This window comes from Helianthus annuus, chromosome 6, assembly GCF_002127325.2.
Source record: "Helianthus annuus cultivar XRQ/B chromosome 6, HanXRQr2.0-SUNRISE, whole genome shotgun sequence".
Classification (NCBI taxonomy): Eukaryota; Viridiplantae; Streptophyta; class Magnoliopsida; order Asterales; family Asteraceae; genus Helianthus; species Helianthus annuus.
The window spans coordinates 7303416-7413595 of NC_035438.2; the positions used below are offsets into that span (position 1 = coordinate 7303416).

At 35.3% G+C, this 110180-nt stretch overlaps 8 protein-coding genes and 1 pseudogene across 43 annotated transcripts; 4 read left to right on the forward strand and 5 right to left on the reverse strand.

The window, feature by feature from the left end:
* The first annotated feature begins 27431 nt into the window (after positions 1-27431).
* Positions 27432-32466, forward strand: LOC110864533 (annotated as a pseudogene).
* A 729-nt stretch (positions 32467-33195) lies between these two features.
* LOC110944325 (transcription factor MAMYB) lies at positions 33196-34333 on the reverse strand. The gene has a single exon (XM_022185985.2). The coding sequence runs from the start codon at positions 34283-34285 to the stop codon at positions 33377-33379; it is 909 nt and encodes a 302-aa protein (XP_022041677.1). The 5' UTR covers positions 34286-34333; the 3' UTR covers positions 33196-33376.
* Positions 34334-34784: 451 nt separating this feature from the next.
* Positions 34785-39244, forward strand: LOC110864534 (pentatricopeptide repeat-containing protein At3g29230). Its single transcript, XM_022113624.2, has 4 exons — positions 34785-37097; positions 38445-38641; positions 38718-38853; positions 38931-39244. Exon 1 carries the CDS (start codon positions 34940-34942, stop codon positions 36836-36838), a length of 1899 nt encoding a protein of 632 aa, XP_021969316.1. The 5' UTR covers positions 34785-34939; the 3' UTR covers positions 36839-37097; positions 38445-38641; positions 38718-38853; positions 38931-39244.
* On the forward strand, positions 38457-39149 carry LOC110944326 (phosphoinositide phospholipase C 6). Its single transcript, XM_022185986.1, has 3 exons — positions 38457-38641; positions 38718-38853; positions 38931-39149. The coding sequence occupies exons 1-3, from the start codon at positions 38457-38459 to the stop codon at positions 39147-39149; spliced, it is 540 nt and encodes a 179-aa protein (XP_022041678.1).
* A 3516-nt stretch (positions 39245-42760) lies between the features above and the next one.
* Positions 42761-47848, reverse strand: LOC110864535 (protein ABCI7, chloroplastic). Of its 2 annotated transcripts, XM_035974351.1 has the most exons (4): positions 46852-47848; positions 45516-45775; positions 42927-43246; positions 42771-42870 (listed from the first exon to the last, which is right to left on the reverse strand). In XM_035974351.1, exons 1-3 carry the CDS (start codon positions 47737-47739, stop codon positions 42928-42930), a joined length of 1467 nt encoding a protein of 488 aa, XP_035830244.1. In that variant the 5' UTR covers positions 47740-47848; the 3' UTR covers positions 42771-42870; position 42927. The 2 variants fall into 2 exon arrangements, with proteins under 2 accessions (XP_021969317.1, XP_035830244.1); XM_022113625.2 differs by having other exon boundaries at positions 42761-43246.
* A 3487-nt stretch (positions 47849-51335) lies between these two features.
* On the reverse strand, positions 51336-54738 carry LOC110864536 (MND1-interacting protein 1). The gene is made up of 3 exons (XM_022113628.2): positions 54634-54738; positions 52923-54542; positions 51336-52079 (listed from the first exon to the last, which is right to left on the reverse strand). Exons 2-3 carry the CDS (start codon positions 54534-54536, stop codon positions 51573-51575), a joined length of 2121 nt encoding a protein of 706 aa, XP_021969320.1. The 5' UTR covers positions 54537-54542; positions 54634-54738; the 3' UTR covers positions 51336-51572.
* Positions 54739-61017: 6279 nt separating this feature from the next.
* Positions 61018-74523, reverse strand: LOC110864537. 32 transcript variants are annotated; one of them, XR_004859971.1, is made up of 14 exons: positions 74450-74523; positions 74256-74317; positions 73928-74009; positions 73682-73820; positions 73363-73428; positions 63761-63919; positions 63465-63689; positions 63342-63385; positions 63137-63237; positions 62942-63033; positions 62427-62495; positions 61617-61721; positions 61372-61523; positions 61018-61232 (listed from the first exon to the last, which is right to left on the reverse strand). XR_004859971.1 is itself a non-coding variant. In XM_035974352.1 (8 exons), exons 2-7 carry the CDS (start codon positions 63355-63357, stop codon positions 61482-61484), a joined length of 357 nt encoding a protein of 118 aa, XP_035830245.1. In that variant the 5' UTR covers positions 63358-63381; positions 63465-63514; the 3' UTR covers positions 61018-61232; positions 61372-61481. The 32 variants fall into 32 exon arrangements, 1 of the variants encoding a protein (XP_035830245.1); XR_004859982.1 differs by having other exon boundaries at positions 73928-74023; positions 74450-74521; XR_004859974.1 differs by having other exon boundaries at positions 74256-74336; positions 74450-74521.
* A 22630-nt stretch (positions 74524-97153) lies between these two features.
* On the forward strand, positions 97154-98979 carry LOC110864540 (protein LOL1). Of its 3 annotated transcripts, none has more exons than XM_022113630.2 (6): positions 97154-97280; positions 97556-97743; positions 97829-97942; positions 98285-98398; positions 98485-98594; positions 98680-98979. In XM_022113630.2, the coding sequence occupies exons 2-6, from the start codon at positions 97677-97679 to the stop codon at positions 98716-98718; spliced, it is 444 nt and encodes a 147-aa protein (XP_021969322.1). In that variant the 5' UTR covers positions 97154-97280; positions 97556-97676; the 3' UTR covers positions 98719-98979. The 3 variants fall into 3 exon arrangements, with proteins under 3 accessions (XP_021969322.1, XP_021969324.1, XP_021969323.1); XM_022113632.2 differs by having other exon boundaries at positions 97155-97200; XM_022113631.2 differs by having other exon boundaries at positions 97204-97390.
* A 1615-nt stretch (positions 98980-100594) lies between these two features.
* On the reverse strand, positions 100595-103282 carry LOC110864542 (pentatricopeptide repeat-containing protein At2g01860). 2 transcript variants are annotated; one of them, XM_022113633.2, is made up of 2 exons: positions 103072-103282; positions 100595-102339 (listed from the first exon to the last, which is right to left on the reverse strand). In XM_022113633.2, exon 2 carries the CDS (start codon positions 102239-102241, stop codon positions 100703-100705), a length of 1539 nt encoding a protein of 512 aa, XP_021969325.1. In that variant the 5' UTR covers positions 102242-102339; positions 103072-103282; the 3' UTR covers positions 100595-100702. The 2 variants fall into 2 exon arrangements, with proteins under 2 accessions (XP_021969325.1, XP_021969326.1); XM_022113634.2 differs by having other exon boundaries at positions 100595-102319; positions 103072-103279.
* Between the last annotated feature and the right edge of the window lie 6898 nt (positions 103283-110180).

Consider the following 110180-nt stretch of genomic DNA (forward strand, 5'->3'; position numbering starts at 1 on the left):
GTACTTTGGAAGGAATCGCGCTAACCTGGTGGAACACGCAAGTACAGATACTAGGGTTGGAAGCTGCTAACGCCACCCCCCTGGAACGAATTCAAAGAACGCATTAAAAAGGGAATACTGCTCGCGTGATGACATCCACAAGTTGGAAGTGGAGCTTTACCATTTGAAAATGACGGGGTCAGAAATTGAAGCTTATACGAAACGGTCGAACGAACTGGCCATCTTGTGTTCAACCATGGTGGACCCTCCAAGCAAGCGTATCGAATTGTACCTCAAGGGTCTAGCCTCAGAGATTCAGAGCCATGCTACATCGGCAAACCTCGACAATATCCAAGACATTCAGCGTCTAGCTCATCGCCTTGCGGATCAGGCAGTGGAACAGAACAGGCTACCTAGTTGTATCATCGCTATTACTACCGCTACCACTTCTGCTACTCCCGCTACTCCTAGTGACAACAAGCGGAAATGGGATGGGTATTCCAGCCAGGGTTCAGCTACCGTTCGGTCTCAAGCACAGCAGCAGCGCAAGAATAGTGATCACGAGAGCCGAGTCAGCCAACTTCTGGTGGTCAGGGGCAGGGTGGATATCGGGGAATTCACCCAATGTGTAACTAATGCAACAGACACCACGGTGGTTAGTGCAACGAGGGACGTTGCCAAAGGTGTCTCAAGATGGGCCATGAAGCTAAGGATTCAGGAGCCCACGGCCTGCAAATCAGAATCGCCAGCAGCAACGGCAAGCAGAAATCCTATGCAAAGAAAAGATTGTTCGCATTCCTCATTCTGGTCAAGAACCTCTCGAAGTTCAAGGCGACAAGAGTGGTGCCGTGGTTGGCATCACCTCTTTCTTGAAGGCTCAGAAATGTTTGTGGAAGGGTCACACCGCAATTTTGGCTCTCGTTACTGACGCATCAACGAAAGAAAAGAAGTTGGAAGACCATCCAGTTGTACGCGACTTTCCTCAGGTGCTTCCTGAAGATTTACCTGGTTTACCGCCTCATCATCAAGTCGAATTTCAGATTGAGCTCGCTCCAGGAGCAGCACCTATAGCTCGCGCACCGTATCGCTTAGCTCCAACTGAGCTCGAAGAACTTTCAAAGCAACTACAAGAGCTCTTGGATAAGGGCTTTATTCGTCCAAGCTCTTCGCCTTGGGGAGCTCCAGTACTATTCGTGAAAACTAAGGATGGCACTTTCAGGATGTGCATTGATTACCGCGAACTGAACAAGGTCACAGTGATGAACCGCTATCCTCTTCCTCGTATAGATGACTTATTCGACCAGTTGCAAGGGTCAAGTTACTACTCCAAGATAGATTTGAGGTCAGGGTATCATCAGCTGAGAGTCCGGGATGAGGACGTCTCCAAAACCGCATTCAGAACTCGCTGCGGTCACTACGAGTTCCTTGTCATGCCATTTGGGTTAACGAACGCGCCTGCAGTTTCCATGGATCTTATGAACAGAGTGTGCAAACCCTATTTTGACAAGTTCGTCATTGTATTCATCGACGACATACTGATCTACTCCAAGAGTCAGGAGGAACACGAGCAGCACTTACGTCTTATCTTGGAACTTCTTCGAAAGGAGCAACTGTACGCAAAGTTTTCAAATGCGACTTCTGGCTTCGTGAAGTCCACTTCTTAGGCCACGTAGTGAACGAGGACGGGATCCATGTTGATCCATCCAAGGTAGATTCGATCAGGAACTGGCCTGCACCGCGTACACCAACAGAAATACGCCAATTCTTGGGTTTGGCGGGTTATTACAGACGATTCATTAAAGACTTTTCGAAGATCGCGCAGCCGCTTACTATGCTGACACAGAAAGGTGTCACCTACCGTTGGGGAGATTCCCAAGAGACCGCTTTTCAGTACTTAAAGGATAGGCTTTGCAGTGCACCTATTCTCTCATTGCCGGAGGGCACAAATGACTTCGTGGTTTATTGTGACGCATCGATACAGAGTCTTGGGTGTGTGTTGATGCAACGAGATAAAGTTATTGCCTACGCTTCGCGGCAACTCAAAGTTCAGGAACGGAATTATACGACGCACGATTTAGAGCTGGGAGCTGTTGTTTTCGCGCTTAAGATATGGCGACACTACCTGTACGGTACCAGGTGCACGATTTACACCGATCACAGGAGTCTCGAGCATATTCTTAAGCAAAAGGATTTGAACATGCGTCAACGGAGATGGGTTGAACTTCTAAACGACTACGAATGCGCCATCAAGTATCATCCAGGCAAGGCCAATGTTGTGGCTGACGCCCTCAGTCGGAAAGACACTCTACCTAAGCGCGTGCGAGCGCTACAGCTTTCGATGAAGTCCAGTCTTCCTGCACAGATACGAGCTGCTCAGAATAGAAGCATTGAAACCCGAAAACGTCAAGGCTGAAGCCTTACGTGGTTCAAGGCAGCGAATGGAACAAAAGGAAGACGGCGCCTACTATGTAACGGGGCGTATTTGGGTCCCACTTTATGGCGGTTTACGCGCACTTGTGATGGATGAAGCGCACAAGTCTCGCTACTCGGTACATCCAGGGTTGGATAAAATGTACCACGATATCAGAACAACGTATTGGTGGCCAAACATGAAAGCTCTTATCGCAACTTACGTCGGCAAGTGTTTGACTTGTGCGAGGGTTAAAGTCGAATATCAGAAACCATCAGGTCTACTTCAACAACCGGAGATACCACAGTGGAAAATGGGAAGAGATTTCCATGGATTTTGTTACCGGCTTACCCAGATCCCAGCGTGGGAATGATACCATATGGGTGATCGTGGATCGACTCACCAAGTCTGCACACTTCCTGGCTATAAAGGAAACGGATAAGTTCTCCACTCTCGCAGACATCTATCTTAAAGAAGTTGTTTCGAGGCACGGGGTGCCCACCTCCATTATTTCGGATCGGGATGCACGATTCACGTCAGAACTATGGCAAGCGATACACAAATCTTTCGGCTCACGATTAGACATGAGCACAGCGTATCATCCTCAGACGGATGGGCAGTCTGAGCGCACGATCCAGACTCTTGAAGACATGCTTCGGGCATGTGTTATTGATTTCGGCAACGGCTGGGAAAAAGCATCTTCCTTTGGTGGAGTTTTCATATAATAACAGTTATCACACCAGCATTCAAGCCGCTCCATTCGAAGCATTGTACGGACGTAAATGCCGGTCACCTCTCGGTTGGGCAGAGGTGGGGGATAGTTAGATTACAGGCCCAGAAATGGTAGTTGACGCTACTGAACGAATTGCGCAGATACGACAACGGATGGCGGCAGCTCGCGATCGCCAGAAAAGCTACGCAGATAAGCGTAGGAAGCCATTGGAATTTCAGGTCGGGGACCGGGATTTACTCAAAGTTTCACCCTGGAAGGGTGTGGTTCGATTTGGTAAACGAGGCAAACTCAGTCCACGGTATGTTGGACCGTTCGAAATCACTGAAAGAATAGGTCCAGTAGCCTACAGACTGAACCTACCAGCTGAACTCGGTGCAGTTCACAATGTATTTCACGTGTCGAATCTGAAGAAGTGCCTGTCAGATGAGACCCTCATAGTCCCTTTTTAAGGAACTCACTATCGACGAGCGGTTGCAGTTCGTCGAGGAACCAGTTGAAATCACGGACCGGGATGTTAAGGTCCTCAAACACAAGAGAATCCCTCTTGTCCGAGTTCGTTGGAACTCCAAACGTGGCCCAGAGTACACATGGGAACGCGAAAACCAGATGACAGAAAAGTACCCCCAGTTATTCGAAACCAATGCAACCACTACTGAGGCTGAAGCTACTACTACTGAATTTCGGGACGAAATTCCAAATCAACGGGGGGATGATGTGACACCCCAGGAAAACCAGTGAACGATATAACTTACCTAGCTTCCTCAGTGAGTGCATACCAAATTTCGGGACGAAATTTCTTTTAAGTTGGGGATAATGTGACAACTCGAATTTCCAAGATTTCCATTTCACATTTATTGCACGTTCATTGTTCGTGTAGTTAATTATTTGCACAATTGATTGCTATGGAATGATATACGTGTTGATGCAATAAATCGTATTGTGTGATTGTGCATGGTTGTTTGTTAATTGTGATAGACTTGTCAAATATGTGAACCTGGTGGTGAAACTGTGAAATTGATTGAGATGGTGTACCTTTGTAAAATAGAATAATTGAGGGTGTGAAGAGTTATTAGTGAAAACTTAATTATACTTAACCATAATCCCCTTTTCACTAATCATTCTCTCAAAATCAAAACACGTACTTGTAACTCTCTAATCCTCTAGTAAGCATCATCACCATCATCATTGGCACAAGATAATCATCACACTTGATTCCTCTTTCTCTAGAATCATTCAAGGTAATTGTGTAATCATTGTTAATTGATTGTTGATTGTATAGATTCTTGATTTTGTGTTTCATACAAACCCTAATTCTTATGTGATAGTTCTGAGCTTTGATTGATTCCTGTTTATCATGATTTATTATGTAATGATTATGGTTGTATGTTTATTCGACTGCCTAATGCCAATCCGCTTGATATGATGAACATGTAAATCGTTGAATTGATTCTGCTATGAATGTATGAGGTAGGGTTTGATCGTATGAACATCAGAACGTAACCGTTCTAATCTTATTGATTATGTGAAATGTTGGAATGCACGCATGATGGTTGTCTGAGTTTTATCATGATAGTCCGAGTTTCATAGGAAGCATTAAGTCCGAGCTTATATACATAGCACACCTGGTCCGAGTTTAAAAAGAAGTAAATGCCCGAGTTTTTGTGCTTGTGGATCATGTCCGACCTTTGCATGTTTAAGTAATGTCCGACCTCTTTGAGAAGTTGTATCCGAGTTTTTAAACAAGCAAGAGGTCCGAGTTTCATGTGTTGAATAGGTCCGAGTTTCTTACTTTGATGATGTCCGAGTTTAATTCATATGGCTGGACCGAGTTTAGTTATCATGCATGGTCCGAGTTTAAGGCATTAGGGAGGTGGTCCGAGTTTGGCTTGCAACAAGGGGGATCCGAGCTTTAAACCCCACCCCTTGGTCCGACTTTTATGTGAAGCCTCCTGTCCGAGTTTGTTTAGGGACTTGTTTGGTCCGACTTTAATCATGTATATGTCCGAGTTTCCTTTAAAATGTTATATGTCCGAACTCATTGACTTGTTATTGCTCCGAACTGTTTACTTGTATGTATGGCCGTGACAGTGAGCAACCAAATTCATAATGTTATTGCCTGATGAGCTGTTATATTAAGGATTATGCTTATGATGTGATTTCATGTTTATATACAATCTGAGTTGAAGGTGATACGTAATCTAAGCTTCCTGTTAACACTAAGTCTAAACCTTGGAGGGTGAACATGCTGCCTGCTACCTGTTAATTGTTACTGCATGTTAAAACATTGCATGTCACTGAATAATACTGCTTAGTACTGTATGATATTATAACTACTACTGTGTGATATGATTCTGCAACTTACTGGTTGAGCATCAAGAACCTGTAAACCCTAATTGAATATCGACGCTCATCATGAATTCATGTGCAATATACCCTAGGTCGTGTGTATCGGACTTAGAGATTTATAAACCCTAGAAGCAATAACATACCGAGCAAACCAAGGTGAGTTCACACTCTTACTAAGGCATGGGATTCCCAGGGCTTGGGAATGGGATTGAAGGAATAAGGTTGAATAGATTCGTACTGACACTAAAACTAGACTACCATACCATTGTCCTCGGTTGTGCAGGACACATACTTACGCTATTCACTGTCCTCGGTTGTGCAGGACACATACTTACAATCTACGTAGACTTATACTTACTACTATCCTCGGTTGTGAAGGATACTTATACTTACTACTATCCTCGGTTGTGAAGGATACTTATACATACTACTATCCTCGGTTGTGAAGGATACTTATACTAAATTACTATCCTCGGATGTGAAGGATACTTATACTTATTACTATCCTCGGTTGTGAAGGATACTTATGGTTACGAATAGTCTAGTGGTTATACAACATGGGAAGCCCCCACAAATAGAACGTACTAACGGCCCAGTAGAGCCACCTGTTACAAACGAACTTACTATTACGCATTTACTTTCTGTGAACTCGCTCAACTAGTTGTTGATCCTCTGTTACATGCCTTGCAGGTCGTTAGGTATATGGAGCTTGCACATGGAGGAGCAGGTCGTTGTGGGCTTGGATCGTGATTATCCTGTTAAACACTTTTGATTATTTGATACTTATTTACGATGGGTTTTTATTAATACGCTTCCGCTACACAATGATATTTTACTTATGTTTTGGAAACACCTTTCATATGGAATTGGTTTGGTTTATGTTGCAATCACTTTTACTTTATACAATGTTCTATATGATTGGTGGCTTGATCCTGGTCAGTCACGCTCCCAAGCGGTGATACTCCGCAGGTGGATTTTGGGGGTGTGACAGATAGGATACACACTGAAATAGGGAGATCGATATCACTTGTGATATCACTTGTATAAGAGTATGTTTGTCTTTTTAGGTGTTGGGAAAATACAATAATAACAACGAAAGTGTCAAAGAAATAAAGTTTGCACACCAATAATGCGAAACCCATGAGTAAACCAAAAATTGATCTAAAGTCTAAACCATTTTTGTTTATGTAGGGAAAACTTCCCCGCCCTATGCTAAGCTTATATTTCTTGGTTTATAATCAAATATAAAGTCTTCTAAAAATAAGAAATTGTAAGAAGGGTATCAAACAAACTCTGATTGACCTCATTCAATGGCGTAGCTTTGTAGGGGCGGCCGACCTTCCGAACTTTTCGCTCGTTAGTGGAGAGTATGTAGTTTTCGTATAGAAAGTTTTGGGTATGTACGTTTTTGACCCGGCGGTTTTATAGAAATTTTTGGTATATACGTTTTCGACCCCCCGGTCGGAAAATCTCAAGCTTCGCCGCTGACCTCATTCAAGCGGTATTGGAACCGTCTCATCGAACTCTACGATGTGAAATTTAAGGTTTTTGTTTTTAGATGTTTAGCTTGTAGATTTTAGACTTTTTATTTGCATTATTGTGTCTTTTTATTTATCTGTATCTTTTCTATATTTGCGTCATTGTTTTTTTTTTTTTTTTGTGACTTATTGTGTCTTTTTTCTTCGACATTGTGCTATATTTTGCTAGAGCTGATTATGAATTCAAATTTTGTCACAGTTATTTTTATATTTTAATTCTTATTATACATATACTTATTGGAATGACCTTGAATTCAGAATTTGTACAAAGTCTTAAACATTAAACTAATTGGGAGATTTATATATAGTACTAGTTACACAAATTTTTATAGTAAAAAGTCTTGGATTTGGCCCAAAAAAAACCCCTCACCTTATTACTTTTGCTAAGTACCCCTAGAACCTTATTTAAAGTAGATATGAGGTGAATTGTTATATATTATAAGCTAGAATTTGAAGATGTTATATGCGTAAGGTGTTTTTTTTTTTTCAAATTTGCCTCTCTAAAAACATATGCAGAATTTATTTTAGCTTTATTTAAGATATTTCTTAGATCGTTTGCCGACCTTAACTTACGGGAGAATATTAGACAGAAATGTAGTATTAGCGCATATAGCACATAGTGCATATGTATGTACTTCTTTTGACAGGGAGATCCACGTACCCATCGGGTCAAGCTATATGATTTTGGAAGTGATAAAGTTTTGGTTTCTATATCCCTTTAAAAACTTCACGCCAACCCACCACGCTTGTGGTCCACACGCTAGAAAGAGCAAGTTGACAACAGATTTTAAGTTATGAGTTATCTATTCAGCTTAAAACGTATGATAGAAATCTAACAAAATATTCGCTATCAATATACTAAAAGTTAAATTGTCATCCTAATTATTGTAGCTATCATTTTTTGTTTTGATTATCATGTTATTAGCAAATTGCGTATTTACTCAACTAATATCAAGAAAAAGAACAAGGGACTTGTTTGGAAGGTTGGTAAGTGGAATTCATTTTCAAAGTTAGCTATGTATTGATAAATCAAAATCAAGGGCCATTGTATTATATTCCAAAACTTAAAAGTTTAACTTAATGTACAACTTTTGTTACTTAAAATACAAATCATATTAAAATATCGTTAAAAATTGAAGTTTTTAATTCTAAAAACAACTAGAGAGTTGACACCTGCATTTTTGGCTTCGAACCCTACTCTTTGTTTTCTTTTAAAGTGAGAATATGTTTGCATCACTTGACATTAACAAAACATAAAAGATAATAATTATAAAAAAACAAAAAATAAATAATAATAAAAATATCAGAAACTCAGTTTAACCCGAAAAAGAAATGTGTTATGGGGTAGGTTTAATAAATATATAAAATTTATATAATATTGTGATAGTAGGTTAGATGTTGAAATATAATATTGTGATAGTAGGTTAGATCTTTCAACAAATTTATTAATTTTACGATTATAAATAGTCCATTTTGACGGATTAATTTTGGTATAAAGGGTGTCACATCATTTACGATGGTTTCTTTATTCACATTCCTATGTTCTTTTCGGGACATAACATGTCATATAATTACATTTAATTTAAATTATATTAATATAAAATACCATACAATAGTGTTATTCTTACGAAGATAAATTATAAATATCTTATCTACTATGATGAAGATAGTTATTCTATTGTTAGTAGTATATATTGTCTTTATCGTGTCTTCATAATTACATGATATCATGGGCTCATGATGGTTTTGCATTACTTTTCATGTCATGTGTGCGATACTTTTAAGCACCACTTATTAGACTGGAGGGAATCGTCCCCAGCTCGTCCCGCTTCAACGTCGCACCGGCCCCATTTCTCCCCACCGGCGTCGTCCAAATCGTCGGACATTAGACGGGGAGGACTCCCACAAAAGACAAAACCTCCTCTCTCACACACCTATACATACAACATATACATATATATTTTAGGCTCATCCCCCATTTCCTTACCTCTATCCTTTTTGCCCCATCCTCACACCCGATCTACTTGGGGCTTACGTGATAGGTCATTCTTAGGGCTGTAAACGAACCGAACGAACACGAACAAGGCCTTGTTCGTGTTCGTTCGTTAAGGAAATAAATGTGTTCACGAACGGTTCATGAACGCTTACCGAACGAGATTTCATGTTCATGTTCGTTCATTAAGGAAATGAGCGTGTTCGCGGACGGTTCACGAACACAAATGAACACAAATAAGTTTGGCGAACGCGACGAAGGATAAAGATAGATGGCCCAGAGATTAGCACTCGAACTTGAATCCCTTATTGTGGAACGGAGGTCGATCGTATTCGCCTATGTAAATAATGAGAAATGAAAGGGAAATGATGCATAAAAAGGTGAAAGTGATATATAAAGTACAAATAAAATATAAGAAAGTACAAAGATCTTCAATTAAAACACAAACATACGAACATAAACGAACGCAATCAACGAATGTTCACGAACACGTTCACGAACACCTTACCGAACGTTCACGAACATAATCGAACGAACGAGACCTCTGTTCATGTTCGTTCATTTAACTAATCGAACGAAATTTCTTGTTCATGTTCGTTCGTTTATTAAACGAACGAACATAAACGAACTTCCCGCCAAACGGTTCACGAACTGTTCGTTGAACGTTCGGTTCGTTTACAGCTCTAGTCATTCTCCAATGATGGGCATCTACCATACCACATAGCCTTAAAAGTTCACATATTTTATTTGCTTGTAACTAATTCAATATCGACTTATTAAAAGTTTTAACTTAGTTAAGCATCAATACATGAGTATCGTACATTGAGTTTGATTAGGCTAAAACTCAAACCAGTATATATATTAGTTATGTAAATATAATTAAATATAGAACTGGGTAAGGATAGTTTAAAAATGACCAAAAGTGTGAGAAGTGTAAAAAGTATTTTAAACCATTAGATCTTTAATCTATAGAACTGAATATATAATTATGATAACTAAAACTAAATGATACTTATATATGTGTGTATGTGGTGTGTGTATTCTTTTCAAAGTCAATATAATGTTAAGAAATGTGATAATTGCATAAACACAAATCAATAACACTTTAATGAAAAGGTAAAACTGAAAGAGAAAATGTTTATAAGTCTTTCCCGGTTATGTAAAGCTGAAAAGGAACGTGTGTGTATATCGTTGCTGAATCAATAGAAGGTCTGAATGGTTAAAAAACTCTGAACCAATAAAGTGTTCTTTGATTGGATCTCTGAATGATTGTGTAGAATGTTTTTTTTACCCATCTGAACTAGTTTTTGATGAATGAAATATATCTAATTGTTCATCGCTCTATACAGAATGACAAATAATTAAAAAAAATACAAAACATAACAGAAAATCCAAGATACACAAATTCTTCAAAGTTGTTCAGCGCTCTGTACTGAATGACGAACAATTTAAAAAAAATACAAAACATAATAGAAAATCCAAGATACACAAATTCTTCAAAGTGCATGGAAACATACTATAATCGAAATAGAAATTAATACTAAGCATACAATTTTAATTTGAATTATCTTACCATAGTTGACTACCAATCTGATGGTTACGTAAGATATTCATATACTCAATACTTGTGAAACCCATTCTACGTTGTGAACGAATTGGCCATCACTTTCTCCACCTTGTATATCAGAAAACAAAGTATTCTCGTCGTAGTCCATGGATAATTGATCATGAATATTGCATTTCCTTATAAAATTATGGACAACGAAACAAGCAATCGCTATGTCTCTTTGTATTAGAAAAGAAAAGGAAGCCGTTTGCTTTAGAATTGAAAATCTTGCCTTCAAAACACCACACTAAATAACATTTCTCATGAATCTTGCCTAATTAAACCATATTTTTTTTGAAATAAATCTTAAAAACATATTAAAATCTATATGCATTCTAGTCAATTTACATAACAAATACTAGAATAGTTAGTAGTTCTTAACATACTATTGTTTATACAATAAATGCCCTTTGTGTCACACATAAAAACAATTAAATAATAAATATAGAATAAATCAGGTGAGTCTGAGTTAAACTCGAGTTTGTAAAATTACTAACAAACTGAGCTCGAGCTTTAGACATAAAGTAATAGAAGTCAAACGAATAGATGTCAATTTATCTTAATTTAAACGAATCAAACTGAAATATAGTCAAGCTTGGCCTCAAATCAATTCGTTTCAATCCCTTATGATATCTAATTTTATAGACCCGCTATCTTAAACTACTAAGCGTCATGTTTAAGATATTTGATTGTTACTAACTCACTACTTGTTTCGATATTTCTTATATGTAATTACGACTTTGTACCTTCTAGTTCTATCGAAAAAAAATTAAAATTAACATAATAGAAAGATCTTTATTGTTACTTTAAGATAACTGAAATTGGATGATTGTAGGAAAATTACACACATACAATAAAACGTTGTAAATAAAATAAATATTCTTTATTCTGTTGTAAATCAACGGTCTATTAGCAACCAGTATATAACTCTAATAAATATGCGAGAACAAGACTATAAAGATCATGTAGATAATAAGAATATGGAGAATAAGAGAACATGAATTCTTATACATTAAGGTATCATCATGCAATACAAAGAAACCTATATATATAGGGTTCTTACATTAATACATGGAAAATGAAGAGATGGGAGTTAGGATATGGATAGTCACCATAATATAGCTTATTTATAACACTCCCCCTTGACTATCCATGTGATAAAAGAAAACAATGTATTATACGCTTGGTGATTATGCCTCGTTAAAAACCTTGCTAGGAAAACCCAGTGGGACAAAACCTCTGCTAAGGGAAAAAGAGTGCAGCGCGTATTTTCTCCTCTTGATACTTTTGGATCAGGTATGTTGCCTCATTAAAAACCTTACTAAGAAAACCCAATGGGATAAAACTTAGTGAAGGGAAAAAGAGTGCAATTTGTGTAATACTCCCCCTCATTTGAACATGTATTCTTCAAGTGACTAGTGCCCATTTTTATTGAAAGTTGCTCAAAGTTTTTGTAGTCAATGATTTGCCGCTTGATCCCTTAATGTGCAATTCTTTATGTTCGCAATGTTGTATATCTTCATATGAGCTTTCTAGTGTCTCTTCTTTTACATAAATATCATAAGATCCACAACTGTGATTTGTTACATTTCCCTGCATTTACAAAACTAACCAAACTTGTTTTGACAGGTTAGTAAAATATAAATTCATATCTTACATACCTTAGATGTATTGAAATAGATGTTTTCCTATTTCAATATTTCGTCGTTTAACACATGCTATATCAAATCGATAAATTCAATAAAGATATATAAAATCATGAACAGATAGCAAGAAATACTAATGCACAATTGCACTTAAAGATGGTACCTCTAGACCAAAAATTTCAATTTCTTTCATATGAAGCTATAACAGCCATTTTATATATATCAAGTAATTGAACAACCTTTAACGTAGTTAAAGGATAAACTTTGTCCATGGTAAAACGCATCAACCTCTAATAGATATAGTTTGGTTGATTACACATATACTTGAACTACAGATCGAGCGATAATTACAATGTGTCAAGGTCATTTAAAAATTCTCCCTCTAAAAGCTCGACAGTTTCTCTCGATGGTGCCTAGACATCATCACTGTAAACTGCGATTATAGTGAACTTTTAGGAGAGGACTTTGATAAAGATGGATACTATTATCAAACTCGTATTGCTTTTTATCATAATATCTCATGAGTTGTACAACACTCAATCCAACTATTGTATCCATACTATCTTTTTAAGTTTATAAAGATACATTCATGAGGTTTTGAAATCAATGCTTCAGGCATTTACAATCATTCACTTACTTCTTTCCACTTTGAAAAACAATGTATGTGCATACACTCTTTAGGAGTTCTGTTACATAAACCTCCTTATTGATTTCTATATCATATGCTAGGATGTCTTGAACACTTGCTTCCTTTGTATAATACCTATTATACCATGCTTATACACTGTACATTGAGATACCATAATCACCAAGCACGGGTATTCTATGTATGTTTATTGGTGCACAAGAATTACATCCATAAGATGTTTCCACTTAACCTTATAAGCACTTAGATGCTTTAGGATACTCATCAAGAGTTCCAATTATATTCAATGTATTCAAATATGAATCTGTATACAACGGTCATATCGTTCTCGAGAACTTATTTTTACATGATTTTAATAAATTAAATCCTTGAGGGACTTTCATGTAAACTTTTAGTATCCAGTGATTCATAACTTTCATAAGACACATATCAATTCTCTCTTTATATTACCAGACTAATTAAATATTGGAAAGCCAATACATCCACCACCGGAGAATGCGTCTCCTCATAATCAGTCATAGGTCTTTGCGAAAATACTTCTGCCACCAATTTTGTCTTATATCACTTTATTTAATTTTCACATAATTCACATAAAAGACCCATTTGTATCCAACATATTTTACATTTTCAGTTGTATGGACTGTTGGTCCAGAAACTTTCTATGTTATTAGAGAATTCAACTCTGCCTTATTTGTGTCTTTCCATTTTGGCCAATCATTTATATGTTTTCATTCATAGGCAGATCTTAAATCTTGATCCTCGTCACTTCATCATTTCAAGCGCTATATTATATACAAAAGTATAACGACGTCGATTTTATTTTTGATTCCATACATATCTTAGACATAATACAACTTATCGAGATCTCTTTATTTTCAGGTACCTGAGGTTCTTCTTGAACCATCATGTCTATTGTCTCTTCAAGAGACCATTTTAATATAACCTCGACTTGACCATCTTAATTAGTTGCTCCAACTTTCGAGGAATTTTATTGTTGGAATCGACTGGTCTACCACGCTTCAGACGTGCAATAGACTCATTACAAACATGTGGTGATTGTCCTTCTGAGACACTCGTCTTAATTGGAGCATTAGCAGTTGGTATATGTGACATAGTCACCTTTTTAAGGTCAGTGAATGCGTCTGGTAATAGATTCGCTAATCTTTGTAAATGAGTTATTCTTTGAACTTCTGGTTCACACTTTTAGTTTTAAGGATCAATGATAATTCATACCAACTCATTTCTTTTCCAACTGCTTTTTATCTCCCCCTGATGTTGGGAATGTTAATCCATTTAGATGGATATCAATTAATTGAGCCATGAATAAATATCTCGTGAAAGACTTTATTCGTTATCATATATTCCCAACCACCTTTTAAGGTCCCATCTTTGTGCGTAGTGGTGGATCAATTTCAATATACTGCACAACCAAAATCTTAGAAGGGACATATTTGGTTCCTGACTAAAACCAACTATAATGGGGAGAAACTATTACAACATGTTGGCCTGATGTGAATTAATGTTATTGCATGTAAAATTACATGTACTCATATATAAACATGAACTTGCTCTCATGATTATTTGCTTTGCTGTCAATCGTAGACGTTCAGTGATCGTCTTAACAAAAGCACTTATACGAATGTTTTTTTTAAGAGCTTAGGAATTAAATTTACCATTATTACCAAAATAAATACGTAATCTGGAATATTGTGGTTGTTATCTCATTAGCTAAGCCACATATCACACAAACTTCAAGTTGTGAATTTGATAACTATTTAGACGATGCATCGATTTAAAACACTAAATGGTATCATGTTTGGATATGTGTATCCTTCAGTCACTTCCAGAATATTTAGGGATACACACCCTCCTTTATTTGGCAAATATAAATTTCCGTTGAGAGCAAACATTAAATACAAATTATTAGCTTGAAGAATCTTCTACTTCTTCATTATGTTTCACATCATCATTGACTCGGTGTGGTCTAACCAGTCATGCCAATTAAGTATCTAATCATGATACATAAACTTCTAGTTTACGATCGTATGTGTAGTAGTTGCATTACGCGAGAGAACAACGTGTTATCACTACAAACTATTTTGTTATATGACTTTTTTTTTCACATTTTGTTCTTGTATAATCACTACCATAATTTGCCACTTATAGTGGTCAATCTCATTATGACCATTATTACAATTCTGAACTTGGCTATCATATCACTACTGATGACCGATCTCATTATTATTATGATCATCATTACAAATTTCTCAATTATGTCCATGATCACGATATTTTCAATGATCCTTATATAATCACATTCAATTCATGGAATGAAGTAGGACCAGAACAAGTCTTATAGCTTTTCATTCTTCACCGGAGGTTTTATGGATCATACATATTATATATGTTTCATATATTATATTCTCGTATAATCATTTCCTTAGTGAGTCACTTCTTGTGGTCGATTTCAATATTAACATGGTTGATCTCACTATCAATATAGGATCATTATACTTTTCTCATTTACCATGATCACCACCTTTATAACGATCATTGTATAATCACCACACAATTAACATAGTTTATCTCATTATTAACATGAGCATAATAACAAACTTTCATGGTGGCATCATTATAATTTCCTTTGGTCATAATCGTGACCTTTACACTGATCATCATCATATTCACTTTATGCAATGAGATAGAATCCGAAAAATTCATGGATTCTCATTCTTTATTCAGTCACATGGGTATGAAATCATTTTAAACTCATACTTTGTTAATCGTATCACTACTTCATGAGCATATCTCAGGTGTGACAAATGAACATCTTTTATCCAGATTTTCATTAAAGACAATCTTCTTTTCATATATTATAAATTGAGAAATCGTTACATGACCGAGTCATGTAGTATTATCGGTCTATAAATCTTATGACCTTTTATAAATTAATAATCAGATTCAGGGAGTATGAAACTTCTGATGTCATATTTAAGCATATTTATACCTCAGAAACATAATTGAAGGACAAACAAAATTTGTTTTATCTGATTTCTCTTACAAATAAATTTCTCTTCACATAATATCAATCGAGAAGTAATCGTATGTCCGATTATATAATATTATCGGTCTGACATCTTACTGCCTTTCATAACTTGATAATGAGATACGTGAGTATGACACTTCGTGTCGTATTGAAGAATAGTTGTATTCTTTCGTGGTAGTGATAATAGATCATAACTTTGGTTTAGTTGTTCTCTCCGTATCATCTTTGTAAATAAATAATATCAAACCAAATATAAGAGCATACTATAAAATCAAACTATACAACATATCACCATATAATAGAACTTTACATATAAAATGTCTTACCCATCCACTACAAACAAATATATATTTTATGTATAATATATAAACAATCATTGGTTTATCTTAATACAAATATATCTCACTCAACATTAAACATAAATAATTTTCTTTGTCAAGTTCTCAAACACATGATTATTTATTAGTTTCAAATAAGTCATTTTTTTATAATAATTAATATGTGGATCAAGTTCCACATATAAGACACCATGAGATCATACATAAATTATAGTCATATATGTACTAATCATATTAATGCAAATGTAATCAAATGACATAAATTTTCGACTTTTCATTTAACAAAAAGGATACATACTTTGCATATTAGCTTATCACGATATAAGCGATCACAAGTATATCTTATCTTGTATAAACATATGTGTTACTTCAACTGAAATATCAGCAAATATGTTAACCACATGAAACGTTGCTACAATTTCCAATCAAGAATGTTCTCATTTTAATGCCACAACAATATAAAAATATATATATACATACATATATATATATCAATAATCAAAATAGCAAATCAAAACAATTAATTTTGTAGTTTATTACTACACTATAAGAACAGAAGATGGTTATACTATAAACAAAATGCTTTCAAATAGCACATACAAACTTTTAGCCATAAATATTTTACTACTATTATTATTTTATAGATATTTTTCTTAAAACTTTTAGAACATTATGCAAACAATATAAGCCATAGTAAAATTTTATACATAACATTTAAGAGAGGCTTTAGTTAATGCGAAGACTCCTAATTTCCTCTATTTTTTTTATATTCTATTGTTATTAATAGGTTTTGCTTCATGTACCTAAAAGTTTAATTACCCATATTTCGAAACAGTGTAACCCCCAATTTAAATCTCATTTATAAGATGAGCCAAAACCTTTTTATATAGATATTTTAGAAACATCTCATAGTTGGTGGTTCACATAATTTGTGGTCAAGCTTCGTAATAGGCTAACACCGACCCATTGAACGAAATCAAATAGGAACAAATCAATTTGTCAAAAGACTAGTATAACTCAAATCAAATTAACAAGAATGAATTATAAAAAAAAATCATATGCCATTCGTTTGAATAAATAGAGTTGATCTGTGGGACACCACACCACATGAAGTATAACTCAAATTAAAAAATGATTCTATGATTTTATTTTTAACCACTAGAGTAGACAAATCAATTGACTTTAATTTCTAGACAATACATTCTTTCTTTTATTATTCTTTTTAAATACCGTCGGATATATACATATAAAAATGCAATGCAAAATTTAAAATAGTGGCATGCACATGTTTAATATATCATAATCTAAGAGGATTTTTATAAGGTTACCTTTTTTTCTCAAATGAGGATCCTTTTGCAAGGTGTGGATTTCACATCATCCAGAAAAAGTGACCACCGTGTTTACAATCCTTACAGGTGATTCGGGTTTGTGTGATGTTGCTAGCGGCTACAAAAACAAGGCTTTCGGAAAAAACACCGTCGTGCTGATAACGTGTTGTAAATCAACGGTCTATTAGCAACCAGTATATAACTCTAATAAATATGCGAGAACAAGACTATAAAGATCATGTAGATAATAAGAATATGGAGAATAAGAGAACATGAATTCTTATACATTAAGGTATCATCATGCAATACAAAGAAACCTATATATATAGGGTTCTTACATTAAGGTAGTGTTTGGTATCAAGTAATAAGAGATGGAATGGAATGGATGATTATGATGGAATGAAGAAAATGGTGTTTGGTTGGTCAATGGAATGGAATCACCCATTCCAAAAGGCATTCCATTCCCTCAAAATCATTCCTTCTACCCCCCATGTTTTTTTTTCCATTCCATCCCCTCTTACACCATTCATCAACACCACAATGCACCACCTTCGCCAAAACCCACCACCACCACCACCACCACCACCCACCATCCACCACCGACGCCATCGCCGTCACCCGCCACCACCTAACCCCGACAGCCACAATAAAAATTCATTCCATTCAGGCATGGTAACCAAACAAGACATGGAATGGTAATGATCCATTGCATTCCCTCGTCCATTCCATTACCTCGTCCATTCCATTCCTTCGTCCATTCCATTACCCCATACCAAACAGACATGGAAGTTAGGATATGGATAGTCACCATAATATAGCTTATTTATAACATATTCTTTATTATTATTATTATTATTATTATTATTTATTAAATATTATTTATTATTTATTATTTATTATATATTATTTATTATTTATTATTTATTATATATTATTTATTATTTATTATTTATTATTATTTATTTATTAAATAGTTAAATAATGAACAGTAAATAATTCAATAATGAAAAGCTAGCTAATGATGTCGGCAACCCTCCATGTATGGAATCTAGTGATCAACACAACTAGCCCGGGTTATGTGAAGCCCATCTGCCCATGCATTTATATGTATGTGTATATATAAAACTAGTATTAAGCCCATCCGTTGCAGCGGTTGTTGTAAAATTATGTCAAGTAGTATCAATGTTATATCACTCTTAGTGACCACCAACACCGGAAAAGCTCGTAAAACAAATTAAATAAAAATGAAAAAAATAACGCCGAGCTAAAAGCAGACGTAAAATCTTTGAATCACGAACGCTCGTTGCAGAGAAATTAAAGCGAAACTTAAACACAGAAACAAATAACTAAGTCAATCCAGGACCCGCGCGTTGGTCGAACTTGTTAAACAGAGAAAAATAGATGTGCTGCGACGGGCCAGTCAAACGGGAAAAAGTATACGAAAAAATGTTGAACCCCACACACACGTTGCGATGCATTAACTCACAAAATTTAGAACGAAACGAAAAACTTGGGAAAGATGACAAGTATGGTAGACCAAAATTGAAAATAAAAAAGAGTTGAGATTAAGTTAGAAAAGATGAAAAATTTTGGGTTAAAAGTAAAAAAGAAAAACCAAAGGGTCTAAATTGCAAAATTGAAGTTATTTATTAATCTTGGATAAAGATAAGGATAAAAATAAATGATATTTATATATTAGTTATTAATATTAATATTAAGAGAAATTTATTAAATAATTATAAATAGAATTTATGAGGTTGGAGGAGAGAATGTCATGTGGCATTATTTGGAGTCTTTTATTATAAGTTAGATTAGATAAGTTTAAAACCCAATTAAAAATAGTGAAACAATATATATATATATATATATATATATATATATATATATATATATATATATATATATATAAGGTAAGGTTATTGTAAAAAAGGTTAAAAGTGTGAGAAATGTGAGAAATATTGTGGAGATGACATGTGTCCTAAATCTAAATTAATTCAAAAGGGTGACAAGTAATTTTATCATTAATTCAATTAATTAAAACTTCTCATAACCGCCACCTTAATTATAGGAACTGGATTTTTTTTAAAAGATCTCTATAAACACTATTCAGTAAGTATATAACACCATTCAGCAAATATAACACCATTCGGTAAGTATATAACATCATTCAGCAAGTATATAACACCATTCAGCAAGTATATAATAGATTAACACCATTCAGTACGTATATAACACCATTCAGCAAGTATATAACACCATTCAGTAAGTATATAACACCATTCAGCAAATATATAACACCATTCAGCAAGTATATAACAGATTAACACCATTCAGTACATATATAACACCATTCAGCAAGTATATAACAGCATTCAGTTAGTATATAACACCATTCAGTAAGTATATAACACCATTCATGGACTAAATATCTGATCGAAACATATTTTTTTCTCTATATAAGTATAGCAATATGGTACTCATATTAAAGATAAAAAAATGCTCGTTATTATGGTGTAATTTTTTTTAAAAAAGTTACGTATAAAAAGTTATTGACGTTTAAAAAAGACGGGGGGAAGTTACATGTGCATTAATGTCAGTTTCTTAATTTAAAAATGTTAAATTTACCTATATACCGTTAATCTAGAAAATTAATATGTTTAATAGTAAACATTATTTACAATTTTGCCATTATGATCTCAACCATTAGATCAAAGATCTAATGGTGTAGATTCTTTCTTACCTTTCTCACAAAAAACCCCTTTTTTTACAGGAACCTCTACATATATATATATATATAAAGTATATCGTACATTACGGCTTAACGTACTTCTCGTACAACAACGTGCGTGATTTGTTCTATAACATGCGTGATTAATGTTTTCAATATGCGTGATTATTGTGTTTCAACATGTGTGATTTTGGATTTTTGAGTTATAACGTGCGTGATTTTAAAATGAACGTGCGTAATTACCTGTCGTACGTGATATACGTTAAGCCGTAATGTACGTTAACATTCCTCTATATACATATAAGTTTATATTTAGAACATATTTTTCGACTTGTATAGGGTCCCGGCGTCACCCGAATTCTTAAGGACGACCCTATCGATAAACTAAAATTTCAGTAACTTTAGACACCAATAATTATTGTTATATATGAAACATATAATAGATAACTTATGGATTCACGTTTCTTTATTATTAGACTACCCGTAGTTGGTTTTTTTTGGCGTTGTTCCCTAAAATAACTCCCAAACACGCCCTTCAACCGCCCCCATGGGCGTTTTTCTTGATAAATTGGGTTAGGGCGTTCCAAATCAAACACCTGGTCAAAATGTTTATAAACAAGGAGTCAAAATGTTTGGTAAACTCCGACTTTACATGTGGTATAAAATTTGCTCCGAATGACCTGAAAAATCAAATAATGTGATGCTTGACACCTTGAGGAAGTGAAGTACTGAAGTTGATGGTGTGATCTACAAAGTGTACGGTGGCCTTACTGTCCTTTTGGTGGGCCCGGGTATTAAAGGTATAAAGGTTTTTGTTTATGTACGAATCTAAAATCTTTTGTGTGTATTCACTTATCATTGCTAACATGTGTGTTTGTATAGGGGTGTTCATCAAATTGAATATCGAATTTTTAAATTATTCGAATCGAATTATTCGAATAATTTTTATTTTCCCTTAAATTCGTATTCGATTCGAATTCGATTAAAACTTATCGAATTCGATTCGAATTCGTATTCGAATAAAAAACCAATTCGTATTCGATTCGTATTCGATTAAAAATTCGAATTCGAATCGAATTCGAATAAATTCGATATAATTCAGATTCTTTAAAAATATGTAAAAAACTATCAAAATGAAACATAAATTTTAAAGCAGTCATAAAGCTCGATATCACCTTAAAAAGTAACAAATAAAGTAACATAAGTCTAAAATTCAAAATGAGAAGTCGGGAATAACCACTATAGATTACAACTTAATACTTTTAGGGTTATAAATCTATTGATAGATTTGTTACTTAGGTTTTAGTTATGGGTCATGTAGTGGGTTTGGTAATGGGTAATTTTAATACATGGAAAAAAATTGAAAATAATTTATAGTATAGCTTAATAAAAGTTATATATGCATTATATATAAAAATAATAAATAAAAATGTATAATTTTTATTCGAATTTCGAATCGAATCGAATTTGAAATTATAAATTCGTATTCGATTCGTATTCGATTTACTTGACTCGAATTGAATCGAAATCGAATTCGAATTCTTTTAATCGAAACGAATTCTTGATAATCGAATCGAATTTAAACGAATTTCGAATTTTTCGAATTCGAAACGAATTCTGAACACCCTTATGTTTGTATACTTTTATGTGATACTTTTATAAAAGTAATTAAAATATCTATATGTTTTGCTCAAAGTAATCAAGTTTATGGTATATATATGTTATGTGTCACCAGCTATTTTTAAACCATGTATTCAGGAGGAGTTTGCGCCTCACTAATTTTTTTTAAATCATATTTTGATCAAAATGATTACACTCCGGTTTCTAGGGTCTACTAAAATAATAAAACGGGTCAATCTGAGTCGACTAAAATAAATAACAGGTCACTCTAGAAAAACATGTACCTTAAAATGAGTCCAAACGGGCGACACCACCCATGACCACTGTTTGTCGTCACCACCTATCGGTCATTTGACCTGACTTCAAACTCCGGTTTTACACGCTTATTTAAACTTAACATTTGAGAGGTATATTATTTGGCCCATTGAAATTAATGTAAATTACATTTAAAGGTATCTTGAAAATATTATAGACTTTTTCTCCTTGGCTTGGTTTCAACTTTCAACCATGAGAATTATGTTAGCATTGCCTGCCAATATCAACTATCTATTTTTCAATTTGATGTAAACATTTGCGGTGATAGATTTAATCTGATGAAATAATTTTTGGGTCAAAAGAAGTACGCCGCAGACTTGTTAAAAATGGTTCGAGCCGCAACACCAATTAAAAACCGCAACATATTTATATCATGTCGAAAAATCAAATCAATGTTTAGAAGTCTTTTGGTGGTTGGAATTATCAACGGTTGTTCAGAAGTCTTGATGTTAAGTTTTGTGGTACGGGTGAGCAGACTGTAATATATAACCATCTTATGTATCACAGTTAAAGCAATATGTATAAATTTTTTTTTAAATGAGTGTAAGTAGTTTTAACTTTTAAGAGGCTAGTTCAATACTAACTGAAGGATAATGACAAACACCCTTTTGAGATCAGTGTTTAACCTCCACATATAGTGCTCCTAGAACTTTCTATGAATTGTTACATTTATGGGTCCTTTGCCTATCATGATCCAAGGGGTCATTTTGTGTGTTTCTGTGTGATCGGACCGGCTTGCCGAACACCATACAGCTGTGCAATTTAGTATCTTCATAAACACCAAACTGACCCAAGATTGCTATGATAAAAATTAGAGTAAACTGCCAAAATGGTCCCTGAGGTTTGGTCACTTTTGCCACTTTAGTCCAAAACTCAAACCTTTTGAATCTGGGTCCCTATGGTTTCAATTTTGTTGCCATTTTCATCCAAAATCAAAATCTGGTCAGATTTTTCAGTTAACATCCAGCATTTTTGTCTTTTTCCTCTTTTTTAAAGAAGGGCAAAATGGTTTTTTAACGTTTTATTATAACAAATTAAAAAATCTGACAATTTTGCCTTTCATTAAAAAAGAGGAAAAGGACAAAATAAAAACTGGATGTTAACTGAAAAATCTGACAAGATTTTGATTTTGGATGAAAATGGCAACAAAATTGAAACCACAAGGACCCAGATTTAAAAGGTTTTAGTTTTGGACTAAAGTGGCAAAAGTAACCAAACCTCAGGGACCATTTTGGCAGTTTACTCTAAAAATTAATATCAAGTTAGGCTTTATTTTTTTCCCTTTTTTTTTTTTTTTTTTGCCTAACTATGGTTCTATCTGCAAGTGGGCTCCATAAATCTTTACTGTCATGCACAATTGTTATCAATATTTATACTATTTCTGTCTTTATCAAATGCATTTTAAACTATAACTGATTAGATATTTAACATGAATGTAGATATTATGTTAAACAAAACCTAATTAATTAGTTGGGTGACCAATGACTTGACTTAAGCTAATATGTATACTGTTTTTGTCTTTATCAAATGCATTTTAAACTATAACTGATTAGATATTTAACATGAACCTAGATATTATGTTAAACAAAGCCTAATTAATTAGTTGGGTGCCCATGATTTGACATAAGCTTAGATTAGTACCACGATAATTCGATAAAGATATCATTGGTGTTTTGTTAACCGCTAGACCAATATGTACCCGAAGAAAATTATTTGTTAATTGATACCAAGTTGATATTGTTAAATGTTAGTTATACAATTCAAATATAAAAAAAAGTAAAAACTATTAAGAAGTCAATATATTATGTGAAAGTTAAAGAGTGTGTGCTCCATCAATCATATAATTCAACTGTATATTAGTTGTAGTGAAAGTGATGTCTTCTTTTGTGGCTTGTGACAACTCGAAATTTAGAACCTTTCGTTGTAACTTACTTGTACGTTATGTGACTAGTTAAAATGATAACGTGAATCTTTTTATGTGATAAGTGCTTTGTTACACGTGTATTGTATATATATATATGTGTGTACGTGTTATATGTGAACCGAGAACCCGACACGAAACAACGGACCCGACTCGAGACCAAGAGGTCTCGAGTGAATAGTGACCGAATAGGCCTTTGGGCCGAGAACCTTGTGGCCGGTTGGGCCATTGGGCCGTGAACCCCCACTCGAAACCCACTAAGGGTGCACACTCTTGGAACTTGACTATATATACCATACCTTAGTTAGTTTTTGCCATTTGTTGAACATTAGAACACACACACACTTCCATCTTCTCTCCCACTAGAACTCTAGCACACAAACACACCTCCAAGACTCTCGGATCTAATCGGTTAGCACAAGAACTCTCGGGCTTGGAACTTCGGATCGGCACACACACACACATCACCAACCGGTTAGTATTTTTATGGTTAATCTTGTTGTGCTTTGTGATGTATGATAAAATGCATGAAATGATGTTTAATGTTAGTGTTTCTTGATGATTATTGTTAGTTCATGATATGTTTGTGCTTAAATGGATGCATGAATGAGATGAAGTTTTATGTATGTTAACAAGTTATAGTGTTGGAATGTGTTGCTAAAGAACTCATGACATCTTGTGTTAAATAGAGTTAAACTACTAGATCTTGATGATACATGAAATCGGATTTGCATTTCTCATGAAATCGGACATATATAAAAACCGAGTTGTGTGTTATGTTTAGTGTTTTGATGCTTGTTCATAGTTTTGTTTGAATAAAGGTTGAATACTTGATGAATATGTGTTTGAACATAGGAAGAACACTTTGAATGAATGTTGAGGATTGAAAACCCTTGTGATTTTGATCCATCTTTGACTAATGGCCTGATTAGGAAAAATGTTAGTGGATTTCTATTGGTTGTTTCCTGATTTGGGCCTGATTATATTGTACTAATGGGACTGATACACCTGCATCAACACGTGAACTTGAAAACGACAGCTTACCGACTCGCAATCACCCGTTGCGACTCGCAACCACAGCGTGATGACTCGAGACCACGCGGTTGCGACTCGCAACCATAACAGGACAAGCCGAAACCACAGGATACGAGTCCCGTTGCGACTCGAGACCTCAGCATGATGAACCGAAACCATGGTTGCGACACCGGTTGCGACTCGCAACCATCCATGATCAACACACAGCATGACTCGAGACCATGCTTGCGAGTCCGGTTGCGACTCGAGACCACACTTTGGGCCTTAGTTAGTGGGCCGGACTTATGAACTTCTGTGCTACTGTTGATGAGTTATTTGGGCCTGTTATCACGAGCCCAACTGTTTGGACTTTGAACATGTGATTAACTGTTACCTATGAACTGTTACTGATTAAACGTGCTTGCCAAACGTGTTGAACATTTGTGCACTACTTGGTTCGAATCTGATTATACGTGATATCCGTGTTAGGACGTTATTGACTACTTGCGACTTGATTGACTTTCTGTGTTTGACTGCCGAGCAAACCAAGGTGAGTTCACACCCTTTACAAAGCATGGGATTCCCTGGGTTGGGAATGGGATTCAGGAACATGGGTTCCTCGTCTACCATTGGGTAGGACGTCAGTGGTTCAGGAATGTGATTCCTCGTCCGGATGGACGGATAAACGTACTAGACTAAAACTCTATCACGAAGTCCCTCCTTTTTGTATCGACTAATCGCCGGGCCAATGGCGAGCGGGTCATTAGTTAGATAGCGCTATTTAGGTCTGACAAGCCTCACACCGTGCCGCAGAGGACGGGCGTGAACTAATGGATCTGGGGCACGTCAATGATGATAGACATTGATGTTTTCAGGGCACATAAACATGACTACAGTCAGCAATCGATACGGTAACGAGTCTAGTATACACATGGGGTAGCCCCCACGGCTGGAGAGCCAGATGATGTACATGGGGTAGCCCCCACGGCCGAAATGCCTGATAACTACATGGGGTAGCCCCCACGGCCGGAGTGCCGGAGTAACTGGGAACGAACTGGTCACGTTTTTAAAACTATGGGGTAACCCCCACGGCAGGATGCCAGATAAAGTAAACTGTTTTCGAAACAACTAAAACGAACGCCCACCCGTGAACTCACTCAACTAGTTGTTGACTCGTTACTACATGCTTTGCAGGACCATAGGTACTCAGTGGGAGCTTGCATGGAGGAAGATCGTTGTGGGACAGGGATTGCTACAAGACTATGTTAAACTTGAAACTTTTGGAACTTATGTTATACTTTAAACTTATGCTTCCGCTTGCAACTTAAACTTATTTGTTTTGGAACACCAATCGTGAATGGTTAAACTTTTATAACTATTTATATGCTTGTTCAGTATGATTGGTGGCTGGATCCTGGGCAGTCACGCCTCCAAGCGGTAGTACTCCGCAGGTGGGATTTTGGGGGTGTGACATGGCTTGCTTTCATATCTGTACTCAACAATTATTTATTTATTTATTTATTTATTTATGAGTAAACTGCCATTTTGATCCCTGTGGTTTGGTCAATTTTGCCACTTTAGTCCAAAACTCAAACTTTTTGCATCTGGGTCCCTGTGGTTTCAGTTTTATTGCCATTTTGGTCCAAAAATGAAATCAGGTCATATTTGTCTTATAAAATCCTGTTATTTTGTCATTTTCCGCAGGGGCAAAATGATCATTTCTTTTTTATAAATAAATACCATATTTTATAAGACAAATATGACCTGATTTGCCCCTGAGGAAAATAACAAAATTGCAGGATTTTATAAGATAAGTATGACCTGATTTCATTTTTGGACCAAAATGGCAATAAAACTGAAACCACAGGGACCCAGATGCAAAAGGTTTGAGTTTTGGACTAAAGTGGCAAAAGTAACCAAACCTCAGGGACCAAAATGGCAGTTTACTCTTTATTTATTTATTTATTTATTTATTTATTTATTTATTGCAGAAAAGTTAATAAAGGAGGTCAGTTTGGACTTTTATTGCTAGTTGAAGTAATGTGTGTTTTTAAAATTTGAACTTTAACAAGGACGGTGGCTAGTTTAAGAAGAAACTAATGCACCATTTTGTTTAATCTAAATTTAAAATAATAATTATCCTATAAGAATCATAGATTTATGGTGTAAATAATAATATCATATAATGTGTGGCCAAGTTGTGCATGGCTAGCCTGCTTGTAGTCACTTGATCAAAATAAATGTTGTAAGATGCATTAGAACAACTAGTGGGCCCTCCTAATATTACCCATGGATATATATACACACACATACATACATATATATAGAGGGTTGTTCATACACCTTTCTGAGTGCCTGCAAAATTTACAACAGAAAGATATTTGCTTTCTTGTTTTTATCTAAGACGATGAGGACTCGAAGAGGAAAGCGCGCTCAGGTATGTTTTGCGTAATCTTTATGTTTATGTTTATGTTTATGTTTATGTTTATGTTTATGTTTATGTTTATGTTTATGTTTATGTTTATGTTTATGTTTATGTTTATGTTTATGTTTATGTTTATGTTTATGTCTAGGCGTTTTGGCCATCAATGGTGATGAAGAAATGGTTTAACATTCAGCCGAAAAACAATGATTTTAGTGAAGACGAAGTTGATACAGAGAATGAAAGCGAAGATGATGGTACTTAAACAATATACAAGTGATATCATATAATTTCAAACTCTTGAAATAAAAATTATCTATATGACATCCTTAGCAATCGGTTCTGGTTCGTTTTGTTGGTTTTTTCGTATATTTATGTGATTGTTTTGTAAATTTAGGGATGCGTGCAAACGCGTTGGTAAAACGCGATAGGAGGAATTCAGAGACGACGCGCTTACATTATATTAAAACAAAAGAAGTGAGGTTTGGCTCTAGAATACCAGAAATACTAGTTTTCTGGCTTTTTTTGTTTTTTTTTTTTTTTTTTTGGTACTAGAAGCTTTAGAAAACTGATCATATGTATATCTTTATATCACCAGGATAACAGTTGGCACATGGAATGTAGCCGGAAGGCTCCCTGATGAAGATCTCGAGATCGACGAATGGCTTTGTATGCATCAACCAGCTGATATTTACATTCTTGGGTAAGGTTTGACTTTTGAGGTCAAACTTATACAATTTCAACTTCAGCGTTCTTACGAATTCTTTAAGCTATATATATATATATATATATATTCAACGAGTATGCTCTTAAAGATCTGTAACTTGTTCTGTAAAGGGAAGTAAGTTGTTTATATTTGTAGAACAATCTTGAAACTTACTAGTTTGACTTAATTAGTCAAACTTACTTGTGCAGTTTTCAGGAAGTTGTTCCTTTAAGTGCTGGTAATGTTTTGGGAGCTGAAACGCGGAGGCCGGTATTAAAATGGGAATCGATAATCCGAAAAGCTCTAAACCGATCACAACTGCAAGAGACCGTACACAGAAGCTATAGTGCTCCAACTTCTCCGATCAAAAATGGTGGTTTAGGACCCACCAAGATAACTGTTCCTGATATGGAAGTGGTTAACGCATTAAACTGGCCGGAAAAGGCCTTGGATATAAAACCGAAAGTTCTTTCCTCTGGTGCTAAACCTAAACTAAGAAGGGTGTTAAGTTTAAGTAGCACTGCAAGAGTAAGTTCTGATTTTGTTGGCGGTGGGTTAAAACGGGTGCATCATAGCTCGGGTGACTTGAGTCTGCGCTGGACCAAGGCGCAAGAGAGGTTAGCCACGGTTAACTCACTTGATGATATGCCAGTGCAAGTGTTGGAAGAAGATGGTGATGAGTTTTTCGAGATTCGATAGAAATGGAAGGCAAAAAATCGCCTTTTCTGGATGATCAAGAAAACTCAAATGATAGGTAAAGTTTAAACTTCATTTTATTTATTTATTTATTTATTTATTTTGGTTCTGTAAGCTAATTTCTTGAGGAATTTTTTTTTTTTTTTTTATATCAGGTATGTAAGAGTTGTTAGTAAGCAGATGGTGGGCATATACATTTCACTCTGGGTTCGGAAAAGGCTGCGAAGACATATAAACAACTTAAAAGTGTCTCCGGTCGGGGTCGGGCTTATGGGCTACATGGGTAATAAGGTAATTTGGCTTAGTCTTGCAGGTCATGTAGTCAAACAAGTCAACTCACTACGAGAGGTGGCAAGTTTGACTCGTTCACTTACTAATGGGCCGTTCATGTTATGTTTAATCTCTAACGGGTTAGAAAAGTCAAACGTGTTAAAGTTGCCTAAAATGTACCGAATAATATTTTATAATTTTAATTTCTTTAAAGAGTTAATTACTGTTTTCATCCCTATGGTTTGTCAAAAATCACTATTTCAGTCCATTAGTTTAAAAATTGCGATTTCAGTCCCTGTTGTTTCACTTTCGTAACCATTTCAGTCCATGTGGTTTCACTTTCGTAACCATTTCCATCCATTCTTCTGTTAAGTACAGGGACTGAAATGGTTACGAGGTGGACTGAAATGGTTACGAAAGTGAAACCACAGGGACTGAAATCGCAATTTTTAAACCAATGGACTGAAATAGTGATTTTTGACAAACCACAGGGACGAAAACAGTAATTAACTCTTTTTTAAATGATATAAATCACTTGCCCATTTTGTTCAGTTTTTCACGAACTCAAAAGTGACTAATGTTTTTATGTTACAGGGATCGGTTTCCATTAGCATGACTCTTTATCAGACGAGGTTATGCTTCGTTTGTTCTCATTTGACCTCGGGTCACAAGGTTGGCGATGAAGAGCGGCGAAACTCAAATGTGTCCGAGATCTTAAAACGTACACGTTTCTCGACTACTTTACATTCTGATCAACCTCAAACAATCCCGAGTCATGAGTAAGTAATTTTTGGAAAGAGTTAATTACTGTTTTCGTCCCTGTGGTTTGTCAAAAATCACTATTTCAGTCCATTAGTTTAAAAATTGCGATTTCAGTCCCTATGGTTTCACTTTCGTAACCATTTCAATCCATTATTCTGTTAAGTACAGGGACTGAAATGGTTACGAGGTGGACTGAAATGGTTACGAAAGTGAAACCATAGGGACTGAAATCGCAATTTTTAAACTAATGGACTAAAATAGTGATTTTTGACAAACCATAGGGACGAAAACAGTAATTAACTCTTTTGGAAATAACTATGATTTTGTCAACCCGACTATTCAAAGATTTTTCCTGTCGTTTTCTTTATAATTCTTGATTCGGGCTTTCCGGTTTTGTCAACAGTCAGATATTCTGGTTTGGCGACTTGAATTATCGCATCAACAAGCCAGACGAAGAGGTCAGAAAACTCGTTGCCATGAAGCAGTGGGACCAACTGCTCTATAGCGATCAGGTAACTTTTAAAACATGTCGGGTTGATCCAACCCGTCAACACTTTTTCCCATTTTTAAAAGAAGTTATAAACTTCTAATGGTGTTTCACGTGTTGTAGCTTTGTAAAGAATTGAGAAGGGGACATGTTTTTGACGGATGGAACGAGGGCGTTATCGACTTTCCACCGACATATAAGTATGAAGTGAATTCAGATCGATACGTAGGTGAAAATCCAAAAGAAGGGGAAAAGCGGCGAACACCAGCATGGTAAGTAGTCTCCTGTTTGAAACGGTTTGACCTTTAAGGTCAAAGGGGGTGCTTCTAAAATTAACATTTCATCAGGAGCTTAAGATGTTGAAAAAGTTTTATTATTACTTCTTTGAAGTATGCAACATATGTGATACAACTTAAAAAGGAAAGCTTGTTGGGATTAAAATTTATCACAATGTTCATACATATTATGTCTTAAAGTAATATGTTTGACCTCTAAAGTCAAAGTGTGTATCAATATCAAGATGCAGAAGTCTGTCACAAGTAATTATACATATTTTAAAGTCCTATATAGATTTCAAGCCGAGTATAGAGTTATGATTCGTCGAGTGCGACAAATAGCGACCGCTATATAGCGAATAGCGACAAATAGCGACCGCTATTTTATAAATAGTGATACACTAAAAAAAGAATTTTGAAAATTTTTATATGTATATTATATCAAAATACCTTGGTATATATGCTATTTTACATGTATATTTAACAAAAAACTATAAATCCAGCTATTTTATAGCTATATCTAATTGCTATTTTGCCAATGAGCTAGTGGTGGAGTGGTAAGGGAGAGATCTTGTGTTCCAAGTGACCCAAGTTCAATTCCTACCCCTAGCATTTAGTTTCTGCGGCACCTGGTGATGATGGGAGACTAGGCGAGTAGGCGGCGATCGCTAGTTCGATCCTTGAACTGAGCGGGTTTTACCTCACCGCACTGTCGTGCCTTCGGGCGAGTGTTCACGGGCTTCGGCCCTAGGTGAGGGTTTTCCCCGGTTCGGAAGGCGAGTGTATCCCGATGTGGTGAATTTCGCCAGTAGCCCATTTGGAGGATTCGTTGGCCGTTCAAAAAAAAATTGCTATTTACATCAAAAAAAAAAAAAAACTAACTGTCGTTATTCACGCTATTGGTCGCTATGACCCAGATAGCGACACTTGGTCACCTTGCTACATAGCGCGCTATAGCGGTCGCTATAGCCGCTATTGACAACTATGGCATAGCCGTTCACAAAACTTGACTAGAAAACGTTTTATGGCTTGCATACGAAGTCAAAAATACCTTGAATACAAAGTACTTTCTTTGCATTTTGATCTCAACCATATTATCTATAACATTTTAGACTTTAATGTGAAGTACTAAAAACTAGTTAAATGTTGTTTGAAAAGAAAACCTTCTTACCTCAAAAGTCAAAAGTGTTTTATGTGTTAAATCGACTCGAATGTGCAGGTGTGATCGCATATTATGGATGGGGAAAGGCATAAAACAACTTTGTTACAATCAAGCAGATATAAGGATGTCGGATCATAGGCCAGTAAGTTCAGTGTTTGCAATCGAGGCCGAAGTGTTTGACCCAAGAAAGCTACGCAAGGCTCTCAACTTAACGAGTGCTGCAGTTCACCCGGTGATGATGTTAGATGAAGCTGAGCTGGAACTATAGCACTAGCATGAAGGTTGAACTAATACATTCTAAGATCTTGACTTTTTATAGGATTAGAATAATGCTTCTTGACTTTTTGTCAGCTTTCATGTTATAGAAAAAAGATAGTCTTTTTGCATGATTCATACATAAGAAAAGAAGAGACCACCTTTGTATCGAAAAGATGTAATACAGTATATAGAATTCATCTAATGATATACTTATTCGGCAATGCAAGCATCAAAAGCGCTTATTGATGAGATCGCATCAACTGCAGCGATGAGATAACATGATGCGCATGTCATGTTGCTTGATGTAATATGACGCGTGATGGATTATGACGCGACTCGTTATGCAGTTGACCAATAATTTAACATATTAACATGGATTGCAATGGGTTTGACTTTTGAGTTTTCCAAATATGACCAACTGCTGAGCAATGAGTTTTGAGTATTTGAACAAAGTATACCATCGACTAAACAAATCCGACCGGAGATAATGAGAATATCTTATGGGGCTGTTTGTTTACCTCTTAACGAGCCTCTTAATGGTTCAGACCTCTTACTGGTTCAGACTGTTTGTTTCATGAGCAGATGTCTGAATGGTTCAGACATTTGCCTCTGAATGGTTAAGATTTATACAGAGTCTGAATGGTTAAGACCTCTAATCTGAATTGGTCAGACATTTGTCTCTGAACGGTTAAGCATTATACAGGCTCTTAATAGTTTAGACCTCTTACTGGTTCAGCACTTAATGGTTCAGACCTCTTACTGGTTCAGCACTTCACCATTCAGATGTTGCCAAACAGCCCCTATATTTTAATGTTTAAAAGTTAACGATGATGATAACAAACACCTCGCATACCTAATACGCGCACATCTCACATTGGCTTTTGGGATCAAAACAAGTTAAACGATCCGTATGAATATTGAATACATCATACTTGGTTAAACATACAAGATCAGAATCAAATAACTAATGAGAATTCTTAATCTCTCTCAATTGTAAGCTTTTGTATTATGAATTACTATTATGAATTACATGACTCAATCCCTTATCAAGAACCAAAACTGCTACATAATCAAACCTCATAATCAACTGATACAACGATTACCTCCTGATTCAAAAACCCGTGAGAACAATCAAGCCTGTGAAGCAGCTTTCGAACTCCTAAAATCCTTCTTAAGATCAGCAACCCTTTTCATACAAGCCGCTTTCGACCTCCCCGGAACAGCAGCAGTAATCTTCTCCCACCTCATAGCAACATCTTTCGGAAACGCCTTCAACGCATTCAACAAAGCGATATCTTCAGCAGAACTCCAACTCCCACCATTACTCACATTGTTACTCACATTACTCCCATCGCCTCTTTCACTCTCGATAACCTCATCGACCCGCTTATCCACCGCCTTCCGATCCTTCAAAAACTTCGAAAACGAATCCGAATCATTCACCTTCTTATCCCCCATCGATTTGGCCATCTTCACCACACTCTCCACCTTATGCCTCCCTTTAAACACCTCCGCCACCGCCTCCCACCGCCCGGGCATCCCAACCGGGTTCTTCACCATCTGTTTCTTCAACAATTCAAGATCCTCAAAGGTCCAATCTTTTTCCTCCACAACAACCACTTCACTAATCGCCTTCTGGGTATTCTCCACAACGACAGAGGGTATCTGAATATACTCCTGATCGGGCTTTCTATGCTTGATTCTGGATCTTTTTACCGGGTCGGGTTCTAGGGTTTGTGAAACAGGGGTTTGGGGTTGGAGGGTGGGGCCCAGGCCGACGCGGATGTCGCCGGCGGTGAGGGATGGTGGGGCGAAAGGGCCGATGAGGAGGGATAATGAGAACCAGATGAAGATGGATTGAAACGGGTCGGATTTGATGTAGAAGAGAGAGAGGGTTAAGAGGAGTGCAGAGAGAGAAAGAGAGATGAAGAGGGTGGGTTTGTGGAGGTTATCGAGGGATTCGGTTTGGGGGTTTGGTTTAGGGGGTGATCGGGATTGAAGGAGGAATCTGGGTCTGCTTTCTTCGTCGAAGAACTCCATGGAAGTAGATCTGAATTGGGGTTTCGGGTTTCTGCAAGAGAGTTGGATATATATATCTATATATAGCTTGCCTTTTATATTATATACATTATTTTTTTTACAGAGGGTTGGGGAGGATTTGCAATCGGATTAGGTTCAAATAACTGATAACTGTTACATATCAAATCAGTGCTACGTCAGTTGTCATATCATAAAAAAAACAAGTCAAATGGCACGTCAGCTATTACATCATCAAAAAAGGTAAACCAGACACTCATCGGCTGCCACATCATCAAAAAATCACTTCAGCTTTCAGCTGTCACGTCATCACACAAGTCCACATCAACAAAAAAGCTAACTGGATTAGAATTCGGTTAGTTTAAAAGTGTTATCGCCCAATAAGTTGAAAGTTAGGAGTGATAACGTGAATATAGCAAGTCAAAAGCTAGGAGTAATAATAATCCCACCATTTCTTTGAAAGTTGGGAATTTAACACTAATCCATCGTGTATCATTACAAACCACACCGACAAAGCATCTACTGCACATCAGCACATCTAAATTCTCTTGAGAGTGGAATGGCATGAACATACATGCGCTAGTTAATAACTACAATCATTCAAATGTATAAACACAAGACCGGTTAGGATTCGAAACCCCAACGAGAAAACACACCATGGGTGTCGGTAAGATCGTTAAACTCTCCAAACCCATCGAAAAATTCCGAGAAATCCACAAAAACCTCTCCCTCAGATCCTCCCCAAACCTATGGCCTGATCACAACCACAACAACGAACACGAACCCACTTTACGCCTAACCCACCCCATCTTAACCAAACTAGACTCACATCCCACCATTACCTTAACACAATTCAACCAAATACACACCCAACTCATCGTTTCAAATCTCTTCCAACACTCTCTTGCAGCCAGTCGAGTATTCAAGAAACTCTGCGCTTCACATTCTACAGTTCATCATGCCGTTAATCTATTTCACGCTTTAGATGAGCCTGATGCATTCATATGCAACACTATTATAAGAGGGCTTTTAAATTCGAATGAACCAGTAAAGGCTTTTGATTTTTACAAAGAAATGGTGGGATTATTAGTGCCTGCTAATAATTATACGTATCCTTTGGTGGTGAAGGTTTGTGCTGAATTGGAGAGGGTTAGAGAAGGGGAAAAGGTGCATACCCGAGTCGTAAAAGACGGGTTTGAGTTGAATTTGTATGTGCGGAATGCGTTGATTCGGTTTTACGCGGTTTGTGGGAGAATTGGGGATGCACGGAAGGTGTTTGATGTGAGTTTGGAGGCGGATATGGTGACGTGGAACTCGATGATTGACGGGTATGTGAAGAATGGGATGGTTGGTGATGCACGCGAGGTGTTTGATGAAATGCCGGAGAGAGATGTGGTTAGTTGGAACTCGATGATTGCGGGGTATGGTTTGGTTGGGGATATGGTGGCTGCACAGGAGTTGTTTGATGAAATGCCGGAGAGAGATGTTGTTTCGTGGAATTGTTTGATTGATGGGTATGCGAGAATCGGAGACGTTGTGGTCGCACGTAAATTCTTTGAGTGGATGCCGTGTCGAAACGTTGTTTCGTGGAATACTTTGCTAGGGCTTTACGTGCGGTGTAGAAAGTTTGACGAGTGTTTGGCTCTTTTCGATGAAATGTTGGAACAAGGTGTAAAGGCTAATGAAGCAACGGTTATGAGTGTTTTGACTGCGTGTGCGCACTTGGGAAGACTTGATAAGGGTAAATGGGTCCATTCTTATGTTAAAAACAACAAGAATGTTGTAATAGATGTGTTGCTTTCGACTGCTTTGTTGACGATGTATGCTAAATGTGGAGCTATGGATATGGCTAAACAAGTGTTCGATGAAATGCCTGAGAGAACTATAGTATCATGGAATTCGATGATCATGGGATACGGAATGCACGGGCATGGAGAAAAAGCGTTAGAAATGTTCTTAGAGCTAGAGAAAAGTGTTTTAGTCCCAAACGATGCTACTTTCGTGTGCATTTTGAGTTCGTGTACACATGCCGGAATGGTTTTGGAGGGCTGGTGGTACTTCGACTTGATGCAACGAGTCTACAAGATCGAACCAAAGGCCGAGCACTACGGTTGTATGGTTGATCTCCTTTCTCGAGTTGGTTTGATGAAAGATTCCGAAGCGATGATCAAGAATACACCCTTGACAACGGGACCCGCCTTATGGGGAGCCTTACTGTCGGCTTGTAGGACCCACTCGAATCTAGAACTAGGAGAGATGGTGGCGAAACGTCTTATTGAATTGGAACCAAACGATGTAGGACCGTACGTGTTGTTGTCAAACATATATGCCACTGCAGAGAGATGGGATGATGTTGAAAATGTGAGAGAGATGATGGTGAAAAACGGGTTGCAAAAACCGGTGGGGTCGAGCCTGGTTCAACCCGGAAATGATGGTGTTAAATCGGTTGAAGAGGGTTATTCCTTTCACAAGAGGAGATTAATGTACTCCATGTTGAGTGATATGGGTGTGCAAATGAAAATGTCACAAAGAAATATGATTCAACAAGAGGAATAGTTTCAGTTGAAGTCAATTCTTCTTACAGTAATTTGTTCATGTGAAAGAGAAACAATGGTTCATGGCATCATAAAATGTTGCAGACAACCAGCTGTCTAAACCAAGTAACTAACTGAACCCGAGCTCTTCTCGTTTAAGAGAGCTCGAACTTGCATAAGCTAGAGCATGACTCGTTTATTTAAGAGAACTTGAGCTCTGCTCGTTTCCAACTCTACATCGAAAGCTCGAGCTTGGCGTTTTAATAATTTTTCAAGCTCAGGTTTGGCTCTTTTATTATTTATTAAATTATTTATTATTTTATTTATATGCATAACATAATTTAAAATTGTATTTATAATTATAGATTTAAATACACAACAGAATATATATTATTAAATAACTTTACCATAATTTTATGAATATATATATAAAATATGTCATCTATATAACATAATATAATCATTATATTTATTTAAACAGTAGTCTTGTTTATGCTCGCAAGCCTACTTAATCTCATTACGTAAAGCTCGGTCTCAAGCTTATTCATCAAAAGAGGTTTAAGTTATGCACAATTTTAATTTTAATTTAAGCTTTTAGCAAATCAGTACATGTTCAAAATATGTTGTTGAGGAGGTAAAAAGCGCAAATCCTCGATTCGTCGTCCTCCCCGGAGTCACAAAAAGCCATAATCGGTATTCCTAGCTTCATGAAGGTCAACGAAAGAGAAATCAAAACGAGATATATTAAGATATCAATCAAAATAGATTGGTAGTTTCGAACCGAGATCGGATTTCCTTTTCGTGCCATATGCGCTTAGACTTTACTGTCTCCCCCTTTTTTTCCCCGGTCCAATATTAGTTCTCCTTAATATTATATTATATTTATATTATATATTATATATTATAAATTTGCAACACATGTGGGCTTTTAAGTGTTTGTAACTTCTGCACTAAGGGTTTCATGTGCAAATAGATGTTGTATTTAGTGTTTTGGTGTTTGTACCATCATATAGTAAGGACACGTATGACTATGGGCTATACGTGTCTATGATTTCCTCTCTTCTTTAACCACGTATTCAGATTTGCCAGTTTACCAGTCCTTTTCACTAACTCCTACCTCACAAAACCCACTCTATCACATGAGAGAGAAAGAGAGAGAGAGAGAGGAGGAGAGAAAGTCCAGACCCCCGCGACGAACGGCAACATGCCGTTTCCGGCATCGTCCCTCATGGTGGCTTAAACTTCTTTGCAACGTGAGGTTTTCTTTGAGCTTTTCAACATACAAATCTGCTACAATTCGCCCCAAAAGTTTTGTTACAAAGTTTGGCTATGATTGTATCGTAAGAAACTGTCTGGTTTTGAAGCCTCCTACAAGGTAAAAACACTAACAATTAGGCTCTTCTATTGAACTATGATGTGAAAGTAATGATTGATCTTGATTTTGTGTACTGATTTTGCTTCCTAAAACGCTCAATTTTATTTACCTGCTACATTGCATTTTGTTAAGTTATTGGTAATATTTCAAATTAAGCCTAATTGTTTGTTTGGTTTTGAACATTTGATTGCTCCATATCACAAGCTTTGGAAACATACATCCAAACGCCTTCGTTAACATACACGATTTTCAGGTGCACCATCATATGACTGCGCCGTTGCAACATTATTTCATATACACCGGCCACAACTCGTACCTCACGGGAAACCAGTTCAATAGTGATTGTAGTGAGGTACCAATTATAAAAGCGCTTCTTAAAGGCGTGAGGGTGATCGAGCTAGATTTATGGCCGAATAGTGCAAAAGACGGGATTCATGTTCTTCATGGGTGGTATGCCATTTTTCTTTCTCTTGTATGAACGGGTTTTAGAAGTTTGATTTGGTGATTAAAATTTGAATGAAAATAGGACTATGACGACTCCAGTAAGGCTTAGCAAATGTTTGAAGTCAATTAGAGAGCATGCTTTTGTGAATTCTCATTATCCGGTGATCATCACTTTAGAAGATCATCTTACACCAAATCTTCGAACTAAAGTTGCAACGGTTAGCCATTAAACTTCTTATTTGTTTAAAAATCTACATACAGTTAATATTTACAGACTGTTGTGGCGTTTTTATAGATGGCGACAGAAATATTTGGAGATATGCTTTACTGTCCAAAAGCAGGAGATAACGATGAATTCCCTTCACCAGAAGAATTAAAGCATCGTATCATTCTTTCAACAAAACCACCAAAAGAATGCCTTGAATCTAATAAGCTTGAAGAAGAGTTGATTGCAGAGGACGAGACGCCTTGCATCTGTGAAAATACAAACCCGAGTGATAAAACGATTAGCTAATTAACATTATAAAGTTCATTTTATTGGTTGATTAAAGGGGTGTTTTGATTTGATTTCGGTTCTTTTAGCAGATTGGCAGTAATCAGGAAGGTAACGTGTCCAACTTAAATCAAAATTTGTCTGAGTTTCTTCGCATCGACTCTGAGTGATAATATACACATGGTTCATTTTACTCTCGCCCATTTTAAGGTGATCGTCACAGAAAAACGATGGGTTTACTTGGTAGTGGGGATCAAAATTTAGCATGGGACATTCTAAATGTTGATGGAATCCACCACATAATTGGCACCATTCACCGTAAGGGTGGTTAGGGTAAAAATAATCATTAAAATCCATATATATATATATATATATATATATATATATATATATATATATATATATATATATATATATATATGACTAAACGTCTATTAGCCACAAGTTTCTTTGAACACTATTTTACATCTAAATATCATATAACCTTGCACTTGCAACGGTTAGAACCCAAATCACTTTTATAGAGAGAAACACCATACCACTAGATTTAAAACTAGAATTTGCACAGAATTTGAGATTGAAGATTTGGAGGCGTTCGGCAATTGGTAGTGCGTCGATGGGAGGTGAAGTGGTGGTGTTCGGCAAATGACAGTGGGAGGCGGAGGTGGTGTAACACCCACCCCGTAACCCGGGTGATTGTGCACAATTGATACACTTATAGCGGAAACAAACTAAACTTTCATTAAAACTTATAATAGTCTGAGTAAAACACTTTATTTATTTACAAACTTTTGGCAACTAAGAACTCTTTGATCTTCTAAAACTCCACAACTGTCAAGTAGTTCCTATAGCTTTCCTCATGACTCACCTGAGATAAGTATACTCAAAACGACGTCAGATATATACTGGTGAGCTCATACTATACAATTTTTATAAAGACAGACCACAGTTTACATTATATGCATACACAATATGGGCATGTGACCACATTATAGTCAGGTTGGGCCTCATTGAACCTTATAGGTCACATTTGACTTGTCACAAACCACCGTACAAGAGACATACTGGTCCTCCAGCTGTGTCCCCCTACGGCCGTCACATAGGTATGAGTGTGTGTCGCTGGATCTTATAAGCATGAAGTGCCTGTAGGTACAACACCTTATTACCCTTCCCAGAGTGACACACCTCATTAAGCATAATAAGATCCCATATACCCCTACTGACACATGCATACTGCAACATTCTCATTATTACCAGTTATGGACAAGTATACTATCACAGTTTAAAAGACAAAATTATAAAAACTTTATTAAGACAATGATAATCTAATTACCTATATTACCTATATATTTTATTTAGAAAGGAATGAATAGTAATATAGGTTTAGGATCCTGTACAAAGTGCTTAATTTGTAAGAAGTATAAGAAATATTCCTGGAATGACAAGTGTCCATCCTCTTAATTAATTCAAAAGGGTAGTTTTGTAATTGTACATTTTTGTCATTTAATTCAAATTCAACATAACTGATCCAAAAATAACCGTCCATGAGATTGTTTAGGGATTTGAACGAATTTTGTAATTTCCTGCAAGATACAATACGATTGTGTTATACGTATCTTTCAATCATCATTAATTATAAATACATAAAGGATTATCAAATCGATATCCCCATTCCAGTTGTTTAACGTCTGCGCCTTTTTTCGATTCTGGTGTTTTATATCAATTTCAATGGAGTCCAGCGATGCAGGTTAATGTGTATCATAGTGTTTTATTCTGGTGTTCTATTAAGTTGTATGGTGTTATATTCATAGAAGGTTGCTGGGGATTCCAGATAAAACACCATGACTTGAATCATGGCGTGGTGTTTTATCTGGTGACATTGTTCATGGCATAGTGTTGTAAACATCTGGAGACAAAACACCACGCCATGAACAATGTCTCCAGATAAAACACCACGGCATGAATAATGTCTCCAGATAAAACACCACACCATGAACAATGTCTCCAGATAAAACACCACGCTATGAACAATGTCTCCGGATAAAACACCACGCCATGAATAATGTCTCCTGATAAAACACCATGACTTGAATCATAGATGTTTAAAACACCACACTATGAACAAGGTCTCCAGATAAAACACCATGACTTGAATCCTAGTCTTGGTGTTTTAAAATCTGGGAATGTTTTGTATTTATAAAACACTACGCCATGAACAATGTCTCGAGATAAAACACCACGCCATCAACAATGTCTCCAGATAAAACACCATGACTTGAATCTGCGATTACGTTTTAAAAATCTGGGAATGTTTTAAAGTATGAAGAAATTCGCTGATTTTTTTTGGAAATTGATGGCGGTTACATATAATTCGCTGATCTTTAGGAGTTTGATGGGTGGTTTTGAAACGGTTACCATATTTGAAATGTTGGAAAAGTCACTATTGCCCTTCAATTTTTACATAAGGTCCTTCTAATTAAAACACAATTTACATTTTATACCCTATTGATCTCAACCATTAGATCAAATATCCAATGGTTTAAAACACTTCTTACCCTTCTTACATTTTAGACACTTTTTACCATATCCCTACCCTAGTAATATATATATATTAAAATTAGAAATGGAAACTAAGTGATGAGCAAATGGTATTGGGTACTCGTACTGTTACCAAATTTATGAAACCGGTATATTTTCGGTACCGGTTTTACCCTCAAATACCGGTGCCGTACCAATACCAACCGTACCGTACCCGGTATATTCGGTATCAGTACCCACTTTTGGGGATTTCGGTAACGGTATTTTCGGTACCGGTTGGTACTGAGCTCATCAAATCCTGTAGCAACGCAGCAATGCAAGTAATTGCACCGTTTAGATTACTTTTCATACACACAGTAAGTAAATTGTATTTCGTTTAAATGAGGTTTTATATACACAACAACTTATTTTGCTTTTTTTTTTGTCTTTTTCGGTAATGAATGAATTATAGCATGCAAAATTAACTTGGATATTTAGAATGCTGTTGAGCAAATCGTATCAAATCCAGTAATCAAACCGGTATCGTATCGGTACCAAATTTACTATACCAAATCATTTTCGGTACCAATTTGGTACCCACCTTTTAGCGTTTTCAGAATCGTTACTTTCGATTCGACACTGGTCTAGCACCATACCTGTATTATTGATTTTTACCATAAAATACCATACCGTATTGTACCAAGCATTTTTTGTGCCGGTACCTAATTTCGATGATTTTCCAGATCGGTACTTTCGGTGGCGTTACCGGTACCGAGCTCATTCATATTTTAACGTGTTAGCACCGTAATAGCTGAACTGAAAACAACCGAATTTCCAACGTTTGGGTCCTATTATTATATATTAGGTTATTTAAAATCGTTTTTTAAGGACAGAGTGACTATCATTATCACGTCATTTTTATTTATGTTTTGATATTCGGTATCTGCTTGCCGTTGTTGACACGCCTTTTGTAGTCATTGGGTTCCCGCCGCAACGCGCGGGCTGAAAATCAACTAGTTTGTTTGAATAAAATCATCTTGAAGATTTTATATATTATACTATTCACCAATAAATGGATCTAAAATTCCATTCTATGTTATGTTTAACATAACAAATTTGAAAGTATGATTGAATTTTACAATCATATTATTATTTTCTGGAAAACAAAACAAGTGTAAGTTATGTTTACACAATTATCCCATACAAAAATTGTATGCTGAATCTGGTTTCAGCCATTTAAACACTTCAAATTCCATAATATAATCAAATCCCACTTTTTTGGTTACATATCCATTTCTACTTCAGGATCAAGCAACTTCTTTACATAAAGTTCCACCTTCTTTCTGAGATCACTGGACGGAAACCGCTCAATAACCTCGGCCCCAAACGAGACGATTAGAGCTTTTCGAGCCGTTTTCAAATCAATACCTCTTGCCTGAAGATAAAACAACTGGTCCTCTTCCAAATCACAGATCGCAGCTCCATGAGAACACTTTACGTCATCCGCAATTATCTGCAAATTCGGTTTCACATTAACTGTTGCACGTGGCTCGAGAATTAGGCTCCGTGTTAGTTGCCCTGCATCCGTCTGTTGTGCGTATCTGCCAACGTTTAACAAATTGACCACAGCATTACCAACTTTGACCAAAGGATGTCAAGAACAAGGTCTTGTTTGCATTTATCTTTTCATAATCTGTCTACGTTTGTCCGTTCTTGCAAAGTGATTATTTATTAATTTTTGGTATTTCAAGGACAATGGTTATACGTAGAGGTGGAAATTTTGACGTAATTATTTACAAACAGGTTGATTTGTGTTATGTTTTATCTCTAATAGATCAGTCGGGTTAAGGCGTGAAGCTAAAATATTTAACTAAAAAACAGGTCAAACTGGTTGAAAGTCATCCTAGTTAATAGTGGTAATAGCGACCACTGTAGCGTTTTGCGTAGCGATGCAATCAATTGACGCCATCTGATGTTTTGCGACTTAAAAGCGTGAAAACAGTGGACTCATGGTTTTAAAAAACGGTTGAGGTGTGCGCCTCGAGGCGCGCCTCAAGGCGAAACAGCCAAAAAACGATTCTAAGGCGCGCCTCAGGGGGTTTATACTGTATGTGCGCCTCAGGGGTTTTTGATATTTGTTTTTGATGTTTTTGAGTTTTTTTTGTCAATTTCAAGCAATTTATGTCTTTTTTATGTGTGTTTTTGATTATTTTGATGAATTTGATGATGAATTTAGTTAGTATTACTATTTCTATAAGATATATAATATTTATATTTATTTTTGGGTAAATTACAGTTTTCGTCCTTTATGTTTGTATCGAATTGCAATAGATAGCCTTTAACTTTAATAATTACAGTCACAATCCTTTATTTATAAAACTCATTACACTGTACGTCCTTTGGCCATAACCTGGTTAATATTTTCAGTTAAATATAGCATGTGTTTTGCACATGAGGGTACATTGGTAATTTGACTCATTTCTTTATCTAAAATAAATAAATTTAAACAATATAACAAATCAGATTTAGAAAAATTATACAATATATAAAAATAAAAACATAAACCCATATATAGCTCTCTCTCTCTCTCTCTCAATGTTCAGTTATCCTCCGGTGACGGTTTTTTTCTCGCCGGAGTCGAATCAGATGTATTATTTCGAAGGAATATTCCTTTCCGGTCACCGGAGCTCCATTACCGTCTGTCGTTAACTCGAACTCATCGACCTTATCGTCGGTCACTGGATCAGATGTATTATTTCGAAGGAACATTCTCGCCGGCAATCTTTTAGCAATGACTCGAACTCATCGTCTGTCGTTGATGTGAAACCGTTATCGTCACCGGCGTCGCCACCGAAAAGTGTCGGAATCGATCTCAACCTTCCGCCACCGGCTGAATCGATGTAACTTTGATCTGCGATATGCTTCATCTTTTCTTCAATGGGTATGAGGTATCAGTCAATTTAATTTGGGGGAATCTAGGGTTAGGGCTTGAAATGAAAGACTCACCAAGATTAAAACTTTATTGTCGCATCTGCCCTTCTGAATCTTCAAGATTGTTGATAGATGAAATTGTTGAAGCCTCAAAATGTGAATTTGATTTTTTGAGAAATTTTCATAAAGTAAGCTCTCAATGTCTTTGAAATTTTTGTCTTTACCTTCTTTGTTTGGATGTATGTATATACGGGTGCGTGTTTGGAGGAAAATGGTGATGGTGATGATGCCTGATGATGATGGTTGTAGAGGGGGTTGTAGAGAGAGAGAGAGAGTACAGTGGAGTGGAGACGATGATGATTTAAGTTTATATTATTTAAATTTTGACAATTGTGTGTATTAAATGACTGTTTTGCCCTCACATGAGTTGCACATGATCTCACTTAATTGAAATTTTTAACCAGGTTTGGGTCAAAGGACCTAAGATGTAACATGTTTCGCAAATAAAGGACCGTGACTGTAATTATTAAAGTTAAAGGTTATCCATTGAAACATGCTATAAACATAAAGGACGAAAAGTGTAATTTATCCTTTATTTTTTAACTCCGCCTCGGGCTTACGCCTCGTGAGGCGAAGGGAAAACGCCTCGAAACTCGTTTCCGTTTTTTTAAACCTTGAGTGGACTTTTAGGTTTTTTTTTAAATATAAATAGCTACTAAAATAACAGCGTATTTAGGGTTTTTTGTTTCACAATTGAAAAAAGAAGCGTATTTATATGTGTATTTTAGCTATTTTTGATAAAATATACATGTAAAATATTTCTAAAACTTTCTTCTATTGTATCGCTAAACATGAAATAGCGCCCGCTATTTCATCGTTGTCGCTATTGTCAACAGTGAATCCTAAATGTAATCAAATGCATAATATTCAAAGAATTACCTGTTGACCTTAATGTTGCCATCAAAAACAGCTTGACCGAGTGAATGAGCCACAATGCACTTGTGAAGTTGCCTAGAAAACCCTCGTGGATGATCCAACACTATTTTACTATGTAGATCTTGCGTTTGATCACAACCAGACAAATGAAATGTCGATAATCCCGTGATTGTGTCCGACCCAACTTGTTGCACGTGAACATTGTGTCTACTTAACTTGCCACCCGTGCTTACTTCTACTAAATCATAACTACTTGACTTTTCCTACAATAATCAAGTTCATAGACGAAAATACGTGAAACGGATCAAAATCATACGGATTAGTGTTTAAATACGTTCTAGACGAAATTTTTTTATAGATAAACAAATTTGGTAGAAATTTCGGCAGCATAACGACGTCATAACAGATTCATTGATACCGAAAGAGTTTACACCTTTAAGCTCAGGGAGAGAACACACAGTTCGATCTCCATCAAATCTAAAACTTCTAAAACTTTTCTATCCTAACGCATGTCTCCTCTATATATAGTCTAAGACTCATACGTTGGGAGCTTCAACGCATGACACATGCGTTAGTCAACACTTAACGTATGACACATACGTTCTATATCTATCAACGAATGACTACAAGTCAAACGCAACACTCATGCGTTACACCAAACTAACAAATACATATACAACACACATACTATCTAGCATATTCGCACAGTAACGGACACAAATATCTATCAACAATAGAATCATTTAGAAGTTGTGCTATCATGAACAAAAAAGCTTAAATTACACGCATAATGTATACACACACAATTAAACCCTTGGTTTTAAAAAGCGCGCCCTAGGCGCGCCTAGGCGCAAGGCGCAACAAGGCGCAGGGCCTGGGGCTTTTTTGCTTCTCGCCTTGTGTAATTACCGGAAGCGACCAAAAGGCGCATTTTTTGATATTTTTTGTGGGCTTTTTGGCCTGAGGCGCGCGCCTCATGTAACTTAGGCGTTTTACTGCATAAAAATGTTGTACCTTGGGTTTTTTGACTTGTACATGTAATTAAAATGGTATAAAAGCCTTACTTATAGCTATATTTTGGTTAAAGGAAGCTAAAAACCTATGAGATATGTATGGGATATATAAAAAAAAATTATATAAACATCTTGCGCCTCGGGTACGAAAAGCCCACCGCTTTTGCGCTTTGCGCCTCAATTTTAGACCTCGTCGCTTTTGTGCGCCTCTCGCTTTTTAAAACCAAGATTAAACCAAGCCCGACGATTTAGTTTCAGTTTTTTTACATGAACCATATATTCATTTCCATAAACATAAACACCATAACAACAAGTGAAGCAATTACCTGCCGAACGGAGGTCCATTTAATATGAGCCGAGCTCAACGACTGAGTCTGAATATACGAGTGGCTAACTTTAGCTTCTTCACCAATCACCACTTCCATAACCGAATTAGTCCAATAACTCAAACCACCATCACCACCCATAAACTCTTCAACTATCCCAATCTCCCCGCCTTTCTCCACCACCACTAACACCCTCGGATTCGAAACCGGCAACTTTCTCGAATCTTTATCACTCCCTTCACTAGCAACATACCTCAAATGCAATGGACCCTCAAACCTACACCCTTCTGGCACATAAACCACCACCAAATCAGGTGACCCAACACCATTAAGTGACCAAAACAAGTCACCTTGTTCATTAACAGGCAAAAACTCAACTACCCTTTTTGTAATTTCACTTGAACTAATCTTACACAAGCTCCCAACATAAACCCCATCTGGCAACCCTGATAATTGGGATAAAGAATCAACAATGTACCCATCAACTATAGTCAAATTAACCAAAAGGGTATCTCCAAAAACACTCAAATTGGTCAAAGATTGTGGTGGAGGGGGTGAAACAGGTGTAATCTCTGATTTCTTGATGAAAGATATGTCTGTAAACCTAAAAGGTTCGTCCTTTCTTGAAGGCCATGGGGTGGAAAGAAGGGCTTCTGAAGCAAAATCTCTAAGCTTTTGAAGATGTTGTGATGATGATGATGAAGAGGGGAGAGAGTCTTCTAAAGATTCTGCAATTTGGAGAACAAATGGGTCTGAAAGGGCGGTGATTGGGGATAAAGATTTGATTTTTTTTGGTTTTGTGAAGTTTGAGAGGTGTGGAGTTGTGGGTATTGTGAAAGATTGAGATGGGGTTGAGAAGATGGTGGGTGTGAAAGCTGAAACAGCCATTGGTGGTTTGCGGTGGGGTTGTGGAGGAGTTGCGGTTGTTGTAGACGGCGGAAGAGTCACCGTCAAAACGCACTCAGTTGTTGAGTTTTGTATTATTTTTAGTTAGGTTCCTGGAATATTGATTACAACTTTACCCCCTTTCTAAGGCCGTGTGTAGTCATAAAGCCCCTTATGGGGCTTTATGCGACACGTGTGGTGTCACGTCACACGGAGGCTTTATAGGGCGTTATATCACTAGAGCCCGTAGTCATAAAGCTCATACCCATCATTACCTATTTATTAATTTTCAATATTATTAATTAGTTATAAAAACAATACCCTTTTTTTGATTGGTCCAAGTTTCAAACCCTCCCTCCACTACGCCGCTATGGATATCGCGCTCTCCCAAATTTTTTTGGGCATAGCGCCCCTCGTTTCGGTGTTCCGGCGCTATACCGACGCTATGGGGGGTATACCGCCCCACTACGTATGCTCTAAATATTGTATCCAAACTAGGAGATGCCCTGCTCGCGTTGCGAGGTGATGGCTGAATAATTCTCAACCAATTAAAAAAAGACTATTATAATTTTGTTTGGGAAAAAACAAAAGCGATGATAAAACCGTAATTTTAGGCTAAGGGCAAAACTGTAATTTTTCAGGACTAATGAGCCAGTGTTAGGCAGTTCATTGACACGGGAAAAAAATAAATCGAGTAAACAAATTAAAACAAAAAAACCTTTATAGTTTTGCTAAAAAAACTAAAATGATGTGAAAAACGTAATTTTTAACTGAGGGCGAAATCATAATTTTAATTCAGGGATAAATCGTAAATTAAATGGACCAATGAGGTAGTGCCAGGAAGTTGCCGGCATGACAGTAACTTTACACTGAGGGCAAAATTGTAATTTCACCTGGGAAACAAACAAAAACGATGGGCAAAATATAAATTTAAGTTGGGGGCAAAATCGTAACTTAGCTGTGAGAAAAAAAAAACTAATGACAAAAGTATAAATTTATACGGGGCAAAGTCGTAATTTTGAACCGATGGCAAAATTGGAATTATTAGCTGGGAGCAAAGGCGTAAATTTATTTTTAAGTGGGGGTAAAAACATAACTTTGAACTGATGGCAAAATCGTAATTTTAAGGGAAAAAAACTAATGACAAAACTGTAAATTGAAACGGGTAAAAATCGTAATTTTTAACCGGGGGGAAATTGAAATATTTAGCTGGGAACAAAAGCGTAAATTTATTTTTAAGCGGGGGCGAAAACATAATTTTGAACGTATGGCAAAATCGTAAATTTAAATCGGGATAAAATTGTAAATTTGTTGGGCCAATAGGGGAGTGCCACTATTATCCCTGCCGCCCATTAAGCGCAATGAAAGGCCACAACTGTTACCGTGTCGGCGCCGACACTTGGTTTTGTTGATGAAAATTTCGTCGTGTGTAACTTGAATTTATACCGTCTAATGAAAAGGTATCATATTTGACTCGACTTGTCTTCGAACAAGATTTACGTTTGACGTAGATCCACTGTAAACGTACGTAAAAATAAGTAGGAAAACGTATTATGTTTGACTCAACTTATTTGCGAAAAAAACAATTACGTCGAAACATAAACCAACTTGAATATATATCGACATGTGTAAGAAAATAATGTTTTTTAAGTTAAAGAATGTTGTGGCGGCGTGGAAACGTAAAGCAACTTGATTTTATACCGTCAAATGAAAGCGTATTATATTTGAGCCGACTCGTTTTCGAACAATATTTATTTCAAAACGGGTGTATCTATTTACACCCAACTTTTTGCTATTTACACCAAGTGATGTAACATTAACAAATATAAATTTGTGTTTTTCGTTTATAACTTTCGTTATATAATGTTTTATTTAAAAAACGAATATGGTTTTGTAATGTACTTGTTTTAATCTACAATTTATAAATTTTATAAAAAACGGAATATAAAATTTTATAACGACTTATAAAACATTATATTTGATACGGCTCCATTTTTTGCAAAATTTGTATTAAAATGTAGATAAAAATAAGCACATCGCAAAACCATATTTGTTTTTGAATAAAAGACTATACTTCGGAAGTTATAAAAGAAAAACACAAATTTGAATTTGTTAATATCATATCACTTGGTGTAAATAGCAAAAGGTTAGGTGTAAATAGTAGGACTCTTTCAAAACATACATAAAAACAAACACGACGAGTCATTTCTAGAAACATTTACGACAAAACGTATATCAACTTGAATTTATACCGATAAATAGATAAAAATAAGCATGTAAAACTCCATTACAAGTCTTTAGAAAGTTGTGGAGGTGTAAGTGTAAATGCTAAAAGTTTGAGGGATAAAGATATAAAAAAAAAAAAACACACACAAACAGAATGCAAGTCTAAGACTAAAAGTTGTAAGATCTGAAACCATACCTTATAGTCTAATTAAACTTTTTAAGCTCTGGAATGTAAGGGAGGCTCAACCATTTTAGGCCCCAAAACAAATAAAATAAAACTTCGGCCCTCTTTACAATTTAATTTGTTTTTGTTATAAACCACCCAACTATGATTGTAAGAACCTAAACTTCTACTATCAGTTTTGGATAGTGTAGAATTATGAAGATCTTACCCTGACCAGTTTAGGTAGATTGAAAAAACTCATACCAATACAAAATCACCATCATATAGATGTGGGGCTAGCTTTAGAATATAATTAACAAGTACATAGCTTTTTGACTTATATAACAAAACCGAGAGCCTTCTGTTATACTAATATCCAGTGTTGTAAAAATCACGACTAGGCGGCGATTAATCGCTAGTCAGCCAGTAACTAACTGAGTAATTTTTCATTAATCAGTCTATTAATCGCTAGTCGGTCCTAGTCGGCCAGCCAAAAATCGGCGATTCTGGCAAAAAAATTGTATATTTCCCGGCCAAAACCTCTTAATTCTGGCCAGTTTCCAACAAACCATGTGAATTCCAACAACTAATCTTGTATACTTCAGAAATGAGTTGAGTAAGAGTTAAAACCTAGTTACTTTCCGACCATTTAGACAACGGCTACATTAGCCATACCTTAAAACCTAAACCGAGTAACGTCGTCAACTCGTCATCCACTCCAGTCTCCCTTTGCACAGTTGCATCCATGTCGTGTCAGCGTACGTAACATCAACTGTACACAACCACCAAAACGGTTTTTGACCCGAATCTTTCGTCGGCTCATTTATTCATTAGTTACAAATAGGTTGACTTGTATTATGTTTTATCCCTAGTTAACATATATGGGTAAATCAGAAGATGCATTAAAAAAACAAGTGAAACATATTTCACAAGCCAAGAAAATCACACGCCACATGGTATAGCCCAGTTGGTCAAGGGAGTTTTCCGTAAGGTTTCTCCTCTGGGGAGGTCCCAGGTTCGACTCCTACTGTGTACATATTGGGATTTCAGTATGGAGTTGGGCCTGGGCAGGGTTTAAGAGCTACATATTGGGATTTCAGTATGGAGTTGGGCCTGGGCAGGGTTTAAGAGCTTGTCTTGCCCTGTGGGGTAGTGGGTCCTTTAGCCCCTACAATTGCCGTTCGAAAAAAAAAAAAAAAAGAAAATCACATTAAAAGACCAATTATTTTTACCTTTTACTTATGTAAAATGCACAAGCAACCCTGTCTGCCAGACAAACAGGTACATGCTCTGCAGCTTTATTTATAAATATTTAGTAATATAGCAGACTTGATCAAAACACAAATTCAGGAGACAACAAAACAACAATCCTTCATTCTTCTGTATATCCACAAGCTTACCATAATACTTCACCTTTCGATATATATTAACTTCGGTTGCTTCCGATTCAAGAGCTGGCCCCGAAAACACGAATCCTCTGTTCAATAACCACACGACAGATCGGACACGTTGCCTTCCCTTTCGTCCCGTACTCATCGTTGCAACTAGCACAAACAACTTGATGCGCACAAGGCAAGAACACAACGGAAACTTCGTCTTTCAAACATAGTATGCATTCCCGATCAATCCCGCTTTCTTTTTCATCGAAGTTATCGAGATTGTCGAGTTCGTGGAGCAGCCTTGCAATCGTTGGGTGGGACCCGTTGGGAGTCTCGTTTGCTGACTCGTTAGTTGGATGCTTGTTGTCTGAATTGGTTGACGTTTTGAGGCGTGCGAGTTCTTGTTCGAGTCGCTGGAGGTCGTCTTTGTGGCGTTGGAAGTCTAACTCGATTTTGGAACGTAAAGCTTCTTGCTTTCTTTTGTTGTTGACTTCTGTTGCCTCTTTGAGACGCCTTTCTTCTTCAACTTGTGCAAGCGCACGTTCTTTAGCTTTCTGTTCTTGCTTCCACTTTGCCTATTGCGGAATTCAAATTTATTATTTAAAAAAAAAAGAAAACACTGATTTGGAAATTTAAAAGGAAGAACATAACCCACATAACCAATATGATTGTTTCTTATTTTTTTGGAAATTTAATAAAATTTAATCAGAAAAATCAAACCCATCAAACTCTTGATTAAATTTTAAGAAACCCATGAAGATTTAGACCCGTTCTTTTATCGAAACCGAAAACCTATTATACACCAAAGCTTCAATGTATGTTTTTTAACAGTGAAACTTTCAAGAATACTAAAAAATAACAAAACCCGAAAAACAATTTTATCTTGATTTTAGTTTAGATATATATGATGTCGGTTGAGTTCATTTCAGAACTCTAAATAATTAGATAACTTTCAGAACTCCAAATAAACAATCTTTTTATTAATATATTTTTTATATTTAGTGTACTTTTATCATTTTTTATATGTAATTTTATTATTACACATATGTAAACTAGTTTTTTTACATATATTTAATTAATTATTACACACACACATATATATATTATATATAATTTGGAAATTACACATATGTAAACTACTCTTAACATGTATGTAATCATAATAATACATATAAGAAATGATAAAAGTATCCTGAATATAAAAATATATCTATAAATGATTGTTTATTACGAGTTCTGAAAGTTCTGCAATTATTTAGAGTTCCGAAATTATTCCAACCCTATATGATGTTTAAGAAGTTTGTAACGATATGAAAATCTCCCTATAAATACGTTTAATTTTTTTAAAAGACATAACAACTACAGCCAATATATGAGTTTATATATAAAAAAACTATACGCGATAAAAAAAAGCATACCTCAGCTGCCTTTTTTGCCGCCTCAACTCGCACCATCTCTTCTTGCAACTCAACGATCATCCTCTTTTCGGCTGCAATATCCTCCTGCAACTTAACTCTCTGTTTTTCCCAAGCCAAAAGCCTCTTCAGATACTTCTTCTCCCTTCTAGCAACTTCCAAACACGTATTAACAGATTCTGAAGCACTCAACTTCGAAGCCTCCATTTCCGCTCTGATTTCCGCATTCTCCGTTTCAAGCCGTCTAACCGCCGCATTCGCACGGTCAACTTGACCGCTCGCTTTCCGCAAAGCAGTCTCCATCTCCGAAAGCCGCTTCATCGTCGGATCTTCAACCGTCGGCTTCCCCTGTTTCAAACGTTGCGTCTCCTCCCGTTCCATCCGTAACATTTTCAATTCGGTGAGATCGTTACTGAGTTTTCTCGCAGCTTGCATCGCTTTCTGATGCGCCCATTCTTTCCGTTCCTTCACTTGTTTCTCGAGATCTTTGATTTGATGCATCAGACTCAAGATCATCTCGTCTTTTTGATCCTCGGGTACGTATTCCGTATCACCTTCGAGATTCATATCGCGAAACTTACTCAACATCATGTTCACCCCTTCTTGATTCTTAACCGCCTCTTCGGTTTTTTCAGCAACTGCTTCAATCGCGTTTGACGAATGCCCGTTTGACAACGAGCTTGGACCAACTTGTGCGTCTTTTTTCTTCGCGCGGTATCCCGCAGCGAACATCGCTACGTTTCTTTTTAAAAGCACTTTCATCGAAGGAGTAAGGTTAAACCTCTTCGGACACTCGATTTCCCTCTGCAAACTCAATTCCGAAGCGGCATACGATAAAAACCGGCTCATCGGAAAATCAGCCGTTCCGCCACTTCCGAAACCCCATCCACCGTGAAACCGACACAAAGCCGGAGTCACACCAACCGAATCATTACTCATCTTCTCCACATTACTCACAACCGGACCACTCGACTCACCATTACTACAACCATCCCCATTACCATTACCATTACCATTCGAACTCGAACCCGGGATTTCCATCACGCTCGCTCGACCGACATGAAGATCACTCATGAGCAAACACCACATAGCATCACCCTTACTCAACTGCGGCTTAAGCTGCTGCAACAAACACACCATACCCGCTAACGAAAACCCCTCCAACTGCCTCAAATCATCGAAAACATGCTCACTCACAACACAATCCCCCTCATTCCCATTCGAACTCCCATTCGACACACTATTCAAAAACGCCAACGAATTATGCAAAATATTAGTCAACACATCCATCCCACCATAACAATGCCCATTAGTCAAAACAGCCCTCAATGCAACATCCTCATCATAACCTAAAGCAACAAGCTTTGCAATCGCCTCATTATACAAAAAGTCCAAATTTTTCATCAAGATTTCTTCCAATTGTTCTTCCGTACAGTACCCCCAACCACTATTTTCATTAAAACTAGGGTTTGAATCAGAATTTGGGGACAATTCATTAAACCCTAATTGGAAATTCAATTTATTGGCTAAGGATTTATCGGTTGAATCGGAATCTGATTTGGGAACACGGGGTCTCCGATTTGTACGGATGTGTTTGTCTCTAACAGTGCAACCCATTTGATCCTATAAAGATTGAAACTTTGTGTGTGATGAAGAAAAGATATGATTGATAAGTTGTGTGTAGATATAGAGATTGGAAATTAGGTTAACTTACAGATCAAAATCGCCTGATTGTTGCAGAGAAGAGAGAATGAAATGGGAAGTTGGAAACATATGATGATGTGTTTTGGGTGATTTGAGTGAGATTGTGAGAAGGTGGTGTGATCATGGGCCAGGTGAGTATGGGCCAAGTCTGTACTCTAAAAGGATTAATGGGCCGTCATACTATGGGCCAGGTGAGTATGGGTCAAGTTTGTACCCCTAAAAGGATTAATGGGTCATACTATAGGAGTATAAGAGCATCTTCAACGCGGAGATCCGGATCAAGCCCGAAAGGAAACCGGACCGTTGTGGCAATGGAGGAGTTGGCGAGGGAGGTCCGGTTCGTTTTTTGTGTGGGGACCACAAACACACACATTTTGTTTTTAATTTGTTTTTTATATAAAAGTGGTGTGAGATATGGAGGTTTGGATTGGTTTAGCGTTGGTAGAAAAAATGTAAGTCTTTTAGATAGAGGTTTGGAGTGATGTGTCGTGCTGAGGTGGTGGGTCTGATTTCAGACCCACCTCAAGCGTTGGAGATGCACTAATAGTATTTTTAGCATATCCATGATTTGTTGAAATGGGATTGTGTTGGTAACAAAATGGGCTTTGAAATGGTGTAGTGTGAATAAGATGGAGAAGTGAAGGATGTTGATTGCACGATGAGATAAGGGTTAAAATAGAGAGCGGAATAACTGAGTCATAACTAAAAGTTGAACCACTTGAGAATCAATGAATATAGATAGGGAAGTGAGGACGTCGATTACGAGACGAGATTAGGGTTAAAGTAGAAATTTGAATGATTGAGTCATAAGTATAAACTTGAACCACTTGAGAATATAAAAGGGAGTGGCGGGTGCCAGTTATGAGACGACATCAAGGTTAAAGTAGAAAGCTAAATAATCAAGTCATGACTAAAAACTTGAACTAATTGAGAAATCGATGAATAAAGATAGAGAAGTGATGGACATTGATTCCGAGACAAGATTTTGGTTATAATAGGAAGTCGAGTAATCGATTTATAACTAAAAACTTGAACAACTTGAGAACTAAATAAATAAAGAATAGAAAAGTGAATGGCGTCAATTGCAATATGAGATTATGGTTAAATCGAGTTGTTGCTTTTTTATTTTTATTTTTTTGAATGACAACACATGCTCCTACTCTATTACACCAATAATCCTAAATACTCACCCTTGCTCAGGTTTAAACCTGAGACCTCTCCACTAAGAAGCATAAGCTTCTACCAAGTAGGCTAGCCCCACATTGAGTTATAACTAAGAACTTGAACCATTTGAGAAATAGATGATTTGATTATGGTTTCCTTTTGTTTTAGATATGTGTAGTTTGGCTATGGTTATTTATGTATAGGAAACCTAGAAAACAGACCGATCTAGTATACATTTTAAGAAGGAATCCAAATAAACATATTAATATTTAATAGCAATAAATTTAAAAACATCATGAGGGTGGCAAAGGTTTAGGTTACCATGCAAATACTCTCAATCTCTGATAACGAAAGTGAAAAAGATGGAGATTATCAAACCGACACTACTTAAGACAAAGGTTAACAATCTAACACTCCTCGTGACGAAGTTAAGAAAGCGATTCATTTGAATCCATAATAGAATTATCCGTCAAAAACCAACATTCGCATAGCTTTGCGTCAACTGAATTAACTAGCAACCGATAAATTGTTTCATGAAGCATTGTGTCGATTCATCCAATCAATGCGATGGTTAGCTGCATATAAACCACTAACTTTGGTCTTATTTTGTGGGTTAGATACACATGTTGGTTCTTGTAATTGTGAATTTTCCGATTGAAATTTCTAGTAACCTATCAAAAGATTTCAATCTAAAAGTGGTCACACATGTTAGAAGTATTTTCAGGAAACAAATAACCTACATTAGATATTTAGATAAATCTTATATTCGTTTCAAACATGATAGACATTACGTTATAATAAATATCTGAGCATTAATATCAAAAATTGTGTTCCAGAGTTAAGGTTTTTGGCTGTGATTGAAAGAACTTCACAATTACGCATACTTAGGTCGAAAATATGTCTATTGGGTGGCATGTACTTTAGTAAGCAAAAACAAAGTTGTAAACTCTCGTTGGATAAAGCGAACAATGTCTTTCGACACTAGTTTACGAACATGCAATTCCTATATCACGAAGACTGTTTTTTCTACACATTTAATTACATTTGTTAGATCTGTTATAACTTAGGGATGCTTTAGTTGTAAATTGTAATTCAACCAATCAGGTAGAATCCATCTTGACTTGGGACTAAGGCAAACGGTGTAGAATGGCATAAACCATACCATAATTTTTTTTAAATGACAAATGTTACTCTACGCCTACTTCTAACTACCCCAATATATTCCTAAACCATGACATAATTAATTCGTTAAAAATAGAGTTCATGTTTATGTGATTTTAATACAAATGTAACATGCATCAGTAAACATAAGTACTTTTGTTAAACTTGAAACTAGAAGCGGTTGTCTTTCATCTTTATACGTTTTATTGAAGTAAATTGTATTCTGGTGAGTTTATGCTTTTAATTCAAACAAAGTTTTTAGTATAATTAAATTGACTTTTACTACAATTGATATATAAAATCGAAAACTACTCATATCTAACACTACTCCATATAAAAGGGGGCAATCGACTTATTTCCCTTGATACAACAACAAGTGATCACACATAACCTTAACAATTTATAGCTTTAAATTTGCAAGTAATATTCTAATAGCAACTTTAGGAAAAAAAAACACCAGTTTACCATATTTAAAAGTTTGAGATTTTTGTATCTATATTTATGTTTAATAATTTAAAACATATTTGGTAGCACGCGTAACACTAATCATTTCTTATAGTACAAGATTTAACCAAACACTTCAAGTATCATGTGTATCGATTGATATATCTCAACGCAACAACGCTAGACTAATCTTGTGGCCTAAAAGTATCATAAAAGTGACAAGAGATAGATTTGGGACTAATGTCATAAAATTAGGTTTTGAAAGATAAAGGACAAGCTAATATGGGTTTAGATGACGCTACAATTCAACTTCATGTTGCCTATTCAAGAAGCAACAAATACAATGGAGGTTAATTGTTAAACCTCCAATAAATCTTCTTTCAAATAACAATAATAATTAAAATAATAGTACGAGTAATAATTAACAATAACAACAGTAATAATAATATTGTTATCATAATATTACTACTCCTATTGTTGTTTTGCTGACAGTAGTAGTATTACTACTACCATTAGTAGTAGTGCTATTATTGTTGTTGTTGTTGTTGTTGTTGTTGTTGTTGTTGTTGTTGTTGTTGTTGTTGTTGTTGTTGTTGTTGTTGTTGTTGTTGTTGTTGTTGTTGTTGTTGGTTAATTCAAAAGTGTGAGAAGTGTGAGAAATATTGTGGAGATGACATGTGTACTCAACCTAAATTAATTCAAAAGGGTAAACAAGTAATTTTCTTATTGATTTAATTAATTGATAACCTTCCATAACCGTCACCCTTAATTATAGGAATACGAATTAAGAATTAATCTACGAATTTGTGTCATCTCGTTCAGAACTGTATAGTGTTACATACTTTTTATATACTGTTATATGGTGTTATATAGTGTTTTTTGGTGTTATATAGTGTTATATGATGGATGTATACTGTTATATAGTGTTAGATGGTGTTATATGGTGCTATATAGTGTTATTTAGAGTTATATAGTGTTATAGTGTTATATTTTTCTGATAGCATGTCTATGATAGATGTATAGTGCTATATATTGTTATATAGTGTTACATAGTGTTATATGATGTTACATAGTGTTATACGGTGTTATATGATGGATGTATAGTGTTATATATTTCTTGTAGCAGTTACATATTTCTGGATTTTTTAGAATGTCCGGATTTTAGAATAAGTTTAAAATTGAATCGCTAGAATTTAAGAATGTATCGCTAGAATTTAGAAGATGTTACCTAATTTGAAACATATACAAATACCCTATTACCCCTACAATTTTCAAATCAGTTCAAATAATTAAAACACAATTTATAATTTGGTCCCTATTGATCTCAACCATTAGATCAAAGATCTAATGGTTTAAAGCACTTCTTACACTTTAGACACTTTGTACACTATCTCTCCCCTATTGTTATTATTATTGTTATTATTATTACTAGGTTATAACCCCGTGTATTACACGGGGTTGAATAAATAAATTTTATATACTAAATAATAAAACAATATATCTTTAAAAACCTCATTTATTGTACGGGTTGAATAAATAATTTTATATATTAAATAACAAAAAATTATATCTATAAGAATCATATTGTACGGGTTGAATAAATGTAATTTTATATACCAAATAAAAAAAGTTATATCTTTAAAACCACGTGTATTACACAGGTTGAATAAATGTAATATTGTCTACCAAATAATAAAATAATACATCTTTAAAAAACCAAATTTATTACACGGGTTGAATAAATGTAATTTTATATACCAAATAATAAAAAATTACATTTTTAAAAATATGTGCATTACACGTTTTGAATAAATGTAATTTTCTGTACTAAATAATAAAAAATATATATATCCTTAAAAAACCTCATGTATTGTACGAATTGAATAAGTTGAATAAATGTAATTTTATATACCAAATAATAAAAAAATTACATTTTTAAAAATATGCGCATTACACGGTTTGAATAAATGTAATTTTCTGTACTAAATAATAAAAATATATATATATATATCCTTAAAAAACCTCATGTATTGTACGAATTGAATAAATCTAATTTTATATATCAAATAATAAAAAGTTATATCTTTAAAAAGCTCATGTATTACATGGGTCGAGTAAATGTAATTTTGTATAGTGAAAATAAAAATATTTAATATATTAATACAAAGTTTGGTTTTCGTGATAAAAATAGATTATTCCTTTGTTGCAAAATTTGTTAACAAAGTCTCAATAAATTTAATCCTTTATTTAAAACTACGTAAATGTATAAATGATAAATAATAGGAAAATTGGTATTTAATAAACCAACCTTTAACCAGTTGGTAAATAATAATCCAACCTTCAAAATTGGTAAATAATAATCCCACCTATCAACATGTTGGTACTCAATGAACTTCCGTTAATTTTTTTTAACTGAAGTTAGTTTTTATGTTTTATTTATTACACAAACAGTCCCTGTAGTTGTAATTTACTAGTTTTAACTATTTTATGAAACAAAAAAAACACTCGAAAATCCTCATTTTCCTCGATTTAAGGTTTATAAAATAGTTAAAACTAGTAAATTACAACTACAGGGACTGTTTGTGTAATAAATAAAACTTAAAAACTAACTTCAGTTAAAAAAAATTAACGAAAGTTCATTGAGTACCAACATATTGATAGGTAGGATTATTATATACCAATTCTGTAGATTGGATTATTATTTACCAACTGGTTAAAGGTTGGTTTATTAAATACCAATTTTCCTAAATAATATTAGTTAATTTATTTTAAGTTTCGTAAAATCTATTTGATACCAAACTAAACAAAATGCTCAAATATAATTAATTCAAATCAATAATATTATAAATGAGAAGGAGATTAAACTAAATAATAATTATCCATAAGATATTAAACTAATAATATTTAGTAGGAGGGTTATCTATAATATAAGATATTAAATTAAATAATATTTAGTACGAGGATTATCTATAATTAATTAGAAGAGATTAAATTAAAACAATAATTATCTATAAGAGATGATCTAATATGATGATAAGTGTCCTTAAAGTGGTTTCTTTTATTATATAGTTTAGACTAGGTTATAACCCGGAAACTTTCCGGGTAGGAAAATTTAATTTACAATAAATAAAAGTATATAAATAACATTTTTAACCTCTAAAATATCCTCTTTCCCTTATCTCCATCACAAATTTTTAATTCGGTTTCTTAAAGTTTTTCTAGTTGTAAAAAGCCATAAAAATATAGAAAAGCAAGATGAGTATATGTAATGTTTTTTTTTTGTATATATAAAGGATAGTTTATAACCACAACAACATAAAATGCGTCTCTCTTACGCGTCTTGCTTCAGCAACCACATAACCTGCAATAAATATTTGAGATCTTTCTATCACTACAATTCTTAAAGTGTTGAATCATAACTGTGTTATAAGTTTTGCCCTAGAAATTGATGATTCATGTTAGTTTCATAGAGATTCATGATCTAATCACACATGAAAGTGAGATCATGAAGTTATAATATGGTGATTTAGGGATGCATAGGACAAACTACATACATATCATAACAATTTGTACTTATTTGTAGCAGAAATGGCAACCAATCACATTATTAGATAATAAACCCTTGTAACGATAATGATGGAACAATCCACTTCTTTCAATTAAATAATCAAGTTATCATCCAAAGTAATGACACCAAACACAAAAATTAAATAACTTAACTATTTAAGTATATTAGAAAAAAAGAAAAAAAAAACAAATTAGAAGATTGTTGCTATATAACTGTGAGAGTTTCAATGTTAATCTTTCCAATTCACATGCTTCATTCTCCCACGACAACACCTAACAGTAAATGATAAAATTAAAATCAAGAAAATCACATAAATCAAGTAGGTAACATAGGGAAAATACAAACTACAAAGCTTCTTCTTAAACGTGATTAACATGAAAATGTAAGTTTGAATATCAAGAATTTTACAACCTTATGCAAAACATGATCAGGAGCACCATGGAGCAAAAGCCGTTATACATCATCATCCTCAGGAATCTCCTTTCCTTCTTCACGTGCAAGTTCTTTCCAAGCACTCAATTTTAAAGCTTGAGTACCCGACTGGCCGCCATACACAAATTCATCTTAAAAATCAAATAGAATAGTACGTTTAGTTTATCAATAAGTAAATCATTTAATTGGCTTGCATTATGGCCTACAAATATTCAAGAACTTACCATCACATTGTCCCATGAGAAAATAAGTCCATAAGCTTCATCAGGTTTCATCGCGTATCGAATCCATTTTAGAAAACCCTCTTGTAATCTATCATTTAAAAAATCCTGCAAGAAAACCAACCACAATCTTACATGTTTAGCTTCTATGAATAAAATTAACACATAATTACAAAGAAAATGTCATAATTTACTCATGTTTTTCCGAAACAAAGAGATAGAAATTGAAATCTTTAAATCAAATCACCAAATAATATGCTTAAGGATCAAATTTTCAATTCACAAGAAAGAAACAGGTTTGAATCAAAACTTAAAAGTGTAGCAACTACATTGGTTTAAAAAGCTTGTGGCGCTCCGATGCGCTTTGATGTGAAGCGTGAGCATCACGTATGCTAGGCATTCATTATTAAAAAAAAAATACTAAACACTTGATATATAATATTTAAACTTGTTAACTATTAAAAACAAAAAAAAATATTCTCATCATCTCTTGTTAGATTTGCTCAATCAATGGTCTAATGTGTTCAAATACTCAAACCCATTGCTCGATGAATGGTTAGATTTATTCAATCAGAATTGAAAAAACTCAGACCCATTGTAATTTTCTAATTTGTTTAAATATTGGTAAACTGCATAAGGTGCCACGTCATGTGACAACGCCCATCAACTACAGCGATGCGTCTCATCACAACATCATTTGTTGCGCTCATTATGCACTACTGACGCATGCATTTTAAAAACCAAGGAACACCTAACTCACACACCCTCAGAATATATCCACCAAGAGAGAGTAATACAGAGTAAAATACTTACAACATCAACTTTCAAGGGCCCATCTGGCCTAAAAATCTCAAACCCTTCCCCATATTCAGCTTCAATCACCTAAAAAACACAATTCACCTCAAGTGTTATGTAATGATATTAAAACATCAAAATGGTAAAAATTTTGCCAACCTGCACCTGATACATTCCTTAAAAATGGTGATTTCCTCATTCAAAGGACACTGAAATTCTAATATGTATATAAACATGGTTCTAGGGTTCTTTCACGATGTCAATAAATCTTTCTTTGCAATTAAATTACTTTTACTTGATTAAATCAAAATCCCCAATTTGGGTTCAAGACCCCTAATTTATAACCCCCTGATATTCAAAACATGTAGTAGATTTTAATAAATTTTTGTATATAAAACATAGAGGACATATTTGTCATACCAAATAAACTCAAATCACACATAATCGTGAATTCTTTTTGTCTGAACTTAAGATATAATCGAACAAAGATCAATAATTAAAAGTAAAGAAATAGATAGTTGATCGATGGTTACCAGTTGAAAAAGAAAACGAAAGATCTTGGCAGCGACGATTGAGAGAGAATCAAAACCATAGGTATTTAGTCCAAAGGAATATATTGTCAACACTATATATTATTGCAAACAACAGGTATTTAGCATATATTTTTGTGTGTTCGACAAAGAAATAAACACATTCACATTTAATTATAAAAAAAACTATAGAAGAACCTGATTGTAGTGACCCAAAATTTGTGACAGTGATTCATCAATTCGGTACTTGATTGGTTGAAGTTTTGGTTGCTGGAATCCATTATCTTCAAATCGATAGCCTTGGTGAAGGACAGATCACAATCGATGAAAATAAATTAGCCAATTGAGATGAAGAAATCGAAAATGATGAATGAAGGATGAAGAATCACCCTAACGTCGTTACCTTGAACCACAATCATCACATTACCCTAACTGAAGAAACCCTAACTGAATGAAAGATGAACAAAATAATGCATTAGGCCTCGTTAGATGAACTATAAGTACATATACAAATCAGTAATCTCACATTTTAGTCTTTGACGTAAAGGTAAACCCAACAGCCTGCCATAAAAGAGCATGTGAAAAGTTTAACCGTCATCATTTTTACAGTTCAGTGAATTAAAACTAAAAATCCATAAATATCAAAGAGAAGGATCAAGATGATTACTGTTCCCCATTCGCAATAGGACCAAGCACCAATAGGAACCAAGTCCAAGGAATCATTTAAACCTTCTACATAATCTCGCTTCACCTGCAAATGATATTATACCAATTGAGCATTAAAAATAATTTAACATGTACCGACTCATGAAACAAACAAACCTTTAACCAAGAATCCGAACACTTTGATGGGAGATAACCAGCTTCAACATCAAGAGATTTTACCATCATTCCTTCACATGAGGAATGGAAAGCTTCTTCAAAAAACAGGTTCATTTTAGTCACTATGGCTTCATTTTCCACGTAAGCATCTGCCTCCACCTACAACACCATGGTAATTTGTGAACAGTGTAAAAGAGTATAATGGATCAACAATTGGCAACATAACGGCTAGATCGTTACTGTTATTTGCTTGGAATATTCAAAATATCCTATCTTTTCTTCTGTAACATCCCAAAACCCGAATGTTTATAATTGCCATGTGTTCTTATATGACTTAGCACGAAACGAATAACTAGGTTATTTAACATAGTTAAGTGTGTGTGGGATTAGAAGTACTAAATGACTAAAGTTATACCCATTTATGCTTTAGTGGCTAACACATGGTGTAACACCCCAAAACTCGAACTATTTAGTTGCTAGAATGTTACTACATCTAAAAGAAGGAAATGTAATAACTAGGTTATTAAACCTAGTTAAGTGTTTTGTTTAAAACAAATAAGGATATGAAGTTGGGTTAAGTATGAACAAGGGACAAACATGAGGGGTTGAAAATGGGCAAAGAGAAAGGCAAAATATAAAACAAAAATTAAAATCATAAAAGCCCATTCTGGGCGTATGTGGGTTCGAGCAGAGGAGAAGAAAAGAGGGGGGAGCCCTCTCAAACCCTAAATCACAGAATCAGAGTGGAATTCAAGATTTAATCTTGTGCATGGACCCAAATACACAATCATCTAGCCCTAACAAACACATGGTAAGTTGTAATTTTGGATTTGATGATGTTTGTATGAATTGGGTTATGATCAAACTATGAAATTGTATGAAATTGTGCATGTAGAGGTGTTAGAATCACCATTTAGATTATGTGTTATGAACAGGTTCAATTAATTTGATGATTTAAAGTGAAACTCACAATTATGAATAAAAGTGGCGACATGGGTGTTCTACCCATGTCCAATTCTTGTTTGATGTACTTGTTCCTAGCTTGAAATAGGTTATGTGATGTTAGTCTAGGATTAATTCTATGAATGGAATGTGATTTTGAGCACTTTCTTAATGATTGGAATTTAGAAGGAGATGACTATGCCTAAACTAGTTGTAAACTATGCATAGTAGGTTGTATGCACACCAAGTGTTTGATGAAATGCTTAACTAGTGGTAATAGATGATATTGTGTCCGTGAAGAGTGTAAATTCCTAGCATAATGAGTTGGTTGTGTTAGTGTTAGTAAATATGCAAAAAGGAAGGTGTCTCGAGTGAATTTCATGTTTCAATTATAATAGTCATGTAATCGGTAAAAGATGGCATCTTAGAGGTCCATGAACCTTGTTGTTGTAAATGATACATATTATGTGATTCATTAGTTTGGTAATCATGAAAGTAATGTGTTGTAAGGGATGACATGTAGAATATTAATCGAAAGCATTGATGCTAGGACCATGTTTCAACGATTAGTCTAAATGTGAAAAGGTTAGGTGGATAGGATCACAAGTACGTGTGTTGATATTGAATGCTCGGAAGTCAACATGACATGAAAGCCGATTGTTGATGTGATTAATTACCATTGGCTTGTGGATTAACATTCATGTGTATGTAAATGTTAATGAAGGATAGGCCCTCGGAAATGTGGACTTATACCTTCGGAGTTAACAAGACAAGGGAAGCGGTATATCAAGTAAGAAGCATGGGGTCTATGAGGTAAGTGACTTTCGACTCACTTCTTAGTATACATAAGGATTTCTTGTTTGTAAATGAAGGGAAGCTATGTACGGTATGAAATAATTGAAAGTATTAAAATAAGCATTTAAGCGTAAACGGGACTTTATCACGTAAGGAACCCGTGATTTGAGTTTTATATGATAGGAGATATTGAAATAATGAATTTCATGAATTTAAAGTTCAAGTAAACATGTTGGTGTGATAAAATTATGAACGGGTCAATTCTTGGTAAAAATGGTAGTAAGCCAAAGACTTAAAAGTCTGAAATTTTATTAATTTGGATGTTGGATTTTAACTCCATAAGATGGAGAATTAAATTACGGACGCGTAGGAAAAAGAATCGGGTAAAACGGACAAGAAATGAGAAAGTTATGACCAAAACTGTAAAAATTCGTCATGCTGAAAGTTGCAGGTCTGAACCAGGCGCAAGGTTGCGCCCCCCTGGCACAAGGTTGCGCCCCTGACTGATGTCTTCTGTATTGCGCCAGAACTGGCACAAGGTTGCGCCAGATTGGTGTCTTCTTGCGCCAATTGCTGGTTCTTTCATATTTTTCGCATTCTTCAACTCTAAACTTGTGTGAAGGCTATCTAAATACGTTATATGCATTATATAACTATATGTAAGTATGTAAGCATGTACGTGTAGATGAGTTTATGTTTGCATGTATGTTTTCGGGTGTATGTAAATAGATGTATGACTATACATATATGAAAGTATGTATATATGTATTAAATGGGATTGAATGTACACAAAGGAATAAAGCTTGTGTGTATGTATGTAAGTAAGTATGTATGCATGTATGTATGTAGGTATGAGATGTGTATGAACATACGTGTGTAGGTACTTATCCATGAAGTAGGATTTGTTGTGCATGAAAGAAAGGATCTTGTATATATGCTTATATATATGGCTCTAACATGTTTGAATGGTCATGTTACTAATGGCGTGCCATGGTGGATGAAGTGTAACGCAGGAATAGCAAAGAAGTCTCACCGCGGGTCGTATGATCAGATGGAAAGCCGGAATGTAAAGAGTTAACGGAACGAAAATTAAACGTGAATGAATTTTACATGTTTATGATGCGTACTGACGTTTATGAATTTTATGTGGTGAGCGCAGGTAGTACGAGATACGAAGGATCTTCAAGGGATAGAGATCAAGGACCGAGTCACTAGTGAGATTGTACGGGAACGTTGATGTATATAATGTAGTAAACATAAGCTATGTTTTTACTTAATAAATAAGTCGATTGAGGGATCTATGTGAAGGAGTTATGTTAAAGTTAAATTTTAAATAAGTTAAGGTATTTATAATGAAAGAAATTTTATGGCTTAAACTTCCGCTGCGACTTTTTGTCAATTACGAGTTAGGGTCTTACAAGTTGGTATCAGAGCCCAGGTTTGAGGGAATCAAGTAACTGGAGGTAAATACTTGAACTCAAACCGGTGTGCTCTCGTGACCAAGAACCCGTACAACCTAAGACTCGATCGAGGCCTAAATGCAAAAGCGAATGTAAGTATGTATTAGATTATGTACTTGAAGGAAACTAATAGTGTGTTATGTGTAAGGTAAGCTTAAGAGTTTGAAGAGGGTGATCCGTGAATGCAGAATAGGATGAACGCCAAGGCGGGCGAAGGTGCACTAGGCAAATTAACCCAGGTACACAATACTAATATGTATGAGTACCGATGTCAAAATAAAAAGGAAAGGGTCTCCTTGGGAGGGTAATTATTAAACGAAAGACCATGATGTGGTCTTGGGGAAGTTTTAGAAATATGCACGAAACTGAAACCCATCTCTCGGGCATAAGGCGATGATTACACGAAGGCGCGAAACTAGTGTGTGGATTGCGCACCTGGCCAGTACGCAAGAAGCATATGACGTTCGTGAGACCGTGGCAATTATTGCAGGTATGCCCGGTAGAACGGGGTAGCAGGCGGGCGCTATGTTGTAGCGAATACGAAATAGCAAACCATTGCGGATTTGGTTATGCTAACGAAGGTTATGATAAGCTATGCGAGCCGACCGTTTCTAGCAAACAAGTCGAGCAAGAGTAAGCTACCATCCGTTTTGAACGGGTGACTTTGAATGCTCTTATGAATGCTAGAAGCTTAATCCGTTATACGGATAGAAAGAAGAATTTATGTTAAAAGTGAAAAAAAAAACCCCAATTACTTGGGTAGTCGAATGTGTATGCTCAACTCTCTTTGAGAGAGTGTTTATGCCAAACCCAATTACTTGGGTAGTCGAATGTGTATGCTTAACTCTCTTTGAGAGAGTGTTTATGCCAAACCCAATTACTTGGGTAGTCGAATGTGTATGCTTAACTCTCTTTGAGAGAGTGTTTATGCCAAACCCAATTACTTGGGTAGTCGAATGTGTATGCTTAACTCTCTTTGAGAGAGTGTTTATGCCAAACCCAATTACTTGGGTAGTCGAATGTGTATGCTTAACTCTCTTTGAGAGAGTGTTTATGCCAAACCCAATTACTTGGGTAGTCGAATGTGTATGCTTAACTCTATTTGGGAGTGTTTATGCCAAACCCAATTACTTGGGTAGTTGAATGTGTAAGAAAGAAGAAAGCTCATATGTGGATGGAACTAAAATGAAGTGATTATGATTCGACAACTGAGATGACTAACTTTAAAATCTTGTGTTGCATGTAGAAAATTATGGAATTGGTCTTTTATATAAAAGTGTTATGGAATGCATACTATATGTGAATGCAAGAGTTACGTAAGTGTACGATAAAATGTATACAATGTCGTCCGTATAGTCGATTATGATGTTACGGGCATATGTTGATAAGTTGATAGTTACCTATGGTTAATAGTTGACTCTTGGAAGTCAACAAGCACAAGAAGCATGATTTGACTCGTTATTGCAAAAGCAGGATTATAGGAAGTCGTTTGATACTTGTTATGTTAATATGTGTTAATTTTGATTACCCGATGAATTACGTGTGTTGGAGAGGATATGAAGTTGATTAGATGTTTTAATGCTTGTTAGTAATGACTAAGGAAAGTTAAGTATGAATTATGCGAATGATATGATTGTTACATGTACAAATAAGTATGCTAATAAGAGCGTGGTTTCGATGAAATGAAAGTATAGGAATCACGTCGTGACGGACTCAAGCATGAAAGGATAACGGGTCAAGAAAAGGCGAGGAATCGGATACGAGCACGGACGCATAAGGTAAGTGATTTCCGTAATCACTTCTTAGTTCAAGTAAGTAATAAAGTGTTGAAATTAATTAAATATGATGTTTGAGGTTAAATATGTAGGAAAGTCTTATGTCGTAAATGATGGAATTAAAGTCGACTGGAATGCCCTTGATGGGTATTTTGGGCAAACGGATTGTAACAAGTAGTTTAGAAACAAGTGATTGATTAGTGTAATGTCTTGGACAAGTACGGAAGCGAAGAGTATGGTCTTAGTATGCCATAAACCATTTAACGTGCAAATACCCTTAACGGGTCAAAACTAAGTATATGAACGATAATGTGTTAAGAGGATGCAAATTGTCTAAGAACTTATTATTTTATGATAGATGTCACTAATATTATTAGGTTTATAAGAGTTTATGGTAAAACAAACAAGTTGCGTTGATGAATGCATGAACGGGTCGAATTGTGGGTAAGAGGGTAATAAGCCGATAGCGTGTAAGTTAAGATTTTCCTTAAGGCGGTTATGGGATTTTAAGTTCATTTGATAGAATGTGAATTTACAAGTGGATGTAGGAAGAAACGGGAGGTTAAAAGGGTAAGCGGTTCGAAAGTTACGCGCGTTTTAGTGCGTACGAACGATGGAACGGAACTGCAGAAAAGTGGCGTTTCAAGAGGGCGTCGCCGACGGGCTCCCACCCCGTCGCCGACGGGCTCCCAAAACCACCACTTTGGCCGACGGCCTATTTAACTGGATACGGGAAAGTTGGGCGACGGGCATTTTAAGAAGCCGTCGCCGACGGGTATCCACCCCGTCGCCGACGGGTTATCTAGCCCGATTCTCTGATTTTGTCTTGTGTTGCATTTCCGAGTGATCCGTAACGCACCCCGGAGTATCACTCGATGATTCGTAAAGCCTCTCATGAGCATATAGGTATGCACCTTAGTAGATAAGCAAGTATGTACGTTTGTATGCATCTGTACACGTATATAGAAGTTATGTAAGTAAGGTATGTATGACCGTGGGTACGTTTATAGTAGGAAAGCTAGTTTTATGTACGCAAGTGAGTACGCACGAAGGTATGCACGTATGTAGGATTGCGTGAAGACATGTGATATGTATGTATGAGTAGTATGAAATGAATCGAATTATCCCGGATAGTAAATGTACAGATGTAATATGGTTAAGCAGGAAGCTAGAAACGAGTTATAACCTTAGGTCTATACGAGTGATAATTGTATGCACTTGGAAAAAGGTTCATCGAATGAAATGTTAAGTGATCGTATGTACTAGAAACTGGCAATATAAAATGAAAGACACTAATAAGAGCTCTGGATCAGACCCTGATTCGCGTGTGATTATGAAAGTTAATTACTAATCTAAGAAGATCACAATGCGTACGATCATAATTATAAATGAATTATGTTGTAATGTGCCCATTAAATTAGTACGTTAGAAAGGTAAGAGAAGGAACGAGGAAGGTTTCGGGGACGAAACCTTCTTTAAGGGGGGTAGATTTGTAACATCCCAAAACCCGAATGTTTATAATTGCCAAGTGTTCTTATATGACTTAGCACGAAACGAATAACTAGGTTATTTAACATAGTTAAGTGTGTGTGGGATTAGAAGTACTAAATGACTAAAGTTATACCCATTTATGCTTTAGTGGCTAACACATGGTGTAACACCCCAAAACTCGAACTATTTAGTTGCTAGAATGTTACTACATCTAAAAGAAGGAAATGTAATAACTAGGTTATTAAACCTAGTTAAGTGTTTTGTTTAAAACAAATAAGGATATGAAGTTGGGTTAAGTATGAACAAGGGACAAACATGAGGGGTTGAAAATGGGCAAAGAGAAAGGCAAAATATAAAACAAAAATTAAAATCATAAAAGCCCATTCTGGGCGTATGTGGGTTCGAGCAGAGGAGAAGAAAAGAGGGGGGAGCCCTCTCAAACCCTAAATCACAGAATCAGAGTGGAATTCAAGATTTAATCTTGTGCATGGACCCAAATACACAATCATCTAGCCCTAACAAACACATGGTAAGTTGTAATTTTGGATTTGATGATGTTTGTATGAATTGGGTTATGATCAAACTATGAAATTGTATGAAATTGTGCATGTAGAGGTGTTAGAATCACCATTTAGATTATGTGTTATGAACAGGTTCAATTAATTTGATGATTTAAAGTGAAACTCACAATTATGAATGAAAGTGGCGACATGGGTGTTCTACCCATGTCCAATTCTTGTTTGATGTACTTGTTCCTAGCTTGAAATAGGTTATGTGATGTTAGTCTAGGATTAATTCTATGAATGGAATGTGATTTTGAGCACTTTCTTAATGATTGGAATTTAGAAGGAGATGACTATGCCTAAACTAGTTGTAAACTATGCATAGTAGGTTGTATGCACACCAAGTGTTTGATGAAATGCTTAACTAGTGGTAATAGATGATATTGTGTCCGTGAAGAGTGTAAATTCCTAGCATAATGAGTTGGTTGTGTTAGTGTTAGTAAATATGCAAAAAGGAAGGTGTCTCGAGTGAATTTCATGTTTCAATTATAATAGTCATGTAATCGGTAAAAGATGGCATCTTAGAGGTCCATGAACCTTGTTGTTGTAAATGATACATATTATGTGATTCATTAGTTTGGTAATCATGAAAGTAATGTGTTGTAAGGGATGACATGTAGAATCTTAATCGAAAGCATTGATGCTAGGACCATGTTTCAACGATTAGTCTAAATGTGAAAAGGTTAGGTGGATAGGATCACAAGTACGTGTGTTGATATTGAATGCTCGGAAGTCAACATGACATGAAAGCCGATTGTTGATGTGATTAATTACCATTGGCTTGTGGATTAACATTCATGTGTATGTAAATGTTAATGAAGGATAGGCCCTCGGAAATGTGGACTTATACCTTCGGAGTTAACAAGACAAGGGAAGCGGTATATCAAGTAAGAAGCATGGGGTCTATGAGGTAAGTGACTTTCGACTCACTTCTTAGTATACATAAGGATTTCTTGTTTGTAAATGAAGGGAAGCTATGTACGGTATGAAATAATTGAAAGTATTAAAATAAGCATTTAAGCGTAAACGGGACTTTATCACGTAAGGAACCCGTGATTTGAGTTTTATATGATAGGAGATATTGAAATAATGAATTTCATGAATTTAAAGTTCAAGTAAACATGTTGGTGTGATAAAATTATGAACGGGTCAATTCTTGGTAAAAATGGTAGTAAGCCAAAGACTTAAAAGTCTGAAATTTTATTAATTTGGATGTTGGATTTTAACTCCATAAGATGGAGAATTAAATTACGGACGCGTAGGAAAAAGAATCGGGTAAAACGGACAAGAAATGAGAAAGTTATGACCAAAACTGTAAAAATTCGTCATGCTGAAAGTTGCAGGTCTGAACCAGGCGCAAGGTTGCGCCCCCCTGGCACAAGGTTGCGCCCCTGACTGATGTCTTCTGTATTGCGCCAGAACTGGCACAAGGTTGCGCCAGATTGGTGTCTTCTTGCGCCAATTGCTGGTTCTTTCATATTTTTCGCATTCTTCAACTCTAAACTTGTGTGAAGGCTATCTAAATACGTTATATGCATTATATAACTATATGTAAGTATGTAAGCATGTACGTGTAGATGAGTTTATGTTTGCATGTATGTTTTCGGGTGTATGTAAATAGATGTATGACTATACATATATGAAAGTATGTATATATGTATTAAATGGGATTGAATGTACACAAAGGAATAAAGCTTGTGTGTATGTATGTAAGTAAGTATGTATGCATGTATGTATGTAGGTATGAGATGTGTATGAACATACGTGTGTAGGTACTTATCCATGAAGTAGGATTTGTTGTGCATGAAAGAAAGGATCTTGTATATATGCTTATATATATGGCTCTAACATGTTTGAATGGTCATGTTACTAATGGCGTGCCATGGTGGATGAAGTGTAACGCAGGAATAGCAAAGAAGTCTCACCGCGGGTCGTATGATCAGATGGAAAGCCGGAATGTAAAGAGTTAACGGAACGAAAATTAAACGTGAATGAATTTTACATGTTTATGATGCGTACTGACGTTTATGAATTTTATGTGGTGAGCGCAGGTAGTACGAGATACGAAGGATCTTCAAGGGATAGAGATCAAGGACCGAGTCACTAGTGAGATTGTACGGGAACGTTGATGTATATAATGTAGTAAACATAAGCTATGTTTTTACTTAATAAATAAGTCGATTGAGGGATCTATGTGAAGGAGTTATGTTAAAGTTAAATTTTAAATAAGTTAAGGTATTTATAATGAAAGAAATTTTATGGCTTAAACTTCCGCTGCGACTTTTTGTCAATTACGAGTTAGGGTCTTACATCTTCACCAAACAAATCTTTCAGATCCGAGATAAACAAAATAATGCATTAGGCCTCGTTAGATAAACTATAAAAACATATACAAATCAGTAATCTCACATTTTCTCCTTTGACGCAAAGCTAAACCCAACAGCCTGCCATAACGCTCTGATTTATAGATGCCACCTGCTAATTCCAAACAAATCTTTCAGATCCGAGATAAACAAAATAATGCATTAGGCCTCGTTAGATAAACTATACAAACATATACAAATCAGTAATCTCACATTTTCTCCTTTGACGCAAAGCTAAACCCAACAGCCTGCCATAACGCTCTGATTTATAGATGCCACCTGCTAATTCCATAATATCAAAACTTAAATTCAAAGAAAAACATTAAAATTATTAAAGTAAATTCATAATTACATGCAAGGGTGTTCTTTATTCAAATCAAACTCGAAAACCCAAAATCCGGTCCGATTCGAATAACAAATTAGAATTTCGAATATCAAAATCGGATCCTTACCCGAAATGAAACACCCGAAATGGTATCAATATTAATTATTTTCATAAATAGTATATCCAAAATCAACCTTCCATACTTACATCATCAAAATCCAAGCTTACATACATCCTGTCATAAGCAACCATTCGCTGGTTTAGGTGGGTTGTCCAAATAGTGGCAGCCTCCACTTGAACAACCATCATCAGTAATCATCAATAGGTGTTGATGTATCCTTTACTACTGTAATACATTAAGCATTTATCACAAAAAAAAAAAAAAACAAATGGACTAATTAAATAGGTGTACACAATATTACAAATTCAGAACCAATATATTCTATTAAGTACCTGTTGTCCACAAATCTCGAGTGACCTTCTTGAAACACGATCTGCAACACCGTCCTCAGCAAAGGTCACAAAGCCGAACCCCCTGTGACCATATCTCTTAATCACATAATTATTAAGCATCAATCAATTTCGAAACTAAAAAACCCTAAACTCAAAAATCACGATACTCACAACAAAACCTGTAGAAATCAAACACCAAAATCCATAAATAGATACGATTGTATGACCTGAAAAAAACGAAGATGAAGTTTTCAGTTAGGGTTTACAGGGAGAAAAGGAGAGAAAGTTAATCAAACACCAAAATCCATAAATAGATACGATTGCTAACCTGATCTAAAATCGGAATTAGGGTTTGAATCGGTGGGAGAAGAACATACCGATGAGCAAAATCTGTGGCGGATTCAACGATCTTGAAACATTAGAAACATCACAGAGTTACAAAGATTGAAGATATCGTACCTGATTCGTGGATTGATTGGAGAAGAATATATGATTAGAACAGAAGTGAAAGGATTTCATTACCAAGGGATTGAATCGATTAACTGCAGAGATTGATGGATTACAAAGAGCGTATGAGTATCCACAAAGCGGCGTGAGAGAAGAATGAGAGATTTAGGGTTTGAGAACAATTATATATGATCCAAATAAGGTGTGTTTGAAAACCCAATAATTTGACCCGAAAATTGCCGGATCCCGCGTCCAACTTATGATTTGGTTTGTGTATTGAGAATTGGACATTTTCCCTCCCAAAATGAAGGTTCACTAAACAAATGGTTGCCACATCATCAAATTGGCTTCACCATCCAAGGACAAATAGCCCAAATCATCTCATTTATTAATATATATAGATTTAGATTAGATTATTATTATTATTATTATTATTATTATTATTATTATTATTATTATTATTATTATTATTATTATTATTATATAACAATTTGTGTAGTCATTAACTACAGTACATCATATGATTGGTCCAGCTGTCTAACACATGAGTAGTCCACGTTTTGCATCCTCACCGCTGGTGGTAGTCTGGTACCTCGGTACTTGCAAAGTTGCAAGTGTGGAGGGTGACCATATACCGCCACCGCTGCTGGAGTGGGGAAGCTCCGATGAAAAAAATGAACAGAAAGATGGAGGTGCGTGAGGGTGATGGAAGCTCCATCTTCACAACACCACGACCACCCACTGAAAACCACCTCCACCAATCCCGTCAAACCTCCATCACCACTAACCTCCGTCAACCACCGTTCCATATCCACTGCACGTCATTCACCACCCCGCAACCTCCACCGCAAGCCTCACCATCGACCACTGTACCCTTCAGCCACAGCAACCACCATTCACCCCTTCACCACCGTTACCCACTAACAGTCGCACGCCACCGCTCACCTGAACTGCTGCCACCTGCAACACCCCCTTAACCGTCGCCATTCACCATCTTCACTCACCGTAAAGAGAAATCAAGATAGAATAACCGACAAAGTAGAAAGTTCACCATCTCCGGTCGTCCACATCCCTTTAATTGTGGTTTTTGTTTTCCCGATTACATGCGTTTCGTAAAGACACAGATAAGGAGTATACGGATGATGTTTTGATGGCTCCATCACCGTTTTAATCCGTTTAGAAAAATGACGGTGGTATTAGTGATAACATGGTTTTTGAACCTGTTGTTTTGAATCTTGTGTACAGGATATTACGTGTCACACTATTAATTAACTTAATTTAGATTTTAATCAAAGACACAAAGTGACACGGTTTCAAAAAGAGAAAATTACCTAAATAGCCAAGAAAAGGTTTGACTTACCAAAATAGCCACCTCATGAGTCTTTGGAAAGGGGCATCACGGATTCAAATGCGTGGGATGCCTCTTTCAAGACCTCTCATGCATCTTTAAATATGGAAATGACACGTGTCTCATTGATTAGGTAGACTCCTCCAATGCCTCAGGCAGACTCATCCAATGCCTCAGGCAGACTCATCCAATGCCTCAACAGACTCATCCAATGCCTTCATCCAATGCCTTAGCAGACTCATCCAATGCCTCAACAGACTCCTCCAATACTTTAAGAAAATACTTTAAAATATTTTAAAAAATACTAAAAATATTTTTTTTTAACTTTTAAAAAAATTACTTTTTAAAATTTATATACGTAAAGATATCTTGGCTAATTTTAAGAAAATATATAAAAAATTTAAAAAAAAATACTTTAATAAAATATTTAAATTAATTTTTTCAATTATTTTTTTAAAATTAAAAAAATATTTTAAATTTATATACGTAAAGATATCTTTAAAATACTTAAAAAAATATTATACGTATATAAATTTAAAAAGTATTTTTTTTTAAATTAAAAAAATATATATTTAAAAAAATATTTTTAGTATTTTTTAAAATATTTTAAAGTATTTTCTTAAAATATTTGGAAGAGTCTGCCTGAGACATTGGAAGAGTCTGTTGAGGCATTGGATGAAGGCATTGGATAAGTCTGCTGAGGCATTGGATGAGTCTGCCTGAGGCATTGGAGGAGTCTACCTAATCATTGAGACACATGTCACTTTCATATTTAAAGATGCATGAGGGGTCTTGAAAGAGGCATCCCGCGCATTTGAATCCGTGATGCCCATCTCCAAAAACTCATGAGATTTGTTAACTTTTTCTTGGCTATTTTGGTAATTTTCTCTTTCAAAAATAGTATTGCAATACTTTGAATTTATTTGTTAACTTTCGTTGGCAAATGACAATCACTCTTTGAGTTTTAAAGTTACAAATTATAAATATACGTATGAATTAGTAATACTGTTATAAATATATTATATGTAATTTTTTTTTGAACGGTAACTTTCTTTTTTAGTGACCTAATGTCACACCGTCTAAACGATGACCCTAGCCAATATCTGTCCAGACTACGTTGTCTTAATCGGGCCCCCGCTGGGTTGGTCGGAGTTGGTTACGGCGTTACCCCAGAACCGTACTGCCTCCACACGAGTTGCCTCGTTGAAGTAACAACCGGATGAAAACCGGGGTGCGGCTCAGGATCGAACCCCCCTCGGTGGGTTTGTCACCATCATTGCCCAACCACTGAGCATAAGCCCATGGTAATATCCATCCCAATATGACACAAGTGGGAATTGAACTTGAGTCTCCGTTGGAAAACCCAAGTCTCCTACCACTAGAACACAAATGGAGGATACGTATATTATATGTATGATGATACGAATTAGTAATGTTGATGAATACTATAGCATTAGTTAAATATATCAAAATGTGTGGTCCTCTTTGTTTAATATAGCGTTTACTTCCCTATCTTACATCTAGGTGTTCAAATGTTTTATTTTTGTTAATGGATCACCATCCCATTAATTCATCATAGCGATTTACATGAAATGCATTTGAGTATATCTTAAATCTCTCACTAACCAAGTTCTTATTGTATTTTAAGACTAAAACTCTCCCGTTACGTTTAATTCAGTTACATGCCTTTTAAGAAACTATGATTTATGATTTTCTATTTTAGTTATACCACCGTACAAATAAAAGTTTTATTTAAAATTTAACGGTCAAATGTAATGGAGTCTTTTTTTTGTCGTGACGAACTATATCGATACCGTGCGAAAAACTTTCGTAGCGATACATAGTACTTTTTATAGCGTAAGCTATATCGAGTGTCGGTACTGTGACGAACCGAACTGATATCGCTCCAACAGTATCGGTACCACATTGATTCCAATTAAACAAGATATTCACTTTTATGGTTTTCCATATATAGATGTAAACACGTGTCCATATCCATTTGGGCATATCATGAGTTTTTTGGGTTTTATCTTTCAGTTGCTATAACAAGTGTCGTATCGTTTCGATACCATAATAAATTGAACCAATACCTATCGAATTCCTGCGCAACGCGCAGGGGAATACCAGTTATTATTACTAGGTGTAGGTGTTTTGAAACATGTGTCCCACGATCAACATGGAAAAGATAAATTATGTAAACTACGAACAATAGATATAATTCACGATCAACGTGATTTTGTAACATTATGTGATTATATTCCAGTATGTAATTACATAATATGCATTTTATTCTTGAAACAAATGTAACATTGCGTGATTTTAACTACCAAACCCACTAAGTGATTACGTACATCATAACTAGAATAATAAAAAAAAAAAAAACACGTAATACATAACATTTCACAGAATGCCTAATATTTCAGGTCTAAAACGTATAAGTATAAATGTAACAAAAAACATTAACCAGTCAACATATAATAACCACATAATGCTTTATATTACAAATTTAATCAGGTAATAAAACATAAAAAATTAAGTTTTTATCACTAAATGTCTAAATGTATAATCACGTAATAAGCATAATTGTAATAACATCAATTATAACAAAACATATTGAACGTGTAATCATGTAATGATTTATATTGAACGTGTAATAACGTAATCACGTATCCTGTAAAAAAAATTAAATTAAGAAAACTATAGCAATAGCCTTCTCAAATTAAATAGAATGAAAATGTTTGTTAATACGGTATTTAAAAAAATATATTATCATGAAAAAAAGTTATAGTCGTAAATCATAAAGGAAGTGGTTTTATAATTCAACAATATTGGATTTTCCTAAAATACCATTGTCTTTGAATCTCTTCTACACTTTGCACGATTTAGTCCTCTTGTACAATAATCATTCCCTAGTATGTTAAGCTTATTTCTACAATAACCTTACCCATAGATTTTATTATAGATTGTGTCATATCTAATATGATATATTATACCGGATACGATGCATTAAATCAAACGAAAGTTACTGAATGCCAATGCTCTGTAATAGATAACAGTGGCGGAGTTTGAACTTTAATTGGGGGGGGGGGTGTTAAAGAGAAAAATAGGGGTGACGGACTCAGTACATATAATTTAAAAAAATTGGTAAAATTTACAATATGAAGCGAAAAATTGGTAAAATTTACAATTCGAAGTGAAAAACAGAGGTGGGCGAGGACCCCATGTACAAACAAAGCTTCGCATATGACAGTCAAGTCTAAGAGACAAATATTTAAAATAAGGGGCAAGCAAATAGTCGAATTGAAAGGGTATGGTCCCAAATCTCGCGCCGACATGCGCAACAACAAGCTTGTGTCGTGCGTGGAAGGCCATACCCAAAACAGGTGAACTTAATATTTAGTCACCTTCAAGAGATTCGCGCAAGCCTCTATGGCGCAAGCCTGTGCATGCCAGTAAGGCAAAGGACAACCAGTACAAGTGACAGAGCATGTGAGTGTGACCAATAGGCGCACGCCAGGCTGTGTCCAGTGGAGCCTCACGATGAACAATCGTGGAGGAGACCAGAAGTACAAAAAGACATTGGCGTGTCACCAATCACCGTGCGTCATTCACTGCTCCATGATCTCCATTAACCGTTGATGCCAGACCCGACAATAAAGACAACTACCAGGCCACGTGGATCTAATCATCGTGCACCATCTTCCCATTTGTCTGCAAACACTAACGGTTGTGTCTAGGGGGACAAATGAGATATTCCTTGTTGTAGACATCGAGCCTAAGGCCCATCAGCCCATCTTATTCGTTAATCTCTTCGGCTATAAATAGAGGACTTCAGCTCCAGGTTTAAGAATCGCTCTTTTACTCTCTCACTTAACACACACACTTATTATTCCCGAAACAAGTTCTTATTCTCACGTCTGAGGGTGGTTACAAGAAGAACCTCCAAATCATCCTATTTGTAACGAGTTTCACGATATTGTGTTGTTTTGCAGGATCGAGCAGTCATTAGGCGAGAAAGAAAAAGGATTAACCCTGTTTGAACGAGACTAATCCCACAAGTTAACCTTCGAATTAATTTAGTGTTTCTTCACGAATTGTATCTTGTTCACTTATGTATTTCTTAGAGGGAATATTGGATTTTAATAATCTTAACTATTTGTCGTTGGCCGCCAACATTCCCAACTTCAAAAATAACCACTGGCAGTCCCAAGTATTAACATATTGGCCTCCAATGGACCCTGACTAACAGAAACCTAACGTTGTTAGTCTCCGGTCGCTGGAAAAACGTTTTTTTTTTGCCGGAAAATTAAACATTTCCGTCCCAAACCTCTTTGTAAACTTATTACGGACCTTTAGGAACATTTTTCTAGTAAAAGTCCCAATTATTGAAGTCGCCGGAAAACTCCTTGTTCATCTGAAAACCACTTATTGGCTGGAAAACTCAACTTTTTATCGGAAAACTCAACATTTTCATTCCAAACCTCTTTGTAACCTTAGATCGGACCTTTAGAAACCTTTTTCTGGCCAAAAACAGTTTTCCGGCGACCGAAGACTAACGGCATTAGGGTTCTGTTAGTCAAGGTCCATTGATGGCCAATATGTCAATAGTTGGGACTGTCAGTGGTTATTTTTTTAAGGGCATGTTTGGCTAAGCTTTTCCAACCAACTTATTGGCTTATTGACTTATCAAAAAGCCAATAAGCAGTTTTTAGTGTTTGGCAAATGGAAAAGTGCTTTTTAAAATGACTTTTTAATATGAAGGAAAAGGAGTTTTTGAAAAGTTAAAAGATAGTGACTTCTTGATCAGCTTATAGCTTTTCAAACAACAAATTACCAATATACCCCTTATTTTTTAACATCCCTTATGAAAGAATGCCCCTTTTAGTCATTTTACATCAATAAGCTAAGCCAAACATTTTTTAAAAAACAACTTATTGACTTATTGGCTTTTCCCACCACATAAGCCAAACACTTTTTTTAAAAACTCCTTTTCAAAAAGTCTTTTTTCCCAAAAGTCCTTTTTGACTTAAATAAGCTTAGCCAAACATGCCCTAAGTTGAAACTGTTAACGGCCAATGACGACGAATAATTGGAATTATTAAAATTCAATATTCCTTCTTAGAGTTGCATAGATGAGACAAATAAATCTTTGGGGGTTTGTTTGGGCATACCCTCAACCAATGAGGGCCGAATAGTTTAGTAATTATTCCAGAATTCTTTTAAGAATATGCTCCGTTTGATATACTTGCAATTCTACAATTTGTAAAAATCAAAAAATAAAATGAGGAAATTCCAAAATAAATTACATGAACGAGAATTACAACAATTAGTCATTTTATAGCCCCTAAAGTATAAAATCCTTCACAGTTAGGTCATGCGTAGTGAGGTTTTTAGGTGTTTTCCCCTAAAAAACGGTCCAAAACGCCCATCTCCCACCCTCGGGGCCTTTTTTCACCAAATTTGCTTTTGGCATACTTTTTTCCACGCCCTGGTTCACTTGTTTTGGCCAATCACCCTTGATCTTCCTTTTGTTTGTCCAATAAGATTTTTTATGGTTTTTTATTTAATTTTTTTACACCTCTTTTAACATAATGCTCAATTGCTGACTGGGCAGCCACATGGCACAAAACGTCCAAAGATAAAAGCATTACCACTAGGGGTGTGCAAAAAACCGAATTAACCGAACCATAACCGAAAAAACCGAACCAAATAAAAAACCGGTGGGTCGGTTAATGGTTTTTTTGAAAACCGAAAGTAGCGGGTCGGTTATGGTTATCATTTTTTCCATACCAAACATAACCGAACCGAACCGACATGTAATAACTCTTTATAGGATTTAGGACTTTTCACCATACTTTTAATATTTGATGTTTTTTACTAAAGATTTTAGTACTTATGGGTTTTTCATATCATTTTGTGGTTTGGTTGAATGTTTATTTGAATTTATGGAATGTATCATATCACTTTATTTGAATATTCGCTAATAATAATTGGTATTAATATTATAGATTATATATACTTTTTTAATATTATGTAAATACTAATATATACAAATATGCAATAACAATTTATTCTATGTTAAAAAAAATTAAGCTATTTTTAGCTCAGCTAAATACACGGTTAACCACTCATAACCGACCCGCTATAACCATCAAAACGAATAACCATAACCACCATAACCGATCGGTTATGGTTATGGTTATCCAATAACCGAATCGCGGTTATGGTTATGGTTATCCAATAACCGAATCATGTTTATGGTTATGGTTTTTGGTCAAAACCGATCCATGCACACCTCTAATTACCACTACAGATAGTCTTAACACTTTTATAGACTTCTTGTCTCTTACACCTAGTGCATATACTTTTTTTTTGTTTACTATTGTATCTAAATTCTAATGATTTTAATAAATGTTATGTATCATTCTCTACTTTAATTTAATAATAATATTATTAATATTTAATACAGGCAAATTGGAAATAAATAATCTCACTTTTTTAACTTTGGTCAATAATAACCCTAACTTTAGCCAATAATAATCCTAAGTCAGTTATTAGCTGATAATAATCCGAACTCGTCAATTTTTGTTTTTGTAAAATAGTCAGCCGTTAAAATAGCTTAACGGAGTTAAGTTTTTTTTTCCGAATTACAAACCGATGTTTTAGGACTTTTGATCAGACGAGGATATGAGTCGATTGATGTAAAACTTACATCGAAATTGTGCTCGAAATGACTTGATTTTTGTTCATTGGAATTTAAACACCCGAATTGAAGCACCGTTTTCGTGGGTTGAGGGCAGTATTTTGAGGTAAATTTTACATGAATCGGCTCGTATCCTCGTTCTGATCAAACGCCCTAAAACATCGGTTTGTAATTCGGAAAAAAACTTAACTCCGTTAAGCATTTTAACGGCGAACTATTTTACAAAATAAATTGACCAGTTCGTATTATTATCGGTTAATAACTGACTTGGGATTATTATCGGCCAAATTGAGAAAATTGAGATTATTTATTTCCAATTTGCCTTTAATAGTTTAATATAATATTATTAAACATAATAACATATATAGACTAGGTAAACAATATCAATTGTAAATGTATTTTTTTTATAACAAACGATTAAAACCCCGATCAAACATTATTACATATTCTATCATGTGTAGCTTAAAAAACTATAAAATACAAATTAATTATAATCTATAACTAGGTGGTGTTCTCCGCGTGCTCTGCTGCGGGCTTTCGGCAGGTATCGGTTTGGTTTGGTTCGTCAAAGTATCGGTATGATTCCGACACTCAATAGAGTACGCGAAGATACATGCACGTCTGGAAAACCAAAAAATAATATAGCTTATGGTACTAAAAATGTTCTATTGGGATACGTCAGAAAAACCATATTAACAAATACTCTACCAATAACGATGTTCTTTAGACGACAACAGTTCAGTTCATCGTGGTAAAGAACAACTATATAGACACGTTCGAATTACACTTTTATCGAATAATAGACAAAATATAAGCATGTCGTAAAAGTATATACGAAAATAAGAAAAAAGAAATGCTTAAAAGCAATATAAATAATAGTAACAATAAGAATAAAATAGTTGAATACTAAAAATAAAGAAATAAATGTAACAATCATTGTTCATGTAGTTGAATTTTGTTATAGTATATATAGTCAAATTTATATCGACACGTATTAGAAAGTTGAGAGGGTAAAAAAAATCTAAGGAACCAAATATAACTACCATACACCGTACTAATTGGTAAACAAACGCTGACCAAATTAGAAAAAAAAAAACGTAAAATAAAAACTAATAAAAAAGAATCCAAAAGTTTATTGTAAAAAAACTAAATAAATAAAAACACCCACAAAGGAAAAAAAAAATACTATTCACCACCTTGTTTTGAATTAATATATATAAAGAATTATACTATTAGGGGAAGGTTCAAATGAAAACCACTAGTTAACGCGAAAACTCGAAAACTAATTAAAAAAAGCCAAAAAAACATGCAAAAAAATTTTTTTTTTAAAAATTTTTTTTTTCAATCAAATTTTCGCAGGTTTTTTTATTAAAAAAAAAAAAATTTCAAAAAAAAAAAAAAAAAAAATTTTTTTGTGTAGTGCACATGTGTAATACTGCACATGTGTCTGTGTACTACACATGTGTATTATTACACATGTGCACTACACAAATTTTTTTTTTTTTTTTTTTTTTTGAAAAAAAGTTTTTTTTTATATATAAAAACTAGCGATTTTTATTAAAAAAATTGAAAAAAAAAAAAAAAAAATTTTTTTGTGTGTTTTTTAGGCTTTTTTTAGTTAGTTTTCGAGTTTTCGCGTTAAAAGTGGTTTTCATTTGAACCATCCCCTATACTATTATACTATTAAATTATAAAAATTCAGTTCATTATACATTTAATTTTTTTCACCGTGAATTTGTGGGGTCAAATGACTAACTGATTAGGAACATAAAGAAGTCTCTAATATCTACACTCTCTTTCAATTTATTAATAATATTATTAATATTTAACTTGTTTAATATACGGGTTTATTTAACCCGTATAGTGTAATACACGGATTTATTTAAAGATATAAGTTTTTATTGCTTAGTATATAAAACTATATTTATTTAACCCGTATAATACACGGGGTTCAAACCTAATATATTAATATAACCTAAAAAAGAATGCCAATATATACAAAAAATTATAAATATAATAAATTTGTTTTAGTTGTCGTGTCGTTACCATCCTTGATAGAAGATGCGGTGTGGCCTATGGACCATGCCCATACTCTTTGCTTGTTTGCCATTCATATATTATATGCATATTGGCCACCACCCCTTTTCATCTTATGCAATTTCCTCCACTAGGTTCATAGCTTTTTTTCCCACACTCATGCCCTCTACATGGACCATATGCAATAGTTCGACTATAAATATGTTTTCTAGTGAAATCAAAAGCTTTGATTTAACAACTAGAATGTCGCAAAATGGTTGTTTATTTTGTTACGTGCGCAAACATTTCTCTAACAAGTAACGGGTTATGAGTGTTTTAAAATCACTATGATAACAATATCGTAATGTTATGATAGTGTTATAGTATTACGTTGTTAATGCGTTTACCACAATTGAATGTTTTGAGAATTCGGTTCTTAAAGTATAAAATAAAACATATGGTTAATGGTACCATCTAGTCATACAGAAAACAACTACAACTAAGTGATGGCTGTCTCAGGGCCGGCCCGTTAGTGTAATTGGGCTAGGCGACGGCCTAGGGCCTTCGAAGAAATAGGGCCTCCAAAATTAAAACAATAAATCTATATTTATAAAAAAAGGATATTATATTTACGATGATATTTGATAAGATTAATACAAGTGTAGTCTAGTGGTAAGAACAAGATTTGGTTTTTGTAGATGGCTGGGTTCGAATCCCACATGCTACCTATTTTCAAAATTATTAATCACATCACTCACTTTTTAATAAAGGGTTATAAATGCATCTTTTTTAATCACCTCTCTTAATTTAATAAGCTAAAATATTTTGTCCACACAATTTTTAACATGATACGTTCATGTAAAATTTTATTTAAAAAAAAATCGTTTCTAACTAATAGCAATAGTATACTTAAAATAAGTAGCATTTTTAATTCCTTTTACTCGTAATGTAAGTTGTTATTTGTTAGGTTAAACTCTTTTGACCAACTTAGATTTGATTTTGATTTATGTATTATATTCTAACATTATTTAATTGGGGAAATCATCTAGTTTATATAATGGTTAAGTGCTTTATAAGTTTTTCCTAATATATTTATTGTCAGATACAAACCGAAATTACAAGCCTAAAAAAATAAAAAAGAGCCTCGAATTTTTAATTCGTTTTGGGCCCCCAAAAATTTAGGACCGGCCCTGGGCTGTCTTCATATTTTGTCACATCCATTTCATTCTTTAAAGAAATTCGTGTTTAGTTATTACAATAATGTTGATAAATGTATCAAAAATATTAGAAAATAATAGAAAGAAAAAAAAGAAATTCGTGTTTAGTTATTACAATAATGTTGATAAATGTATCGAAAATATTAGAAAATAATAGAAAGAAAATAATAAAACGACATGGGTTATTTTTCAATATTCAATTGTTATTTATCTAAGTAGAATTCAACAATCAAGAAATCATGAAATAATGACATTTGCCATAATACTAAATTTCAACTATTGAATCATTCCTAAACAAGATTTGAATGAAATACAAAATCCAAGTTTGTCTCCTTCCAAAAACACCCTTTACACCGTGAGAATTGACATTGATATTTTAGGCCCAAATAATGGAATGACATACTTAAATCATTGTGACGTCATTATGATGTTTCGAAAGACAGATTGATAAGGGGAAGTTATATACATTAGTAGGATATAAACCATGTAATACACAAACTGTTTTCTAAAAAGAAAAAATGTTACACGATAAGGGGATGTTATATACATTAGTAGGATGACATTGATATTTTAGGCCCAAATAATGGAATGACATACTTAAATCATTGTGACGTTATTATGATGTTTCGAAAGGCAGATTGATAAGGGGATGTTATATACATTAGTAGGATATAAACCATGTAATACACAAACTGTTTTCTAAAAAGAAAAAATGTTACACGATAAGGGGATGTTATATACATTAGTAGGATATAAACAATGTAATACACAAACTGTTTTCTAAAAAGGAAAAATGTTACACAATAGTAACGAGGTTTTAAAAGTGGTATAATTAGGCCGTTTGATCGTTTTTATCTCAATTAGATAACTTAACATTCAAATCGAGCCATGTTTTTTTTTCATGTGTCATGAAAAAAATGGAGCATAAGATGCTAAGGTCAGATTATTTTAATATATGAAAATATATATATTAAAAATAAAAACACTTTAATTACATTAAAAATAAAAAAACAAGTTACAATCCACGTCATCTCTCGGCGTTAGCATCAAATAAAAGGGAAAAAAGAAACAAAAATCCACATGACCACGGTTACCTATGGAATAGATGAAAAAACCCTTAATTTTAATGAAAAATGAATGCTGAGTGACCCGATTAAAACACTTTTGAAACTTGAGTGACCTAATTGGAAACTGGTTAATATAAATAGTGTCATGTGATACTATTTGATTGGTTACTTTTTTAGCATTAATTTTATATATATGATTGTGTGTTAAACGAAAAAAAGGGTACATGAATTTTCCTCGCCGCGTATTGGAGGCGTCGGACGTACAATAATTCAAATTTATACCGTCGCATGAAAACGTGTTATATTTGACACAACTTGTTTTCGAGCAAAATTTAATTTAAAACGTAGAACAACTGAAAACATACATAAATATAAGCATGAAAATGTATTTTATTTGATCCGACTCGTTTCCAAATTTTTTTTGTCCATACATTAAATTAAGCATGAAAACATATTATATTTGACTAGACTTGTTTCCAAAAAAAAGTTTTATGTTGGAACGTAGACCAACTTGAGTTTATACTGACACGGACATAAAAATAAGCACGTAAATGGAAACGTACAATAACTCAAAACTTATACTGTCGAAGGAAAACGTATTATATTTAACCTGACTCGTTTTCAAACAAAATTAATGCCAAAACATAGATCAACTCAAAAAAATACATAATGATAAGCATAAAAACGTATTATATTTGACTTAACTAGATTAAAAAATTACGCATGTACATTAAAATAAGCATAAAAATGTATTATATTTGACCCGACTTGTTTCAAAAAAAATTATCTCGAAACGTAAACCAACTTAAATTTATACCGACACGACATAAAAATAAACATGTAAGAAAATAGTGTTTTTAAAGTCAAAAAATGAAAGTACGGGGTAAATTTGAAACTTTAGAAACTCAAAAACGTCAAAATAATATGAAAAAATTACACCGTTGGTCCTTGTGGTTTCTGCCAATAGTTTTTTGTTGCAAAATCAGGTATTAACTTTCTAATTTGTCACAATGTTGAGTACTAAGGCCAAAACTTGTTAACTTTTTTTGTTAAGTCTTACTAAAATGACTAAAATGCCCTTTAATAATTAGAGAGTTTATTTTTTAATTAATTATATTTGACTAAAATAATTTAAAGTTTTATTTATATTTTTATGTTTTATTTAATTTTTTTTAATAAAATTATATGGATTTGAAGTTTATTATTTATAAACTTTGAGTTTATTTTTTAATTTAAAGTTTTATTTATACCTGATTTTGCAACAAAAAACTATTAGTACCTGACATTAAAATTTGACAGAAACCATGAGAACCAACGGTGTAATTTTTTAAACAATATTTTACAAAGTTTTTAGAAATTGAAGGAGATATAATATTCATAGATCTACACTTCTTAATAGTGGCTTTTTTTCATTCAGTTGTTTTATTGTTTGACAAAATATATTTTTAAGCTTCTTTTTTTCAAATTCTTTAAACACAAAATTATTATTTTATGAAAACAAAACAAAGGCTGGTCCTGATTTTTTTCAATTTACTTTTGTTTTACGTAGGCTAATTATATTTCCTTTTGCTTTAGATATAACTTCTAACATCTAATTTCTAACTATTTACGTTTTTCTCTTTACATTTTTTAAATATCTTGTTTTATACCGTTTAATGTCCTTATAAATGTTTTAAAAACCGGTAAATACCGGCCGGTTATACCGGAATTACCGTTTTCGGATGTAAATCCGGTACGAAATACCCCGGTAAGTAGGAGAAACGGCATAGACTTTGTACCGCCGGTAAAATTCGGTATACCGGTTTGAACCGTTATACCGGTACCGTCTGAAGTCTGTTTTTGGGTTAGGATTTTACTTTTTATCGTCTCATCTCCATGTTTACTCTTATCTTTAACCTAACAACTTTTGATATTTTATCTCAATCCATCAAAATTCAAAACTTGCTTCATCACTCCATCATTCGTGACTTGTTCCAGACTTCCATCACCCCATCGTTCGTTCCAGATTTCCATTTTAATCCAATTTTGGATTATTTTTTGAGTTAATCTTGTAATTTATGAATTTATACAATTAAATAGTCAACCCGGTTGAACCATCCGGTACAACGCGGTTCAACCGATTAAACCATTTTTGTGCCTTATCCGGTATGATTAAAAAACCGGATTTTAAAACATTGGTCCTTATTGTTCGATATAAATTGTATTCAGAATCAAACCGGAATTATAATTACTGCCATAACATGAAGCTTATTTCCATTAGTTGCATGTTATAATGGTATCATGTCCATCAAGAGATAGCGTTATGAGTTGTTTTGGTACAAAATCATGTCGTCTCAAATCATGTTTTGGGGTCTAGTTCACATGTGTTTGGCCCTAAACCTGAAAAGTGGTAGCTCAGCTCATCTTTATATTATTATTTTTCATATGTTGGTAGTTACTTTAGACCTACATGTTTTCATCGATTAACATCATTGTTTTCTTTTCTAGCTTTTTAACCGACTAAAATCAATAATTTATCTAGTAATTACAGTAATAGCTGACCTTATCACCTTATCACACCAACTAATATTATTTGTTTTTTTATTGTAGATAACAGGCAAATCATATCGGGTGATCTTTTGAAAAGTCTTCACTTGTTTATTAATATTTATTGATTGAGTTTTAAATAAATGGGGGTGGGGGTGGGGAGGACAATTCAAAGATGAGGAACCTTAATATGAGTACAATTAAAGGATTTAGGTGTTAGTTTGTTTTTTATGAAAAGCTTTGCGCAGGCTTTTCTATCTGCGCCGCGTAAACCATGCGTAGACATTGTCATACACAGACTGTTTGTTTTTCCGAAGACGTTTCGTTAAAAAACGTCTGCATGATCTTTTCTTGGTGCAGACTTGGCCCCGCCACTTCTAAGATCTTCTAATGCCTGCAGAGTGTTAAACACCACCACTCACCAAGACGTCCAACACCGTCCATCACCATCACCATCACCACCACCGTCCATCACCACCACCACCGTCCACCACCACCCACCACCGTTCATCATCACCACCACCACCGTCCATCACGACAGTCCACCACCCACCACCATCATCGTCCGTACACCACCATCAGTTTATTTTAGAAGTCTACATATGTTAAAAAACAAACAATCTTCTTGCAGACCACAGAGGTTTGGTCTACATATTCTTCTACAAATGTCTGCAGATATGATCACCGTCCACCACCACCCACCACCGTCCATCACCACCACCACCACCACCCACCACCGTCCATCACAACAGTCCACCACCCACCACCATCACCGTCCACCACCACCACCACCGTCCGTACACCACCATCAGTTTATTTTAGAAGTCTACATATGTTAAAAAACAAACAATCTTCTTGCAGACCACAGAGGTTTGGTCTACCTATTCTTCTACAAATGTCTGCAGATATGATCCACAGACCGCGGACATTTTAGCTTTTAAAAAACAAACAACACCTTAAGACCACCCGTAGTCATGCCCATTTGGGCGTTTTGTGTGCCGGAAAACGCCCAAACACGCCGGGGATCCACCCCCTGGGCGTGTTTGGTTGCAAATCTTGTTTTGACGTTGTTTTAATCACGTTGTGCGGGGCTTGTTTTGGCCAATCAGACCGTTTGCAACTATTATAATGAAATATTATATTGAGTTAATAGCCAAAATGGTCCCTGAGGTTTGCTCACTTTTGCCACTTTAGTCCAAAATCCAAAATTTTTAAATCTGGGTCCCTGAGGTTTGCATTTTGTTGCCATTTTAGTCCAAATTTCAAAAACTCTCTTTTTTTACTGTTGCAGCCAGGCTATTTTGTCCTTTTGTGCAGGGGTATTTTGGTCATTTTTATGAGTTATTATAACAAACTCAGATCAAGAACCCAGAATACCCATGCGTAAAAGGACAAAATAGGCTGGTTGCAATAGTCAAAAAAGAGGGTTTTTGAAATTTGGACTAAAATGGCAACAAAATGCAAACCTCAGGGACCCAGATTTAAAAATTTTGGATTTTGGACTAAAATGACAAAAGTGAGCAAACCTCAGGGACCATTTTGGCTATTAACTCTATTATATTTTTTTTAATTTAAAAAAATTAATAATTGTGTAATGATTGTTTGGGCATTATTCCACTACGTCCCTTTTGTAACAACGCCAAATAATGCCTTCTTACTGACTGGACTGCCACATGATAAAAAACGCCCAAAGGTGGAGGCATTATTGATAAAACCACTACACATTGTCTAATAAAACAAACAACATATTATACTATAAGGTGACATGTGTACTTTACACAATAACTAGAAAATTACAGCAATATTGAAATTTTAGTTTGTGGATGCCTATGCTATCCAACAGTTAATGGTGGGGTTTTGGTTTTGTAGCTTATTGCATAACAAAACAAAAGGGAAATGAAGAAAAATACAAAACAAATTGTTGTATTAAATTCTAAAAATGAAGTCTATGTTAATGAATAATAAAAAACCATATCTAACCTTTTTATTAATATTAAATTACCGGTGTAAAGGTGGGTAGTTTTTATCATTAAATTTTGTACCTAACAGACATCTAGTTCCTAAAAGGGTGGGGACCGATTGCTTAGCTTTTTTCCAATAATAGGAACTTATTAATTAAACTGTAATTATTTTATGTTGGATGATGACGTGGGCAAATCTAAGTTGTTCGATGTTTCAAGAGTAGGGAACCTATGGCTCAGAACATATATAACATGTGTGGAGTCACTTGTAATACAAGGGGTTGTTTGTTTAACTTTTAATGAGTCTTTTAATGGTTTAGATTTCTTAGAGCATTTACATCCATGGAATCAAATTGTGTGTCTTGTGTTTTTAAAATATAAAAAGTATAAAAATTGGTTGTGAGTGGAGGAGAGAGAAAATGTTACTATTCATCTGTATATTTGGGGGGACACTGTTCACCCCCTATAATTTTTTAATGTATTTTGAAAGTGGTTGTGAGTGGAGGAGAGAGAAAAGGTAATGATAAAAGTATAAAAAATATTATTTAATTGAGAAAGAGAGAGAAAATGTAGTGTTTTTTAGTGTAATTTAGGGTGAAAATATAGTGGTATGGATGTGAATGCTCTTACTGGGTCAATACTTAATGCTTCAGATTGTTTATTTCGTGAGCAAATGTCTGAATGCTTCATACATTTACCTCTGAATGGTTAAGCATTATACAGAGTCTGAACGGTTAAGACTTCTAATCTGAATGGGTCAGACGTTTGCCTCTAAACGGTTAAGCATTATACTGACTCTTAATGATTCAAACCTCTTACTGGTTCAGTACTTAATCGTTCAGACCTCTTACTGCTTTAGCACTTAACCATTTAGAAGTTGCCAAACAGCCCCTAAGACTTTGTGTAATGTCTATAATCGTAAGAGAAAGATGTGCATGCCACGTCACGCTCACCCTTATGCGCACATCGCGTTGCGGTCCTATAAATGGGCCATGAGCTTGGTGACTCTTGGATGAGTCACAATCGTGAGAGGAAGATGTTACAACAGGGACCCCTTTTATCAGTTTTAATCTAACTCATTAAAATAATTCGGTTTATTCGTGTCTTGTTAATTAACTCGTAATTGAACTGTTGATTAGACTTCTTAATCCGGTTTGGTTTTCAAAAATTGGTCGTACAATTAACCAAAAGTTTCAAAAATTAGATGCAACATAGATAAAACATGTAATTACAAATTTACAATATAAAGTAACACATTCTATCATTATATCTCTAGAAAGAAAAGGGTGGGGCTAAACTTTGTATCAAGTATTGAAGGTACATGCATTGTTATCAAACAAACTAATTATCATAATCTTTTAAGGAGATCGATAATAATAGACTGATGATATTTTTGTGCGGGACCTATGAACATAAATGATAGTGGGGCAAGCATCAAAACCGCTTCTATACAATTCAGTGTGCGGATTTATTGATTTAGAACAATGCCGGTTTCTTCCGAAACAACACTAGTGTAGATCAATTTTTGTAGCCGGACCCAAGTTTTTTTTTTTTTTTTTTTTTGGTTATTTTTACTATTTTCTGCGGCACCTGGTAATAGGAGACTAGACGAGTAGACGGTGATCGCTAGTTCGATCCTTGAACTGAGCGGGTTTTACTTCACCGCACTGTCGTGCTTTCGGGCGAGTGTTCACGGGCTTCGGCCCTAGATGAGGGTTTTCCCCGGTTCGAAAGCGAGTGTATTCCGATGTGGTGAATTTTGCCAGTAGCCCATTTGGAGGATCCGTTCGCCGTTAAAAAAAGGTTATTGGATTTTGTCACTACCAACTATTAGGTATTTGTTGCTGCCACTCTCAACTATCACTTTCACTACCACCACTCCCAACTTAACACTTTGTGTGTTGTGTCACCCTGCATGTGAACATTTCTTGGTGTTTGACTTGTGTTATTTGTGATATTAGGCTAACACTTTGTGAATTACTAATGGTTGCAGGTGAATCTTCTTCAAAACAGACAAAATGGGAGCAAAATACTACTCAACCGGAGTGACACAACACACAAAGTGTTAAGTTGGGAGTGATGGGAATCAAAGTGATAGTTGGAAGTGACAACGGCCAATACCCAATAGTTCATAGTGATAAAATCCAATAAAAAAAAAAAGAACAACCAGTTGTCTTTACGGTCAATACACTAAAATTTAAATACGTGTGTAAGGGTGTAGGGAGTGGTTAGACACTTGAAAGTGGTAAACTTTAAAATCAACCAATGAGAGAATGACATGTCATTCAGTGAAAAATGTCTAAACTATGCTCAAAAGTGTTGGCAATGGTTAGACTCTTCATGAATTGATAAATTATTTAAAAAAAAGGAAAAAAGTGTGATTGGTTGAGATGGCATGGACCCCACCCCACACACCCCCCCTCTCTCTCCTACCCTCCCTCCCCGCATCTGCAACCTGTCCCCGCTTCCTTTCCTTCACCGAGCGACAAACTAGGTTGGCGGCGGTGTTTCCAAGCGGCAAACACCATTGCCGCACCTGTTTGCCACCCCACTCCGTATCCCCTCCCCTGATGTATATATGACTAATTTAAAATAAAATATGAAATTATTTTATTTTTTTTGGAGTGAACTTACAATATTAATAAAACTAGGTTAAGAACCGCCCGCGTTGCGGCGTGGGTACATCGTAAACATTGAATGGATTAGTCCAAACGTTATATGATGAATTAACCATATGAAAACACACATTTCGACGTATCTAGTTGAACTCAATGTAACATGTATAAGCATTGTGATTGGATCAAACGTAAAGTAAATCAAATTCATATCGAACAATCATAACGTATTATATGTGACCCAGCTCATATATAGAAAACGTGACGGGTATGAAGGAAAATATGCACATTTAATCGAAAGAGATTAATTAAAGCTTTCGAGAAAGGGGAGAAAAAGAAACCATAATTAGACTTCACTCGGTTCGAAACAAACTTTACGAAACATACATAAAATAAACACGAAAACATATTATAATTGACATGAATCATTTCCCAAAAAAGTTTACGTCGAAATGTAGAACAACTTGAATTTATACAAAAACGTAAATAAAAATATGCACGTAAAAATGGTTTCTTTAAACGAAAATGTATTATATTTGACCTGACTCGTCTATAAAAAAAGTTTACGTCGGGATGTAGAACAAATAATATTTATACATACCCGTACATAAAATATGCACGTAAAAATATTTTTTAAGTAAAGGAAGTATAGGGGTAAACCGAAACAAAATATTAGTAAAAAATTTAATAGGTTAAAAACGTTCGTAAAACCGTGCCAAGTAGCACCAATGCCACAACCACATCAACTCTCAACATCGTAAAATAAAATAGATAAAATGGTAAAAATTACACTAAACGAAAAGCAGACTAAAATCGTTGAACCACGCACACCCGTTACAGTGTGTTAATGCGAAGAAATTAACCAGAAACGTAAAACGTAGAAAATAATAACTTAGTCGATCTAGGACCCGCCCGTTGCGGCGAACTTTTCAAAAGGGAAAAAATGGACGCGTTGCGACGTGTCTGTCAAATATGAAAAAATAGAGCAAAAAACGTTTAAACTCACATGCACGCTACGACATGTTAACTCGCAAAATTTAGAACGAAATGTAAAACGAAAAACTTGCAAAAGACAAAAAGTATGGAGGACCAAAGTTGTAAATAATAAAGTGTTGTGTTAAATTACAAAAGATGAAAAACTTTGAGTTAAAAGTAAAAATTTCAAATGGGTTAAAATGTAAAAGATAAAACTTCTAGGTTGAAAGTGAAATATCAAAGTTTTTTTTTTCTTGAAAAACTCTCCAAGCTTGGGGTACAACTTCTAATGCAAAAAAAAAAAAAAAAAAAAAAAAAAAAAAAAAAACTTGCTAATTCATATATGGAATAATGAGTTAAATGCCATTTTAGTTCCTGTGGTTTGTGCTATTTTGCTGGTTTAGTCCAAATGTTTCATTTTTTGCCTGTGGGTCCAAAAAGGTTTCACCGTTGCCCTTTTAGTCTACTGGGTTAAATTCATCCGTCTTTTCTGTTAACAAGAAGGGCAATTCAATCATTTTATATGTAAATCTGTTAACTAAAAGGGCAATTCGGCCATATAAAATGACCGAATTGCCCTTCTCGTTAGCAGAAAAAACGAATGAAGTTAACACAGTGGACTAAAATGGCAATGCTGAAACCTTTTTGGACCCACAGACGAAAAATGAAACATTTGAACTAAACTGATAAAATGGCCCAAACCACAGGGACTAAAATGACATTTAACTCTAATAAAATTTAAAGACTTAAATAAATAGAATAAATAGCTAGAATTAGTAAATGAAAATTTTGGAAAAAAAAAAGATATTGGATTTAAATAATCTCAACTTTCACCAATTGGCCGATAGCACTTTCAACTTTCGATTTGTACAAACCACTCCCAACTTTCAACTTATTTTCCGACATCACTCGCAGACTAATCCAACACCAACCCAGTTTGCTGACGTAAGATGCCATGTCACCAAACCAGTGCCACATCAGCTACCACGTCATCAAAAAGACAAGTCGGACGCCACCCCATCAAAAAAGCCAAATCAGATGCCACGTCAGCTGCCTCGTCATCAAAAATGTCACGTCATATGCCATGTTACCATACAAGTGCCACATCAGCAAAAAAACATGTTGAAAGTTGGAAGTGGTGTTGTACAAATCGAAAGTTGGGAGTGTTATCGGCCAATTGGTGAAAGTTGGGGTTGTTTAAATCTAATCAACTAAATTTGTATCCTAGTCTCACCATCCAATTCCGTTTGCTAATTCAATGTTGCCTGGTTTAATCAGAGACGGTTTTAATAAACACAACTAGACTAGTTATGCAGGTTAGTTCCTAGTCTAAATGGTCTGAGTATTTTCTGTAAATTTCTTTTTCCAGGATTAAATTCTCATTTTCATATTAATAATATCGCTCTAAGGCAGGGTGGTATGGGGTAGCCCCCCACACCATTTCTTGGTCTTGGTGGTGGGGGGGGGGGGGTTGTGCTATTATTCTAATCGGCAGCCCAATAACGAGCTCTAACGGATGATTTGTGGGGCTCGCTTCAATTTAAACGGTTAAAAACCAAAAGAAAAACAGGGAGCATGGGGCATTAACTAATTTCTTGGTTGTTATTTTGTTAAACGGGTGGGGTTCCATTAAAACTTCTTACTTACGTATCGCTGATGTGGCATAATAAATTCCTAAAGGTTCTATTTCATGGGTAAAGTTCTTGTACAAATAATCTTAACATACTAAACATACAAATTGAAGGAAAACTCAAAAAGACAAGGTGGCATTTTTGTAGTTATCAATAACTATCAAAGTTACTCTACAAATATACCTAAAAAAAACCTAACCACTCCCCCCACCCCCAAAAAAAACCTAAACCCCCCACCCCCCCCACCCCCCAAAAACCTAAAAAAAACCTACCCCCCCCCACCCCCCAAAACCTAAAAAAACCTAACCCCCCCCCCACCTCCCAAAAACCTAAAAAAAAACCTAACCCCCCCCCCCACCCAAGCTAAAATGCTAAAAACTAAACCCTCAAAAAACCTAAAAAAATCTAAAAAAATAAAAAAACACACACACAAATTATTTTATTTTATTTTTTTAACATTTTTTATTAAAAAATCGCTACTTTTAGTAGCAGCAAAAAAAAAATTTTTTTTTTTTTTTTGCTAACGAAATGTAGCGGTTTTTTAATAAAAAATGTTAAAAAAAATTTGTGTTTTTTTAGGTATTTTTGGTTGTAACTTTGATAGTTGGTGGTAATTACAAAAATGCCACCTTGTCTTTTTGGGTTTTCCTTCAATTTGTATGTTTAGTATGTTAAGATTATTTGTATTTGATCTTTTGCCTCTATTCCATACCACGCAGCGTAACATCTCTACATAGCATTTCAAATGCAAGAATTTAAAGACCAAGGTATGCCTTTTCTTTTACCACCATCTTTGTCCAACTCATCTCTCTCTCTCTCTCTCTCTCATCTGCAAAAACCAGCAAAGGTCTGTGCTTGCCCCACTCCAACTAGTTCACAATATGAAATCGTGCCAGCAAACATCATTCAACCACTAAAAATGGCTTCATGTATTCATTTTTAGTGGCAAAATCTCATGTTGGTGTCTTATATTTCATTGTTCTAAACTTTTTTTCCTGACACTTTTTCTGAATCCCCATACTCTGATTCATCAAAAAGTGACTGTAGCTTTCTTGACTAATAATATTTCATTGTGTCTGTCTGGCTGTGTTTTCTTTTCTCTTTTTCTTGTTTCTTTTTCAGATACACGATGAGAGTGGAAGAGAGGCACTTGTATTTCAACCTTCAAAAGTTGTTGTAATCTTTCTCAAGAAATTGAAGAAAGTTGACATCTTTTTTTTTTTTTTTTTTCTAAAAATTTACAATGCCAGTTCCTCTTGCTCCATATCCATCCCCTCCTGTACCAGTTACAACACCAACCCCTTCAAATGGTATACATATTCATTTCTCATAAGTTGTTTATATATATATATATATGTATGTATGTATTTGAGGTGAAAAACTATGGTGAAACAGGTTCTCAAAGCCAGCTAGTGTGCTCATCATGTAGAAATCTTCTACTTTATCCAGTTGGAGCAACTTCAGTATGCTGTGCAGTTTGCAATGCTGTCACAGCTGCTCCTCCGCCTGGTAAACCACAATTTATCGAAACCAATTCGAAATTTTTATAGTAAATTGCATTTTACGTCCTTTAAGTTTCAGCAAAATTTCAGGCGCTGTTCTTTATGTTCTAGTTTCTTTACGGGCGGTGTCCTTTCTTCCTAAAAATATATTACAAAAATAAAGGACGTCTGTTGTAAAGAAATTAAAAAATAAAGGACACCGCCTGTAAGTAAATAAATTAGAATATAAAAGACATCTGCTGTAATTTCGTTAGTTAAAGAAAAACGCTTGAAATTTTGCTGAAACTTAAAGGACGTAAAATGTAATATAACGTAATTATTATATGGTATTTTTTTTTTTTAATTTTAGGCACCGAAATGGCACAACTGGTTTGTGGAGGGTGTCACACATTGCTCATGTACATCCGAGGTGCAACAAGTGTACAATGTTCTTGCTGTCACACCATAAATTTAGCCTTAGAAGGTAACCTAACCCAACATGTTATCCGATTATTTGATTATTCGATCAAAGTGTTATTATAATTCGGAATATTATGAACCATTTAACAGCAAATCAGGTAGCACATGTCAATTGTGGAAACTGTAGGATGCTTTTGATGTACCAATATGGAGCTCGTTCTGTGAAATGCGCGGTTTGCCAATTTATTACATCTGTTGGGGTTAGCACAAAGCCTTACTAGTTAATATATTTTCTAATATACTATGATTAATTTGTGACAGTTTTGTAATATTTGGTATGTGCAGGCTTCCACAAGTGCCATTGAACAGAAGTTCAACACCTAAAACTTTGACTTATTTTGACTTGTTCTTCAAATCCATGGTGACCCAAGAACATATATGTATTATGTATAGAATTATGATATTCCTCTAGCTTGAGAGTTGAGAGTTGAGGCTATCATTATCTTTTTTCATAAGTGATTAAAGAATAAGCCTAGTTTTTGGCAGGCGTCGAGAAATATCGGATTATGAGAGGACATTTATGGTTGTAAGTTGGTGTTTGGTTTGTTGGATAATGACAAGTTAATGTTTGGTTTTTAATGTTAATGTTAATGTTGATACCTGATACATATTTTGTTTGCAAGAAGTTAATTAGTTTTGTGGTTTAAATGGTTGAATATTGGATAGAAAATGACTTAAGAAAAAAAGATGAAATGAAAGAAGAATCATGTGAAAGAAATAAATGTTAAAGTTTCAAGTTTCAACTATGATGTGTTATGTTTATCCTTTTTTTAATGATATTAATGTAAATTTAATCCATAAAAAAGTGAGACTAAATACATACAATTGGAAAAGTCAAAAGGGTATTTATGTAATATTTGAAGTTATGTGTGACATCAAAGCATGTTTCGAAAGTTCCCAAATTCACATCTTTGAAGATTTGTGGTATTCAATGGAAGAGTCCTACAAGGAAGAAAATGACTTCTGAGACCACAATGGATAAGTATCAAGACAAAAAGATGGGGGAGAGAATCATGTGAAATTCATATTAATATAATATATAATAATATTAAAAATCAATATGAAAAAACAAGTGACTGTATGACAACATATACCTCCTCATATACATGTTATACAACATATTTTTTCTTTCCTCGAGCCGGGGTCTCACTGGAAGCAGTCTCTCTATTCCTACGGGGTAGAGGTAAGGCTGTCTACATCTTACCCTCCTCAGACCCTACCTTAGCTTTGCTATTGGTGGGATCTACTGAGTATGATGATGATGACAACATATTTTTTCTTGCAGCACCTTAGTGGTTGCTACTAGAAGTGCATTGACGATTATGGGTCATAATACTTGTTATGCGCGATTGCGCGAACATAAGAGTATAATACACATCATACATTTTCGTCTTTTCGAGTATTATGTGCATCGACTAAGATTCTGCAAACGAGTCGATAGATGCCGTTTTCATACTGATAAAGATGCTGATAACATCATGCAGATGAATATCCACCACTAGAATTTGACTTCTTTTTCTCATATATACACAAAATGGTAATCATGGTATATAAGTTTTATCAGGAGATGAAAAATCTTGTTGAAATTGAATGTTTCAATATGTTTTTTTGTTAATTAACCAAGATTTATATTTTTGCTAAGAGTTAATTACTGTTTTCGTCCCTGTGGTTTATCAAAAATCACTATTTCAGTCCATTAGTTTAAAAATTGCGATTTCAGTCCCTGTGGTTTCACTTTCGTAACCATTTCAGTCCCTGTGGTTTGTTAAGTACAGGGACTGAAATGGTTACGAGGTGGACTGAAATGGTTACGAAAGTGTAACCACAGCGACTGAAATCGCAATTTTTAAACTAATGGACTGAAATAGTGATTTTTGACAAACCACAGGGACGAAAATAGTAATTAACTCTTTTGCTAATTATTTATAGAATTCTAAAGGAGTTAATTACTGTTTTCGTCCCTGTGGTTTGTCAAAAATCACTATTTCAGTCCATTAGTTTAAAAATTGCAATTTCAGTCCCTGTGGTTTCACTTTCGTAACCATTTCAATCCATTTATTTTGTAAGTACAGGGACTGAAATGGTTACGAGGTGGGCTGAAATGGTTACAAAAGTGAAACCACAGGGACTGAAATCGCAATTTTTAAACTAATGGACTGAAATAGTGATGTTTGACAAATCACAGGGACGAAAACAGTAATTAACCCATTCTAAAGATATTTCATAGCAAACCTCTGAATAATCCTAAAGGCAATACCAACAGATTTATGGAACTTACAATACATATAAATACAAACTCAACACATGTTTATTCTTGCAGTTGCATCAACACGGACCGTGTTTGTTCTTCGATCTTGAATCCCGCAACCTCTGCCTCCTTACACACCTCTTTACACTTGGCGATTCTCCCATTAACCGCGTAAATCTTAATAACATCCATATAAATATCAAACGCCGGAGAAAATCCCGCCTCCTTAAGTTTCGAAAAATATCTTACCGCCCTCTCGAGATCATTAAGCGCAACAAAAAGTCTAATCACCACACGATATGCCGGAAGATCAAAAAGACAATTTAACCCTTCCATTTCCCAAACCAACGCCAGTGCTTCTCGATAACAGTTATTAGAATAACGACTGTGAATAAGAGTAGTGTACATCACCACGCTCGGTTTCATCCCCGAGTCTATAAACCAGTTAAATAAATTCTCGACGATCTCGAACTTCCTGAGCCTGACGCAAACTTTCATAATCGCGGTGCAATCTTGTTGCGTTAGATTTAGATCATCTCTTTCCGCAAGCTCTTCTAGTAGATTCAATACAAGCACGTGATTATCGGGGTTTTTCCCGAGTTCTAAAATAAGCTTAGCGTAAACGCCTGAATCCAGTATCATTTTCCCGTTTTTAGCGGCGGAAACAAGCTTGTACGCGAGTTTTAAGTTGCCGCTTCTTGTGAAACCTCGCACAACCGCCTCGTATACGTTTTGGCTTGATAGGCTCAAGAATTTTTCTAGCTTGAACGATAGTTTCAGTTCGTGGTTTCTCGCGAGGACTTCGACCGTTGAAGCGAGAAGCCGATCGTCTGGGGACAAATGCGGTTGTTCTTGCACCCAACAGAATATCTGTAACGCTCGTTCGGGTAGACCCATGTGGCCTAACTCCCTTACCGTTAACGATAGTGAGCCTTTTCGAAGAAACCGACTGCATTTGTCGAGAACGGTGGAAACGTCTTTTTCGGGATCGAGATTTCTGATTTCTTTGGCTAGACCGATTAAAAACGTCGGGTCTTTGTACACTCTACTAGATAAAGATTTTCTTGAAGAATTTGTAGTTCTTGACCATTTCTTTGAAGATGGAAGTCCCGGTGGTCGGTTTTTGTATGGAAGTGGGAGCGGAAGAGGTCGTTTTCTAACTAATTTTCCCGGTTTTTGAGGAATTCTACCTCTAAACAGAGCGGTAATCGTTTCAATATCCTCGGGATCCCACTCGGGATTTTCTTCTATTTGCTCTTTCTCTTCATCGTTGTCGGTTTCCGAGTCATTACTTAAAGCATCAACTGTACCGTCAAAATCAATTACGACTGAATCACCAGGGTCATGAAAAGGTCTTGTTTCCTTATGTAATGATTCGTTAACCGTAAAAACCGGTGGATCATTAATACCTTGAGGATCTTTGAGTTTCTTGATGGGTTTTCTAAGGTTAATCCTGGTTCTTGATGGATCCATCAAACTTAACCTAACTTGATCCCTACGGTTTCTTATTATCGTAGTCTTCCATGATTTTGCAGACCCGATAGGGACACTAATTTCTAATACATTACGAAAGCAACACGAGAGCACTGCAGCATCCATGCCTGTAGCAGCTGACTTATACACACACTCTGTTTATAGTCAGGGTCGTCCCTGAGAATTCGGCGGCTCTCGCGGGCCCTGTGCGAATATAAGCTTATCTATAAAAAAGTTGGGTCTATGTTAAAAATGGTAATTTAATTCAACAGCAAACATGTATGTAAACTTATCTATATAGAACCCGTTTTGACCCGAACCCGTTTCGACCCGAACCAAAACAACCCATTTTTAATTGACCCGTTTTAACCCGAACCCGTTTCGACCCATGACCCGACCCGATCCAACCCGTTTGCCAGGTCTAAGCTTGAACGTTAACTGATTTACGCTCTTGGAAATCATCATACTAGAGAATTTGAAGTCTATAAGCACTAAGGTAAAAAAGAAGTTCAAAGCCACCTAAAAGCTTGGTTTTGAAAAGCGAGAGGCACACAAAAGCGACGAGGTCTAAAATCGAGGCGTGAAGCGTAAAGCGCAAAAGCGGCGGGCTTTTCGTACCCAAGGTGCAAGTTAATTATATATATTTTTTTATATATTCCATAGATTTTTAGCTTTCCCTACCCAAAATATAGCTACAAATAAGGTTTATGTATGATTTTAGCTGCATGTACAAGCCAAAAAAACCCAACGTACAACAGTTAGATGGATAAAAACGCCTCGGGTACAAGAGGCGCGCGCCTCAGGCCAAAAAATCCCAAAACAGAGCCCGCCTTTTTGGGGGTTCTTGTAATTACTCTAGTCGATGAGCGAAAAAGCCCCAGGGTGTGAGCCTTGTTGCGCTAAACTATCAAACCTACAGTAAAACAAATTAGAAAGAAATCCAAGTTGGAACATACCCGATTTGCAGAAAACGATCTTGTTGATTAAAACCGACTGTAGTCATCGAAATAAAACTGTGTAATCACTCAAACTATCTGTTGGTACTAACCAAGAAGAACAAATTTGAATCTGAAGTTGAAATTGAGAAGTAACTGTACCCTTCACTTTGGTTCGACCAGTTCTGGGTGCGTTCATAGTTGTGTATATCTCACCCACACATTGCTTGCTTGTATTGGGTTTTTAAAATACAACCATCATAAAGGCCCAATTATTCTCATCTAGTTATTAAGAGGCCCAAAACAAATAGACCTAAAACTTCCAACAATCCATTTAAAAATACCTTGATTTTTAGGAGTTGAAGGTTGATGATGAAAGTATTAGTGGAGAGCGGTAAATCGAAAATAAGAGGTCTTGCGTCAAGAAGCAAACCTGATGAGGTATGGTGCTGGATCTGACCCGATCGGATATTTCCGTTACTTATTGTTTTTTATATTAATATTTATTATTATTGTTTACGGACCCAACCGTGGCCCAACGCGATGTAGTTTACGCTATAATGGTTGGGAATTTGTAGAGATAACCCCTAACTAGGTCTGGCCTGTTGAGGTTAGAGGAGGTTTGTGTCTCCTATATAAGGAGGTGTTCACCTCATTATTAGGGCAAAAGAGATACAAGGCAAACACACTTTTTGTAGTTGGAAAAAAGGATGCTTCCCCTACCGGTCGTCTCTACATCCCCACTTTTCTCTTCTCCATTGCAGATTTAGATTCAAGAGGAAGAACCAAGTGTGATTCTCGGTAGGGGTGTTCAAAACAGGATATCCGAAATTTTCAGATACCATATTTCACTATCCGAATCCGTATCCGAAATTTCGGATATCCGAATATCCAAAAAAAATATTTTTATTATCTTTTTATATTCGGAACCGGATATTTTGGATAGTTTCGGATATCTGAATATAAGTTTTTGGATATTATACCTCAGGTATTGAAATAGACTAGGAAGAACACTTACTAGTGTTAGAAGAGGAAGATTATGACTCAGGTAGGAAGCCTCAATTGCTGAAGCAAGCTCCAATAGAGTAAAAAGAAGAAATTCACACTTTACTTTGAAGTGTTTTGAAGTGGTGTGAAGAATTTGAGATGATCAAATGGTATCTATAGTCAAGGGTGATTAAGGAGGTCATGACATGTGTCCAAGAGGTTCTAGGATGCTGATTAGTGTCCCATGAGGTGGTATCTATAGTCAAGGGTGATTAAGGAGGTCATGACATGTGTCTAAGAGGTTCTAGGATGCTGATTAGTGTCCCATGAGGTGTCAAAACAAGATTAAGTGTGGCAAAATTGGATGAAAGGTGGCATACTTGGTGAACAAGCATAAATTCTGCATCTGGGCATGCCTTACGACCGTAAGGATCAGGTCTTGCGGTCCACAAGGACCCCTGGCGGACAGAGTGTTTTCTGACAGTTTCAGTCCCCAGTCTTGTATTATCATATTTTTTTGCCATTTTTAACCCTTCTAACTTGTTATTTAAGCTATATGAAAGGTATAAAGGCATATGTAACTTGGATTTTGTTCCGGAAATGTCGTGAATATCGTTTCTCTCGATCATACGATTACGCAATTCGTAAATAAAATATAAAATTTTATTAAATACAGAAACGATCGAAAATGTACAACGGTTGAAATTTTGCAACTGTTACATTGTGGGCCCTATGTGAGTAGAAAAAATGGTCTCTCAAATATAAACTTATCTATTAACTATTAACCCGAAAGAACAACAAAATAGGTCCGACATCTAGAAGCAAACCCTAGGGAGCGGAAAAAAGAAACGAGGATGAAGATTAACCCCCACACTTTCTTATCACCCTGTCTTCGGATCCCTTATTCATACCTACATCAACTATTAACCCAAAAGAACTACAACAAAGGCTAATTAGCAATAACATAAACACATTTCACAGTTAAAAGGAATGTTTGGAGTTGAAAGATTATATATTTCTTCAACTTTTAGTAGACTCACTTGGGTCAGGCATTTCATCAAACAGTTGATATGCAATACAAAACGTAGAACCTTGTAGCCCCCTACTTACGGGATTCCAACATGCATATGAAAACTGTGTAAATCGTGCACACTTACAGGGTCTGATACGAAGAATGTTGGTAACGATTTTCCTACAAACAGTCATACACACAACATGGAGAATATAACATGGAGAACACAACAAATATACTCTCTGTTATTTAAAGGGTGTTGCTAACTGCACCCCCTTTATCTAATTTTCACTGGTTGCACCACCCCTTAAAGTTTTGAGATAAATACAATTAAACCTATTATTTTAAAACATTTTATCGATTACATCTATTTTAAGTTTTTTTAACAATTTAATAAAAATAATTAAATTATATAACCAAGACTCTTATTGTTTTAGTATGGATTTGGATTATTCTTACAACTTTTTAACAACACCTATCTTGGTCTTATACTATAAGCACAAAAATCTCGTTCAAAGGGACTGGAAAGAATATATTGGAGATGACATAAGTGAGATTACTTCGGTTGTGAAGGTGTGTATGCCTCATTAGTCATTGTATATCAACATTAAAGCTTCCTTTAGTTGACAATCTATAGCTACTCTGCAACTCCTCCAATTTCTCTATTAATTCTACACCAAGACCAAATTCCATAACCTAAAAGAAATTGAAGAATTGCGATCAAATGAAACAACAATAACGTAATTTTTACCTCCAATTTCTCACAATTCAAACTCCATCTCATAGTATCTTAAAAAAATAAACATTTTATTCTCTGTGAATCTGCACATCATGCATCAAACACAAAACCCAAATGTCAATCAAACACCAGATTCAGATTTAATTCATACATTTAACTTTTGGGTATGCCTACTGCCTTCAACAACTCAGTTTATCCAACACATCACACCACCAAAAAAAACATTCACAAAACCTTCTCGTTTCATCAAAATATTTGCTTTATTATTCAAGATTTAGTATTGGAATCATGCCAATCAGACCTAGAATTTAGATTTTTAGATAATCCATTGATTATTATCAAATGGGTTGGAAAAACCCATTAAAAAGTGATAAAGTTGAAGTCATTATCCTTGACGATGTAGTACAGTATTGGATTGGTTGGAATTGTGATCTCCCTATTAATTCTCTACGAGGGGCTATACGGGCATGAAGCAACAAGACCCGACCCAAGCAAGTTGCAGATTTTGAGCTTATAAATTTAGAAGAAAAGAGACTAAGAGAGTATTGGTTGTGAGTTCTTAGTGTAAAAAGTTTGAGGAATGAATTTATAAAGGGATGAAATTTGAAAAGTTTTAAAATGATATTTTTAGAAAGGAGGTATGAAAAGTAAAAATGGGGGTGCATTTAGTCACACCCTATTTAAATGGATGAATATATAATATCTTGGTATTGTTAAAATCTTAAAACGATAATATGACCCTTTAAGAATACAACATACTCGAATTAAGCACCTAACTATTGTTATATGTGTTTTAGCCACCAAATACTTTCTAAAATTATAGTTTGTAGTGATGCGTGTGTAGTGCAATATATTTTTAATGTATAATTAAGCCCTTTTTTACACCTTTAGCCAAGTTTTAAATTTATAAAACACGATATTTACTAACACTAAACACACATATGGGCAAGTGCACCCATCGTGGATGTAGTATAGTGTTGGTAAGATACTGAGGTCGTCCAAGGACACAAGAGCTTTTAATACCGGTTTATCCTCAACGTCTAATCAAATCAAAAAGTTAGAAAAGGTTTTTAAACTAAGAAAATAAAAACTAACTAAATGCTGAAAAATAAAAATAAAATAAAAACAGATAGACAAGATGAATCACTTGGATCCGACCCGTGTATTAGTATAACCTTTGATTATTTTCGCACTTTTACACTTGTTTAAGAGATTATCTTAGTTATTGTAGTAGGCCCCTCTTTTGAAGGCGACGTTACCCTCAACCCAGTAGTTTGAGTCAGCAAGGATACAATCCTAAAGGGTTGGATTATTGGAAGATAATGAATTAAGTTATTAATGCAAATTATGGTAGGCCCCGCTTTTGGCGGTGACGTTACCCTCGGCTAAGTAGTCTGAGTCAGCAGGGATACAGTCCTAAATAGCCGGGTTATAGTATTAATAGTAGTTAACTTATGAGGGGGTCAAAAAGTTTGGATCCCCGCCATCCAATACCTATGGGCATTGAACCCTACTAAATTTGACCCAGGTCCCTTGCAGGACCTCTAAACGCTGAACAAGGGCAAGACCCTTACCAAACCGTTCCCTTAACCCCCGACTAGGTAGCCAACATACCTCCATATAGATCGTGGAGATATGAATTGTGAAAATCTTTTATTTTATATAGACAGTAAAATAATGCCAAGACACCACGGACAAACGATAAGGAAAGATCACCTTCAAAATAAGCAACTAGTTTTTAAAGTCATTAATACAAAACCAAATAAAAAGTGCAAAAAATTAAAAATAAAAAGTATTATACTAAACACTTGTCTTCACCAAGTGATGTAAGAGACTTAGGCAAACATGGCCTTGATTGTCAAGAACTCTTACTATCAATCTTGGATCCCGAGACGACTCACACACTCTACGATGGACAATGGATGATGGTGGTGGATGATGGTGTTATGGTGGTGGTGGGTGGTGGATGAAGTGTGAGAGAGGTGGTGTGCCAAGGGATGAGTTGGAATGAAACCAAGCACTCCTATTTATAGGCTGAACAGAAGGCTGGGCACGGCCCCGTGTCCGCTGGACACGCCCCCGTGCCCGTCTGACACTCTCTCTTTTCATTAATTGTAATTCGCAATTACAATTAATGCGCCTGCTGTACTTTCGCCACGCCCCCGTGCTCACTGGACACGACCCCGTGGTGGGCAATAGAAGCTTCTACAGGTTTGTCTTTTCTGCTGCTTCTTGGGCACGGCCCCGTGCTGGCTGAGCACGGGGCGTGTTCAGGCTTCTGTTTTCTTTTCTTTGCTTGGGAGGATGCTGTTGAGGGTTCGGGAAATCTACTTTTGTTCCTTTTCTTGTATTTATGTTAGAATTAGCTGTCTTTTTGCTTCTTTTGTGAATTTGAGCTCATTTCATCCTGAAAATACAAAAGGAAGACAAAAACACTCTTTTTCCAACATTAGTACTTAAAAATGGTTAGTTTTATGCCTTATTTGATATAATTTATATGTTGCATTTTACACACATCAAATACCCCCACACTTGAACTTTTGTTTGTCCTCAAGCAAAACTCTTTAAATGTGGCTTACACTCCCAAATGGAATGGGTAGAAGAGAAGGTTTTTTTTTTTTTTTTTTTTTTTTGCCTGTCATAGAGTGTCGGGAATCCAAGATTTTTTTTTGGGTTTTATTTTTATTTATTTACAATCCTATTCGTTATGATTTATTTAGAACGTTTCATAAGATAAATTACTTATTTGGGCATAACATGCCTTTTTTAAAATTTCATTTATATACAAGTTCACATACCTTACGGGAGAAATCACTCAACATTCGGCCGAAGGTGTATTTTTAGTGAATCACTCGAGAGCGGCATGGAACTTACGCCTACCATAGGCTTGCCAAGCAATCAATCCTCCTCCTTTTTAACTTTATACCTTTGTAAATATCAAGAGGACTTTTTCGGGTGAAGGGTTAGGCTTGGACTAAAGGTGGGTGGTTGGGTTAGTGGTTAGTAAAAGGGCGAAAAGCGTAAAAAGCGTCGGTTTTTCGTAAAACACTTTGTTTTTAGTGACTTTTTATTTTGAAGTATTTCTCCAAACAAGCTTTTGTTTGCATAGCTTTGTTTGTTTTTAACTTTATCATTTTTTTATAGTCACTTAAAAGAACGAGCTTGCGAAAAATCGAGTTTGTTACTAAAATAAAGGGTGAAAAATAAAAAGGGTTTTTGGTGGGTAAAAAGGGTTTAGGGTAAAGAAACGAAAGGTTTAGGCTCAAAGGGGTTAACTAGGGGGATTTTGGGTAGGTGGTAAAAAAAATTGAAAAATAATGGTGTAGAAAGAAAAATGGTTAGTCCTAATGCCTCCATCATTTACTTACTTGGGTTTAAGTTGGTAAGGACCGGGAATGAATCGTCGTGGCAAGTTCTAGAGTTGTAAGAACCAAGCGGCTATTCACACAAGAAACGAAAAATGAGCATTTAGTCTAAGGATGTAAATTTGTATGCTTAATAAAGGCTCAAAACTCACTTTTGTGGGAATGGGTTTTTAATGTGATCAAGTATATATAATCAAATTTTAACTAGATTTGTTATGTCGTTTCATAATTTTCTTATGTTGGTTCTTGTTATCACGACGCTTTCGGTTGTAAAATTTATAAAAATATAACCTTATTAATCTTGGGATTCCTAACTTAAACTTTAGACAAGTAAAAAAAATGAAAATTTTTGAAAAAATTTGGGGTGTTTAGCGGTTCCAATAGAGTTTTGTGTAAGGCTTGTTGTTAGGACTTGCAAAATTTCAAGGTTTTAGCTCCCCCCCCCCCCCCACACACACTTAAATTACACATTGTCCTCAATGTGTCCCAAAAATAAATTTTTAGGTTGATTGGATGTGTAATGTGGTGTTAAAAAGTAAAGATTTATGTTACTGGCAGTCTGGACACGGCCCCGTGGGGACCGGACACGACCCCGTGTTCAGGTGCCAGTAACAGAAATTAAAGAAATGAGACAGAAGCTTGGACACGGGGGCGTGTCTGGTGAACACGGCCCGTGTCCAGTTACCTGAACTGGGCGTTTTTCTTGCAGGTGGCTCAACACGGGGCCGTGTTGGTTGAGCACGGCCCGTGTTGAGCTTTCTGTAATGGAGATTTGTGTCGGGTTGCCTCGTTCTTGTGCATGGGGCCATTTTTCTCGTTCCCTTTTTCATCCATTACCACCACGAGTGTGTTTTATTTATTATAAACCATCAAACTTTAGAAACCATCATTTCATTGCAACCATAGAGAGACATTACATAAAACTAAATATGAAAATACATAAATATTAAACCATGGAGTTCTAGCCCTATGTCTTATTTTAATTAGCAAAATTTCCAAGAGCTACTAATCTTGGTTAGATAAGGCT

Bases quoted from the DNA above. Each gene is read 5' to 3' on its own strand.
- LOC110944325 (XM_022185985.2), bottom strand. From the start codon at position 34,285: ATGGAGTTCTTCGACGAAGAAAGCAGACCCAGATTCCTCCTTCAATCC.
- LOC110864534 (XM_022113624.2), top strand. From the start codon at position 34,940: ATGGGTGTCGGTAAGATCGTTAAACTCTCCAAACCCATCGAAAAATTC.
- LOC110944326 (XM_022185986.1), top strand. From the start codon at position 38,457: ATGACTGCGCCGTTGCAACATTATTTCATATACACCGGCCACAACTCG. The intron at 38,642-38,717 runs GTATGCCATTTT...GAATGAAAATAG, and splicing joins ATTCATGTTCTTCATGGGTG to GACTATGACGACTCCAGTAA. The intron at 38,854-38,930 runs GTTAGCCATTAA...GCGTTTTTATAG, and splicing joins TTCGAACTAAAGTTGCAACG to ATGGCGACAGAAATATTTGG.
- LOC110864535 (XM_022113625.2), bottom strand. From the start codon at position 47,739: ATGGCTGTTTCAGCTTTCACACCCACCATCTTCTCAACCCCATCTCAA. The intron at 45,776-46,851 runs GTAATTGCTTCA...TGATTATTGTAG, and splicing joins AATGGACCTCCGTTCGGCAG to GAAAAGTCAAGTAGTTATGA. The intron at 43,247-45,515 runs GTAATTCTTTGA...AAACGTTGGCAG, and splicing joins GGCAACATTAAGGTCAACAG to ATACGCACAACAGACGGATG.
- LOC110864536 (XM_022113628.2), bottom strand. From the start codon at position 54,536: ATGGGTTGCACTGTTAGAGACAAACACATCCGTACAAATCGGAGACCC. The intron at 52,080-52,922 runs GTATGCTTTTTT...ATTCCGCAATAG, and splicing joins CGGCAAAAAAGGCAGCTGAG to GCAAAGTGGAAGCAAGAACA.
- LOC110864537 (XM_035974352.1), bottom strand. The intron at 61,722-62,426 runs GTAAGTATTTTA...GTTTTCTTGCAG, and splicing joins GGCCCTTGAAAGTTGATGTT to GATTTTTTAAATGATAGATT. The intron at 61,524-61,616 runs GTAAGTTCTTGA...TTGATTTTTAAG, and splicing joins TCTCATGGGACAATGTGATG to ATGAATTTGTGTATGGCGGC.
- LOC110864540 (XM_022113630.2), top strand. From the start codon at position 97,677: ATGCCAGTTCCTCTTGCTCCATATCCATCCCCTCCTGTACCAGTTACA. The intron at 97,744-97,828 runs GTATACATATTC...ATGGTGAAACAG, and splicing joins AACACCAACCCCTTCAAATG to GTTCTCAAAGCCAGCTAGTG. The intron at 98,595-98,679 runs GTTAGCACAAAG...TGGTATGTGCAG, and splicing joins AATTTATTACATCTGTTGGG to GCTTCCACAAGTGCCATTGA.
- LOC110864542 (XM_022113633.2), bottom strand. From the start codon at position 102,241: ATGGATGCTGCAGTGCTCTCGTGTTGCTTTCGTAATGTATTAGAAATT.